This window comes from Oreochromis niloticus, linkage group LG17 (assembly GCF_001858045.2).
Source record: "Oreochromis niloticus isolate F11D_XX linkage group LG17, O_niloticus_UMD_NMBU, whole genome shotgun sequence".
NCBI lineage: Eukaryota > Metazoa > Chordata > Actinopteri > Cichliformes > Cichlidae > Oreochromis > Oreochromis niloticus.
Genome location: NC_031981.2, coordinates 38,156,205 through 38,300,383, shown reverse-complemented (window position 1 = coordinate 38,300,383; position 144,179 = coordinate 38,156,205). Strand labels below are relative to the sequence as shown.

General features: G+C 42.0%; 1 protein-coding gene and 2 long non-coding RNA genes across 8 annotated transcripts; 2 read left to right on the top strand and 1 right to left on the bottom strand.

Annotated features, from left to right (window-relative positions):
• Positions 1–47,611: 47,611 nt before the first annotated feature.
• Positions 47,612–50,953, top strand: LOC109195067 (uncharacterized). Of its 4 annotated transcripts, none has more exons than XR_003214405.1 (4): positions 47,612–47,873; positions 48,585–48,742; positions 49,237–49,292; positions 50,268–50,300. It is a non-coding gene; the product is annotated as an uncharacterized LOC109195067 (long non-coding RNA). The 4 variants fall into 4 exon arrangements; XR_002056740.2 differs by having other exon boundaries at positions 49,234–49,292; XR_003214404.1 differs by having other exon boundaries at positions 49,237–50,953.
• Positions 50,954–52,459: 1,506 nt separating this feature from the next.
• On the bottom strand, positions 52,460–55,647 carry LOC109195066 (uncharacterized). Its single transcript, XR_002056739.2, has 6 exons — positions 55,174–55,647; positions 54,602–55,075; positions 53,782–53,943; positions 53,403–53,527; positions 53,196–53,297; positions 52,460–53,053 (listed from the first exon to the last, which is right to left on the bottom strand). It is a non-coding gene; the product is annotated as an uncharacterized LOC109195066 (long non-coding RNA).
• A 7,540-nt stretch (positions 55,648–63,187) lies between these two features.
• Positions 63,188–119,670, top strand: LOC102078807 (NXPE family member 3-like). 3 transcript variants are annotated; one of them, XM_019347224.2, is made up of 8 exons: positions 63,188–63,210; positions 63,306–63,422; positions 64,266–64,433; positions 72,501–72,953; positions 89,414–89,706; positions 89,839–89,909; positions 117,759–117,965; positions 118,061–119,670. In XM_019347224.2, exons 3-8 carry the CDS (start codon positions 64,320–64,322, stop codon positions 118,612–118,614), a joined length of 1,692 nt encoding a protein of 563 aa, XP_019202769.1. In that variant the 5' UTR covers positions 63,188–63,210; positions 63,306–63,422; positions 64,266–64,319; the 3' UTR covers positions 118,615–119,670. The 3 variants fall into 3 exon arrangements, with proteins under 3 accessions (XP_019202769.1, XP_019202770.1, XP_019202771.1); XM_019347225.2 differs by lacking the exon at positions 63,188–63,210 and having other exon boundaries at positions 63,232–63,422; positions 72,801–72,953; XM_019347226.2 differs by lacking the exons at positions 63,188–63,210; positions 72,501–72,953 and having other exon boundaries at positions 63,232–63,422.
• The last annotated feature ends 24,509 nt before the right edge of the window (positions 119,671–144,179 follow it).

Below are 144,179 nucleotides of genomic sequence, written 5' to 3'. Positions count from 1 at the left end.
AACCCCTCATCAGCATTCTGTTTTCTCCTCTATGATGCGGTCATCTGTCCTCCTATAATATTCAGTCCACTAGTCTATGTATCACTTTCATCTTACTAGTGACTTGGACAAGATGACAAACAGAATCTCATGCTTAAGATGCTGTCTGGTCTTCATGAGTATCATTTATTGTGTATGCATATAGGGTTACTGTGGTTGATGTATTTTCTGTATGTTTTTGTGTTCCTCTCATCACATTTCATTATTCTCATCACTGCGTAAAACAACACACATCTCTCTCTCTCTCTCTCTCTTTTTTAAACTGTTCTTCTCTCCAAAACAGAAAGTAGCGTTACAGCTCTTTCAGGCTGAGAAACACCAAACACTCTTCGTGCTATCATTCACCACACAACTTGTGTTATTTCTTTGTCCACTGAGCAGGTGACCTGCAGAATCACGTCTGCCCCAGCTGGATACCTTTTCACACACACCGTGACGTCAGACACGCTCACACTCACTTCTGCTTAGAGCACAATTTCACTTCATTCGTCAACGATCCACACACCACGTGCTGCCCAATAAAACTTTGCAGTGTATTTCATCCTCTTTCAAGGCAGACTTAAACACCATATGTTTTTTTTCTGTTGTGTCAGGGATGGATATGTGGTTGCAATGTTTATGTTCACTTTCTTTCCTTTCTGTCTCCTTTCCTGCCTAGTCTGTTTTGGACTCAATGCTGCTCCTAATGCCTCTCCATACTCAGCCTTTAGTCTCTCCTCCACCCCTGCCTCTGCTCTCTCACACTCTTCTCTGGCTCTTCTTTCTGCTAACATTCTTGCTCTTTCTAATGCTTTTCTACGGTGTTGTTCTAGAGCAGTTGCAGTGGATTGAGCTGTGGGTTCATCCTCAGGTTTCACAACTACTGCTTATAATATTGCTCTTTTAACATTCTGTGCTTCTCTTCTCTTTTGAGCCTGCTCCAGCCACAACTTTTTTTTTTTTTTTTTGTCTTTCCCATTTGGTTCTTAAGCCGTCAGAATTGTTGTCTGAAGACCAACAAGGATACCAAATGGATTTATTTTGCCAAATGGATCATCATGGCATTGCCGTATTGGTCCATTTGATCAAACTTTGTTGTTATTATTTATTTTATTTTCAGTTGTTACAGATGGGACAGACATGACTGGGGGATAGGAAAGGGAGAAAGAAAGAGAGGAAGGAAAAGAAAAACAGAAGGGAAAAGGGACAGTGAGAAAGGGCACTTACAAAGACAAAGAGAAAGAAGAAAAAAAAAAAAAAAATCTCCTGGATCACCTGTTGAGAGAAAAAGAAGAGAAGACAAGCAAAAAAAACCAAACAAAAACAAAGCAACATACTAAACACAACACCATCACGTTAATCTAGCTGAGTGTGAACAGCAGTAAATACTAAATATTGAAAGTTGTTGTGCAGCACGCAGGACAGACAGCGCACAATGTGCTTTGAAGTAGCAGCTAAGAAAGGTGTAGTTTATGTCTACGAACAGTGAACACCCGTGTGCACACCTGTGTGGATCAACGCGCTTGTATACAAAAGGTTTTCCCATGTAACGGTCTGCTAGAGGGTGTGGAGGCCCATAGCCCCGTCCCCCAGGGCATGAAGCAGGCATGGAGGAGATCCAGGCTCCAGACATCCAGAGGACCCAGAGTGCGAGAGCCCAAAGAGTACCACCGGAGGGGCATCCGTGCCACCTTCCTGGGAAGGGCTGAGGAGATCCCCAGACGAGGGGGTCACCCAGTAGCCACGGAGCAGAAGCCAGAGGGGGCTGCACCGGTGTGCCCGCCGGCTCTGCCGGCAGCCAGCTGTGCCAGAGTGAACCGAGTTGCAGGCCCCGAGGCCGGAGGCCCGAGGGCCCCCTTTGCCCCGGAAGAGGCCTGACCGAGCGACAGGCATCGGGCCCCGCCAAGTAGCCACCGGGAGTGAGCCGCTGCATACCTGAGCGCCCAGCCCCGGACACCAAGAACCACCAATGCACCAACCCCTGAGGGCATCAGTTACCAGCAGGGAGTGTGGTGAGGGGAGATAGGCCTCCACACTTGGAGGGCCTGGGAGTACCCAGGGAGGTGGAGTCTAAGACCCGACCTGACATATAGACACAGACAAACAGGCACACACAGACATAAACATGCTTTCCCACCCTCATGCACACATATACAAACACTCAGCACTCACCCAACGTAGGGATAGACATACATAGACATATACACACAATCATACTCCCCAAACATACTCTATGCCCTGGGTCCAGGTACCCTCGCCCCCAGAGGGGGAAACGGCACGCAGACCCAAGAGATGTGACCCTTTCCCCCGGGGTGGAGGCAAGCAGACCGCCCCAGGCTCCGCAGCAGCAGGGAGGCCAATCGGACAGCCAACACCTCCTCCCAGCCCCCCGCCCCGATGGCTAGTAGAGAACGGGGGTGTGTGAAGACCCCATACCTCCCTCCTCCCGCTCATGTGTAGTGTTGCTGCGTGTTGTTCTAAAGTGCATTTAAAACAAGGGAGGGCATGGTGCTGCTGCCAGAGAGCAGCAGGTGTTAGCACGGCCCCTCCCGAGAACCCTCAATGTCTACATGGATTTAAAATTGAGAGGTGGGCACCGGCGCCAGAGGTAGGGTTGAATACACAGACCGTCCTCTGGACGCCGTTAACGTGATCACCCTCAAGGCCCTATATATATATATATATGTGTGTGTGTGTTATGAGAGTGTGAATAATGTGGATGTCTAAGTTGTGAAATAAAATTGAGGCACAGGTGGCCAGAAGGGGACAGAGGGGGGGGGAATGCCTCCCCTGCACCCTGGTGACACACCCGCACCCCACGGCCCTACCTGTGTGGGTGGGTGTGGTGGAGCGGGAAGAGGGAGGCAGCTGGGGATGGGGAGGAAAAGAAGGGAGGGGCAAGATGCCCCTCCTTAGGGCCAGCTCCCCGGCTGACCCCAGTAGGCACCCCCGTCCTCTAGTACCCACCAAGGCAAGGGAGCCCAGGCCCATCCCGATTGGGGCCCACGGCAGCAGCACCGCTAAGCCCCACAGGACCTGGGGAAGCCCACCCCACCCCACCGCAGAGGAAACTATACCCACCCCAACATTCAATCATCTCCAGACTACACAAGACAACAGACACCCAGGTTAGGTTTATTCTCCACCTCTCCTGTGTCTCTCCCCCACCTGCAGAGTGGACTTCTGCAAGGATGGAACAACCTCCCTGCCAGTTGAAGAGTCCCCCAGTTAGGTCGATGCACCAGAGGCCCCCTGCGCCAGGGCTGAGCCCCCGTGCACCCACCGGCCCACAACCTCGGCGACACACCGACGAGGACCGAAGCCCCCAAGGCCCAGCCAGAGCCCCATCACGGAGACGAAGCACCCCCGAACCCCAAGCCCCCCCGCCTGCCCCGGATCCACTCAGGGGCAGCCAGGCTACCAGGCCAGTAACCTACGTCCGCCAGTACAGACCATCCCCCAGCCCCGCTGCACGCAGCCACGAGGAGAACACCCTCTAAGAGCGACCAGAGCCACTCACCAGGTTATGACCACAACCCCCCGGGTTGTGCCCTCCAGGGATAACGTCTCTAGGGGTTCACATCCCCTTCTAAGGCAGCCTTACACATTTTATTCTCACACAAGACAACAATCAGCCACACTGACGCAGACCACATCTGGCCCGCACACACACAACATAGGCCTATCGCTTGCGTCTACACGCACAGCTAGCGCTCTCTGTTGAAAACTCTCAAACGCCCCATATGGCGGAGAATTCAACCGTCGGACACTCTCCAAACGCCCCAAATGGCGGAGATTCTGAACACTCCTCACGACGGAGTCACCGAACCTAGGTTGTCTCCACGCCCCACACAGCGGAGAAGCCTGCGTCTCTTTCACGCGGCTAGCGCGGTCCCATACCTGCGGTCAATGCAGGGTCACGTAGCCGCTCTCTAAGGCCTTCTGTACTTACTGTTCGTGTTGTTTCCGTTCATGGGAAGAGTCTCTGTATCCCGTCAATCGCCATCCATCCCGAGGGGAGTTCAGACGCAAACTTTCCGGCCTGGTGACAAGCAAGGCACCAGGGCTTTCCGTCAATCATCCCAGACGTTGCGGTGGCGTCCTCTCCCTCTGTGTTAGGTTCTGGCTCCGAAGGACCAAATAAATGTTGGGTCTGTTCCCACAAACCCGCTAATTCTAGAGACCTATTCATGAAAGAAAACAAGACAGTCAGCGATCAGTCGATTACTTGCGCAAGGGAGGCCTCATCTGTGTCCAGCATGAAAATGACCCCGACGATGGCCTCCTCTCGCTGCCTTTTATTGAGAGACAGTTCACACAAAACACAGCAAAGCAACACCCACATGGTTCTAAGGCATTGTATGTATATGTGTGAACTTTTATATGTAAGTAGGAATGTGTGTGTGTGTGTGTGTGTGTGTGTGTGTGTGTGTGTGTGTGTTTTGGGGGTGCGTTTGTGTGACCTCCTGCTGACCAAAAGGGTCATAAAAGCAGGAAGCTTACAACACAAGAAACAGATCTTTCAGATAGGATGTATCTACAATAAAACCTCCCCCAACACAAAGTGGTTAGAGGTGCTCAGGATCAAAGGAATGGCTTTGATAATACTGCTTGAACTAAGACTGTACAAATTTAAGAAACACAATGGCAACATTCAACAATTAGACCTAACAGCCTGACCTTAAGATGACCCTCTCATGCAACAACATTCTTTTGCTAATTTTTATAATGCAGCAAACTAATGCTATCAAGCTATATAAGAATTCCACAATATTCCCCCTTTTGATCTCGTACAAGAGATCACTTCTCTTCATGCTCTTATAAATGTTTTTGCTGTTTCTGTTGCATTCGAATTCTGGAGCCAACAAAGGCATCATAGCCTGTCCTCCTTCCATACCTGTGGGTTCAATGGTCCTGGTAAATATCCTAATTGCCAGGGATCGAATGCAAGGTACACAACAACAACCACAAGTTACCAAAATTGCAATAAATGTAGCCAAAGAAACCATAATTGACAAAATAAATCCTTTCCACTGCCCGAACACCAAAGTCATCCACTCCTCCAAAATTGTTCACCCCTGAATGTTCATGCATTGTTTTCAGAGTTTTCAGTCCCTCCAGGGCTCTGGTTACAGAGCCATCAGGGGCTGTGTTGTTAGGAATAAAAGTGCAACACACATCCCCAAACGTTGCACAGACACCCCCTTTTTCAGCTAACAACATATCCAGAGCCATCCTATTCTGCACAGCCATTAAAGATGTGGGAGCCATCTGCTCCGCTAATCCCTCAATTCCATCTCTAGTTAAACTGGCCAGCCTCAACACATTGTAATCCGATCCATGTTTTCGTTGGGTGTAATTGGGAAAAAGGCTGAAAGAACTGTTTTGTTTTCGAAGCCCACTGCTATCTGGTCAGCTAATTTGTACTCGTTAGGGACACCTCGGGGCACTCCTATTCAGTCTATGTAAGTAGGTGAGCCTAAAGTTGGATCTAAGCTTCCCACTGCCTAGCGTGCCAACACGTGGCATCTACGCCTCCGTGTCAGTGTTCCTGCATCAGTCCTTACTCTTGCCCTCACACGTCTATCCCCAATTAATACCAGAGGCGCTCCCAATCTTACCATAGCACACATGCCTATCGCTGTGCCGGGAACTCTCACAAATAGACGATGGCCCCCGCAATAGTAATACAAACCAGCCCTCGCCCACACACCTACTTGGGACCATTGTGTGTTCAATCCAGCACAGTCACACATCAGTCAGCCTCCATTTGCCGTAGTTCACGGTGGGAGTCCTGGTGGTAAAATTAAAACAAGTGTAATTACTCTTATTAGGTGTAAAAGGACCAGTCAGTATGTCATCATCAATAGGTGGAAACATGCTGCCCAAGGTCGTGCAGTTGACAATATCTTTCCGGATTGACAGCTGGAACAGACAATTAAACCCCCCACCTGCAGACTGAGCTCCTGATACTCGTCAGTGCTATGGGCAAAGCGTCTAACCAATTCATTTTTGTCTGAGCGCAGATTGTTGCCAATTTACTTTTTAGATTTTGGTTCATTCTCTCTACCTTGCCCTGAGATTGAGGGTGATACACTGTTCCAAACTTGTGTTTGATCCCTAGCATCTTCTCTACCTTCTGCAAGTCATGTTTTTTTAAATGAGTCCCATTGTCTGATCTCACTCGCTCAGGGAACCCATGCCACGGAATGTAATGGTTAACCATCTTGATGTATTCTCAATCATCCAGGAAAGTAAATCTCCAAAAGTTGAATCTGTTCATCTGGACGTAGTGTTTTGTGGGAGAAACGTTTCGTCACTCATCCAAGTGACTTCTTCAGTCTCAGCTGACTGCAGGTTTCCCCAAACCTTATAAACAGTACATTTGCATAATGACTGAAACCAGCCCACTGAAGGAACAATGGGCTGTGAGGTCAGTTCCTTAATCATAATTATGCAAATTCCCATGACCATTGATCAATGGTTAACCAAACACTTTATCACTGACTTACTGTCCTCATTTCTTGTGGGCCACGCCTCAGGCCATCCTGTCAGCCCGTCAACACACACCAACAGTTACCTGTAACGCCTAACTCTCTCACCCATGTCGGTGTAGTCGATGATCACTTCTTCTCCTGGGCGCTGTAACAGAGGAAACTTACCCATTTCTGATTTCACTTTGGTTTTGGGATTGTACAGTCCACAAACACAACAACTTCTCACAAACCTTTTCACCATGTCTTTCCACCAGTGACACAGATTTCTCTCCATCTGTGACACACCCACATGTCCCAACCCATGTGCTTCCTCTATTATCCCCTTTTGGGCCCCTGGGGGCAGGACCGGTCTCCCGTCCGGTCCTCTACAGAGACCCCCATACTTACTGGCTCCCTTATGGGGCGCCATTTGTAAACTGAAACATGCCAAAATTAAAGGCAACATTTTTCCACATTTAGCTCTAAATCGTACAAAAACATCTTGATGCATTCTCAATCATCCAGGAAAGTAAATCTCCAAAAGTTGATTCTGGTCATCTGTTCAGCTGAGACTGAAGAAGTCACTTGGATGAGGGATGAAACGTTTCTCCAACAAGGGGGCGGTGTGGCAGCAATTTTTCACACCAGCCTATTAATCAACGAAAGACCAAGACAGACTTTTAACTCATTTGAAAGCCTGATGCTTCGTCCAACCCAGCTGTAAAACTCAGAAACCAGTCTTACTTGTTATCATATATCGTCCACCTGGGCCTTACACAGAGTTTCTCTCTGATTTCTCAGACTTTTTATCTGATTTAGTGCTCAGCTCAGATAAAATAATTATTGTGGGTGATTTTAACATCCATGTAGATGCTAAAAATGACAGCCTCAACATGGCATTTAATCTGTTATTAGACTCAATTGGCTTCTCTCAAAATGTAAAAGAACCCACCTACCACTTTAATCACACTCTAGATCTTGTTTTAACATATGGCATAGAAACTGAACATTTAACAGTGTTTCCTGAAAACCCTCTGCTGTCTGATCATTTCCTGATAACATTTACATTTACAATAATTGATTACACAGCAGTGGGGAGTAGACTTTATCAAAGTAGATGTCTTTCTGAAAGTGCTGTAACTAAGTTTAAGAATATAATCCACCCACTGTTATCATCTTCAATGCCCTGTACCAACATAGAGCAGAGCAGGTATCTGAACGCTACTCCAACAGAGGTCGATTATCTTGTTAATAATTTTACCTCCTCACTACGTACGACTCTGGATACTGTAGCTCCTGTGAAAACTAAGGTCTCAAATCAGAAGTACCTGACTCCGTGGTATAATTCTCAAACATGTAGCCTAAAGCAGATAACTCGTAAGCTGGAGAGGAAATGGCGTGTCACAGATTTAGAGGATCAACATTTAGCCTGGAGAAATAGTTTGCTGCTTTATAAGAAAGCCCTCTGCCAAGCCAGAACATCTTACTATTCGTCACTGATTGAAGAAAATAAGAACAACCCCAGGTTTCTCTTCAGCACTGTAGCCAGGCTGACAAACAGTCAGAGCTCTACTGAGCCAACAATCCCTTTAACGTTAACTAGTAATGACTTCATGAACTTCTTCACAAATAAAATTTTAATCATTAGACAAAAAATTACCAATAATCATCCCACAGATGTAATATTATCTACAGCTACTTTTAGTACCATCGATGTTAAGTTAGACTCTTTTTCTCCAATTGATTTTTCTGAGTTAACTTCAAAAATTATTCCTCCAAACCATCAACGTGTCTTTTAGGCCCCATTCCTACAAAACTGCTCAAAGAAGTCCTGCCATTAATTAATTCTTCAATCTTAAATATGATCAACCTATCTCTAATAATCGGCTATGTACCACAGGCCTTCAAGCTGGCTGTAGTTAAACCTTTACTCAAAAAGCATCTCTAGACCCAGCAGTCTTAGCTAATTATAGGCTAATCTCCAACCTTCCTTTCATATCAAAAATCCTTGAAAGAGTAGTTGTCAAACAGCTAACAGATCATCTGCAGAGGAATGGCTTATTTGAAGAGTTTCAGTCAGGTTTCAGAGCTCATCACAGCACAGAAACAGCTTTAGTGAAGGTTACAAATGATCTTCTTATGGCCTCTGACAGTGGACTCATCTCTGTGCTTGTCCTGCTAGACCTCAGTGCAGTGTTTGATACTGTTGACCATAATATCCTATTAGAGCGATTAGAACATGCTGTAGGTATTACAGGTACTGCACTGCAGTGGTTTGTATCATATCTATCTAATAGACTCCAATTTGTGCATGTAAATGGAGAGTCCTCTTCACACACTAAGGTCAGTTATGGAGTTCCACAGGGTTCAGTGCTAGGACCAATTCTGTTTACATTATACATGCTTCCCTTAGGCAGTATCATCAGAAGGCATAGTATACATTTTCACTGCTATGCTGATGACACGCAGCTCTGTCTGTGCATGAAGCCAGATAACACACACCAATTAGTTAAACTGCAGGAATGTCTTAAAGACATAAAGACCTGGATGGCCGCTAACTTTCTGCTTCTTAATTCAGATAAAACTGAGGTTATTGTACTCGGCCCTGAAAATCTTAGAAATATGGTATCTAAGCAGATTCTTACTCTGGATGGCATTACCTTGGCCTCCAGTAACACTGTGAGGAACCTTGGAGTCATTTTTGACCAGGACATGTCCTTCAATGCACATATTAAACAAATATGTAAGACTGCTTTCTTCCATTTGTGCAACATCTCTAAAATTAGAAATATCCTGTCTCAGACTGATGCTGAAAAACTAGTTCATGCATTTATTACTTCCAGGCTGGACTACTGTAATTCATTATTTTCAGGATGTCCTAAAAACTCGCTGAAAAGCTTTCAGTTAATCCAAAATGCTGCAGCAAGAGTCCTGACAGGGACTAGAAAGTGAGAGCTGATTTCTCCTGTTTTGGCTTCCCTTCATTGGCTTCCTGTTAAATCCAGAATTGAATTCAAAATCCTGCTCCTCACATACAAGGTCTTAAATAATCAGGCCCCATCTTATCTTAATGACCTTGTAGTACCATATCACCCTATTAGAGCACTTCGCTCTTGCACTGCAGGCTTACTTGTTGTTCCTAGAGTATTTAAAAGTAGAATGGGAGGCAGAGCCTTCAGTTTTCAGGCCCCTCTTCTGTGGAACCAGCTTCCAGTTTGGATTCAGGAGACAGACACTATCTCTATTTTTAAGATTAGGCCTAAAACTTTCCTTTTTGCTAAAGCATATAGTTAGGGCTGGACCAGGTGACCCTGAATCCTCCCTTAGTTGTGTTGCGGTAGACGTAGGCTGCCGTGGGATTCCCATGATGCATTGAGCTTTTCCTTTCCAGTCACCTTTCTCACTCACTATGTGTTAATAGACCTCTCTGCATTGAATCATACCTGTTATTAATCTCTAGCTGTGTCCAAATTCATGGGCTGCATCCTCCTGAGGACGCATTTGTAGACCGATTACGTCACAGCGACGCGCCAAAGGCTGTCCAAATTCGTAGACTCCTCCGAATGCAGCCGACAAATGCGTTCTCCTTTGTCGGCTGCATTCGGATGGGTCGGGTGTGTCCTTCGTGGCCCACCATATCCCAGAATTCATAGCGCGGCCCAGCCAAACTACAGTTTCCGGCAATGGCGGCCGCTACTAAGTTTTAAAATTACTCTTATTAATCTTTCTGGGTCACAAAATACACTTTTAACATATTTTCAGGCGAGAATTTGGGTGTGTAAACTTCGAATATCTGCTCGGTTTATCAAGATATCGCATATTTCTAAAAGTGCTTCGACGTTTTCGGAGACATCTGTTACCCACCAGCTCGATAGCTAGCCGAGAGCTTGAGGGTCACTGAAGCCGCCGAGAATGGCACGACTCCCGGCACATCATTTTCAGATCACCGCGAACTTTTGCTACTCAGGTTAAACGTAATATATAAGTCACTTAGATAACCTAAAAATGTTATTGTTTGTCTTTTTTTCAGTGTTTTATTTGTTCGTGAGTAAATCGGTTTGGCTGAGAGTAAAATTATTAGATTAGATTAGATAAAATAAAACTTTATTAATCCCCCGGGTGAGTTCCTCCTTGGTTTTTACACAGCTGAATAAAAATCAAACAGAAAACTGATTAAACAGAAGTGTGAGATGGTCGAGAATTTACGCCAGTGTCCTGTTATATTTTAGATAGCAAGGAGCAGACGGCCGAGTTTATTAAACTCCACCAAGACAGCGGTGATGCAAATCTGAAGGCTAGACCGTCCAATTTCCCCAGCCGTTTACTTCCGGCCTACCCGACCTTCTGAGGACCCAGCCCACGTAGACCGCGAAGGCTGGGTCCTCAGGAGGATGCAGCCCATGAATTTGGACACAGCTTCTGTCTCTCTTCCACAGCATGTCTTTCATCCTGTTTTCCTTCTCTCACCCCAACCAATCACAGCAGATGGCCCCGCCCCTGCCTGAGCCTGGTTCTGCCAGAGGTTTCTTCCTGTTAAAAGGGAGTTTTTCCTTCCCACTGTCACCAAAGTCCTTGCTCATAGGGGGTCATATGAGTCTTGGGTTTTTCTCTGTATCTATTATTGTACGATCTACTGTACAATATAAAGCGTCTTGAGGCGACTGTTGTTCTGATTTCACGCTATATAAATGAAATTGAATTGAATTGAATTGAATTCGGAGCCCCTACATCGATCACTATGGCCGTCTTCTTCTGTTTGTCTACCACCACTATGTCCGGTTGGTTAGCCACCACCATTTTGTCCGTCTGTTTCTGGAAGTCCCACAGGATCTTAGCTCGGTCATTCTCCACCACCCTTGGGGGCGTCTCCCATTTTGACCTCGGGACTTCCAGGTTATACTCAGCACAGATGTTCCTGTACACTATGCCAGGCACTTGGTTCTGGCATTCCATCTATGCCCTGCCTGCTAGCATCTTGCACCCTGCAGCTATGTGCTGGATTGTCTCAGGGGCATCTTTACACAGCCTGCACCTGGGGTCTTGCCTGGTGTGATAGACCCCAGCCTCTATGGATCTTGTGCTCAGAGCTTGTTCTTGTGCTGCCACAATTTGTGCCTCTGTGCTGTCTTTCAGTCCAGCTTTGTCCAGCCACTGGGAGGATTTCTGGATATCAGCCACCTCCGCTATCTGCCGGTGGTACATACCGTGCAGAGGCCTTTGATTCCATGATGGTGCCTCCTCTTTCTTGGGTTTCTGCTGCTTGAGGTATTCACAGCACGCTGTCAGTTGGGGCCATCTTAGTGATGTATTCGTGGATGTTTCTTGTCTCACCCTGGACTGTGGTGCTGACACTCACCAGTTCCCGGCCCCCTTCCTTCCGCTAAGCATACAGCCTCAGGGTGCTGGACTTCAGGTGAAACCCTCCATGCATTGGTCAGGAGCTTTCTTGTCTTGATGTCAGTGGCTTCTATCTCCTTATTTGGCCAACTTATTATCCCAGCAGGGTAGCTGATCACGGGTAGATGTTGATAGCCTGGATCTTGTTCTTACCATTCAGCTGACTGATCAGGACTTGCCTGACCCTCTGCAGGTAATTGGTGGTTGCAGCTTTCCTAGCGGCCTCTTCATGGTTCCCATTTGCCTGTGGGATGCCCAAGTACTTGTAACTGTCCTCTATGTCTGCAATGTTGCCTTCTGGTAGTTCGATCCCCTCAGTTCTGACTACCTTCCCTCCCTTTGTTGTCATCCGACTACACTTCTCCAGCCCAAATGACATCCCGATGTCATTGCTGTATATCCTGGTTGTGTGGATCAGTGAATCGATGTCTCGTTCACTCTTGGCATACAGCTTGATGTCATCCATGTACAGGAGGTGGCTGAAAACTGTTCCATTCCCTAGTCGGTATCCGTAGCCAGTCTTGTCAATGATCGCACTGAGGGGGTTAAGGCCTATGCAGAACAGCAGTGGGGACAGAGCATCTCCTTGGTAGATCCCGCACATGATGGTGACTTGTGCTACGGGCTTGGAGTTGGCCTCTAGTGTTGTACGCCACATCCCCATTGAGTTCCTGATGAAGGCTCTTAGGGTCATGTTGATCTTGTATAGTTCTAGGCATTGCAGGATCCAGCTGTGGGGCATTGAGTCATAGGCCTTCTTGTAATCAATCCAGGCAGTGCACAGGTTGGTCAGCCTGGTCTTGCAGTCTCGGCTGACGGTTCTGTCTACCAGTAGCTGGTGTTTTGCGCCTCTGGTGTTCTTGCCCATCCCTTTCTGTGCCCCACTCATGTATTGACCCATGTGCCTGTTCATCTTAGCTTCTATGATGCCTGACAGGAGCTTCCATGTAGTACTGAGGCAGGTTATTGGCTGGTAGTTGGATGGGACCGGTCCCTTCTTGGGGTCCTTGGGGATCAGGACTGTCTGGCCTTCGGTTAGCCATTCTGGGTGTCTCTCGTCAACTAGCAGCTTATTCAGCCAGTAGGCATGAACCATATCAGGGCCTGGTGCTGTCCAACTCTTCATACTGGAGACCCTTTCTTGGATATCTGCCACTGTGATGATTACTGGACCCTGTTCAGGGAGGTCGCTGTGGTCTGCCCTCAGATCCACTGAGTATTGCTGTTATGGGTTGCGTCCTTCTCCAATATGCTCTTCCAGTATTGTTCTGTCTCCAGCCTTGGTGGTGCTGTTCTCATATTGTCGCCCTGCCACTGAGAGTACACCTTGGCTGGTTCTGTGGAGAACAGCTGATTTATTCTCCTGCCTTCTATCTCTCTGATGTACCTCTTCAAGTGACTGGCCAAGGCTGTGAGTCGTTGCTTGGCAGTTTCCAAGGCCTCAGGTATGGACAGCTTCCTGTACTTCTTATGCACCTTCTTCATTGTGCCTTTCTGCAACTCCGATAGTTGGCTAACCTCCCTCCGTGCTATCTTGATCTTAGCCTCTAGCCTCCTTCTCCAGGGAGGGTACTGCTCCTTGTGGCTGTTCAACTTGTAGCCAAGCATCTCACTGATCACTGCTGCCGTATTGTAGATCAGCTTGTTAGTCTCGGTAATCGTGGCTGTAGGTATCGTCCGTAGTGCTGCATTCACATCATCTAGCAGACCTTCTGAGGGTACTTCATGTAGTCTTGGTAACCAGTTACGAAGGATCCAGGTTTCAAGCTTGGCCATGATCCTATCTTTCAGGTCAGTTCCTCTCGCACTCAACGATCCTTCTCCTATTGCACTTGGAGTTTGGTACCCAAGCTCGGGTGGGGGTGATGATATCTCCCCCCTGACCTGTCGTCCTGGCTCCACCTTGCCATAGCATTTATGTTGTACCTCGTCAATCTCTAGCTGTGAGAGCAGTCCCTTCGTTCGAATGTTGGAACACTGAGCTACTAGTTGTTTTGCTGTCATTGTGGATGTTGGGTATCGAAGAATCCATAGGTCCCTCATCCTATTCATGTAACCCCTTCCGCCAGGGTTACTTGCATAGTAGCATTCCAACAAAGCCCTATTTTTGTCTCTTGCCCACCGATGCCTTCTTGTTCCAGTAGCCCACTTGTCATCAGGGTGCCCTGGTTCCTCAACACCTGACGTGGACCTTGTTGATCTGGGCGACATCTGAGCCGGCATGCCTTCATATTTATCTGTCTCGCTCATGTCTGCAGTAGGCTTGAATAAAGATTACCACAAAGCAAGAAAGCATGAGACAAGGCTAATCAAAAGGTATTGGCTGAAGCATATGCTTATTACGCCAACCCCTTTAACAAAAGATCTTTTAGCATGCATCTCATGTACATATGCTCGAAGCAAAGAATAAAACAAAACACAGCAAACAAACAACCAAACAAAAAACAAAACAAACAAACAAAAAAACTTTCCACCTCAGATGAGTAACTACATTAAATTAAATTTCATTAAAATAATCAAAGCAAAACAACCAAGAGTTTCAGTATTATTACTTTTGCTATTTTCATTCTTGATTTATATATTTTTCTAACACTCTATTTTTAAACATGTTTTTAAACAAGAAAAATGAACTACACCTTTTTAAATCACTGTCATTACTATTCCACAAGTTAACTCCTCTAACAGAAACACATCTCTGCTTTATGTTTGTCCTTATCTTGTTTTTGTTTTAAAGAAATCTGTTCCCCTTAAGTCATATTGACTCTCTCTGACTTCAAACAGCTTCTGAGTACTGCGGCAAAGCAAGTTATTTTGTGCTTTATACATTATCTGTGCCACTTTATATTCAACTAAATCATAAAATTTCAGGGTATTCAGATTAATAAACAAAATGTTAGTTGGTTCTATATACTTTGATTGATTTATAATTCTTATAGCTCTTTTTTGTAACTTGAAAATAGGAAGAGTATTTGTTTTATATGCATTACCCCATATCTCTAGACAATAAGTCATATATGGAAGCAACAGAGAACAATAAAGTGTGTATAATGATTTCTTGTTCGGGACATTCTTTGTTTTGTAGAGAATAGCAATGGTTTTTGACATTTTTGTTTTCACATGGTTTATATGAGACTTCCAGCTCAGCTTATCATCAATTATCACTCCAAGAAGTTTATTTTCGTATACTCTTTCAATTTCAATTCCATTAACCCTGATTATAGATACATTTTTCATTTGTCTAGTACCAAAAATAATACATTTTGTTTTGTTTATATTTAACGATAACTTATTTATATCAAACCAGTTGGTAAACTCCTTTTCCACTGTAGTCAGAAGCTGTTCTAGGTTTTTACCTGAACAATACAGAGTGGTATAATCAGCAAACAATACACATTTTAACAGTTTGGAAACACTACATATGTCATTTATATATAATATGAATAATTTAGGGCCCAGCACAGAGCCCTGACGAACACCACAAGTTACCTTCAACTGATTAGATTTTACATTATTGATTTCGACATATTGATATCTGTCATCCAGGTAACTTTTCATCCACTTGTATGCTATCCCTCTTATACCATATCTCTCTAGTTTGTTCATTAATATAGAATGATCAATTGTATCAAACGCTTTTTTCAAGTCTATAAAAACACCAACTGTATATTCCTTATTATGCATTGCAGTAGATATCCCTTCTACAAGTTCAATCACTGCCATCGAAGTGGACCTTTTCGCTCTAAAGCCATATTGGTCATCACCAGTGTTGGGACTAACGCGTTATTAAGTAACGCGTTACAGTAACTACGTTGTTATTGTGGTAACAAGCACGGTAACTAGTTATTATGCCAAAACCAGGAACGCGTTACTCGTTACTGGGATTTAGATGGGCTCGTTACTCGTTACTTCGTGTGGTGGCTATCGCGGAGCTTCCACAGATTCAATAACATTAGCAAGTGGTGGAGGCCAGCAGGTGGATGAAGGAAAAGGGAGGCAAGAGGAGAGACCCGAAGTGGCCGCCGGTCCGAGTGTCAGGTGAACTGAACTTCAGGTAAGAAGTTATGACCTGCAGTCTATCTGAGTCAGATATAAACCAAGTTTAGGTGGAGTTTATTTTCGGTATGCTGACATTTTCGTACTGCGTGCTAGCTAGCATGACGGAGTTTCTATACAGCTGGGTGGGTGCTATGTTACTGATGTTGAACTTTACTTTGTTCATACGGTCAATTATTAGAGTTGCCAACCGTCCAGTAAAAAACAGAATGGTCTGGTATTCAGAGAAAATATTATGCGTTACGTACTGAGGTGAAAAGGAACACAGTTTGTCCTGGACTTCAGCTACAATGAAAAAGACACAAAGCTGAAGCTGCACAGCTGCCTCTTCTTCTCTCATTCTCTCCTCTCCCGTTTCTACTTCAATCACGAAACTGATCAATGATCAGCTGATCGGCTTTTCTCTCTTGTTTATTTATCGCCCACTTTGCACCAGAAAGAGGAAACCAGCGGATGTCGCGTTAAACAACAGCAGCACGTTTAAGCTTGATCAGCTGTTGTTAGAATTTATTTAATATTAATTTCTAGTATCAGCTGATGTTTGCTGGAGCCACAGCTGTAAAGCTGCTGGTCATGATATCGGTTTGGTTATCTGGTGAGAGGGAAACATGAAGATCAATTTCAATTTTATTTATATAGCGCCAAATCACAACAAAAGTCGCCTCAAGGCGCTTTATATTGTACAATAGATCGCACAATAATAGATACAGAGAAAAACCCAACAATCATATGACCCCCTATGAGCAAGCACTTTGGCGACAATGGGAAGGAAAAACTCCCTTTTAACAGGAAGAAACCTCCGGCAGAACCAGGCTCAGGGAGGGGCGGCCATCTGCTGCGACCGGTTGGGGTGAAGAAGGAAAACAGGATGAAAGACATGCTGTGGAAGAGAGACAGAGATTAATAACAGATATGATTCGATGCAGAGAGGTCTATTAACACATAGTGAGTGAGAAATGTGACTGGAAAGGAAAAACTCAATGCATCATGGGAATCCCCGGCAGCCTACGTCTATTGCAGCATAACTAAGGGAGGATTCAGGGTCACCTGGTCCAGCCCTAACTATATGCTTTAGCAAAAAGGAAAGTTTTAAGCCTAATCTTGAAAGTAGAGATAGTGTCTGTCTCCCGAATCCAAACTGGAAGCTGGTTCCACAGAAGAGGGGCCTGAAAACTGAAGGCTCTCCCTCCCATTCTACTTTTAAATACTCTAGGAACAACAAGTAGGCCTGCAGAGCAAGAGCGAAGTGCTCTAATAGGGTGATATGGTACCACAAGGTCATTAAGATAAGATGGGGCCTGATTATTTAAGACCTTGTATGTGAGGAGCAGGATTTTGAATTCAATTCTGGATTTAACAGGAAGCCAATGAAGGGAAGCCAAAACAGGAGAAATATGTTCTCTCTTTCTAGTCCCTGTCAGTACTCTTGCTGCAGCATTTTGGATTAACTGAAGACTTTTCAGCGAGTTTTTAGGACATCCTGATAATAGTGAATTACAGTAGTCCAGCCTGGAAGTAATAAATGCATGAACTAGTTTTTCAGCATCAGTCTGAGACAGGATATTTCTAATTTTAGAGATGTTGCACAAATGGAAGAAAGCAGTCTTACATATTTGTTTAATATGTGCATTGAAGGACATGTCCTGGTCAAAAATGACTCCAAGGTTCCTCACAGTGTTACTGGAGGCCAAGGTAATGCCATCCAGAGTAAGAATCTGCTTAGATACCATATTTCTAAGATTTTCAGGGCCGAGTACAATAACCTCAGTTTTATCTGAATTAAGAAGCAGAAAGTTAGCGGCCATCCAGGTCTTTATGTCTTTAAGACATTCCTGCAGTTTAACTAATTGGTGTGTGTTACCTGGCTTCATGGATAGATAGAGCTGCGTGTCATCTGCATAGCAGTGAAAATGTATGCTATGTCTTCTAATGATGCTGCCTAGGGGAAGCATGTATAATGTAAATAGAATTGGTCCTAGCACTGAACCCTGTGGAACACCATAACTGACCTTAGTGTGTGAAGAGGACTCTCCATTTACATGTACAAATTGGAGTCTATTAGATAGATATGATACAAACCACTGCAGCGCAGTACCTGTAATACCTACAGCATGTTCTAATCGCTCTAATAGGATATTATGGTCAACAGTATCGAACGCAGCACTGAGGTCTAGCAGGACAAGCACAGAGATGAGTCCACTGTCAGAGGCCATAAGAAGATTATTTGTAACCTTCACTAAAGCTGTTTCTGTGCTGTGCTGAGCTCTGAAACCTGACTGAAACTCTTCAAATAAGCCATTCCTCTGCAGATGATCTGTTAGCTGTTTGACAACTACTCTTTCAAGGATTTTTGATATAAAAGGAAGGTTGGAGATTGGCCTGTAATTAGCTAAGACAGCTGGGTCTAGAGATGCTTATTAAGTAAAGGTTTAACTACAGCCAGCTTGAAGGCCTGTGGTACATAGCCGATTATTAGAGATAGGTTGATCATACTTAAGATCGAAGAATTAATTAATGGCAGGACTTCTTTGAGCAGTTTTGTAGGAATGGGGTCTAAAAGACACGTTGATGGTTTGGAGGAAGTAATTATTGAAGTTAACTCAGAAAGATCAATTGGAGAAAAAGAGTCTAACTTAACATCGATGGTACTAAAAGTAGCTGTAGATAATATTACATCTGTGGGATGATTATTGGTAATTTTTTCTCTAATGATAAAAATTTTATTTGTGAAGAAGTTCATGAAGTCATAACTAGTTAACGTTAAAGGGATTGTTGGCTCAGTAGAGCTCTGACTGTTTGTCAGCCTGGCTACAGTGCTGAAGAGAAACCTGGGGTTGTTCTTATTTTCTTCAATCAGTGACGAATAGTAAGATGTTCTGGCTTTGCGGAGGGCTTTCTTATAAAGCAGCAAACTATTTCTCCAGGCTAAATGATGATCCTCTAAATTTGTGACACGCCATTTCCTCTCCAGCTTACGGGTTATCTGCTTTAGGCTACGTGTTTGAGAATTATACCACGGAGTCAGGGACTTTGGATTTGAGGCCTTAGTTTTCACAGGAGCTACAGTATCCAGAGTCGTACGTAGTGAGAAGGTAAAATTATTAACAAGATAATCGACCTCTGTTGGAGTAGCGTTCAGATAGCTGCTCTGCTCTATGTTGGTACAGGGCATTGAAGATGATAACAGTGGGTGGATTATATTCTTAAACTTAGTTACAGCACTTTCAGAAAGACATCTACTTTGATAAAGTCTACTCTCCATTACTGTGTAATCAATTATTGTAAATGTAAATGTTATCAGGAAATGATCAGACAGCAGAGGGTTTTCAGGAAACACTGTTAAATGTTCAGTTTCTATGCCATATGTTAAAACAAGATCTAGAGTGTGATTAAAGTGGTGGGTGGGTTCTTTTACATTTTGAGAGAAGCCAATTGAGTCTAATAACAGATTAAATGCGATGTTGAGGCTGTCATTTTTAGCATCTACATGGATGTTAAAATCACCCACAATAATTGTTTTATCTGAGCTGAGCACTAAATCAGATAAAAAGTCTGAGAAATCAGAGAGAAACTCTGTGTAAGGCCCAGGTAGACGATAGATGATAACAAGTAAGACTGGTTTCTGAGTTTTACAGCTGGGGTGGACGAGGCTAAGCATCAGGCTTTCAAATGAATTAAAAGTCTGTCTTGGTCTTTCGTTAATTAATAGGCTGGTGTGAAAAATTGCTGCCACACCGCCCCCTCGGCCTGTGCTTCGAGATTCCTGGTAGTTAGAATGACTCGGGGGTGTTGATTCATTTAAACTAACATAATCATCCTGCTGCAACCAGGTTTCTGTAAGGCAGAGTAAATCGATTTGTTGATCAATTATTAAGTCATGTACTAACAGAGACTTGGAGGAGAGAGACCTAATATTTAATAATCCACATTTCACTGTTTTACTCTTTGGTTCAGATGTGGATACTGTATTGTTCTTTCTTTGTGATTTTTTATGTTTAAGTTGTTTATTGCTGGTTTTTAGTTTTTTTTTGTCTGTTTGGGAGCTGACACAGTCTCAGTGGAGATGGGTTTTTGGGGGGGTAGCAGGAGGAGAGAAGCTGCAGAGAGGCGTGTAAGAGTGCAACTCTGCTTCCTGGTCCCAACTCTGGATAGTCATATTTTGGGGAGTTTAATAAATTGGTCCATATTTCTAGAAATGAGAGCTGCTCCATCCAAAGTGGGATGGATGCCGTCTCTCCTAACAAGACCAGGTTTCCTCCAGAAGGTTTGCCAATTATCTATGAATCCCACATCGTTTCTGGGACACCACTCAGACAGCTAGCAATTTAAGGAGAACATGCGGCTAAACATGTCACTCCTGGTCTGATTGGGGAGGGGACCAGAGAAAACTACAGAGTCCGACATTGTTTTGGCAAAGTTACACACCGATTCAATATTGATTTTAGTGACCTCCGATTGGCATAACCGGGTGTCATTACTGCCGACGTGAATTATGATCTTACTGTATTTACATTTACCCTTAGCCAGCAGTTTTAAATTTCCTTCAATGTCGCCTGCTCTGGCCCCTGGAAGGCAATTGACTATGGTTGCCGGTGTCTCTAGCTTCACATGTCTGAGAACAGAATCGCCAATTACCAGAGTTTGACCCCCGGCGGGTGTGTCGCCGAGTGGGGAAAAACGGTTAGACACATGAACAGGTTGGTGGTGTACCTGGGGCTTCAGTTTAAGACTATGCTTCCTCCTCACCGTCACCCAGCCGCCCTCTTTCCCCAGCTGCTTGGGGTCTGCCGGGGAACAGCTAGCGGGGCCTACGCTATCTTCGGCTGCACCAGCTACAGGGGCCTGGCTAGCTACGGGTGAATGAAGGGTGCGAAGCCGAGTCTCCAATTCAGTAATCCTGGCCTCCAGAGCTGCAAATATGCTACATTTGTTACAGGTATCATTACTGCTAAAGGAGGCCGAGGAGTAGCTAAACATCTGACACAATGAGCAGGAAAGTGCAGGAGGGACAGGTGAAGTAGCCATGGTGCTAACGAGTCGGCTACGAGCTAAGCTAAGCTAGCGAAACAGTACAGAGACAGTGAGTGAATACTTTGGCTATAAATTAGGCAGTGAGCACACAGAAAGGGTGATTCAGATGAAGCACGTTAAGATTATACTATGAAAAAGGGATGTATCAAAAGATTTAAATTAAATTGCTAAGCAGAAAAGCTACTCAGAAACACCACTGTGTTTGAGCAGGAACAGGAAGTGATACTATACCGCAGAGCGAGCGAACACAAGATGCACAAAAATGCAACCAAGATGGCGACAGTGGCTTCGTAACGGATTTTAGAAACCAGTGAGTGAGAAACCAGGAGATGTCCTTACTGAATCATCAGAGCTGAACAGGTGATGTAGAAACAGGTTTACCTTTTAGGTGACATGAATGAGTTGAAGGGAAGTTATGAACTGTTTCTGAGAGACAAATAGAGACCAAGCTCCTTTTTTGTGTAGCTGACAGCTGGTAACTGTGCAGGGGCGGATCTAGCAAAGTGTTGCCAGGGGGCCAGGTAGGGCATTAACAGGGAAAGGGGGGCACAAGGAAATACTTTTCTTTATTATTCTCATTTAAAATGTCTCGCTTTTAAAAAAATAATTATCCGAGTCTTACAACAAACGATTGATAGATTGATACATATATACCATCAGAACAGTGTACATCACTGTCACAACAGTGTTTGTTTTCATTCAAAGGCTTTATGATTTTTCCTATACTGGTGGGCCGGTCTCTAGTCAAAATGCCCAGGACGATTGTTTTGTCCCAGTCCAGCCCTGGATGCAGCTCATCTGCAGTCTGGTGTTACCTACATCTTCCTATTCAGAAGGCAGAACTTCCAAGTTCTGAGTACAATCAAAAGCACCACGACTGCAGTTTTTGTGTTGGATGTAAAAAGCAGGCTAGAATCATGGCGGTGGTCAACGACGGTCCAGGCGTGGGATTTCTCTCGTGGAAATGTGCGCATTATTTTTTCCTTTCTATTGGTAGGTGGCACAGTGCACTTGTGGCAAGTAAGCAAGCTAGAAGACTGGCAGTCTTGCTGGGTATCCAGTTACGGAAGCAACACATTAACAAGAGAATTCTGAGTAAAACCAAAGTTACTTTCCCTAGTAACTAGTTACTCTGAAAGTAACGAGTAACTTGAAGTAACTGAGTTACTTTTTTAGAGAAGTAACTAGTAATGTAACTAAGTTACTAATTTAAAGTAACTTACCCAACACTGGTCATCACTTAGGAGATTATGCTTCTCTATATATTTATCAAGTCTATTAACCAATAACTTTTCTAAAATTTTTGAGAACTGCGGGAGTAGTGATATTGGTCTGTAATTGGTAAATAGACATCTGTCTCCGTTTTTATGGATTGGAATAACTTTTGGTATTTTCATTTTTGAGGGAAACATACCAGTTCGAAAGGACAGATTACAAATGTATGCAAAAGGTTGCACTATATATTCTATAATACTTTTAATTAATATCATGTCAATACCAAAACAGTCAGTGGACTTTTTATTTTTAAATGTTTTCACAATGTTAATTATTTCTCTATGAATTACAGCACCAATAAACATGGAGGAAAAATTCTGAGTAATATGTTTATTTAGGTCGTTATTATTTCTTGACTCTGGAATGAAAAGGCAGTTACTATACATTGTATTGATGAAATTTGTTGTTTTCTGATGTCCATTTGGGTTTAGCAAATCTATATTAAAATCACCACAAATTATTTGCACTTTTTTATCATTTAGGTTGCTAAACATAGCAGCAAGTTTTTCATTGAATGTGTCAAGGCATGATCCTGGTGTCCTATAGATGCAACTTATAATTATATTGTGTCAAGAGGAGAAATATTTTACTGCTATTATTTGCTGCTATTTCTATAATCATCATTACCATTTCATTATTAATAGTGATGTTGCATGCAGATGCATTCAGATGTTTAAACATATTGGCACCCAATTAAGCTTTTATTACAGGTCCAGGAAGAACCACTTTAAATTGTTGAGTTGAATCTATAACCCGAAATGCCTTTGAATCTATAATCTTAAAAGTTTATGGGCAGACTGCATTGTGAAAGAAAAGGCCTAACGCTGAGTATCCTCAAAATAAGACAGGAAACTGCATGCTTCTGCAGAAGTGAAACCGAAAGCACAGTCTCAGTGCAAGTTATTCTGAGGAGCAGTTTGGATGATGCTATTATCATCTTTGATGCATTTATCTTTGATTAAGCTTTGATTAAGCTTTAAGTAGTTGTATTAGATTGAAACATTTGTTTTATACATTTTACATAGAAGTTAAGATCATTACACACAGGATGGCCTTAGCCTGGTTGCCTAAGTTGAGGTTAACTAAGGTGCAGAGAGCAGATGCACACTCTGTGCACGCACAGACAGACACACACCCACACACACACAGTATTAGACTCATTTATATAGGTAAGAGTTTAATCATGTTTTGCTATAACTGCAAAGTGGGGTGCGTACGTGTTAGTCTGTTCCAGGAAGTACACCAGATGTCCCAGAGATAAGCGACAGCGAAGGCGAGCGTCCGGGGACAACAGGAAGTACCTGGGCTCGAGCCGAAGACAATGTTCTTTTTTAAAACTGTGTTCAAAGTCAACAGAAGGTTTGTGGTTTTGGAGTGACGTATGCTGTATTGGCAACAGAAGGGGGGGAAGTACTATCACCCCCAACCCTATAAAGTCTTTGTTCTGACTATTGTAAGATAGTTCAACACTGAATCTGCACAGTGTTGGACTCCACATGTGTATACATTAAAATCTCCGTCTAATTGCACCAGGCCGGGTCAGTGGTTATTTTGGATTCCACCTCAATAATAGAACCTTAACAATTGCTAGCTTTTTCAACATGGATTTCAATAGTAACACATTCCAATACGTTATCTATGGTGCTTGACATACATTCAATCAGACTACATTTCAAAACTTTATCTACATATAAAGCAACACCGCCTCCTTTTTTATTCACCCTGTTCATTGTAAATAATTGGTATCCTTCCAGTCCCATTTTACTAACTTTCTCATTATTGAGCCAGGTTTCTGATATTGCAATTATATTAAACTTTTTTAACTTACTTAAACATTCTGTAATTTTAGAAATTTTTTTATACAGGCTTCTACTAATGAAATGTATGACCGACAATGCATTTGCCATTTTAGTATTCATATTGAATTGGTCGTCTGTATAGTACTCACAAGTATTATTGTTGTTATTGTAGACTGGGTCAATGTTACTTTCAGGGTCATGCATGTTGTGCTCTGCATAGTTAAACATTTTGAAGTTCGTTTTCTCAGCGTGTGGCAAAATAACCAACTTGACAGTCCTTTTCATAATCAGAGTCTTCCTCTTCAATATCTCTGAATGGAAACCTATAATCTGTGTCCAAACTTGTCATTTATGTGTTTTTGTTTTTGTTGTTGTTTTTTTGAGGCTTAAGGCCAGAAACACTTTCCATGCCCATTGTTCATTATCCAATCGTCACTTTTCCAATAGATTCCATAGCAGATTCCTGATTATTTATATTGCTCTAAGTGTTTGAGTTCTCTTATCATCACAACTTTCGCTTCTTCGGGAGTGCCATTCAGTCTTATCATTACTTTGGAGTTCCGCGTCCACGTTGCTTGTATCTTATTTTGTTTTCTCAGGCTGCGTGCCTGTCTTGCAATTTCAGCAGTCTTTTTGGTTAAATGTTCATTTAAATACACACTGGTCCCTTTTAGCTTCTTTCCCTGTTTCAGTAACTCAATCTTTGTTTTGCGACTCACAAACCGAAGAATAATTGCTGCCTTTGTTTTATTGTCTTTTCTGGGGAGCATGTGGCATGCAGTGATATGATGGCTCTGAATACTGTTGAAGAATAAATATATATATTCTTAGTGCTTATTTTCTGATTATATTGTTTTATGTACTTTAATAATAAATGTCTGTATAAAGCAAGGCCAACTTTGACTCATAAACCAAGTGCTCAGCCAGACTAAAAATACAGGAAATGCAGAGCTGCAGAGGCAATATATTAAGAACAGGAAACCAGACAGAAAAAGCGGAACTATGTAACACACACACACACACACACACACACACACACACACACACATCAAGTCAGGCCAGAAGGAGTTGTTTTTAATCGAAACTATGTGTGACGTGTAAAGGACCAATATAACACATATATGATACACATTGTTGGTTTCTAATGCTATGATCTGCAACTGGCTTTGGGCTGTGCATGTCTCTCTCTTTTAGAAGATGATTAAATAAATAATTATAAATTGACAACTGAGTCGGGTTTTTCTCTGTCAGTAAAAGAATACAAAGAACCAGATTTAATACTTGGTGCCGAAAACCCGGGATTCTTTTACGGCTGAGAGGACAAATTTGGCCCAAGGTGGAATCGTGAAATGAGGCGAAAAGAGGACCGGTCCTATAGAATTTAGAGGTAGGCACCCCCCTGTTAAAGCAAAGTGTGCATATTGGATGAATTCTAAATGATCTGTTCGCTGACTTAACGATCTTCACTGTGAAAATTGGCTCAGTAGTGTTGAAACATTAGAACGAGATTTTTGTTAAAAACTGCAGGTTGATGTTTAAGTTTGGTGCAAAGTTATTTTAAGTGTCTGTGCAAAGGTTGTCTTCACGTGTTGCCGTGGAAGTATAATACATTTTACAATAGGCCAGCAGGCATTGGACATCGGCCGTTGGACGGTCTTAAAGTTACCAATTTGATTCTGTACGAGAGTTGGACTCTTAAGAGCGCGAAGGTCAGCTTTGGCAAGCCACCCGTTCCTGGACGCGGGACTGGGCCCGGTTGGACCGGTAGCCAGGTACTGTTAAGGTTCAGATATTGAGGGGAAATCCAAAAATAACCACAGATCCAGCCGGATGCAATTAGACGACATTTTAATGAACACATGTGTGAGTCCAACCTCCCAATCAGTGTTGAACTACTTTACAATAGTCAGACAAAGGTTTTATAGGGTTGGGGGTGATACTGCTCCCCCCCCCCTCAGACACAATACAGCATACGTCAACTCAAAACCACAAACGTTCACTTAACTTTGACATAGTTTTAAAAGAACATCATCTTCGCGTCGAAGCCAGGTGCTTCCTGTCTCCATCCTGCCCAGGCTTATCTTCTGGAACATCAGGTCCACGTTCTGCACAAACTGTCACTCATGCACAACTTTGCAGTCGCAAGCAAAACATAATTAAACTCTTACCTATATAAATGAGTTTCTCTAATAGGTGTGTGCGTGCACGTGCGGGGGCGCGTGCGTGCTGTGTACTGCGTACGTGTCATGACCTCTCTCACTATATGTGTCTGTATGTGTGTGTATGGGTGTCTCTCCCTTAAATGCTCTCTCATCTCACCCGTTGCACTTCTGACCTGTCCCCAGAACAGAGGCTCATCCTTACATGTAATACCCTAACTGGAACTATATATGTAATATGTTGAGTAAATGTTTAATCAAGAGCCTCTACTAAAAGCTTAATACAGTTTCATAACCTACTCACAGTACTTGCACTCAAACTCTGCTTTCAGTTTCACTTCTGCAAAAGCATGTAACTTCAAAAACATGTACTTCCTGTTGCTGCAGCTCAGTTTTCTCACCCACTGAAGACTCCAGTGTAAGAATATAAAAACATTCAAAAGCCTTTAAAATTATAGATTTAACTCAACAGTTTAATGTGGTTCTTCCTGGACCTGTAATAAAGACTAATATAATACCAATATATTTGAACATCCGAATGCATCTGAATGCAACATCACTATTAATAATGAAATGGTAATGATGATTATAAAAATAGCAGCATAATATTTTACCACTCCGGACAGTACGTAGCCTCGGGATTTGGCCCCCGTTAATTACCAGTGGTCAGCAACCACTTTTTTCGTCAGGGACGGAAGGTTCGCGCTGATTGGACAGCAGAAGTTAGACTTTGGGGGGACAGTTTGGACGACAGGGTTGGACCCGGGCGTTAAGAGGGCATTGGTTAAAGCTTGTGGTTTCAGTCCCCAGTGATGCTCTTAAAGGTATTTGTGGTTAAACGGGCATTGATTGAAACTGGTGGTTCTAGTCCCCAGTGAGGCTCGTAGGTGTATTTCTGGTTAAAGTAAACCCGTCTTAAATTAACGACGGGGGCATAAGGGTTGGACCGGGCATTGGACGCCAGAAAACCCCCGTAGGGATCACGGTGTTTGTGTCTGTATGTACCTGGGTTGTCTGCTTATTGTGTATTGCTGCAAGTGTAAAGTGCTGAGTATATAACTGTATGACGCTGTTCAGTTTGTGTGCGTGGCTCAGGGTGCATTCTTCTTATATTAAAAGTGAGTAAAATTACAGAGGGTACAGTATATAGAGTGTGAACATAAAACAAGAGTTCGATTAGGCTGTAGAAACTGATGAAAGCCAGTGAAATGAAGAGTGTGTGTGTGAAAACCACTGTGTGTGTGTGTGTGTCTGTGACTTGAAGTGAAAATGTCTGCATGCAGTCTAAAAGGAAACTGAGTGATGTGTGTGCAACAAGTGAGAGAGAGACGTTTTAAAATGTAGGTAGAAGAATCAGAGAATGAATGTGTTAATAACTAGTGATGATAATGATATTAAATAAATGTCTTAGTGTATTAATACAGGTGCCCATGGACTTGGCTCAACCTCCTACATGAGTACAGCGGCAAAATGATAGATTAACATAATTGGGACGACAAACAGGCCAGGTTTTGGCTGAAAATTTCTTCACCTCTCATCCTGTCCTTATCCTGAGAAGAAGCTTAAAGGACGGTCAATTTCTTCCTGAAGACAAAAGGCAGCTCGAGAGCAACAAAGTCGACTTCAAGAATCAACAGCAGAAAACAGACAGCAACAATGACCTAAAACTCTGAAAGGTCCAGAAGCATATACGAATACCATAGTTGATGGAACATGCGCTCTGATCACAAGCTGGGAAGTGTACTAGTGACATCATTGTGTGGACTGACTTGGTGGGACTGTCTGAGTTTCATATTTGCCATGCAAAGTCAAGCAGCAAAATAAGAGACTGAAAAGAAGAAGAGAATGAACAGAGAAGAAGAAACAGCTGATTTGGGCCTGTGTTTGCTGGAGATCGGGAGCGCACACAAGCAACTGTGAGAAGAGGAGAGAGGACAGGGGAGAGGTGAAGGCTGGTCTTGTTAAGGTGAGAGCATATGAAAATTGGGTTGAAAATTGAGGCTGGCGGACTTGTGGAGGTTGAGAAAGGGTCCAGAGCATCGCAACAGAAAGGTAAACAAATAAAATTTAAAAAAGAAATAAATAAACCAATAATTATATAAATGAATAGAAAACATACATACACCAGTAGAAACATGTGAAATTGTTTTTGGAGAGAATCAGGAGCTGGGGGAGACAGTTTGAATCCACAGCTCAGCGCAAATGCATTAATGCATTCATCTGAACACAAACCCATACATGCAATGAAGACCAGCTTACACTCATGAATGTTTATACATTACATAAATGCTAAATAGTGTAGATTTAACAGACACTTGCTATCAGATGCTGAGGTTATCCATTGCTGAGGAATAACTCAAGAAGTTGCAGGGCAACAGGTGGGCTTTTGTGAAAAGGAAAATATAGGGGTGTTACCAACCGGTGATCAGATAATAAATTTAATATCAAAATAGTAAATTGGAAGAGGTCTTGTGCTGATTGAGCAAAAGAAGTGATTACTGTAGGGAAAAAAAATTGTGGTAATGTTTTGAATATGCATTTCTGTTGTCATGGCAACTTGTTATATATATGACTCTATATGCAAATTAGTTGAGTGTTCTTAGATTAGGGAAAGATTATTTGGTTTCACAAGTGAATAGATTAAAAGAGAGGGTTGAATGCGTAGAGAAAAAAAAGAAAAAACTGAGTTCCTGTTGTTTGAATGTATGAGTGAAGCTTGCACTGAGAGAAACATACCTATGACTGTGTGAGAAGAATTGCTTGGTAAAATATATGATAGCATGGTACAGGATAATTAAATAAAGTGGTTGGGTCTGTGATTAAAATGTGTGCAGTAGTGCAGACCTGGAGAAGAAATTTATAATCTAGTGATGATACATTGTCATGAAGTGTTTAGGAAGTGCTTAATGGGGAATATTTGTGTTGTGTGAACTGTGCGGCTGCTAACAAAATTTTCTGTGTATTTAGCAGGTGAAACTATGTCAGTGGACCCCAGATTTGTCCAGGACGCTGGAGTACTTGAGGGCAACCACTAAAATATGATGTGGGGAAAATGAACAGAGGTAGTGATTTTTAAGTCTGATTTCAGACCATGTAATTAGTTAAGCCAGGAGTAGGGCAAAACCTTTGTGGCCCCTGAAGTTCTAATTCCCACAACATATTGTTACACTAGTGAGCAAAACTTTCCTGTGATTAATCTGGCATACTTTGGGGTTTTTTGTTTTAGTGATAGGTTAATTCTGCCAGTTAGGTTTGGGTTGTTTTCTTCTTTGAACAGAGAGAGTTTTTCTATACATGGACATGTCCAGAACTGGGCCCATTATTTTTGTAACAGTGCACTTAGAGAAAACCTGTCAGGTGTCACCCTTATAGTGATGATGTTTTGTGTCTTGATGATTTAATAATCAGCTCTCTTTTTCTCATTTTTGTTCTAAGCAGGCCTGCAAGATTGAATTAACAGCACTGTAAAACATTTCCTTGAGAGCAAATATAAGGTGAGCTTTTCCAGATTACAACGGGCTGAGGAGAAGGCTACCTGTGGGGACCCGATCAGAGTCTGAGTCCCTGTCTAAAAGGATTGCACCGAGTCAATCCAGTCCAAAATCATGAAGAACTCTTTTTCTTTTTTCCAAAAAAAAAAGAAAAAGCTCATATTGCTGAGAGTAGAGAATCTGATCATTTGTACGTGAGACTCCACTATCAGCAGTATCTAGTGTGAATGCGTGTGAATGAATGTGTGACTGGACTGTGATGGACTGTAAATATGCTGTATTAAATCTGCCTGACAACAGGAAGACTGCCAACCCTATAAAACCTTTGTCTAATTGTTGTAAGTTCAGTTCGACGCTGAAATCTGCACAGCGTTGGACTCACACATGTGTTCATTAAAATGCCGTCAAATTGCACACCGGACCGGATCTGTGGTTATTTTTGGATTCCTCTCTCAACATTGAACCCTAACAACTGACGATGTGGACTAAAGTTTTGACTGATTGGATACTGAGACAAAGACTGGACCAAGGTTAGGAGTAGTAAATGTTGACAAACAATGCACCACGCCGGTAAGAAAAAGGGTGGATGCTTTCTTTTGTTTTGTTTTTTGCAGGAGCAGGAGAATAAGAGAGACCAGAGGGGGAGACTGGAGTTTCACATGAGAGTGTGGAACTGCAGACTGAACCCTTTGGCTGCTAATTTTGAGTTATTGATGTTTGCATTAAGAAAATTCTGTCTTATTGGCTTTTGATTAAGGTATCACATTATGCTGTTGGGAAAATGCCAAATGCTAAAGTGGAGAAAACTTTTGATATCACTTATGACTGGAATATGTCACTATTAACCATAGCACGTCACTGTAGAAGTCAATTAAATGTTATAGAGGAAAATAGCCAAAACCAAACAATATTTATGAATTACATAGGGGAATGGGAGATTGGTCACATTCAAAATACAGGTATGGAATAACGAAGACTGGTCCAAGGGAGCGAGGTTTTTTCCCTTTAAAATAGTAAAAAAAAAAAAAAAAAAAAAAAAAAAAAGAGCACAACCAGTAGGGGCATGAGATAGGACGTGGTACTGCAGAAAAACAAGAGGAAAGTAAAAAAATATAAAACCTATTTTGTGTAGCTTTGATAAATTCAAATTAAAATGTACCATTACACTCAGAGGATCAACATGAAATCAAAACGTATGTAAATTTTGGATGAGGCACATGACAGATAACTGTTCTGTCCTAAGCTTTTGCGTTTTATAGCACACATTTGACCACACAACCAGTTTTCACGCAAAAGGAGGGTAATTGCAAATGTTTGAGGGAGGAATATAACTAATATTGGATTGAAGATTCTCTGGGCGAGTGGTTGACTGAAACATGCAGGAAATAAAAGCTATTAAGGGAAGAATATGCAGTGCCACACTATCAGTTGTCAGTGACGGTTGGGCTAAGTGATGAATCAGGTGAGCTGGATTCATGGCTGAATAAAGACATAAATTCCCTTGCTGTGATGAGTGAGGAAAGGACAGTGGGGAAAACTAAGTTTCAAATGTGAAGTTCATGTTAACACACAGGTTTTGTTTCTAGGCAGTTCTGCGGATGCAGGCTTTGGGCGGAGCCTGGAGTTTAACAGACTTAACATGATAATTAAACTGATTTCATTTCTTAACATAGGTTTGCAGGTCCGGAGCAAATATACTCGAGAGGAGAATTTCTGAGGTTTTCTGAGAAATAATATGAGTAACCTTTTTCTTTTAATCTCCTAGATGTGGTGAAGCCTTTTCATTTTGTGTGACACATAAAAATGTGTTAAAGGGGGAATTTTAGGTTTAATTTGAAAGAATGGATTCCATGATCAGTGTATGACTTTTTTGTGTGCTTTTGTATCAGTACCATACTGAAGGGGAAACTGTGCGACAGCAGGCTGAATGAAGCATATGCTTTTGTGTAAGGGAAGATGCTAAGATTGAAAATGCTTGATTTCTTTTTGATTCCTTCTACTAAAATAAGCGGTTATAATTATAATTTACATACACACATTGCAGTCGTGAAGGACTTAGAGTGCTGAGGGGTAAATGCAAACACGCTTACACACATAAATAATAATTAGACTAATCCTCTAGATTAGAGAGTCCCAAACATGATATTCTGAACCAACTTTGATTAAATACAAGAACAATGGATAACCATATTAGATTATTGAGTCTGCGCATACAGAGGTGTTTTCCTTTTCTGTCCTTTACAGAGGAAGGAGCAGATTCCAGAACCACAGCAAAACCACGAAGGGGTTGGCGAGAATCCAGGAAGCATCAGACCGAACAGCTCTGGCCAAAAAAGGGGGACACGGATGTGACCCAAGAGAAGCATAGATCCTAGTTCAGGGGTCAGCAACCTTTAACACCCAAAGAGTCACTTGGACCCAGTTTCCACGGAAAAGAAAACACTGGGAGCCGCAAATACTTTTTGAAATCTAAAATGAAGATAACACTGTATATATTGTTTTTTTTTTACCTTTATGCTTTGTGTGAACAACTAAAGTAAGTAAGTAAAGTTTATTCATTAAGCGCTTTTCACAGACAGGCAGTCACAAAGCGCTGTACACAAATATTAAAATAAACAATACAATCAATAGACATTATACACAATGTAAAAGATCAAATGTAAATAATGTAAAGAATATAAAATACGTAGATCAACAAAAGGCTTGTTTGAACAGAAAAGTTTTTAACTGCTTTTTAAAAGAATCCACAGAGAAACTAAGGTGTGCTGCTTATGAAATCCATGAAGTGCTACAGAGAAAATTACATTTTATTTATGTAATTAACACATTTTGAACTCTTAAAGAAATATAACAAAAGGAAAGACACCCAGCTGAACTAAAATGATCCATGTAGCAAACAAAAACTGTTGTGAGCCGCCACCCTTATATCGCCTTTCAGTTTTTGGAGCCTTGACCTGACTTTTAAAAAGTAATTGGAAAAAAGCTCTATGCTGCTGAAAAATGAAAAATAGATATTTGCAAAATTCTGCATAAATATGTATTTTACCTGGTTAATGTGTGTGGCGGGGCGTGGTCTGCAGTGCCGCTGCATGCGAGTCGGATGCACCTGAGCGGCACCCGCAATCACGCCTCGCCGCCTTAAACCCTGTGCTCTCTCTGCTGCTGTGTTGTCGGGCTGTGAGCTGAGACGCCACAGCCGGCTGTATGCGTACAGCAACCGTGTGTGAAAAGTGGTCAGTAAAGACATGCTGAAAAGCATGTTCATGCAAACATCGTCGGGTCTTCCGTGATATGTTTACAGTAAGATTTATGGTCCCGAACCTCGGCGCACAGCGTCTGCAAATCGGGGCTTTCATCTTTACGCAGGACTGTGTAAAGATGGGGTGGCTGTAGCTCAGGAGGTAGCGCAGGTCACCTACTGATCAAAAGGTTGGTGGTTCGATCGTGGGTTCCGCCAGTCTGCATGTCAAGTATCCTTGGGCAAGATACTAACCCCAAGTTGCTCTCCGATGCATCCATCGGAGTGTGAATGTAGTTTAGAAAAAGCACTAATTACAGATAAAGTGATTGGGTGGATGTGGCATTTTGTATAGAGCGCTTTGAGTACTCCGGGAGAGTAGAAAAGCGCTATATAAGAATCAGTCCATTTACCATTTACCATTACTGTAAGCTGGCATCTGTGAGGTGTGAACGGTGTTTGTTTTTAACATAGTTCACGGTGGAGAACAGCTGCCGATATAATGTGGATCCGAAGATCCATAATTGGCCTACCTGGGGTCAAAAGTCTCGATAAATGCACGGCGTTTCGGCGGGTATACCGGCTTCAGCAAGTATGACGCTTATTTTGAGCAATGAAAAAAATAATAAGATGTAATTTTATTTTTATATTTCAAAATCACAATAATCTTCCAATTTAGAACTACAAGTTAAAAAAAAGAACTAAACACAAATAAAATACACTTCAGCTAAATACTTCTAATTTATTTTCCCAAACCACCCGGAGCCACAAAATAAAGACTAAAGAGCCGCGGGTTGCCGACCCCTGTCCTAGAGAATCGCCCGTCCCAGAAGATTAGTTTTTTAAATTGTAAAAAGGTCAAAAGCTCATTAGACAGAGGTTCTAGTGTGAGCACAAAGTAATGAAAAGTAATGGGAGGATTAGCTCTAGTAATAGTTTGTATGATTTTTAAAGGCAACTGAAAGTTGTGTGGTTAGAAACCAGGAGTAATTTTTAAAGAGGAAGCGGGTTAACTCTATAGAGACTGTTTCCACAGATTGACAAAATAATCTAGGACCTTTGACTAGGAAAAACTAATTATATCTGTTTGGATTTTACAGTGAGCAGTGAGGGAAGTCAGAAGCGGGTTTAAACTATCATGCGGGGTGAAAAGAGGGTGTCAGGAAGTAAGGTAGGACAGTTCACAGCCCGGCGTAGACGCGAGGTGTTGTTTTAGAGCTTGACTTATTTGTTTGATTTTTTGTTGCGGATAGAAGTAATTATGCCACAATATTACATGAATATTGAAGAACACAGTTGGAAGAATGCATGACATTCGTGTTGGGGTAATGGAAAGGGTTTATTTTGTCTATTATGGTTTCTCTCGCTACATTTTAGCAATTATTGTAAGTTGTTGTTGCTGGGTGCGGTCCAGAGTATTGTAGAAGAATTTCTTTTATTTACATTTTATTCACATTATTTTATTGTATAATGCCTTGGTGCCACTGAATTTTAGCATGTCTCAATGTCTCTCACACTCAGGCAGTTAGACAGATGGTGGGGGTCTGGAAAGGAAGTTGGGAGAAACAGACAACTCCAAAGGAAGAGTCTTTTGTCTGAGGTAGCAAGGGAGTGTGAACCTTAAGGTGTGAAACAGCTATTTACTGCTTTTGTTCCTGTAGAAGGTATTTAACCAAGGGCCATGCTGGGCTCAGTTAGAAACTCTGCCAATCATCTGCCCCAGCGAAGCACTCTGTCACTAAGCTTGGGTTTCCTTTTTTTGATTAAAGGATGTTAGCTACCACTCACCGTTTGTCTGCAGGCTTTATTAAATGGAAAACTTCCACAACAAGAGTGTGCTGAGAAGCTCAGCCTCTGGGGAAGCCCTGGGGTGGGTCTTAGGCTCTAGAGACGCCAGTTTAGTAGCAACACAGTCTTTGAAATGAACAGCTCAGACGAAACATTGTTTACACCCTCCGAGCAGAGGTTAACAGAAGACAACGGCCCAGGTGAAACAGTTTTTGAATTTCCAAGCTCGGAAGGAGCACAAAAACGATCTTTTAAATCCACAATCCAGAGAAACAGCCTCAGAATACACAGTCCTTCAGTTGACAGACTCAGGTTTGTAACTCCGAGCTCGGAAGGAGCAGAACAAAAACAGTCATTTAACTTCACTACAGTTTCAGGAAAAGCTATCTTTGTGATTTCAGTCTCACGAGGAGCAGAAAAAGTGTCCCTCTCACACTCACCCCAGCCAGCTGCTCTGAAGTCCTGCAGCAGCGTACAAACCCAGGAGCAGATAAGGTCAGCTATCTCCAGAGCCTGTATTGCCTCCCTGGCTTGGCTCAGATCATGAATTAAGTCCAAAAACCCAGAGAGCTGGCGAAGGTGTGGACTCCCCTCAAGGATCGCCTCAATTTCTTTTAGCCCAACGGATATTGGAGAAAAGGAGTCTAAATGAATATCAATGGTACTAAAAGTAGCTGTAGATAATATTACATCTGTGGGATGATTATTGGTAATTTTTTCTCTAATGATTAAAATTTTATTTGTGAAGAAGTTCATGAAGTCATTACTAGTTAACGTTAAAGGGATGGTTGGCTCAGTAGAGCTCTGACTGTTTGTCAGCCTGGCTACAGCGCTGAAGAGAAACCTGGGGTTGTTCTTATTTTCTTCAATCAGTGACGAATAGTAAGATGTTCTGGCTTTGCGGAGGGCTTTCTTATAAAGCAGCAAACTATTTCTCCAGGCTAAATGATGATCTTCTAAATTTGTGACACGCCATTTCCTCTCCAGCTTACGGGTTATCTGCTTTAGGCTACGTGTTTGAGAATTATGCCACTGAGTCAGTTACTTCTGATTTGAGGCCTTAGTTTTCACAGGAGCTACAGTATCCAGAGTCGTACGTAGTGAGGAGATAAAATTATCAACAAGATAATCGACCTCTGTTGGAGTAGCGTTCAGATACCTGCTCTGCTCTATGTTGGTACAGGGCATTGAAGATGATAACAGTGGGTGGATTATATTCTTAAACTTAGTTACAGCACTTTCAGAAAGACATCTACTGTGATAAAGTCTACTCTCCACTGCTGTGTAATCAATTATTGTAAATGTAAATGTTATCAGGAAATGATCAGACAGCAGAGGGTTTTCAGGAAACACTGTTAAATGTTCAATTTCTATGCCATATGTTAAAACAAGATCTAGAGTGTGATTAAAGTGGTGGGTGGGTTCTTTTACATTTTGAGAGAAGCCAATTGAGTCTAATAACAGATTAAATGCAATGTTGAGGCTGTCATTTTTAGCATCTACATGGATGTTAAAATCACCCACAATAATTATTTTATCTGAGCTGAGCACTAAATCAGATAAAAAGTCTGAGAAATCAGAGAGAAACTCTGTGTAAGGCCCAGGTGGACGATAGATGATAACAAGTAAGACTGGTTTCTGAGTTTTACAGCTGGGGTGGACGAGGTTAAGCATCAGGCTTTCAAATTAATTAAAAGTCTGTCTTGGTCTTTCGTTAATTAAAAGGCTGGTGTGAAAAATTGCTGCCACACTGTGCTTCGAGATTTCTGGTAGTTAGACTGACTCGGGGGTACTGATTCATTTAAACTAACATAATTATCCTGTTGTAACCAGGTTTCTGTAAGGCAGAGTAAATCAATTTGGTGATCAATTATTAAGTCATGTACTAACAGAGACTTGGAGGAGAGAGACCTAATATTTAATAATCCACATTTCACTGTTTTACTCTTTGGTTCAGATGTGGATACTGTATTGTTCTTTCTTTGTGATTTTTTTTTTATGTTTAAGTTGTTTATTGCTGGTTTTTAGTTTGTTTAGATATAGATATAGTCGGGCTCACCTCTACGCATGGCTTGGGCTCTGGAACCAGTCTCCTGGAGAGGGGCTGGACTCTGTCTCAGTCTGGAGTTGCCCCTGCTGAGAGGCAGCGAGCTGGAGTGGGTATTCTAATATCCCCTCGGCTTGCTGCCGGCATGTTGGGGTTCTTCCCGGTGGATGAGAGGTCCCTGCACCTTAGGGTCAGGGAACGGGTCCTGACCGTTGTCTGCGCTTATGCGCCGAGTGGCAGTTCAGAGTACCGCCTTCTTAGAGTCCCTGGGTGGGGTGCTGGAAGGTGCTCCACCTGGAGACTCTGTTGTCCTACTGGGAGACCTCAATGCTCACGTGGGTAACGACAGCAAGACCTGGAGGGGCGTGATTGGGAGGAACGGCCTCCCTGATCTGAACCCAAGCGGTGTTTTGTTATTGGACTTCTGTGCAAATCACAGTTAACGAACACCTTCTTCGAACATAAGAGTCTCCATATGTGCATGTGGCACCAGGACGCTCTAGGCCGCAGGTCGATGATCAATTTTGTAATTGTATCACCAGACCTGCGACCATATGTTCTAGACACTCGGGTAAAGAGAGGGGCTGAGCTGTCAACTGATCACCACCTGGTGGTGAGTTAGATCAGGTGGCGGGGGAGGACATTGGACAGACCCGGTGCACCTAAACGCGTAGTGAGGGTGTGCTGGCAACGCCTAGCAGAGGCCCCAGTCCACGAGATCTTCAACGCTCACCTCCGGCAGAGCTTCAACAGCATTCCGAGGGAGACTGGGGACACTGAGTCCAAATGGACCATGTTCAGCATCTCCATTGCCGAAGCTGCTGCATTGAGCTGTGGCCGCAAGGTGGTTGGTGCCTGTTGTGGTGGTAATCCCCGATCCAAATGGTGGACACCAGAGGTGAAGGGAGCCACCAGGCTGAAGAAGGAGTCCTATCGGGCTTGGTTAGCCTGTGGGACTTTGGAGGTAGCTGATAGGTACTGACAGGCTAAGTGGAATGCGGCTCGGGCAGTGGCTGAAGCAAAAACTCGGGTGTGGGAGGAGTTCGGATAGCCCATGGAAAAAGACTGGCATCTCAGGAGGGGAAAAGCGGTGCTCTACCTGCACTGTGTATAGTGCTGGTGGAGCGCTGCTGACTTCAACTGAGAAAATTGTTGGGCGGTGGAAGGAATACTTCGAGGACCTCCTTAATCCCACTGACACGTCTTCCGAGGAGGAAGCAGAGCCTGGGGATGACCCTGGGGATGACCCGCCAATTTCCGGGGGCGAGGTCACTGAGGCAGTTAAGCAACTCGCTGAGGCAGTTAAGCAACTCGCTGAGGCAGTTAAACAACTCGGGGAGGACCTCGGGGCAGACCTCATCCACACCAGGGGATGAGGTCCGCCCCGAGTTCCTGAAGGCTCTGGACATTGTAGGGCTGTCCTGGTTGACACACCTCTACAATGTTGCGTGGAAATCAGGGGCAGTACCCCTGGACTGGCAGACTGGTGTGGTTGTCCCCAACTTTAAAAAGGGGGACCGGAGGGTGTGTTCCAACTACAGGGGGATCACACTCCTCAGCCTCCCTGGGAAAGTCTATGTCAGGGTGCTGGAAACGAGAGTTCATCCGCTAGTCGAACCTCAGATACAGGAGGAACAATGCGGTTTTCGTCCTGGTCGCGGAACACTGGACCAGTTCTTTATCCTCTCAAGGATACTTGAGGGTGCATGGGAGTTTGCTCAACCAGTCTACATGTGTTTTGTGGACTTGGAGAGGGCATTCGACCGTGTCCCTCGGGGTGTCCTGTGGGAGGTGCTGCGGGAGTATGGGCTGTCTGGCCCATTGCTACGGGCCATTCGATCCCTGTACAGCCGTTGCAGGAGCTTGGTTCGCATTGCCGACAATAAGTCGGACTCGTTCCCGGTGGGTGGGTGATGGGCTCCGCCACGGCTGCCCTGTCTCACCGATTTTGTTCATAATTTTTATGGACAGGATTTCTAGGTGGAGCCAAGTGGCGAAGGGCTTTCACTTCGGTGGCCTCAGAATCTCGTCTCTGCTTTTCACGGATGATGTGGTTCTGTTGGCTTCATCGAGTGATGGCCTCCAGCTCGCACTGGAATGGTTCGCAGCCGAGTGTGAAGCAGCGGGAATGAGGATCAGCACCTCCAAATCTGAGGCCATGGTTCTCAGCCGGAAAAGGGTGGAGAGCCCACTCCGGGTCGGGGATGAGTTCCTGCCCCAAGTGGAGGAGTTCAAGTATCTCGGGGTCTTGTTTGCGAGTGATGGGAGAAGGGAGCCGGAGATTGACAGACGGATTGGTGCTGCGGCCGCAGTGATGCGGATGCTGCACCGCTCCGTCGTGGTGAAGAGAGAGCTGAGTGTAAAAGCAAAGCTCTCAATTTACCGGTCGATCTACGTCCCTACCCTCACCTATGGCCACGAGCTGTGGGTAGTGACTGAAAGAACGAGATCGCGGCTACAAGCGGCGGAAATGAGCTTCCTCCTAAGGGTGGCTGGCCTCTCCCTTAGAGATAGGGTGAGAAGTTCAGCCATCCGGGAGGGGCTCAGACTAGAGCTGCTGCTCCTCCACATCGAAAGGAGCCAGCTGAGGTGGTTCGGGCAACTGACAAGGATGCCTCCTGGATGAGGTGTTCCGGGCATGTCCCACTGGGAGGAAGCCCCGGGGCAGACCCAGGACACGCTGGAGAGATTATATCTCTCGGCTGGCCTGGGAACGCCTTGGTGTTCCCCTGGATAAGCTGGAGGAGGTGGCTGGGGAGAGGGAGGTCTGGGCTTCTCTGCTTAGGCTGCTGCCCCCGCGACCCGGCCCCAGATAAAGCGGAAGAAGATGGATGGATGGATGGATGGATGGAAGTCTGTATGCCAACTTCAACAATATAAAGGAATATGTAAATGAGTTGACAAATCCATTTGGAATTATTGCCATTTCTGAAACATGGATCAATGCTGAGAAAGGACTGGACTTTAGACTGAAGGGATATGATGTGAATTTTGTAAATAGAAGGAACAAAAGTGGAGGGGGAGTGGCTGTGTATGTGGATGAAAACCTAAATTACAAGGTGGTGGAAAGTATGACAACTGTGATTGATAATTTATTAGAATATATAACAATTGAAATTTATAAGGAAAAGGAGGAAAATGTAATAATTAGCTGTATATATAGAACACCTGGCTCTAGTATTCAAGTATTTAATGACTTCATAGAAGAAATATTCTCTAAAACAAATCAAAAAGTTATGTTTATCTGTGGTGATTTTAATATTGACCTGTTGAATCCGAAAAAGCATAAAATGACCGACGAATTTCTAAACACTACGTACAGTTTGAGTTTACATCCTAAAATAACCAGGCCTAGCAGAATTACACCACATTGTGCCACCTTACTTGACCATATTTTCACTAACAATATGGAAAACAACATTGTGAGTGGATTATTAATTAATGACATCAGTGATCACCTACCAGTTTCTGCAGTTTATGACACTAATTATAAGAGAAATCAGCATGAAGAACAACTGCGATACAGACGTGTAAGGACAGAAGAAACTATGAATGCACTTAAGAACGATCTATTAAATCAGGACTGGGACAATGTGTACAAAGAAACTGATATTGATATTGCATATGGCATATTTTTAATAATATTCATGGAATTGTACAATGAAAACTGTCCAACAATAAAACACAACAGAAAGCACAAATATTCAGATAGACTATGGATCACTAAGGGTTTACAAAATGGATGTAAAAAGAAAAATACACTCTATAGGGAATTCCTAAAACAAAGAACGAAAGATGCTGAAAATAAATATAAAAAATACAAAAATAAGTTGACCAATATTATACGTGTATGTAGAAAGGAGTATTATAGTAAAACATTGATCAACAATAAACATAATATGAAGGGAATATGGGATGTTTTAAACAGTATCATTAAAAATAATTCTGGACAACAAAGTTATCCTCAATATTTTATTGGCAATGGCAATATTATGGAAAACACTGCTGATGTGGTCAACAGCTTTAATCATTATTTTGTAAATATTGGACCAAATCTGGCAGAACAAATTCCTGAGTCACTGCCATCAGTAGACTGTAGTGAATGCCTGATTGATAGGAACCCTAACTCAATGTTCCTCACAGCAGTGGAGGAAAAAGAAATAATTGACACTGTACACATGTGTAAATATAAAACATCTACTGATTGTAATGATATTGACATGAAAATAGTCAAGAAGGTCATTGAAGGAATTGTAGGACCTCTAACATATATTTGCAACTTATCATTTCAGACTGGAAAAGTTCCAAACAAAATGAAAATAGCTAAAGTTGTGCTGCTGTTTAAAACTGGGGATAGACACCACTTCACAAATTACAGGCCTGTTTCTTTACTACCACAATTCTCCAAAATCCTAGAAAACCTGTTTAATAAACGATTAGACAAATTCTTAGATAAATATAAATTACTCTCTGACAATCAATATGGATTCAGATCAAAAAGATCAACATCTCTGGCATTAATCAAATCAATTGAGGAGATTACAAATGCTATAGATCAGAAACAGTATGCAGCTGGACTATTTCTGGATCTCAAGAAAGCATTCATGAAATATTAATTAATAAACTGGAACGATACGGGATCAGGGGGGTTGTACTGCACTGGGTGAAAAATAATTTAAGTGACAGGAAACAATTTGTAAAGCTGGGTGTCCATTCCTCATCATGCTTGGACATTGCTTGTGGTGTTCCACAAGGCTCCGTACTGGGTCCAAAATTATTTATTATTTATATAAATGATATTTGTAAGGCATCTGATATATTAAAATTAGTATTATTTGCAGACGACACAAATATTTTTTGTTCTGGGGGGAATCTAAAGGACCTGCTGGATACAATTACTTCAGAAATGTGCAAAATTAAAAAATGGTTTAACAGGAACAAACTAAGTAAAACTAAAATAATCTTATTTGGGAATTCCCTTAGAAATGCACAAGTGCAGATTCATATAGATGGTGTGGAAATTGAAAGAGTACTTGAACATAAGTTTCTTGGTGTGATTATAGATGATAAATTAAACTGGAAGTCTCATATAAATCATATACATAACAAAATTTCAAGAAGTGTTTCGATTTTGAGTAAAGTAAAACACATTCAGGACCACAAATCACTCCACATTCTCTATTGTTCCCTGATTGCACCGTTTTTGCATTACTGTGTAGAGGTTTGGGGCAATACTTACAAATGTTCGCTATCATCAATCTTTATATTACAAAAAAGGGCCATAAGGATAATCCATAAAACTGGTTACAGAGATCATACAAATCCACTATTCTTAAAATCAAATATTTTAAAATTCACAGATCTGGTTCATTTTCTCACTGCACAAATTATGTATAAAGCAATAAATAACCTGCTTCCTGACAATATTCTAAAACTGTTTTCTAAAAGGGAACGGGGATACAATTTGAGGGGGGAATTAAATTTAAAACATCCTTGTATCCGTACAACTTTAAAAAGTTTTTGCATCTCTGTGTGTGGAGTGAAGCTGTGGAACAGACTAAGTAAAGATATGAAGCAATGTCCGAGCACGGCACAGTTTAAAAAGCGGTTTAAGGATATGGTCTTTGCAGGGTACAGGGCGGAGGTAGAGATTTGATAGGGTGTTCTTGTCCAATATTTTCATGTGTGTGCGGGTGCACGGGTATGTTGGTATGTGTATATATATCTGTAGGTTGTGTATCCTTTGAGGTGTTACTGGGGGGGTTTTTTTTGTTTGTTTGTTTGTTTGTTTTTTTGTCCTTTATTTATTCAGGTAAAAATCTCATTGAGATTTAAAATCTCATTTCCAAGAGAGACCTGGCATCATGGCAACAAAAGTCACATACCACATAGGTATATAACATTTAAAACAAATACAATATCCCATACCAACATGTGTAAAATATACAATAACAGATCAAATTAAGAGTACATTAAAAACAATCACACTGAGTAAAAGAGCTGTTCTCTCCTTCCTTTAAGACAGACTTAAACTCTCCCAAGGTAACCAATTCTGATAATTTCAGTTCCTTCTGCAGATTATTCCAGGAAGCAGGGGCAGCGTATTTAAAAGCCTTTTTCCCCAATTCTGTTCTGATTTTTGGGACAATCAATTGTATGATATTGTGAGAACGAAGGCTGTATTGGTTGTGGTTTTTACACATATAAACACATAAATAAGATGGAACCAGCCCAAGGAGAGATTTATAGATAAAGATCAACCAATGGGAGAGTCTGCGAATATGCAAAGATGGACATTTAGCAGCAGCATACAAAGAACAATGATGTACACGATTTCCATAGCCAGTAATAAAACGTAAAGCACAATGGTACACAGTATCCAACCTCTTTAGGTAGTGGGCAGGTGCATTCATAAAAAGCAGGTCACCATAATCCAATAAAGGTAAAAAAGTTGCATGAATCAAGTGTTTTCTCACTTGGAGGGAGAAACAGGATTGATTTCTAAAAAAGTAACCTAGTTTTAGTTTTAACTTTGACACAAGCTTTTGAATGTGAGTTTTAAATGACAAATTCTGATCTATAATGATCCCTAGATACTTGTAAGATGTGACCATTTCAATTTCAGTTCCTTGAATTGTTTTAATCTTAGGAGACGTAGCTAACAACTCTTTGCCATTTGAGAATAACATGAACTTGGATTTCTCTGGATTTAACACCAACTTAAGTTGAGTTAAATGGGACTGAACGACATCAAAGGCAGACTGCAGAAATTGCAGGGTTTGTGCTACTGAAGGGGATGAACAATAAATAATTGTATCATCTGCATAAAGATGAAATGCTGCATTTGACAAATTATCACAAAGGTTGTTTATGTAAAGAGAAAATAGCAATGGCCCTAATATGGAGCCCTGTGGAACTCCTTTGGATACTGGGAGAAAAGAGGAAGAAGACCCAGCAGCATGGACACACTGTTTTCTTGCTGACAAGTAATTTGAAAACCAACTTACAGCATTTACAGATAGACCAATATTGTTTAGTCTATTTAATAAAATAGCATGGTCAACTGTATCAAAAGCCTTTGACAAGTCAAGAAAAAGAGCAGCACAGTATTTTTTGCAGTCCATTGAATCAACGATGTCATTAACCACTTTAATAGCAGCAGTTATTGTGCTGTGTTGTTTTCTGAATCCTGACTGATGTTGGGAAAGAACTGAATTTTTGTCCAAAAAGTCTTTCAGTTGTTCACTAATGAACTTTTCTAGAACTTTTGCTAGAACACACAATTTAGATATGGGCCTGTAGTTATTAACATCTGAAGGATCACCTCCTTTCAGCAAAGGGAGAACATTGGCAGATTTCCATATTACAGGGATCTCACTGTTCGAGAGGCTAAGATTAAAAATGTAAGTTATTGGTTCTGCTATAAAATCTGCAGCCAACTTAAGAAAATAGGGATCAAGTTGATCTGGTCCTGCAGATTTATTTAGATCCAACAGATTTAAAGCCCTGTGGACCTCAAAAACATTTAGTGGAGAAAAACTGAAGGGTTGGACCACAGATTCAGTTTGAGCGGTTGCAGAGAGAGCCTCTTGTTGATTAAGTTGTTTTAAATCTGGATATAAAGATTCAAATAGAGATCCTGAAGAAACAAAATGCTCATTAAAGCTGTTTAGAATGTCACATTTCTCTGTTAAAGTGCAGGAGTCTTTTACAACAAAAGTTGGCATCTCATTTGTAGTTATGTCCCCATAAGAAGATTTTATTATTTTCCAGAATTTTTTAGGATCGTTCAAATGTTTAGTAGTTTTTGAAAGATAGAATTCTGCTTTGGCCTTTTTAATTAAGGAAGTTGAACGGTTTCTGAGCTGTCTAAAAATCAGCCAATCCGCTTCGGATTTAGTTTTTCTGGCCTTAGCCCAGGCAGCATCCCTTTTTTTCAGTAGACTGGAGAGCTGAGGAGAAAACCAAGGTTTGTTTCTGCATTTTACTCTAAATTTGCGCATGGGGGCATGTTTATTTATAATTTTGATAAAAGTGTCATAAAAATAATTCCATGCCAGCTCAAGATCAGTTATCAGGTAGATTCTATTCCAGTTATAGTCCCATAAATCATGAAAGAAAGCTTGCTCACAGAAATGCTTAAAATCTCGTTTAAAAACTATTTGTGGCCTTGATTTTGGGAGCTTCGATTGCCTCACTACAGCTACCACACAGTGATCACTGATATCATTTGCAAAAACCCCAGTATGAGAATATTTATACGGCATATTAGTTAAAAATAAATCAATAAGTGATGATTTTTCTGGGCATTTAAGATTATATGAATGTTTATATGATTATATGAATCACACATGGATTTAAAACTGTCTGAGGCAGAGGACAACCAGTCCCAGTTGAAATCTCCGGCCAGCACAATTTGATTAAAATTTAAAGTAGACAGTTTTTCACTAAGTGAAACTAAAGCCTCGCTACTAGCCGAGGGGGGTCTATAACAGCCCACAATGGTAATAAAATAGCCCTTGAAAAGTTGGAGCTTGAGTGCAAGAAGTTCAAACTGTTTACAAACAGATACAGATGAATCGACAGTAACATGGAATTTACTTTTTACATAAATTGCAACACCGCCACCCTTTCTGGGGCGGTCGCAACGGAAAAGATTATAGCCCGTTATTGCAATGTCTTTGTCAGTAATTGATTTTGTAAGCCAGGTTTCTGATAATATAAGAATATCGGTATCTAACTCTTTCATCCAAATTTTCACAAAATCAAGTTTGGGAAGAAGACTTCTGACATTTAAATGAGTGATACCAAGACCTGTTCGAGTTTTAAAATCACAAGGAGTACTTAAGCATTTGCAATCTGGACCGGGATTAGGTTGCACATTTCCAGATAAAAGAAGTATTGGGTTATTGAAAATGTGTATATATCCGTGTATGTGTATATACATATGTATGGATAGATAGAAACATATCTATATCTATATCTAACACCCATCTCGCCCCTGCGGGCAGTTTATCCTTCAAGCTCGGGTCCTCTACCAGAGGCCTGGGAGCTTGAGGGTCCTGCGCAGTATCTTAGCTGTTCCCAGGACTGCGCTCTTCTGGACAGAGATCTCCGATGTTGTTCCCGGGATCTGCTGGAGCCACTCGCCTAGCTTGGGAGTCACCGCACCTAGTGCTCCGATTACCACGGGGACCACCGTTACCTTCACCCTCCACATCCTATCCTCTCTCTCTCTATATATATATATGTCAATGGTGGTGGCTAACCAACCGGACATAGTGGTGGTAGACAAACAGAAGAAGACGGCTGTAGTGATCGATGTAGCGGTTCCGAATGACAGCAATATCAGGAGGAAGGAACACGAGAAGCTGGAGAAATACCAAGGGCTCAGAGAAGAGCTTGAGATTAGTGCCTCTGTGCTGTAAAGTAAAAGTAAAAAAAGTAAAAGCATTTTAAAAGTATCCTTCCCAACATTAGTTATCAGTAAATTTACAAAGCTCTTCATTTGATTTTATGACCAGTGAAACATCAGTGTTGTCATTACTAACTAAAAAAATACAAGTTTTGATATTTTCCCTCAGAATAATACTACTACAGTTAAAATTGAGGTTGACAGCATCCACCTCTGGTGGATTTTATTATGTGTTGTTGTCATAACATATTTTACAGTATTTTAGGTTATTATTCCTTTATTAAGCAAACTGTTTGATACAGAACAGACCGGGTCTATTCTTATCATTTTTCAGTCATTACATATCCTGTGGTGTCATTCACAATTTTTCTAATAGGGTTCTTAATTTTTCTATAGTGCACAACAGTTGCTTCAAGGCACTTACATTTGAACCCCTCACCCTCCAACACGTTCTCACTCCCAACTCGTCAAATGTGTGACGCATGGTCAGGCTCCCTCTGCTTCACTTATCGACGCGCAGGGTACCCCCTCGCGTCGAGAATTGACGTGCAGGGTCCTCCTATTGAATACTATAGCGCTCCCTAAACGTTGTTTATTGACGACAAGAGATTGCCGCGGAAGAGCTTGTTGTCCGTATATTTACATACTGTATTTCCGAAATCACATTGTAGTGACGTGTACTGAACACAATATATTATATAATGTAAACAACTACCTGAGAAACATCAGATACAGCAGATAAATTAATTATAGGCCATTACTTTTGTATCGTTTATTGCATTTATGGAGGAAGAGGTGTATGCTGGGTAATGGCACAGCTAGCGACCGGGTGACCCGCTTCGGATGTTCAGTCCATCAGGCGTTATTAGCAGAAATCAGTCCCATAGATATGGGCCATCTCCACCTGCTAGATTGTTCAGAAGGTTGTTATCATCCATCCAGATGGAGGATCACTAACAGGAGCGTGGGAAGACTCCAGAATCCACTCTGGCTGGAATCCGGTGGATACAGCAGTGTCGATTAGCTTCAATGCATCTGTTATAAATATGTGCAAGTTTCAGTGCTTCGTTTAAACTGTATGATACTTATACTGACCCAGGGTCAGTGTAAAATACAATCCTAGCTGTGCGAACAAAGCCTGGCTCCTTTAATCCTGCATGACAAACCTCAGGATGCAGGTTATTATTACTCTTTCCTGCTGGCACACCTGTCACACCTGAGAGTCAGCTAGAAACTTACAGTGACGTGGACATCATGCAAAGACTGCCAGACTCTGTAATACTGTAAATGATCAGTGACTCAGGTTAACACTAAACTTTAAACAGTCCCTCTGTGTCTCTGTGTGTGCTGAATATTTAGGATTAAGTTAGGCTGCATTGACTGTGGTACTTTTCTGTGTTAAAAGCAAGTTGAAGACGCTCAGAAACATTTGAAGATTAAAATTTAGCATTATGGCTGCTGGTGGTTTGTAAAGCTTCTACTCAGCTGTATTTTTGTTACTAATTTATGTTTGTTGTTGTTTAACACAGATTTCAGAAGAGCAAAGATGAGCACTGTTGCTTAATCCTTAATAGCTTAAGTGGATTGGAAATAAAAAAATTCCAGATTTTTCTTCCACAGAAGTTTCATTTGTCAGTGTGAAGAGGGAGCTGCAGTGAGGACACAGCCTGGTCACTGAGGTCAGAGGTCAGAATCTGAAACAGCTCAGGTTTATATTCTAGGGGTTATAAAAAAAATCGAAATGTATTTATAAAGAAACCTTTAAATAATATTTTAATTAATAGTCATAATTATGATTACTATTAGAAATATTAGCCCTGCGATAACTGGCAGCCTGTCTTTGTCCTGTATCAGCTGGGATAGGCTTCATCCTCCCACGACCTTGAATTGGATACATGAATTGTATTGAATTGTATTCCAGTTATGTAATCTGATCATTTACAAACTCAAGGTATCCAATCAAAATGTAAGTAATAATGCTAAAAATGGGAAAGCAGAAATAAGTGTGACATGAATGTAAATGTTTGAGCTGACATAGAGGACAGCTACATGTAGTCTGAAAAACCTTTGTTGTCAAGTTTGCAGGTCTATCACGAGACATTCTTACATAGAAGAGACTGTTAAAGTCTCTAACTCAGTGAAGCATTATTGGTCCAGTCTGTTTGGATAAATATAGTAAGTTGATGTTTGTCCATTTATTGACACATTTTCTTAAGTGCTTATCCAGTTCAGGATCACAGTGGAGCTGCAGCTGAATGTGTTCAGTAAAAAAACCCTACAAAAGTTAACAATATACCTGCATCTCTGTACGTTGTTGTCCACAGGATGAGAAAATCAAAGTGGAAGACTGTGGAACATGTTAATAAATGTTTGTGTTTATGCCTGTGTCTTTCACAGGAGGCGCTGAAAGGTTTCCCTAATAGTTCCTGGTGAATCAAAGCAGAACCATAAAGGTTGCTGGACTGCATCGTGGCCTTACCCCTGAGCAGTCATCCTGTTAAAGGAGGAACCAGTTAGAAGCTGTTTTCAAAGTAGCTGAGCAGATTTCACCTCAAGTAAGCGATTAACTGTTTGTTTGTTTGTTCTGCCACTTAAAGAGCATTTAAGGACGTCTTTTGAGTGTTTAGTTGAATTAATTCTACTGGCTCTCATGGTCATTTGTGATTATGGACATATTTTTCATGTTTTCAACCATTTAGTAAATTCTATCTATTTAGTAATATCTGTCAGCTATAAAATATAATATAAATATAAAAATATCTAAATATCTCCTGCCCTTTATATTTTAATGATGTAAGACCAGACGTCTGTTATCGTGTTACATTAGCATTAATGGATTGGATTTATATAAGGCTGTTCAAGGCACCCAAAGTGCTTGATATGTGAGCATTCCTCACATATGAATGAGATGCTGTACAGTACAATCCTACAGACACAGCAGAGGGATAACAGCAGCTATTCAACATCGTTACACGACACATTCGAACTGCATGATGCAGACAAAGTGACTAAATCATCTTTTTGTGGTTTATTGTCTTCAAACCAGCAGACAAAGCCGATGGCAGAAGATGTTTGGAGAAGAACTTCAGGCCGTGTACTGAAAAGGTATTTTTTTCTTGTTATCAAAAGACATTTGGAGTGACGGCTTCTACAACTGTGCTGAAGTAAAGCCTACTGTCTAAGAAGTCACAGTGTTGATATTCAGCACAAAGAGAAAAGCTCACTAGTTTGAATTTATTTACAATCATAGTTTTTATACATTCTGACTGTAAACAGCTTTTACAGCTTTGATATTGTTTGACACTCGATGTCAGGTGATGGTATTTAATTTAAAGGTTTCTTTGTCCCAATGAGCCATTTACACTGACCAGTGTCAGTTTAACTGTAACACATTCATTATTTAGATCCAACATTTCTAAGAGAAATAACTGAATGTAAAAAATGGCAGCACTCAGACCAGGTTTAATTGATAGAGATATATGCATGCATTATGAAATTTATGTATCCCAGATCATTGTTATTCATCTAGTCATGGCAGACCCACCCCTTCCTCCCAAGTAAACTGCAACCCAAAAGAACTAGTGGGGCTATTTACACACTCACAACCAGTGTGGGGTAAAAAGAGCCACCAAAAACCTGTCAGCCTGCACAGCTACAGATGTGCTAAAAGCTATAAGAGTTAGAAGCTCTGCTTATGGAGAAACCCTTGGAGAAACTTTCTAAGCCTAACAGGGGACAGGTACTCCTGCCCAAATAACATGATATAACCCCACATACAGCCCAGACATGAAGTGAACCAAGTCATTTAGTTAAAGACAGCATGGGAGCAAATGCATGTAACCAGCCTGCACCAACCTGACATTTCTTCCTCCTGAATTAAATGGATGGATGGATGAAAGTTAAATGACTACAAACCTAAAGCCACTAGTTCCCACACTGGAGTTCCCTGACACTGTGTTTTAACTACATTTAGCTTGTATCAACAGTTGTAACAGGCTAAGCTACCTGAGACACTGCATTGAACGATTGTTTCTGTCTTAATGGTTTCAGCTCAGATGTTCTGCTTTTTCCTTTCTGTAGATCAAAGCAGCTCGTGCTCTGTCTGCTTCCATTCTGATGGCAAGAAGAAGAAGAAGGAGAAGACTTCAGCGAAGTGGCGTTCATGGTCTCAGTGGACAGTCATGGTCACACACTGCATGTGGTTTTAAAAGCAACATTGTTCACCACAACAATGGAGATGTGTAATATTAGTGCAGCTACGGTTTGTTCTTGAACATCAGTTCTGTTTTCTACTTTGACCACTTAGACCAAAAAAGTGTTGTTTTCAGATTCTTTCTTTTTAAATCTATAAAGCACCTGCTCATTTTTTATTACAATTAGTTTCACATAAATGTTAGTGTTTCCTTTATGATCTTTTAATGCTTACACTACACTGTACACGTCTACATTAGAGACATTTCTGTTACCTGTATGAGACTGGGCTGCTTGACTACGATTTGGAAATGGATGCAAAATCACACAGATCGTGCTATTGTTTGTTTTTTAATATGATGGACTGAACACAGGACGTATCTGACTAAGCAAAGATTAATCTGAGCCCATTTCTACCTGTCTCTACTGTTTCAACTGTAACTGTCAGGATATATATTTATTCCAGCTCTCATAGGGCAAAGGAATGACTCAGACGTGTCAAATGTTCTTTGATTTGATACACAATATGAAGTTCACAATTTTCTTACAAATAAAACTATAATGACAAACATGAACAGCTGTGCTTATTTCTGAGACATGAGTTTTTTGAACGTGTTCATATTTAACAGTGTGCATTTGTATGCTGAAACTGTAATGGTGAACCTGAGGTGATGGTCAGCAGAAGGCAAATATATATAAATATAAAACAATATTGAAGTAATGTCTTTACCCTGTGCAGCGTGTGGACGCTGTGCACGCAATCACCTTATTCACTGTAGTAAACATGCACCGCTAGCTCACGTGACTGACTGTCTCCATGGTTACATCGTATATTATTAGCTATGTAAACAGCTTCCAAAGATACCGCCATAGCTCTCTGCAACACTTTCACGCTTTGCAAATCATTTCACGTTTTTGATAGTTATGAAGACAGAATATGTTTTTAAAGACATGCTAGGCGGTTGCTATGGTGGTTGCTGTGGACTAGGGTGGACCGCGCGTCCGATTCCTGTTATTAGCTGTCCGACGTAGGAAGGCTGCGTTCCATTTAGAAGTAGCAACAGTCTGCCATAACTCGAACTCAAACCCCGTTTTGTTCTGTAATTAAAGGGCTTTTATAGCCGTTCATGACACGCACACACACATAAAGCACTTTGCCTCACCATGAGAATGCAACTTTACTAAAACCTTTAAAGTATCTGATATAGGATAGAAAAATGAAGCAACCACAGATTTAATGATGAAGACTCTGGGTTCTGTAGTTCACGTTTTACAGTCCTGAATGACTCACTGCACATCCATATAATTTATTGAAGAGGAGTTTAGAATGCGCTTTACATTTAGACTGTTGCTGTTTAATTTTTTACATTGTTACTGTGTTATGTCATGAATAAGGTTCACCTGCTGGGGTTTGATGGATCAGCTGGACAATACAGTCAAAGACAGACTTCATCCATCATACGCAAGAATAGTTGTCACTATTATTACATGCTGTGAACATAAGTAGCTTTGATCACAGTTTATGTTGTAAAAGAGAAGGAATATTAAAAAAATATCAACATTGTGATGTTATTTCTTCCAAACTGACCAGAAACATGCTTGTCAGACTCTCACAGCACAGGATCAGACTCACCGTGCATGACGGCTCAGGCCAATAATGTTTGTTAGATTGTCAGTTGTTTAGTGCTTCTGTACAGTTATGGTCACCGTCTCTATTTCAGTATAATTAATATGCAGGAAACACTAAAAGTTGATTGTCTTCCAATATTCTAGCATAGTGAAAAAACTTTGACTTTGTAAGTACATATTGTTACAGTCCTAATGCCAGTATGATTCTTCATAACGCCTGCTTTGAAATACTGAACTTTAAAATTGACCTGATGAAAGATAATTTACAGTGGCAATCTGTCAGGATAATTCTGACTATAAGATCACTGTATTGATCTGAATCCTTCTGCAATGTGCTGTGAATGAATGCTGATGCAACTGACTGTGGGAAAGCTGTTAATAAATGAATCTGTGACACATGCAACACATTCACAGAGGAAGAGGACACAAAGGGAGGACACGCAGAGGCTGTGTTAAAGTCAGAAATCCAAATCTTTAGTCAAAAACAGGCGGCGGTTACAAGACAAGCAGTCCATTAAACAGTCTACAGGGTCAAACATACAGAGAATTCAAACAACAGTAAAAAATAACTGAACACTGAAAAACTTAAAGCAATGTGAGATGAAACAAAAGGAAGCAGCGCAGTATATTCACTGAATTATCATCAATTACAAAAGAGAAAAGCAACGATTTCAACGGTTTGCTTTCTTAATTGCAGTTAAGAGTGTGGCTGGTAAAGATGGAAACATACAGAATGTAAACTGTGTGAGTTTGTTGAACTTTGTTAGTAACAAATGAGGTAAAAAAACCAAAACAGACAAAACACAGAAAGAGGCTCTCAGTATTCATTAATAATTAGAAAGCATCTAAACATTCTGGTCATGGATTTTTACAGTCTTAGTTCCGCTCGCTGTCATCATTATAATCATCATGATCAATGGCGAGGTCCTGAGGTGGGCAGGGCTGTCTCTGGTGATGTCACCATGAAGGAACAGCATCTGGCACGTGTTGCTGAAACATCCCAGTACACTGGTGTAGTTTCCTCTCCAGCTGGTTGACATTTGACACTTCAACATTAAGGGGAAGAAGAAGAAACAGTGTTAGGTCAGGTGACCACATGGTTTCTAAAATAACTGACAGGAAGTAACCAGGCCGTTAGAAATGGATGGCATGTGTTTAGAGTTACTGTAGTTAGGTAACTCTACTTACCAAAAGCAAAGCTGCTGAATGTTGCAGGAACATGCTCATGTGTGGTGGTTATTCAGTGCTGCTCCTGCAGGTTAGACAGTCCAAGATTGATATCCTTCCCATCTGAGAGTTTGAAAACACACATGCAAAGATTTATTTTGTGTTACAGTCAAAGTTGGATGTTCGTTTTTGTCCTTTAAAAATGTTTGTGTATTTGAAAGCACTAACATTTAAGGATGACTCGGATCGTCTCTCTCTAAGAGTATCTTCTTTAAAGGGGAGACAAGTGTATCCACTGATCCACGTCACTTTACCTGGATGATGACTCCTCTCTCCCTCACTCAGAAACACTCCTAATATAACCAAGCAAATAAATAATATTGAAGGTTTACTTACATCATTACAAAAACATCAAAAACTTCTCCCTTTGATTCCATTCCTCCATTCCTGCTAAACATCAGGCAACAAATATCCCAGTAAATCACAGTAAAATGTAAAGCACATATTTTCTCTGCTTTGTCTAACCTCTGCAGAGCCCCTCTGTCAAGAAAAACATATCTGTAAGCATAAAACAAATATACATTTCATAACACTGCACTGGACAAACCTCGGTTAGTTGATTTCCTCTGTGCAGTGCAGACGAGCATCAGTCAGCAATTCAAGGTGGTGAGAAGGACTCGTGCCCTTTGTGACTCTGCTAGTTCTTCTGAGGAAACACCACCGTCTCTCCACACCGTCACCATCTGTGAGCACAAACGGCCGCTCTGCTCTGCCAGCATGTAGGAAATCAGATATCACACACACAAGGGTGAAGAAACATTAGAGCTCGAGTTTGGATACATTAGATCTAAATAGATCAAAGTAGCTCTTAGTTTCAGCAATCAGACAAACAATGATACCAAACTGATTCTGTATGAATACAATATAGTATTGTCAATACAGGTGTGAAATTAATGTATTACAAGTAATATATATATATTTGATAAATTAGTTTGCTAAATTAGAATATATTTTTCTTTTTCTTTCATTTAACAATTGCATCTGAATGAATTAAATATTGAACCAAAATATATTGTCACAAGTAAATTTTTGATTAACATAAAAAATATGAATTACAAAAAATAATTGTATATTATTAAAATATTATGCAACCATGACCAAAGTCAGAATCATCATTACAGTATTGTGGACTTAATGCTTGATAAACTTCAGGGGAGATCATGATGACAGAAAACTGTAAACAACACTCTAAAGTGTCAAGCTGCTTTTCTTGTTTCTCTGACCTCAGCACGCTGACAGACCTGAAGTTGCTACAGATTTTAAAAAGTGATAATTACAGGGAAGAAACTTCTCTTTTTCATCGCTTTAATCAAACATTTGATGCCTCAGCTGTCTCAGTCCTAAAGCATTCTGCCACTACAACTAACCTGAGGCGGCTTGGATTTGGCTGCAGGTGCCCCTGTACATCCTTCTCAGCAGCACACATGTGGGTACCATTTAATCACACTTCTTCCTGAGCTTTGCTTCATCACAAGACTAAAGGTGGCATCCCGTGTCACAGTCTTATCATCATCCAATTGGAGAAGAAACATTTACGCGCCTCCTGGTTTTGTTTTCTGATCCTCCAAAAAGACTGAGGACAACAAAGCCCAGAGAACATGAGATACACAACATCCAACATTCAGACTCAACAGCCTCCATAAATGAAGAGCACCAGGTTGGTCCAGTTATACTAGATATAAGCATACTTCACATTACTGTGTATCAATAATAAGCAAGAGACAAACTTTGAAGATGCACAGCATGATGTCCCATCATCAGACTGTAAACAAATATCCACCAGGCTTCTTTGTTGGCAGAGGTGAAGATTCTCCCATCAGGGATCAGTAGCATGTATTAACCTGTGGTATAAGCAGCAGTCACTGAAATATTACTGTTTCACATATGAAATCTGCCACATAAAAGCCAGGGTGGGAGGGATCTCTACAAACTGACTTACCTCTGCAAGTGTGAGGCTGTTCCTCCAGCCTCAACAAAAATCTGACTCTCCCGTCACAAACAAAAAACTCCAGCTGGGAGATAGAAAACGCTGCCTGGGTCTTGCTGGATGTTGCTGGTCAGAGTCTCACATTAGCAGAGTGCTTCTTGGTCCCACTGACCCATGTGGACAGCGACTGTGGAGAACTGTTCTGGCAAACGGAAAAGAGAATTAAAATGACAAAAAGCCAAACAGGATTTCCACAAAGACTCTCTTAGAATCAGCAATCAGAAAATCATTGGTTCATATTACAATTAAATATGACCAGGCTCCTTAAATGTAAGCAGTTAAGATCTGATTTCATTTACATCCTTCACACAGCACATTTCTCCAGGCTGTCAGGTAAACATAGAATTAATCTCAGGTAACATGACTCACAGTAGAGATTCAGTAGGAAAGATTGCCAGCTCTAATATTATTACCACACAATCCAAGGACACACCAACAGCTCAGATTTCTAGAAGTATTTAAACAAATGTCAGTCTATCCAATCCGGTCCTGCAAGCGCATCCAAGAATAACATGCAACTTGTTAGCTCAGAATTGTCGGTGAATAGTGAGCAGGGTCCGTTTCAGAAAGTGGGTTCTGTAGCTGTACTCAGTCTCTCTCCGTCTCCTCCCCATCATTAACCCCGTAGATTTAACCCAGTTTAGACTGACAAATATTTATTTTACCATCACATCACAATTCAAAATCACTGTGTTTAATTTGCAATTAGTGTATGGTCGTGTTTAACTTTTGCATGTCTGAGCCAGGGAAATTTTTTTTTTTTTTGGTTAGAAAATCTGGCCCACCTTAGTGTGTAATTGAGTAGTCCTGCTATACATGGCCTTTTTCTTCTGTCATTTATGTCAATACATCAAATAAAATACTTTGATCTTATATTATTAGCTGTTGTTTATTTGCAAAGGTTATTCTCAACAGAGATGCTAGACAAAAACGGCGTTTTCTACAGACAGCCTAGCATACGCTCTCCACTTGCGAGTGAAAAAAGAAAAAGAAAAACACCCCTTCCCTATTGGTGTTAGAGTTTACCATGTCAGCCAATCAAAAAAATGATAAGGCAACATGTGGCATTTGGTTGTTTAGGGAGAAGGGGAAGTTTTTAGGAGTGACACCCGCGACGGAAAGCGGGCGAGCGAAAGAAAGAGAGAGAGAGAGTTTTCATATGTGAGACATTAGTGACGTTTAGCGTGTTTGGAGGCTGTAGTTAGTTTGTTGTGTAGTTATTGTTTTGTATTGTGTGTCGGTTAGACTGCTGAATTTCATATTTGATCTAAAAAAGCTGTCAAAGGCAGATTCCAGTGTAAACGCTGTCTCCACATAGAAAACTGGACTGTTGCACCTCCAGTTGTCAGACCTGCAGGGTTTAGGCCTGTGGTGTTCTCCTCTGTCTTATACTGAACACAAACTACATTTTTTGGACTGGCACAAATAATTTGTGTGCCTTCTTATTTGATGCAGCACACCTGATTGTTCTGTAAATAGATTTAAATGGTTATATAAAAAACGCCTGAGGCCTTGGCTGCATTTTTAGGTAAATAGTACCATATAACTTTGTTGTTTGCAAAACTTGTGCATAATTTTTAGAAATGTACAATTTCTATTTGCATTTCAAGTTATGAAAATGATTCGTTAAACATGTAAAAAAATATAACTTTTTTCTACTCGGATTCTGAATTTTTTGTCTGAATTTAGATCAACTGTGCTAATATAGTATACCAAAATGAAAAAAATAACTCAAATTTCAGATATTTGAGGTTGTGCTGTAAATAATGATACCAAACAAGGCAAGAAAAACATATTTTAAAAGTGAAATATAGAAGTAAAATCAAAAGTAGTCAAGAACGGCCAATTATACCCGGGACCCCAGAGGGTTAAAAAAAAAGACTTGAAAGGACTTGAAATTCAAAGTTTCGGACTTGGGACTTGACTTGACTGTTGTCTGTCTTGACTTGCGACTTGACTCTGACTTGCTTGACTTTACTTGAGACTTGACTTGTGACTTGAGGATAAAGACTTGGGACTTACTTGAGACTTGCAAAACAATGACTTGGTCCCACCTCTGCCAGTTAGTGATCCTCCATCTGGATGGATGATAACAACCTTCTGAACAATCTAGCAGGTGGAGATGGCCCATATCTATGGGACTGATTTCTGCTAATAATGCCTGATGGACTGAACATCCGAAGCGGGTCACCCGGTTGCTAGCTGTGCCATTACCCAGCATACACCTCTTCCTCCATAAATGCAATAAACGATACAAAAGTAATGGCCTATAATTAATTTATCTGCTGTATCTGATGTTTCTCAGGTAGTTGTTTACATTATATAATATGATGTGTTCAGTACACGTCACTACAATGTGATTTCGGAAATATATAAATATACGGACAACAGGCTCTTCCGCGGCAATCTCTTGTCGTCAATAAACAACGTTTAGGGAGCGCTATAGTATTCAATAGGAGGACCCTGCACGTCAATTCTCGACGCGAGGGGGGTACCCTGGCATCGATAAGTGAAGCAGAGGGAGCCTGACCATGCGTCACACATTTGACGAGTTGGGAGTGAGAACGTGTTGCACCCTCAGCCAATTACTCACTCATATTTAACAACAATGGCAGAAGGGTGCAGGTTTAGCTCAGTGAGTGAGCATGCCCCAAAAACAGCGGCCTGGGTTCAAGTCTGACCTGCGGCTCTTTGCAGTGTGTCTTCCTGCTTTCCTGTCCATCGCCACTGTCCAATGAAAGTAACAACACAAGAAGAATAACTAAAACAAAAATAACGGCAGAGCTTGCCTGAGTTGGTCTGGGTGCATCTGGCTGATGTAGATGAGATCTGCAGCACACAGTCTGTCTGGATGCTCATGGAGATGCCACCAGCCCCTAGCAAAGCGGACCCTTCAACCAGCGGTCAAACAATGTCATTCCAGAAGAAAAACTGCATTACTGGGGTGGCTGTCGCTCAGGAGGTAGAACACGTACTCTACTGATTGGACGGTTAGTGGTTCGATCCCTGACTCCCCCAGTCTGCATGCCCAGTATACTTGGGCAAGATACTAACCCCCAGTTGCTCTCCGATGCATCCATTGGCATTTGAATGTGTGTGAATGGTAGTTAGTGAGCAATTAAAAACATAGAAGGAAGTGCTTGTGTGAAGTGCTTTGAGTGTTCCTGGAGAGTAGAGAAGCGCTATTTTACAAATCAGTCTATTTAACATTAAATGATCACAGAGGATACTCTTTAAGTACTAGGGATGGGTACCGGTGTCCGTTGCCATGATGGCACCGGTTCTGACATAAACGGTAGTAACCAGACCGAAAAGCAGCGCACATTTCGGTGCTTTATTTCGGTGCTTTTTTTTTCCTGAGCCAATTCTAGCCAATCATTTTACGTTTCCGAGGATAGTAGGCGGGGCCAGGTACATACGTTCTTTTAGAGCAGAGCTACAGATTAAAAATGCCCAAGGCGAAGCGATCAAAAGTCTGGCTGTACTTCACAGCAAAAGATGCAAACTCAGCAGCCTGCAACAAGTGCTTTAAGCTGATACTGTGATACTGTCAAAGGAGGTAACACCTCAAATCTGATGAAACTCCTGGCAACGCATAGCGTTTTTTTTAAAGCCGAGAAATGCGCCGTGTTTGATAGCTTGCTGCGAGACCTCACACCGTGCACAGGTGGGTGTGGTGCCTGTTATCGGACCCGGAGTTAGCAACATCCCCCAAAAACCCGAAGAGGAGAGTCCTGGCCCCTAGCCCTGTCAGCGTAGCAGAAATGATGAGGATGATGATGGCAGCAGCAGCCGTTCTTCTCTGCGTGAGTAGCTTCATGTTGTTTGTGTGTAATTAACATTGAGTAGGCTAACCACATTATTACATTAATGCATGTAAGGTGAACTAGCAAACACCATCGTAGTTACATGCGGCTGTCTTCTTGTTTGATGGCAGATACTCCCTTCACCCTGGCCAAAAAGGCTAAAATGACCAAAGAAAAAGTGGAAAACAGTTAAACATGAGAGGTTTTTGGACAAAGTTTGTGTTTTTTCCATTATTTAAGCACTGATTCCAGCCAAGAGTGATACCATATATGCCCTATAGCTGCAGAAAAGGCTAACATTGTTATCTTTTTACAAAAAAACAGCTGAACATGAGAGGTTTTTGGACCAATTTTGTGTTCTCCATTCTTTAAGCACCGGTTTGAGCACCGTTTAAGCACCAGCACCGTTTCAAAAGTACCGGTTTGGCACCGGTATCGGATAAAACCTAAACGATACCCATCCCTATTAAGTACATTAAAAAAGTGTTTGTTTTTTTCAAATATTCTATGCATATTCTGTAATAGAAAAAAAATACTTTCATTTCTCCTCCCTGAAGCTCCAGGGGCTCTTGGAAGCCACAGGGCTCAGCACCACCAGCTGAAGGCCACCATCATCCAACATTTCTACCTCTGGGAGTGTGACAAGTAGCTCAGGTTTTCTTGTACTGACAGTGCATTTACATTATCTTCCATGAAGAATTAAACTCTCTTTTGATTTGGACTAAATTATGTTTTTAGCACTTTTGGAATAATTTGTTCTTTAATTTTTTCTCTGCTTTTCTTTGATACTGGAAAGCAGGTGCATCAATTTTCAACTCCATCATTGTCCTGCATTTCCTAAGTGATGTTTGACATTTGTGTATCATTTACACAGCGCCGGCCACACCTTGTATCAACATGAGTGTTTGCAAGCATCTCAACTGACTCGGAATTGGCAATGTGCTCATCTTTTAAGTGAAATCTTACGTCCAAACAGCAGACACATGCCTATGCAGTGGTAGCTGAACCAATGAGGACCACCGCAGCTTGAATGAAGACACTTATAATAACCAAATGGACATTTTTCTGGCTAAGTCTCAGTTATAGCACAGAGGCTAACAGTAGCCTGGCTAAAAATAAACAGAAACAGTTCTGAGCATAATAAGCTCAGGCCAAATTTAATATGACACAGACAAGATTTCACACTGGCCTCACATAGACTTTCAGAAGGATTGTAATTAGGTTCAGTTAATCCTGCTTCCAGACAGAAAAGCCCACTGCAGCCAAAAATGGCAGCAATGTAAAGCTTGGATGCAAATGGGCAGGAGAGAAGTGTCTGAATGCTGTAAGAGATAAAAGGAGAACGATCACTTTCGATTGAATTTTAATATATATGTATTGCCAAAATACAATAACAGTTGCCTCAATGCACTTTCCCTTTTGTACATTCGAATTGATGCCTTTTTCTAGATTTCAGTGCTGCTTTGCTTGCCCTGACAGAATGCCACTGCAGTGTGTTTTTCTCTTTATTGCTTCCTGTGTCTGCCTGATTGTCTACACCTGTGTATTGTTCATTTCATGTATTAAAAGGCTGTGGGCATTACATGCATTTCAGTGAGAATATGTTGCAAAACTCTTATCTCTCCTACCGGGTGACACTAGTTCACCCCAGTGAACAGCTGCACAGACTAACCAGAGAACAGGATTTACTTTATGACCCATCTGTTTGGAACTGACTCAGCAACCTGTAAGCAACTACACTGACCTCCACAGAGGTGTTTTTATGTGATTCTACGAGCCAGAAGAACCAAATTGTGATACCAGGATTAAATACTCGATGTGAAGATTTTAACAAATCATCACAGCCACAGTAAAGAAAAATATCTGAAAGGTAAAACCCTCACACTGGTCTGAATCACAATGAATGACTGTAAAGTAAAAATAGAGCTTTACTTTCTTAAGGTGCTTTACAAAGTTAACAGACAAAGAGCAGCTCTTAATTTGTACTTGCGTTAGTAACCACCCACCAAGTACAACTCCACTTTTCACTCTATGTGCTCTGCTCTCCAGCTATGAAACAAAGAAATATCTTCCTCTTAAGGTGAAAAATGATCCACTATGCTCACCACCTTTCCTAATAGCTTTTTTTCCTCAGTGGTTATTAGGGTCATTTTGCTAAAACAGCTGCTTGCTGTGTCAGGTACAGTCTGTCAAGGAGTGACTGAACTGAAGCTGTAAAGTCATAAAACATAACCAAGATAATAACAATGCTCAGCTGTTTCTCAGTTATCAGCTCTTAAATTGTTTTATTAAGGCATTTTATTATGTCAACATAAAGGTCTCCATTCTGGCTTCAGGATCTGTGGTACCAAAAAAAAAACAAAGGTGGAGCGTAAGTCTTAATGCCAATATCCATTACTAAAATAAACAGAGAGCTGGCATAAAGGAAATATTTGTAGATCATTTCCCAGTCAGTTATAGAGTGTGTGCCTATAAAGAGATGTGTTTAGACAAGAGACTGCATAAAACAAATGGCAACACCTTCTGAGTTGAAAAATGAAGAAATAAGAATGTGCCTTAAACTTACATCCTTTCTATGGGACACTCCTGTGATTACAAAAGTATAAGTTCATGGAGAAATTCATGTCACCTGTTGTCCATGCTGCAATGTTAAATTTCTGTATGTATGATTTCGGTATGAAATACATTTCTGGCATTAAATTCTAGTTTCAAATCCTATTGGTTATAACATTGTTTTTATCCTGTGGACTTGAGTTTCCCTTAGTATCTATAAGGATGCTGAAACAGGATGTGTTAAGCAGTGCACGTTCCTTGTGATTGACAGTTAGGTACCACATACATATGAGTGTCCCTTGGTTTCACACTTGGGATGTCTAATTCACAAACCAATGGCCAAGTCTGTCTTTTATATGCACTCAGTGATTCTGTCCTTTTTATAATCTTAGCTAAAACAACTTTGATATATAGAGGAGCTGGGGCTCAAAAAACCCAGAAAGCACCCAAAAGTAGTTTGAAACAAAATAACAATCACACTCACATGATATTGCCAGAAGTATTTGCTCGCCTGCCTTCACACATATATGAGCTTAATCTAAATCCCATCCTTATGATGTCGGCTCTGCAGCTGTAACAATTTCAAGTCTTCTGGGAAGGCTTTCCACAAGGTTTGGGAGAGTGTTTATGGAAAATTTTGACCATTCTTCCAGAAGTGCATTTGTGAGGTCAGAAACTGAAGTTGGATAAGAAGTCCTGGCTCACAGTCTCTGCTCTAATGCATCCCAAAGGTGGTCTGTCGGGTTGATGTCAGGACTCTATGTAGGCCAGTCAGGTTCTTCTGTACCAGACTCACTCATCGATGCGTTTATGGGCCTGGCTTTGTGCAGTGGTGTACAGTCATGTTGGAACAGAAAGGGGCCATCCCCAAACACTCCCCTGCACCTAAATTTTACCTTTGGTACAACCTAGTCAGACAAGTACTGTTCTCTTGAGGGGCAGGGATAGCTCAGTAGGTAGAGTGGTGGCCCCACGATCGGAAGGTCGGGGGTTCGATTCCCCTGAACAGCCACCCTGAGGTACCCCTGAGCAAGGTACCGTCCCTACACACTGCTCCCCGGGCGCCCAAAGGCTGACCACTGCTTCACTGAGTGAATGGGTTAAATGCAGAGAGGAATTTCCCCACGGGGATCAATAAAGTACACTTTCTTTCTCCTAGCTCATCCATTGGATTGCCAGATGGAGAAGTTTCATTCGTCACTCCAAAGAGCACGTTTCCACTGCTCAAGAGTCTTGTGGCAGTGTGCCTTACACCATTTCATCTAAGGCTTTGCATTGTAGTTGATGATGTAGGATTTGGATCGAGCTGTGTGGCCATGGAAACATATTTCATGTAGTTTGCTATGCACTGTTCTAGAGCTTTTCTGAAGGCCACATGAAGTTTGGATGTCTGTAGATATCACGGTGAACTAAAACATAATGGACTGTCAGTTCATGCAGATGCCTGGAGGTGAGGTGCACTGAACTACAGCAGTCTGATAATAAATTCACAACTAAACTGTCGTCTCTCTCAGTCATCTGCCTGGTTTGTTGACATAATAAAAGAACACCCTCTGTGCAAATATTAGTATCCAGAGATCCTTCTCTCCACCCACCTACTGACAATGATGCCAAAAATTAAACGAGCAAGGTATGTTGGTTTTATCCAAAAAGCACCAACTTGAATTTACTCTTGGATCGTAGATGTGTGATATATGTTTGCTGACGTGCTATATCGTGTCACAGTCCTTTTGCAATAATTACCTGGAAGCCAACAAGATTGTAGCAAAGATAGGAAAAAAGGACTGAACTGCAAGTCAGCACCAGAACTGGATCATCGGCAAAATAATCTCCTCCACTAAAGTAAGAAATGTCAGATTCTGATTTACTTCGTATTATTGACATTGTTTAAACACTTAAGGAGGTGATTAACACATATTTCTGTGGATAAACACTGTGGGTAATTTTACACTGTTTATCCACATTTTCCTGCAGAAAATATTCCAGTTATTACATATACATTATTCTGTGTCTCGTACTTTGCTCTCACTTGTTTATTGAACTGTATATTTCTATACCTTTGACATACCTCTTTCCTGATTGAAATTTTACATTTATTTACAAAGTAGTTTATATTTATTAGATTATGTAGCACATGACATTAGACTGTTTTCCTGATATCTTATGAAGAAAGTAAAATTTCTTTCTTGGGGCTTATTTTTATTTTTGTGTGTATGTGTGGTGTTTGATGAATTGATGTCCATACAGAGATATAAAAACAAACAATGGAAATCAATTTCCCACTGGAGACAATAAAGTTACCATTGACCATTGACCAGATGTTAGAATGATGAAAGCATTGGAAATTCTGTTTTGTCCACATGTGCACTTGTATGTACACTGAAGCATTTGCTGTTTCAATTCACATAACTTTTCTTTCACTCCAAATCTTTCTTAAAGACTCTTCCAAACATTTATAGTTGGAAACAATTAATCACTAGGTTTTGTATATGCTGAAACTGCTAAAACTGAGTAAAAGTCTGATCCATTTTTAAAACCTGGAAGGATCCACATAACTCTTTGCTTAACCATAGAACTTATAGCTATGTTTAACTGTGAAAGTAAGAGAGTTTCCACATACACAATGCAGAGCACAGCTAAGAAACTGGGATATATTATTTTTCTCACTTTTACATCCACTACCAGGTGAACTGGTCACAGCACAACACTGCAACAAGAAATGAGGACCGTTTTCCAGTCATGAAGCTCCTAGTTTGTAAACACTCCATTTGCCTTCCGAAGCCTGGTTACATCTTCGTATTCCTCATTGTGTTTGTCTTGATCCTGATTATATACATCATGGACATTCTGGATGTGAGTGTTTTTTATTTATAATTTGTTTTTGTAATTAATTACTAGTTGATTTTCTTAATTTTCTTTACTGTCTCAAAATCAGAAACAAGAGAAAAGAAAGGGCAACTAGCAAAAAATTTGTAGCTTTGCCTCTGTTCACCACCACATCAGTCAATATAACTGAAGTAGGAACTTTAAGCTTTAAAGGCTTCAACCTTGAAGTTATGGAGGACCTCAAGTACCAGAATGAATGAACTTAATACATGTTGAAAATATCTGTATTAATTAAATAAATTATTAATAAAAACAAATTATTCATTAGATAGTAATTAAAAAGTACTTAAAATTCAATAATAATAACAGTAATACATTTTATTTGGGCAGCACGGTGGCACGGTGGTTAGCACTGTTGCCGCACAGCAAGAAGGTCCTGAGTTCAATTCCACCATCAGGCCAGGGTCTTTCTGTGTGGAGTTTGCATGTTCTCCCCGTGTTTGCGTGGTTTCCCTCCGGGTATTCCGGCTTCCTCCCACTTGTGGGGATAGGTTAACTGGATAATCGAAATTGTCACTAGGTGTGAATGTGCGAGTGAATGTGAGTGTGAATGGTTGTCTGTCCCTGTGTGTTGGCCCTAACCTTCCGATTACAAGACGAACTGCCAACTCTTGAGCCACAATCGCCCACAACGATATAAAAGGTGAGCAAAGTAAAAATAGGCTAAGACGGAATTAAGGGTATGCAATTATTGTGCTATCTACTGTACAATATAAAGCGCCTTGAGGCGACTTTTGTTGTGATTTGGCGCTATATAAATAAAATTGAATTGAATTGAATTGAATTGAATTGAATTGAATTCAATTCTGAATAGATGGGCTTTGAGACCTGATTTAAAAGTGGTGAGAGAGTTTGTGGTCTGGCGATCTGGTGGAAGTGCATCCAAAGTCTCGGGGCAGAACAACTAAAGACTCTGAGTCCCATAGTAGTCAGGCGTGCAGGTGGAACAGACAGGAGAGGAAGCTGAAGAAGAGCAGAGTGTATGATGGGGTGAGTATGTATGGAGAAAACCAGATAAATATGTCTGTGAAGGTTCTCAGTCATCTAGGTCATTGTAGTCTAAGGAGCTTAAAAAGAAAAGCGAGTGATATTATTTAAGAAAAACAGACGCAACAACATTGTCATCCCCTATGTAGCCGGGGTATCAGAGAAACTCAGGAGAGTTTTCTCCAAGCACGACATCCCAGTGTACTTCAGACCCAGCAACACACTCAGACACAAACTGGTTCACCCGAAAGACAAAACTCCAAAACACAGACTGAACAACGTGGTGTATGCGGTACAGTGCAGCGAGGAATGCCCAGACCTCTACATTGGAGAGACCAAACAGCCACTTCACAAGCGCATGGCACAACATAGAAGAGCCACCTCCACAGGACAAGACTGAGCAGTCCATCTGCATCTAAAGGTCAAAGGTCACTCTTTCGAGGATGCCAATGTTCATATTCTGGACAGAGAAGACAGATGGTTTGAAAGAGGAGTGAAAGAGGCCATCTATGTCCACTGTGAGCGACCATCTTTGAACAGAGGTGGTGGTTTACGACACCAACTGTCTGCCATCTATAATCCAGTTTTGAGATCCCTCCCCAGACGCCTTAACGCCCACTCACATCCTGGGCCATCTGACCTCAGGAAATCACATGATAGGATGGGGCCAGGTTTCACAATGAGCTCACCCGAAACCCTGGCTGATTGTGACCCCCACCCGTTTTCACACCTTGGCTCATGTGATTAGGTAGAGCATCATCAGGGGGTCCTTTGTCCCTCTTTGGGGGGATACTCCCACAGAGTTTAAATCTGGGACTCTCCACCATTTGACTCTTAGAACTGAAGAAGCTTCTCGGATGAGAGGTGAAACGTCTTCAAGCAACCTAAAGAAGTCCAGACGCTTTTCTTTCCAAGCTCCTTAGACCCAGATAAATATGGAGGAGCGAGGTAATGAAGTGCTTTGAAAGTAAGAAGCAGGATGTTGAAATTGACACGGAGGTGAACTGGAAGCCAATGGAGCTGTTTAAGAACAGGTGTTATATGTTTAGTGGATCTAGTTCTGGAAATAATTCGAGCAGCTGTATTTTGAACTAACTGCAATTTATGGAGAGATTTATGAGGTAGACGATAGAGAAGAGAATTACAGTAATCTAAATGAGATGTGACAAGAGCATTGACAAGTATGGGGGTACTGTTTGGAGTGGGTGAAGGACGAAGGCGGTTAATGTTACAGAGATGAAAATAGGAACCGAGTGATATTATTTATATGTGCTGTGAAGGACAGAGTGCTGTCAACGATGACACCAAGACTCTTAACCTGAGAGGAGGGTGTGACAACAGAGTTATCAATGGATAATGAAAGACTTCTGGTTGTATGGAGTTATTTTTGTGCCACTATTCTGAGCGCATGTAAAAAAAATTTGCAGGTGCAAGTGTTGCATTTTGAGGATAAATTTATTTTGAGTAAAGAAAAGAGAAATTTGTGTGAACAAAATTCATTGCTGCGTGCAAAAATTGTATTTCAGTGTTTGCTATTATCCATATAACCTTTACTTCCAATGTGTTGCTCGCGCTCTCAACATTTCTGCCCGTGCACACTCAACTCTTTCTGTACACCGTTATATTTGTGCCACAAAACCAACCAATCACAGACTTGGATGCAAAAAATCCTGATTGGCTGTTTTGATCTCCAATCAGCTCGAAATGACAAAATGCAATATCCCAGAATGCATTTCGTCCAAAACTCAAAAGAGGCAGTCGCGGAGGAACGCAGAGTGACGGAGTTTGAAATATTACTCTTTCTGGATCACAAAATAAACTTTTCAGATATTTTCAGGCGAGAATGGTGCTGTGTAAACTTCATATATCTGCTCGATTTATCAAGACATCACATATTTGCAAAAGTGCTCTAACGTTTTCGGAGATGCCTGTTACCCACCAGCTGACCACACAGCTGGACTGGGCATTGGGCATACCGGGCATTTGCCCGGTGGGCGGATGGTGATTTTTTATTTTCATGTTTGTTTGTTTTTGTAACGGTATAAACAATGAAAGGTGGTGGATTAGCCAATTGGTCATGATCAACTCTGGGCTGAACCAATTACAATACATCCGTATTGAGGTGAAAAAGAACGCGATTTGTCCCGTACTTCAGCTAGAATGAAAAAAAAAGACACAAAGCTGGATTTATTCTGTCTTTACGCTGTCAGCTGCCGCTTCTTCTCTCATTCTCTCTCCCTCCCTCTCCTGTTGCTACTTCAATCATGAAACTGATCAATGATCAGCTGATCGGCTTTTCTGCCAGAGTCCCATCTCTCTTGTTTGTTTATCTCCCACTTTGCGCCAGAAAGAGGAAACCAGCGGATGTTGCGCTAAACAACAGCAGCACGTTTAAGCTTTATAAGCTATTGTTAGAATTTATTTAAAATTACCTTCTAGTGTCAGCTGATGTTTGCTGGAGCCACAGCCGTAAAAGCTGCTGTTCATGATTTCGGTTTGATTTTTTGGTGAGAGGGAAACATGAAGTTCATACACTGTATACAAATCATACATACACCCCGCGGTCTTTCGCTACTTATGTTAAACACGATATATAAGTCGCCTAGATCACTTCTAAATGGTAATGTTTGGTTTATTTCAGTGTTTGATTTGTTCCTGAGTAAATCGGTTTGGCTGAGATTAAACTTCAGCTTCATAACTGGACCGTTTTATTTAATACTGAAGTCTTACTTTGAGAGCTGTCAGTCTATTTTGAATTTCACCCGTCATGTTATGAAAAGGTTTCCTCCTGAATTTAAATATTATTTTATGTTAGATTTAGTTCAGAGTCAGCTTTTTAAATAAGAACAGAACATTTTACATCAGGGAATATGACGGCATACTTCGGGTGTCATTGTCCCCCATTGTCCATTATTACTCAATGTTGTTGGCACATTTAAGGAGGACACTTCTAATAAAGTTACACAATTACACAGTGAATTTGCATTGATTATTATATTTACAAAATACCACAGTTTTTGTTTTGGTCGTATCATTTTATTTTGTTGTATTTATCCGCGAAACGTTAAGGCCGGTCTGTGAAAATATTATCTGACATTAAACCGTTATGTGGAGCAAAAAAGGTTGGAGACCGCTGATCTAAGTGACTTATATATTACGTTTAACCTGAGTAGCGAAAGACCACTGGGGGTTTGAAAACGATGTGCCGGGAGCTGCGCCTTGACCACCCGGTCAGCTGGTGGGACATCTCCGAAAACGTTAGAGCACTTTTGCAAATATGTGATGTCTTGATAAATCGAGCAGATATTTGAAGTTTACACAGCACCATTCTCACCTGAAAATATCTGAAAAGTTTATTTTGTAATCCAGAAAGAGTGATATTTCAAACTCCGCAACTCTGCGTTCCTCCGCCACTGCCTCATTTGAGCTTTGGACGAAATGCATTCTGGGATATTGCATTTTGTGATTTCGAGCGGACTGGAGACCGAAACAGCCAATCAGAATTTTTTGAATCCAAGTTTGTGATTGGCTGGTTTTGTGGCACAAATATAACTGTGTACACAAAGGGTTGAACGCGCACAGGCAGAAATGTTGAGAGTGCAAGCAACACATTGCGAGCAAGTGCAAATGCAGAAACTGAGCGAGAGGGGCTGATATTGTGTGTGTGTGGATAATAGCAAACACTGAAATACAATTCTTGCACGTAGCAATGAATTTTGTTCACTCAAATTTAGCTTTTCTTTACTCAAAATAAATTTATCCTCAAAATGAAACAGTGGCACAAAAATAACGCCATATGGTTGGGACTTTATTTATTTAGATTTATTTACATTTTTAACTTATTAAAGACACATTTATATAATTATAGATCGTGGCTCAAGAGTTGGCAGCTTGTCTTGTAATTGGAAGGATGCCGGTTCGAGCCCTGGCTCGGACAGTTTCGGTCGTTGTGTCCTTGGGCAGGGCCCGGTGGCGCCAGTGTCCGGCAGCCTCGCCTCTGTCAGTGCGCCCCAGGGCAGCTGTGGCTACAATGTAGCTTGCCATCACCAGTGTGTGAATAGGTGCGTGACTGAATGTAGTGTAAAGCGCTTTGGGGTCCTTAGAGACTAAGTAAAGCGCTATACAAATACAGGCCATTTACCATCTTACCATATATTTAATCAACTCATTAATTACTTAGCATTTTAATGTTTTAATGGTACATTTAATATTAATGGTATTTTAATATTTATTTGATTATTTTTGTTTAATTAATAAATTCATGGTCCCTGTGCTGTATAGAGGGCCTGTGTCAAAAGAATTAAATAAATATGTCATTAAAAAAATTTATACAATTAAAAAAATTTCATAAAATTAGCAACTTATAATCAATCAACTATATAAATAATAAAATTAAAATTAAGGTATTTTTTTGATTTAAAACATTCAATAAAATATTTATTTTATGCCACTACATGCTAGAAAAAATGTTGAAAGTATATTTGGTGACACAGGAATGCAGTATGTCAAAAGTTTCCACAGCACCACATCAGTTCATTATTTGGAGTTGATCTGTTTTGACTTACAATGCAGGGTAACCCATTAAGATGCTAGTTTTTGATGAGCTGCGGTGTCAGATCAAATTTCACTGTTACACTGCAGCACAGGAACCATGAAACAATTAATTAAAATGAGAAATAATTAATTAAGTATTGACATAAAATTACGTCTTTAATTAATCAAAATAGGAAATACATAAATTAATATATGCATTAAATGAAATGAATTCAGATCGAAGTAATTATTCATATATTGAGTTATTATGTTGCATTTTAACTAATTTATGAATTTTTTTCATTCATTGCGTCACTTGTGGTCCTCCACAGAGTCATCTTAATGCAAAATAGAAATTAACCAAAAAATCAGTTACTGGAGCATATTGATATAAAATTTATTATTTTGATCCAAGTACCACCACTTCTCCAAGCTTCTCTTCATCTACTGTGCAAATGAATTAAACAGCATATAGTCTAAATCAAATTGTCAAAGTGTAGCTGTGTGGCAGGCAGGGTGAAGACCCAAATGCAGGACCTGTAATGCGACATGATGAATGAAAAGAAGCACCTTTATTGCTGTATACTAAGAAACCCAAACTAAATACAAAACTCAGAAATTAGAAGCTAAGAAAAAAAACAGGGAGTGACGAGGAAAACGAGAAGCACCAGTGATGCCCTGATTCAGACAGAAAGGAAATGCAGAAAACGGACACAGGAGAAAAACAAACATGAAGACAAGCGTGGCTACATGAAACGTGGAACGTAGGGAAGGCACAGTAACAGAGACCTAGGGACCTGAAACTATAAATAACTATACTTAGAATATTGCTTAAACCAGACTCAAACCTGTCCTAAATACATAAATGCCATGACACAAATGCATTAGTAGTGTCGTTTTTGCAATACTCCCAATCTTGTGTGCCCTTGACAAATACAAATTGTCTTAAAAGCAAAGTTTCTTTTAAAAACCAAGGAACTACTTGAAGTAGCTTCAAAACATTTTAAATGCCCCTTTCTTTACTGAAGTATGTATATGTTGTTCTCCCCAGCCTGTCTTGTCACTCTCTCCCTCCGTGTCTCACTCCCGCTCCCTCTGAGTCTCTTTTCCCTTAACTGTTTCTGTTTTCCCCCTATTTGAGTCTCCTCACATGGTCTCCCCAGTTGATCTAGTTCCCATGTGCGTTCCTTCCTCCTGGCTCCTGTGTCAAGCTGCATGAATTAGTCTGCGTCTTTGTGTTTCCTGTTTTACTTTGGCAGTGTCGCATCCTGTGTTCAGTGTGTTCAGTTTTGCTTCCTCCTGTCTCGTCTAACCCAATTCGTTCATGCTGTGTTCCCCATGTGTTTCCACTTCCCCCGTCACCCTGCTGTGTATTTATTGTGTGAGTTTCCCCTTGTTCATTGTCGGGTCATCAGTTTCTCATTCGTCATGCTCCATGCTCGTGAATTCCATGTTTAGGTTTTCCATGTCTATGTCCCCAGTGTTTAGTTTAGTTCAGTATTCCCAGTATAGTCTTAGTTAGTTTTGCTTTAGTTTTCTCCTGCCTTCCGTTTCTATTGCTCACCAATTTTTGAATAAATGGCTCACGTTTTGTTTCCATGTGTCTGCTTTTGGGTCCACAATCCAACCTCCATACAGTCTGCAAACACAGACTCTGACACAGGATTTGTGGTCCGGGACTCAAAAAAAATACTAGTAAACAAAATCAAAGCACAGCACCCACATTTTTCCACAGACCTACAGGCAAATAATGTGTTTATTATTAGCTTTAACCTTCTGCCCAAGGTTCAAATTCAAAGGGTGATTCAAGTTTCTGTAATAATGCATTGTAAGTAATGATGTACTGTATATGCAGCTATACTGTGATTCATATCAAATCAAGTCTCTGGGTAATATCCACTCATTCTACCACACTACAGTTTCTTAAAATGTTTATTTTGACACATGGCAGGTTGAAACACACCTGCTGATCACTTTTTGGAGTATATTTGTAGTGAGCAGCCACCTATAATTCTATATACTAAAACATTACCTTGTTTACTTTCAGCTGATACCTACTTTGTAAGTGCACAGCATATTTGCCTTACCGATAAACAATAACTGCTGAAAAAAGTTATTAATCAAATATATATATATAAAACTTAACACACTTTCAGTGTAACTCATTCTCTCTTCTGTAGCTCGGCATTAGCTGTGCTGTTGTTTGATTTTAGGCAGCTGGTCTAAGGGGAAAACTGAAAGTGATACACTGGGGCAGCAGTTTTTACTCTTTTTGAAATTGGATAATGGATCAAGCAAGGCTAAAAATGCACACAACACTATTATATGTCTTCATTCAATGATTATTCTACTGAAAAACAAGGTGGCAGACAAACTGCATGTATGTAAAACAATGAAAGTAGGGATACCAGCACAAAAATAATCTTTCATCATACTGTGTTAAAAACTAAAGATGAATTATAAATGAGTATATTTGCTATTTTTTGTGTTTGCCACACTTTATTAATTTTTCAGTTTTGGGATAAACTGGACATCACCATCATCATCCCAGGAGCTGCCACTGTCACCCAACCTGCTGACATGTATTATAACTTCTGCAAGTTAAAACCACTGTCCCCTGAGGAAGCTCTTGAAGAAAACCTTGTACTAGAGTCCATCGCTTGGCCTACAACTCCACCATTACCATCTCCTCTTTCTCTGAATAACACCAGTGATCCAGCCCATAGCACTTTTACCATTCTCCCAAGGAAGAGGGGAGAACAGTGGTACATAGGTGATAAACTGGAGGTTATGATAAAAATGTATGACTTCCAGGGCCGTCCAAAGAAGTCCGGCGGAGATGTCTTACTAGCCCGGCTGCACAACTTGACTCTTGGTGCAGGTGTGGCAGGGCATATAACAGATTATCTCAATGGCACCTACTCTGCTGTATTCTCTTTACTCTGGGAAGGAAGTGCACAGGTTCAGGTAATGCTAACACTCATTCTGAATGTGATTGTAGGGACCTCTTTCTTTCACTTTCTGTCCTTTTTTCAATCACTGGAAAATTTATCAAGGTTAAAGTCAACATCAAGTTTATTAAGTTTATTCAAGTTTATTTACAAAGTGCTTAACAATGTAAAATGCCACTAAAATAAATAAAATGCAAAACAATGCTGCAGTAAAATATTGAAAAATAAATAAATAAAATAAGTCAATAAAAACAACAAAAACAACAACTAAGGCTGTTAAAACCAAAATGTTTAGGTCAAAGTGTGTTAAAAGCCAGGTCTTTAGTCTTTAATAATGATTTGAAACATTCGAGTGTTCGAGCAGATCTTATATTAAGAGGAAGACTATTCCAGAGTCTGGGACCTGCCACAGAGAAGGCTCTGTCATCACGAGACTAGTCCGTGGAATAGTTAAGGTTAGTTTCAACCTGGACCTCACAGTTCTTTCTGGAGCATAAATAAAAAGGGGCTCAGACAGGTAAGAAGGGACTCGGCCGTTAAGTAATTTAAAAACAAAAGGTACAATTTTAAATTGATCCTGTAAGGAACCTAATAAAGAATCCCTAAGCAAAAATGGGTGGGTTTTTTTATTATATAGTTTTTTTAAATACCAATCAGTCAGCCAATTAATAAAAATACAAGGGTAATGGAACTCCTGGTCTCCATTACAAGTTGTCTTAAATGAAAAAAACTGGACTGGACTACTGCGCTCACCTGCCTACACAGTTTAAAGGAACCATCAAGGAACACACCGAGGTTTTTAACATTTGTCTTACAATAGAAAGATAAGGGGCCCAGAGCACTGCCAGTGTGTTTACTAAAAGAGTTGACAAAAATGACAACTTCTGTTTTGTTTTCATTAAATAAAAAAAAAATTGAAGACATCCACTGTTTAACGTCAAGGCAGCGTAATAATAGCTGAAGTGAGTCTGTCCCTGGTTTTAAAGGCAGATCTGCAATTCATTTGCAAAACTGAAATGAAAGGTTGTACTGTGAGAAAATAGACCCCAGTGTCAAAATATATAGTGCAAACAAGGCAGGACCTAAAATAGAGCCTTGAGGTACACCATAATTAAGAGGGGCTATTTTGGAGCTGTGAGAGTCCATGTTGGCAAAATAAGTCCTTCCACATAAATTGGACCGAAGCCACTGAAGAGCACACCCTTTTAGGCTAGCATATCATCCCAGCCGTTATAGCAGGATATCATGGTCGACTGTGTCGAAGACTGCTGTTAGGTCCAACAACAATAGGGCAGCAGGGCTGCCAGAGTCCAGAGTTAAAAGAATATCATTAAAAAGTGCCGTCTCAGTGCTGTGTAGTGATTTAAAACTGGATTGAAACTTTTCAGAGATCTCATTAAGATAAAGGTGGGCCTGCAACTGTGAATAGACCACTTTCTCTAGAACTTTTGAAAGAAAGGGAAACTTTGAAATTGGCCTGTAATTAGCCAGAACAGTTGGGTCCAGATTGTGTTTTTTAAGAAGAGGCTGAACTATAGATTGTTTAAAACATGATGGGACACAGCCTGTAGCAAGGGAAGTATTGATTAATCTCTGGATAAAAGGCCCAACAGTATTAGAGTATTTTTCAGCAGACTTGGGGAAAGACGATCTGATGGACAGTGTGATGACAGACTCAAACTGCTCTAAGACAGCTGAGCACATAGGAGGAACACTGGGGTCTGAGGCAGTGGGCAACGAGGCATAAGACCTAATAGCTGAAACTTTATCAGTAAATGCCAAAAAAAATCATCAGACATACTTAGTGAAGGTACAGCTCCAACAATGGAGCAATAGAGTCCACAATATCAGTGCAGGTTGAATGAAGGATGTCAGAAAGGTCCTCAATGCATTCACAGCTGGAGTTCATTATTCCAGCCCACGAAAACGATCAAAACCGCGCAAGATGGATATTTCTGTGATGCATACATCCAGCCCCTGGGATAGCACCAAGTCCAGTATGTGTCCTTTTTCATGAGTTACACAATGAGTCAGGTTAAAAGATACAATAACACTTAGAAAGTCCTTGACCAGAGGTTTAGACTCACAGCAGACATGAATATTAAAATCACCAAGGACTAAAAGACTGTCAAACTTAAGAACAATTCCGGCCATAAAATCTGAAAACTCTTGGATAAAGCCCTTATTAAATTTAGGAGGACGATATATGAGGACACACAGCAAAGGCACAGCACTGTTCAGGTGTAGCTCCAACAGCTAGAGTTCAAAACAAAGCATTGTTGTGGAAATGACACACTCTTGACTACTAGGGATGGTGCCACAGCTTTCTTCTTTATGGATGAGAGATGCGTGTTTTGAAATGACAGGGAGCAGGTGGACCTAGTACATGTAGGGCAAATGATGTACACGCAGAATGCAGCGGCCAGTGCAACACAAATTTTGGGCCATTCAGTGTCCTATGTGAAAGTTCCTTAACATTTTTTATGAATCTCCCTCCCCTGGGATTGGTTTATTCCAACACCCTTCTAATCATGAAGTGGACTTTGTTATTCTTTAAAATTACTACTTCATATGCATTATGAAGTTAACCGTTGTATGATATTCGGATCAAACTATCTCGTTTCAAATTTTTAAAAGAAAAAAATAATACAGTTCTACCTGAAACTCAACAGTTTTAGGTTGTTTTCAGTGATAAACATTTAAAAACAAAAGATAATAACTGGGCACACATGCTACTACACCAAAAACATTTACATCCTCCATATGGTCTTTGAGTCAGTTTGACCAGCATACACAGAGGTACACAGAAACATGTCCATATACACATTCACAAACAGAGAGATGCGCGTACACACACACACACACACACACACACACAAATTAGTTACACACAGAGAAGATTTTTATGGTAGATTCCAGCATGGAAGCTGTGGGTCTAGCCAGCTAGTGGAAAAACCAGTTGATGCCTGGATGTGCGCTGGAGCCACACACCACCACAGCACACACTGTGCTACCGAACACAGAGAGTTTCTGAAGGTCGGGCCTTGCTTGTGTGAAAGAGAATTGCAACAATACACCATGTTTCTCTGCTCCAAGACACCCGCAGTCCTTTCACATAGTAGGCATGTCTGTTATAGCCTGCACTTCATAAATGTCTGTCTATCAGTGCTGATTATTCAAACTGTGTATAAAACATCAAAGTTTATTTATCAAATCAAAGTTTATTTATATAGCACATTTCAAAGACTGAAGTACACCAAAGTGCTTTCCATAAGATCATAGTACAGATAAAATCGCGTATATGGAAAGGAAGTGTATTCCATAACCTAGGTGCTGCAACGGCGAAGGCACGATCACCTCTGGTTTTCAAGCGAGACCTGGGTTGCACTAAGAGCAGTTGGTCTGATGATCTTAGTGCTCTTATGGGGCTATACGGGCAGAGAAGATCAGCTAGGTAATCAGGTGCCATATTATTTAAAATTTTGTAAGTAAACAGTAAAACTTTAAAATCAATTCTAAATTTAATGGGAAGCCAGTGTAAGTTTGCCAAGACAGGGGTAATAGAGTCGTACTTTCTTGAGCCAGTCAAAAGGCGAGCTGCGGCATTTTGAACTAGCTGCAGTCGTTGAAGAAGGGAGAGTTGTAGGCCCATATACAAGGAGTTGCAGTAATCTAGCCTTGTAGTAATGAAGGCATGAATAAGTTTCTCCAAATCCTTGTAGGGAATATAAGATTTAGCCTTGGAAATTAGACGTAATTGATGAAAGCTGGATTTAACCACACTAGATACCTGTTTATCTAGTTTAAATGAGCTATCCATAATGACTCCAAGGTTCCTAACGGCATCAGTAAGATGGCTAGCAGCAGGACCAAATATGTCATTCAACCGTCCTGAAGAAGTATCTCTGTCAAAGACGATAATTTCTGTCTTCTTCTCATTTAATGTAAGAAAATTTTGTGATACCCATTCCTTAACATCCCTTAAACAATCAAGCAGAAGATGTAATGGGGAGGACGCAACTCCTGTCAGATGAAGATAAATTTGAATGTCGTCCGCATAACAATGAAAAGAGACATTATGTTTAGCAAATATTGAACTCAATGGCAACAAATACAAGGAAAACAACACAGGGCCCAACACCGAGCCCTGGGGGACACCACAACGAAGGAGAGCAGGTGTGGAAAAATATTTACCTATCGTGACTGAGAATGACCTATTAAAGAAATAGGATTTAAACCATGTAAGGACAGTTCCTTTTAGGCCAACTACTTGTTCAAGCCTTGTCAAAAGAATATCATGGTCAGCAGCATCAAATGCTGACGTCAGATCCAGTAAGACTAAGATTGCGGGACACCCTGTGTCAGTAATTAGGAGCAGGTCATTAAAAACCCTTAATAATGCAGTTTCAGTACTATGACGCTGTCTAAATCCAGACTGAAATTTTTCATATAGACCATTTCTCTCTAAATAAGTCTGAAGTTGTTGAAGCACTATTTTCTCTAGGATTTTTGACAAAAAAGGAAGTTTAGAAATCGGTCTGTAATTCGCTAGCGTATTATGATCAAGGCTAGCTTTCTTTATAACTGGTTGCACGACTGCGTTTTTAAAGGCAGTCGGAACACAGCCAGATGACAATGATAAGTTCATTAAAAGTAGGATACAGGGCCCGATAGTATCGAACGCCTCCTTAATTATGCGCGAAGGGATGGTGTCAAGCAAAGAGTTAGAATTTTTCTGGGTATTAATTAATTCTTTTAACGTCGTGAGTGATACCAGTTCAAACTGATGGAAGGCAGCTGAACATACTGAGATTGGGGCATGATTTACAATCAGGGGGTGTGAAGCCCTTAGCAGTGAAATTTTATCTACAAAATAGTTCAAGAATTTCTCACAAAGGGCCGGGGAGGCATCCATCAAGACGTCAGGGCAGGGATTAACCACTGAGTTGAAGATTTTAAATAGAACTCGAGGGTTATGACTGTTAGTTGCAATAATGTTTGACAAGAAAGACGTTTTAGCTATTTTAGCGGCCTTCTGATATTTGGACCGGCTCATGTACAGGATGTCTAAAGACACCTGGAGTTGATCTTTCTTCCATTTCCTCTCGGCTCGGCGACAATCACTTTACCAAACATGACCCATTTGGTAAAGTGGAGACAAACAGAAATGAACACTGTAAACACAGTCACACTCCCTGAACATACACTATACCCCCAGACCCAGGAGATGTTTCACTTTGCTCTGAGGTGGAGACAAGCAGACCGCCCCTGGCCTAACTCCTCCTCCCTGCCCCCCACCCTAGATGGCGAATAGAGAAAGGAGGTGTGAAGACCCCATGGGGCCCGGACTTGGCCCATATGCATGCACCCACTCACCAACCAGGACCCAAGGCCCAGCCAGAGCCCCATCCTGGAGGCGGAGCAGCACCAGAACCCCAAGCTTCCATGCCCGCCCTGGACCCACCCAGAGGCAGCTAGGCTACCAGGCTGGTAACCTACGTCTGCCAGCACAGACCCTCCCCCAGCCCTGCTGCACGCAGCCACCAGGAAAACAGCATCCAAAAGCCACCAGAGCCCCATCGAGGTCATGACCACAGCCCCCTGGTTGAGAAACCTGTCCCTAGGCAATCCCCAGACATCCAAGCACATACACCCACATCAACCACAATGTGGTGGTAGAGGCTGTATGAAGATTAATATGATCTATCAGTCGGTCTCTGTATTGGTTAGAATTAAGATTTTTTTTCTTTTTCCAGTTCATGAGGACATTTTTTGTGGCAATGCATAGGTCGGTGAGAACCATGTGGGCTGTATTGATCTCTGTGGTGACATCATTCAAGCTGCCCAACAAGCACACTAGAGGGGAGGCTGGAATGTTACATTTCAGACACTTTGATAAGTCTTCACATATCCAGTGCCAAAACCTCTGAACTGGTGGACAGAACCAAACAGCATGGATGTAATTGTCCGGTGTATTGCCATGACAGTGTCAGCAGTTGTTCGAAGACGTAAAGCCCATCTTGAACATCTGTTTACCTTTATAGTGCACTTTATGTAGTATTTTGAATTCAATTCAATTTCAGTTCAATTCAATTTTATTTATATAGCGCCAAATCACAACAGCAGTCGCCTCAAGGCGCTTTATATTGTACAGTAGATCATACAATAATATTGTATTGTATTATTGTATTGTAATATAATTTTGTATTGTATTAATTGCAGACTGAAATTTCTAATCAATTGAAAGGTTTTTAAGCATACGAGAGACCAGAAGTTTGGGTATAAGCTGACTGATAAATCTGTTTCCCATTGCAATAGGAAGTGATATTGATTAATTTTTTTGGAGAGTGTCCTGTATATTTTAGAGAGTAATTAAGAGTAAAGAATTGTACCACACTGGATGGTGTTTGTAATTGAACTCGATTACATTTAAATTTCTTCTTTGATTTCTTTGGATTACTTAATATATTATCAAGCTTTTTACAACTACATGAATGTACTATTGCTGTGTGATTTATTACTATTACTGAAGGCTACTCGCCATACCAATACCAACTAGATGTTTAAATCTTAATATAAATGAGTAACAGTAGGGTGGACATTAGGTAAGGCTGCACTTGTTGCAGCAATCTCATATAGAAAGCTATTTTCCGCTACAGGTCCGCGGCTCCGAACTGTAGTAAAGGGACCTCTGGCTAATACGTCGGGTTCCGTGTCGGGCCGAAAACTAGCTTTACTTTGTTGTCTGGGTCAACTTTGCTAGAGAGAGACAGAGAGAGGCAGGGATTGGACCCAAACGCAAACTCACTGAGACATGAGGAATAAACTCAAAAGCACTGCTTTATTGCAGGAATATAGGGAAAACAGAGAACTAAACTAAACTGGGAAATGATTAACTGAAACGAGGAAACACAGGGAAACACAGCCATGAGGGATGACGTGACACGGAACAAAGGGAGACATTGACATAAATATACAGAAGGTAATGAGGGAAGTGGAAGCCCACGGGGAACACGGACAATTATACATTGTTAGACAGTGCGGCGAAGACACGAAACTGAAAATGCTGACACCAAGACGCGGACCTTAAACATAACACAGAGAGTACACACAGAGAGGCAGAGAGAACACGATGGAAAGAGGAAAACACAGAACACAAGGAGTATGAGCAAAGCACAATAACTCACATCACTATAAACACGGTCACACAGAGGGAGACAAGGGGGATAAAGACATGAGGGGAAGTCTAGTAAATTACCTGAACAACTTAGGATCCATAGAATAACAAATGAACTTAGCATGACACATGAACACAGGAAAACTAAGAACACTGGGTCAAATGACCCAGGATCCTGACATATATAGTGACGAGCGGGGAGAGAGAGAACTGGACTGGAACGGACTCTTTCCCTTCAGCACAGAGCTGTCAATAAAATACAAATACTCGTGAGCACAATCACCGTGTGTGTCGCATACTTTACATATGCTTCCATCTCCCGTTTTTGGTCAGTGACGACTTGTACTTTTCGACTCTCCCCCATTTTTAAAGGTGGTATTCAGGTCCATGGGTCAAAGCAGACTCCAGCACCTGGCTGTGATGTCAGTTGAGAAAGAGATGCTTGAGGGAGTTGACCACCAAAAAGTGATAGACAGATTTGCCAACCTCAAGGTGAGGCGACATAGGTTAAAATGAAATAAAAAATCTGCAGAGCCATAGTAGTATCTGCAGTAAAGATCTTATCATACATAATATACATTGTACCATAGGCAAAGTTGCCTCCATTTATAATTTTTTTATTAATATTTTGTACATTTTTACATTTCAAAGACTCTTCTATTTTTTGGAGTGTATTTTTTTATGTATCTGTATTATATTATACATACACATTAAAAGTGAATCTCTGTCCAAAAGATGCACTCCGTTTACTTTTTACTCACTATGAGCATCATTCATTATTCTCCCCCAGTAATTAAGGTTAGGATATGTATTTTTTTTTATTCCAATCCATTCTTCTTTTGCAGTAGTAGTCTTTTGCAGCATTTAAATAACCTTTATCAGATTTGATGGTTTTCTCACAGACTTTTCAAAAAAGTGTTTTGCTTTTCTTTCACAAATGTGGGGATTAAATTGTGTTAAAATGTGTGATGTCAAACAGTGATGCCATGTTTTGTTAGGAGGACCCAGGCACAGAGAGACTTGATGAATTTAAGAATCTTATGATTTAATAAAGAAATGTGCAGACTTGCACAGAGATGGTAAAATTATGATGACTGATAAAGGAGACAAAGACAACACACGACAAGGACTGGGAGGAACAAGGGTTTAAATGCACCAAGGAGACAGTCATTTGTATAGCGCTCTACTTAGTCCCTAAGGACCCCAATGCGCTTTACACTACATTCAGTCATTCACCCATTCACACACTGGTGATGGCAAGCTACATTGTAGCCACAGCTGCCCTGGGGTGCGCTGACAGAGGCGAGGCTGCCGGACACTGGCGCCACCGGGCCCTCTGACCACCACCAGTAGGCAACGGGTGAAGTGTCTTGCCTAAGGACACAACGACCGAGACTGTCCGAGCCGGGGCTCAAACTGGCAACCTTCCGATTACAAGACGAACTGCCAACTCTTGAGCCACAATCACTCCAGTAGTTTATCTTGCCTGGCTGGGCAGCTCTCTGGGTGCTCAGCACCCCCCAAAGCTCTGACCCCAGAATCGCCCCTGTTGTGTGAATACCCAATCAGCCATTCTTACCATGGGACCCAAATCCTTAGCTTAGTGTCCTACATGTAAGGCCAATGACACATGGGAGACAGGTTCATCTTGCATCTTATGCCACACCATCTGCTCTGGCGTTAGTTCAACTAACGCGGCCAACCCCTGTGGACCAACATAAATCCTCTTCGGATGTACCTCCCACAATTTGTCTTGCAAATGGTCATCAAATAGATCCTCATGCCACTCGGTATGTTCAGTGTCATAAAACAGAGTGACGTGATAGGGGTCCACAAGAGGAGAGTACACGTCCAGGGACAGAATCCAGGGCTTCCACTTCAGGTACTCTGCCAGAATGCCTGTATCAGTAGTTAGGTGCCCCCAGAAGATCTCCGCCATCTGCATGTCAGTCTCAGTTAGCAAAAGCTGAGTGTGACCGGAATATGCTGTACCACAGTTGACAGTAGTGGCACCTGGCAGAGTAACCACTAGTCCATCAGGGCCACATAGGATCGTTGCTCCCAGTTCCATTAAGAGGTCTCGTCCTACAAGTTTCACTGGGACAGAGTGAGAGATAGCAAAAGGATGCATGACCCACTTGAGTTTTCAGTGGTTCAGTCAACGGCAGAGTTTGAGGTACCCCAGAGAAACCCACTACTTCAACAGTGTTCTCAGATAAATGTGAACACTCAGGCAGCTTCTTCATAGTGGAAAAAGTCACTCCAGTGTCCACTAGAAATGGCAGTTCAGTGCTTGCCACCCTTAGAGACAACATAGGGTCTGCCTTTCCCTTGTTGTCTGGGTCTCCATGTGGGGCATGTTATTGCTAGTTGTTGTGGCTCTCCCAACCTTGGTTGTCCTCTTACATCAGGAATTGGTGACCTGCGGTTGGGGCCACATGCAGGTTTGGTGCCATGGACCGTTCTCGGGGTCCTCCTTGTCCTCTCATCACCAATGATCCATAGGGTTGTTGTGTGGGGCAATCTCTAGCCCAGTGCCCAGGTGCATGGCATATCCAGCAGGCACCTGGCAGGTTTCCCCGTTGTGTCATTTCCCTTCCTCTTGGCCCCAGCATTCCCTTGCCACCACGTAGACCCCCATGAGCCACTCCTCTTGGTCTATTTCCCCATCCTACTGGCCCAGGCGCCACTGCTAGCATACCTTCATCATAATACTGGTGTGGTTTCTTGCTGGTTTCTTGCTGATTGGAGCTGGCTTGGCCCTGGCTTATCGAAGAATTAAGAAAGCGGAATCGGCTGTTCAAACCCCCCAAAGAATGCCCGCTGGGATTGAAACGATGGGACGAGGCGCGACTTCTCAAAATGGGCCCACTGAGTACAGCATGGATAAGATCTTGGAGAAGCTTACGGCTGCCGTGAATACTCAGAATAAGACCTCTTAGTGTAAATTGGATTACATCATGGAGAAGTTCACTCAGAATAACACCTCTGAGCGAAAGTTGGATCACATCTTGGAGCAGCTCACTGCAGTCGTGAGGTCTCAGAATCTGCTCTTTGAGCGCAAGAATGACAAGACCACGGAGCGTAAGTTTGATAACATCATGGAGAAGCTCGCGGCTCTCCAACGGGAGATTGAGAGACCAGTGTCGGAGTGTTAAGAACAGCTTTGAAATTCTCATGAGTTGTTTGCAGAAAAGAAAACCACCATCATAATGGACTGGACTGGTTCTTATATAACGCTTTTCTACTCTGTCCGAGCACTCAAAGCGCTTTACACAACTAATTCATTCACCCAATCACACCCATTCACACAAGCACTTCTAAGGTTAAGTGCTAAGTAACTATCTAACATTCATACACATTCACACTCCGATGGACGCATCGGAGAGCAATGTGGGGTTAGTATCTTGCCCAAGGATATTTGGCATGCAGACTGGAGCAGCCTGGGATCGAACCACCGACCTTCTGGTTAGTGGCTGACCTGCTCTGCCACCTGAGCTACAGCCACCCCACAACAATGCGTCTATCCCTTCGGCGCCAGCTGTGGGCTCAAGGCTGGAGCCGAACAAAAACTCCCTGATAACGACTGTGTTTAGACTGTTCTTCCCATTCCATGCAAGGCCACCTGGGTTGGCTGGCAGACTTAACTTAGCCTGGCAGGGTGAAGGACACTGTCTCAGCTGAACTCTGGACATGCACACACATACACTTACACTGATACTTACTCACTCATCCCCCCCTCCCTTTCCAAACGCCTTCGATGCTTGTTCCCTCCTGGAGAACATGGCGGATCTGGGCCCGCGCTGGAGAGACGGCGCAGTGGCAGGATGGCTGCTGTGTTTGCCTAGGATTACTCCTCACCCCCTACCCAACCCTGTTGCTATCCCCATGTAATGTCTGTGTTGTGTGTGTAAGGTCGGGGGGCGGGTCCATTCCACTGCAGGGCAACCTGCATGTGGCGAATAAAATTTGAACTTGAACTTGGATTTGCAGGTTTATCCCTTCCCCATGGGTCATCAGGGTAGATATTGGGATTTAAGTCTGGCCACCTATCATCCGGTGAACCACCCTGTACAATCATAACCTACGGTTGCGTTTTGTCTGTCTTTTTTCGTAATGTCATTCGCCTTTCGTCTCGCTTCTCAGAGCTGTAACTTCAAAAGTTGTTTCTCCAGGTCTTTGAGTTCATCTTTCTCCTTTCCACCTTTGTCTTTTGCATTCTGTAAGTGATGTACCAGATGGCGCTGTTACGGTCGCTGACCTCTGGTGGCTCTCCCTCGGGGAGAGAGTTTTTTCTCCTTTTCTTGTGCTGCAGGTCTGCCTCATGAGGCATGAGGGTGCGTAACAGGCGCTCCCACTTATGAACCTCAGCACCCGGCTGGATTACTGGCCATAGCTAACCTTACCTTACCTTCTCTGGAACTCCTTCCAATAATGCTTTCCTAAACCACTCCTGCTGAGTGCCGCTTTCACCAGGAAAGCACCCAGTCTGTCTGACCCACAGGTCCTTGCAATGCTCTACATACTCTTGAGGGGCTTGTTTGGGTTTCCACTGCAATTTTGGCACTACAGCTGAGTTCGGAGTGGAGTATTTTTCTCTAAGAGCCTCACTCAGAAGCCTTATTATGGTGGTTAGAGGCACTTCACCTGGATCACCATCAGTGCCAGCATTCTGCTCTATTTATCTTAGTCCTGATGCTGTCAGACACCTAGCGGCCACCGCTCTAAAATCCCCCAGGGCCAGCTGATTTGCTGCTGTCAACTTATCTAACTGCATGAGCCATAAGGCTCCCCCTTCTGAGACAGAAGGCATTTGCTCTACCAAAGATTGGAGATCCCCCAGATTGAAGGAGTTATATTTAGCTCCACCTCCCGCTACAGGGAAACACCCCACCTGTGGCTCCTCAAGTCTGGTATCTCATCATCATGTGATGCAGACGTTCCTGCTTTCTGTTTGCCATTTCCTGCATGGCCCGCTCTGAGGTGACCAAACAGTCTTTCGATTGGTTCATCAAGTCCACCATGTCAACCTGTGACAAAACCACAGATCTGGTGCCTGGATCATGGCACGTTGTTGTCAGTCAAGACTTGGAATTTGAAAATGGTCCTCCTGATTCTAGTGTCCCTTGCAGGACACTAGAACCAGCCTCACTTCTGTCAGTCTGCAGGGCAGACTGACAGAAGTGAGGCTGCCATATTGCACCATCGGCCCCTCTGGCCGTCACCAGTAGGTGGTAGGTGAAGTATCTTCCCCAAGGACACAACGATCGAGATTGTCAGAGCCGGGGCTCGAACCAGCAACCTTCTGATTACAAGACGAACTGCCAATTCTTGAGCCACGATCGCCCGATGTTGATGGCCTTCCTTCCTGAGATGATGGCGTGGGACCCCGCCCAAGAGAGGAACCTTGTTCTCGTTTTGCTCGAGCCTCAAACGGTTCTTCTGCCTGCTGATTCTGGATCTCATAAGTACTGGTGGAGAGCTTATGGTCATAAAAGGGATTACTTACACGGGGGAGGGGTGGGTAGAGGGGGCGTGCAGCGCAGGGCTCCATGGTTCTCTGTCCGGTCCATCTTGGACCCCTAGGGAACCCCCTACTGTTTCCACTGTCAGGGTTCCTTCTGTCACCGTGATTTCTGGGAACACACCTCCTACCTCGGAGTCCCTCTCCTTCCCACTGTCATAAGCGATGACAGTGGGAAGGGGTTTTATTTATATAGTGGCAGTTTTATTTATATAGTGGCAAATCACAACAATAGTCACCTCAAGGCACTTTATATTGTACAGTGGATTGTACAATAATAGATACAGAGAAAATACCAACAATCAGATTACCCCCTATGAGCAAGCACTTTGGCGACAGTGGGAAGGAAAAACTCCCTTTTAACAGGAAGAAACCTCCAGCAGAACCAGGCTCAGGGAGGGGCGGGGCCATCTGCTGCGACCGGTTGGGGTGAAAGAAGGAAAACAGGATAAAGACATGCTGTGGAAGAGAGACAGAGATTAATAACAGATATGATTCGATGCAGAGAGGTCTATTAACACATAGTGAGTGAGAAAGGTGACTGGAAAGGAAAAACTCAATGCATCATGGGAATCCCCCAGCAGCCTACGTCTATTGCAGCATAACTAAGGGAGGATTCAGGGTCACCTGGTCCAGCCCTAACTATATGCTTTACCAAAAAGGAAAGTTTTAAACCTAATCTTAAAAGTAGAGATAGTGTCTGTCTCCCGAATCCAAACTGGAAGCTGGTTCCACAGAAGAGGGGCCTGAAAACTGAAGGCTCTGCCTCCCATTCTACTTTTAAATACTCTAGGAACAACAAGTAAGCCTGTAGTGTGAGAGCGAAGTGCTCTAATAGGGTGATATGGTACTACAAGGTCATTAAGATATGATGGGGCCTGATTATTTAAGACCTTGTATGTGAGGAGCAGGATTTTGAATTCAATTCTGGATTTAACAGGAAGCCAATGAAGGGAAGCCAATACAGGACTCTTGCTGCAGCATTTTGGATTAACTGAAGGCTTTTCAGGGAGTTTTTAGGACATCCTGATAATAATGAATTACAGTAGTCCAGCCTGGAAGTAATAAGTGCATGAACTAGTTTTTCCAGCATCACTCTGAGACAGGTTATTTCTAATTTTAGAGATGTTGCGCAAATGGAAGAAAGAAGTCTTTTTTTACACACACTCCCTTCTTTCCACATTTTATGGCTTCCCCCACACTGTCCCTTCACTTCTTGTTTTATGGCTTTCCACACACACACTCTCGCTTCCTGTTACACACACACACACACACACACACAGCACCTTGCTGGAATCCTCTGCTTCTCTCAGGGTGCACACTAATCAAATAAAAAAAAGCAAAACAAACAAAACAAACAAACAAACAAAAAACACCTTTTATTCAAACAACAACTTCACACAGTGCACTGGCAAGCGCTCTCGATTTTAGAGAGGGTTCTAACTAATGCCAGTTTCCTCTCTGGGCCTCCAAACCCTTTACACAATTTCTGTGGGTACTTTGGAAAGCTCACCGAACCATATTTTTCCTTTCCTTTCTCGTGCTTGCTTTAAATAAAAGTTTCCAGCGGGAGAGCAGGATTTATTCAAAACTGACGCCAACGTCGTCGCTTTTGAATAAATTTAATTGTTTTTGAAATTAAAATTAAAATTTATGCATGTTGTATGCATTTTGTTCATTCCTATGTTCTGAGTATGCATCAGCCAAAATACTGTTTTTGGTTATTAACGTTTGAAATGATGGAGGCACTTGAAAAGTAACACAAAATTGCCCTTCCAGAAAAACACAAAAACTTTTCTGAAGTACTTAAGGTTTGCATAAAACCCTGTTTACCTCTTTCCTCCCAGGCTTCTAGACTTCTTATTGGCCAACATTTCTACACGGCTAGCATTTGGCATGTTCTTGACAACGTTTGACTGCGTTTTTGGCGTTTACATGTGGGCGGAGATAAACTGCACGTGTGGACGGGATTTTTTTTTTAAAACGAAAACGGAAAATCTCTGTTTTCAAAAATACCTGTGTATGTGTGGACGTAGCCTAAAATAACCTAAATAACATACACACAAAGAATACAACATTCCTACAGACATATTAATTCACCTTCCTTTAGACAAATCAAATCCTTCACTACACAGTCTCATAGTAATAAAAGTAATACTTCCATAACACTTTATTCTCCGGTGTTAAAGCAACATTAAATAATGATTCCCCCATCAATAAAAATAGCTCGGGGTTGTATAAATTCACACTGAAGACCAAAATACTTGTCACACATGATAAAACAGAATTAAGTAATACATTCTAAGGTGAATCTGAAGTGGGCCCTTACACTAGCTGAGATTCAAGATTCAAGAAGTTTATTGTCATGTACACTGCAAAAAACAAGGCAATGAAATTCTTACTAATTCTTTACTTTGGTTCCCTTCACACAACTAGAAAAAAGTAATAATAAGTTAAACAGTAAAACAGTACTTTGTAGCTTATGTGTGGGTGCAAAAAATTTAAAGTGCAAGTAGCTGCAACACTGTCACAGTGATAATATATACAGAGTGTGCAATTTACAGGTTAAGGGTAATTACGGTTGTATTATGTCGTGTATACGTGTACAAAATTGCAAAGTTACAGTTACAGAGAGAGTTCCCCTGCACAGCTACTCACATAATTCAAATGGTACCAGGGCCAACAAGATATGCAGTGAGTCATGTTGAGATATTAAGTCATCCTTGAAAATGACATGCCCAAAATAAGTATTTCTGAGTATTTCTACAGGTGTCAAAATAAACTCTTGTGAGATTTCATCAGAGATGCAAATATTACAGCAGATGTTACTGTATCAAAGTTACTGAGGATAGAACATAGAAAAAGTAAGTGGATAAATTCTTCATCTAATTTGTTTTTGGATTTGATTACATTACATTTTCACAGTATGTTTTAGAAGACATTTAGTTTCAGAAAACCAGTATTCAACATATGAAGATTTTCTGTGCAAAGATTGATGCTGCTGAAATGAAACAGTGAAAAATTACGGAGCTTTAATTAAAAAATGGCCAGGCATTTTGCTATTTGGAACATTTTGGCACCATTTGTGAGTTCAATTTTGAATGTAATGAACAACAAAAATTATATAACTTTATTTACATGCCTAAAAATGCATGTTTTTTTAATATTCTTCAAAAAATTATTCTCACGCTCACATACATTGTGCATGATTGACCCTCTTTTTAAGCGTTTGCGCAGATGGAATCACAGAAACATCGCTGAGTTTACGTCAGTTCCACCAATCAGAAGTTGCAAGGCAAGAACTACACGTGACGCTGAATACTTATTTTGCTTTATTTCCTTCACGAAAATGCATATTAACTTTTTAAAAATGCATTTTTCTGCGATTTTTTGTTATTGTTCTGTCTCCAACTGTTCAAATAAACCTACCATTGAAATTATAGACTGGTCATTTCTTTGTTAGTGGGCAAACTTACAAAATCAGCAGGGGTTCAAATCATTTTTTTTTTCCTGACAGTTTGTCCAGGGTGAAATTGACCCAAAGAACACCAGGGGGTGCAAAAAGTGAAAAAAAAACAAACAAACAATAGAAGGGTTAAGTGATGATCCAAACAAAGTTTTAGTGTTTCTTGTCATTGTCATTGTCTTCGTGCTTGCACGCATGTAATCTGAATGAATTACTTACCATCAAAAAGAAAGTCTATTCTAAAAGGTTGTCGTCATTATACATATTCATGTGATAGTGTTTCAACACTCTGATTCTTTGTCCCACCAGGTGATACTAGTTCATCCCAGTGAGGCAGTCACAGAGCTGCGCAGGATGAACATAGAGGAACCAGACAGGATCTTCTTCAAGAGCCAGTTCCGCTCAAGCTTGTTCACTAGGACAACCACATGTAATGTATGTTTACGTCCAACTGAGCAGCCTGTGTGTAACTACACTGACCTCCGTACAGGTGAGCCATGGTTCTGCTACAAGCCAACAAATCTGAGTTGTAATGCCAGGATCAGTAACTACAATGGAGGATATAAAAAAAACCTGACAACCATGGAGAAGCTTTTTCAGAGGTGAGCATTATCTGTGAATTTCTGGAGTTACAAAAAATTTATGTACTGTGTATAATACATTTATTTTTCTAGTTTAAAAAGACTTTCATTCCCAGTTTTGTGAAGATGTTATATTGTTTATGCTTCCTTCAGAGGTATAAATATGAAAGTCTCCATTCCAGCTTCAGGACCAGCCAGTGTCACCATTTTGCCAAAACAGAAAGGTACACTAACATCTATTTCTTCATAATGAAATATCTAAAGAGGTTGTGATATATATTATAAGCAGTTGGCAGGTCAAACATAAACAAATTAATTAATTAAAACTTCCACAACATTTACTAGCATGTTCTGGATATTGGATACCTATAGAATGTGTCAAGGTTATTTTAAGAGTAAGTGATCAGGAGATCTGGAGAACTTTATTGATACGTTATTGATAACACTAACAACTAGGATAAATTAACTTACTGTAGGGGTCTGTTATAAAATTACAAAGAAACTTCTGGGAATTGGGCAGTACAATGAGGCTTACCTCATTAAAATTAGACTGATCTCTCATCTCATTTGAAAGCCATTGTTGAACACTGGCTGTCTTTTGTTTCTCTGTCATTCTGTCAGTGAGATCCCCTTTGCTTCAATGATTTTAAGATCCAGGATCTTTGGAAGCCAATCAACGACTAGAAATGGGAATTGAAAATAGCACAGTGATTCTGCTATAGAAACATGGACAGGTTATTACAGCCTTGAATAGGTCAATAATTGATAACAACATTGATTTGAATGCATTATTATTTTTGGAACGATGAAAATTTGTTGAAAAAACAAACTGAACTGAGCTGAACAAACTCAACAACAAACTGAACAAAGATGTAATTTACATTTTATAACATGAACCATGAAGCATTTTCAGATGGATTTTGCTTGGGCTTGTAAGACCATGCTGGCTGCAAACGGTGTTCTAGGCAGGTGGCTTCTCTTCACCATGATTGGGGTGATGAGGGCTCTGCTAACCTGCTCTATGAACAGACGCCGCCTGTAGTGCTTTACTCTGTTCCAGTCTGGGTCCACAGCAGTGAAGAGGAGAAAAGCGTTGTAGCAGCTTATCAATCATGCCAATTATGTGATACGTTTGTTGACGGCAGAAGTGGGTGCCACAAACCTGCAAAAGAAAAAGAAATGATCAAATGACATGAATAGATTTATACAGCCATAGACAGGGGTGCACATAATATTTTTTGCCTGGTTCTCAGGGGAGAACCTAGGGTTCTTCCTTGGTCCTCATATTTTTAAATGCGCTTTTTTATCTTAACCCACCTCACAATTGGAGCAAAATAGAATAATGCGTTGATAGATGCAACATGTACTTTAATTTTGACTGAAAAAGAGAAGCACAACAAAATGTATTATCTTAAAAACCCTCTAATTTTCTAATAACATAATAAAATTAAATGTGCAAAACAAATGTTCTTCTGTGATAACATAAAAATAACAGCTTTTTAAGCACTTTACAGAATTACTATTTCAAAGCACAGAAGTTTCTATTTCTACAAAATGTCATGATTGTCATCATCATCATCATAATCATCATCATCATCCTCACAATCTTGATTGGCCTCCTCTATTTCACAAACAGCAGAGGATGTAGTTGGATCAGGGCTACTTCTTTTTTTCTGGTTTAGCCTGCGATTAACTGTTTTCATCCACAAGTCATCAGCTGGATTTGGGTCAAATGTCTCCGTGGTAAACTGCGACAGCATGATGTGCATTAGAGATGAGAGGCGAGTGTCTGATACGTAAGATCTGTACTTGTTTTTTATGATATTCAAATGTGAAAATCCTCTTTCACATGCAGCACTGCTTAAAGGCAGTGTGAGGGACAAGAGAAGGACCTTTTGAATGTTGGAGTAACTGTCAGCGTTGCTTGTCCCATAGACTGACATTGCTTCCTTTTTACAGTTTTATCATCAAGAAAAGGGGAAAAACAAAGCGAACAAAAAAACAAACAAAAAACCCCCCCGAAAACAAACCAAAACAACAAAAACAGGAAAAAACAAAACAAAACACACAACCAAGACAATGGAAAGTACCAAAAAGGGCGGTCAAAAAAAACAACAACAAGACAAACAAACAAACAAACAAACAAACAAACCTCCTCCCTACACCCTTCCCTTATCCCAGAGTGCTATCAGCTTATTTTAAGCAATGGTGAAGTCCACATAATAGCTCTCATTTGTTCATAGTTTCCAGGTGCTCAATGAGCGGCCTCCAAATCTGATGGAAGTCCTCCAATTTGTCATTTATAATGTAGCGGATCCTTTCCAGATGAAGAGTATGTGTCAGTACTGAAATCCAGACTTTCAAGGAAGGCACTTCTTTTCCCTTCCATAGGAGGAGAATCAGTCTCTTTGCACACATAAGGCCATAGGACAGGAGGGAAATCTGTGTGCTCTTAAGTTTTTTAGATTGTCCCGATAGTCCAATAAGAATCAAAATGGGGTCAGGGTCTAACTGCACATCAAAAAGTTTGGAAAAAAAAAAAAAACTGACGCCCCAAAACTTTGTAATTTGATACACATTACAAAACTGTGAAGCAGATCAGCTTCTGCACATTGACATTTATCACAGATGGGTGACGTTTCAGGAAATATCCGATGTAATCTTGTCTTCGAGTAGTGCAATCTGTGCAAAATTTTAAACTGAATTAACCTATGTCGGGCGTCGATAGAGCAGGAATTAACATAACGTAGCCCTTTAGTCCAGATATCATTATGAATTTCTGACCCTAATTCCTTTTCCCAAGCTGATTTTATTTTACCTGTATCCTTCTGCTGGAGTGACTGTAATATCTCATATATAAAAGCAACAGCATGCTTTTCTGTTATACAATCCACCAGGCATTGGTCAAGCTTACCTGGAGTTGCAGACTCAAATTGTTGTAGTTGGGACCTTACATAGCTCCTTATTTGAAGGTATCTAAAAAAATCACAGGCTAATAAGTTGTACTTCTCCTTAAGCTGTTGAAATGAAGCAAAAGAGCCGTGAAAATACAGGTGTCCCACATTTCGCAACCCCATTTCCTTCCAGCGATCAAATGTCCCATCTAAAACTGAGGGTTTAAATGCAGGATTAGCTGTAATAGGTGTCAAAAGCGAGAATGCTCTGAGTCTATACTCTTTCACGATCTGTCTCCAGATTTGAATTGTATTGTGAATAACTGGATTACAATTGTAGTACGTCTTTTTAAAATGAACGGGAGACAATGCAATTGCACCAAGAGAATAAGGCATACAGTCTTCTCGCTCCATGTCCAACCAACTTCCCATTATAACTGTATCATCTAGCCAATAAGCTATGTATTGCATATTAGCTGCGAAGTAGTAATTTTTAAAGTCTGGTAAAGCTAGGCCACCATGTATTTTCTCTTTACAAAGGTGGGCCTTTTTTATCCTGTGGCTCTTATAATTCCAGATAAAAGGGAGAAGGACTGAATCCAATTTTTGAAAAAATGTAGCTTTTAGATACACTGGGATATTTTGAAACAGATGTAAGAGTTGGGGAAGACAAATCATTTTGATCGCATTCACCCTACCTATCATGGAAAGTGGGAGTGATTTCCAAAATTCAACCTCGTTTTTAAATGTATCCACAATTCTCACAAAATTGGCTTCATATAATGACTTGTATGACTTAGTAACTTCAATTCCAACATATGAACATTTTTCTGACATTATTCTAAAGGGAAGATGATTTAGTAAATCAAGATTACTGCATTTAATTGGCATCAGTTCGCTCTTCCCCCAATTTACTTTGTAACCTGAAAAAGAGCTAAATAAATCTATTGTTACTAGCACCTTAGGGATTGAGTCTAATGGTCACAAACAGCAGAATAACATCGGCGTACAGTGAGATCTTATTGGAGGTGTATCCTATATTGTAGCCATGTATTTCTTTATGTTTCCGAATTGTTTCCGCCAACGGCTCTAATGCAAGGGCAAACAATAAAGGGCTCAGCGCACAACCTTGTCTTGTGCCACGAAATAACTTAAATGGTTCAGAAAGGGTATTGTTTGTGAGTATTCTGGCACATGGATTACTATATAACAATTGAATCCAGGAAACAAATTTAGGTCCAACTCCGAACTTACTTAATACTGCATATAGACATGACCATTCGACACAGTCAAAGGCCTTTTCTGCATCAAGGCTCAATATCACTAGGTCTTTATCTGGATCCCTAGAGGAATAAATAATGTCAAAAAGACGTCTCAGGTTATGAGATGCATGTCTTGCTGGGATAAACCCTGTTTAATCTGGGTGAACCAGTTTACCTATGTGAGAACTAAGTCTCCTGGCTAAAGATTTGGCCAGTATTTTCTGATCTGTGTTCAATAAAGAGATTGGTCGGTAAGAACTCACCAATTCTGGGTCCTTTCCTTTCTTTGGAATGAGAATCACACTTGCTTCATTCAGGGTCTGAGGGAGTGCACCATCTTCCAAGGCCATATTAAACATTTTTAGCAAATATGGGGTTAGTAAACTGCTAAACTTTTTATAAAACTCATTACATAAACCATCAGGTCCTGGGCTCTTCCCATTTTTCAGGGAGCGTATGGTACTAATCAATTCTGGACATATTAAGTCTGCATCTAGAAGTGTCCTGTCCTTTTGTGCCAATGTAGGGAAGTTACATTTGCTTAGAAAATCCTGCATAATTTCAGGAGGTGCATTACACTGAGATGTATATAACTGTTCATAAAACTGTCTAAAAGCGGTATTAATATCCTTATAAGAATTAGTCAACAACCCACGAGTCTGACCTGATTGCATGAATGGCCCTATCACTTTCTCTCTTCCTTAGATGCCTGGCCAGTAATTTATGTGGCTTATCACCAAATTCAAAATAGGTCTGCTTAACATACATGAAGGCCCTGGAAATTTTATCTGAGAGCAAGTTATTGAGTTTATACTTCAGAGCTGATATTTTACTATGCAGCTGTACAGACCGTTGTCTGGCATTCTCAGAGTCCAATTTTTGTGTTTGAACCTCCAACTGTATGCGTTCCATGTTATTACGTTTTTTTCTCAGACGACTGAAAAGAAATTACACAGCCCCTAACATATGCTTTAAATGTCTCCCACAATAAAAGAGGTGATACATCGTCTTTGTCATTCATCTCAAAAAACAACTTGATCTGTTCTTCCAGATAATTGCAGAATGTTTTCCTCGTAAGAAGTTGAGGGTCTAATCGCCAGTGTTTATAATTACCACCTGAAGATTAATTATCACTGTAAATTTAGTGAAATAGACACTGGGCTATGATCTGATATAAGGATATTATGATATTTACTACTTTGGACTCCATGTAACAGTTTACTATCTAATAGAAAGTAGTCTATACGGGAGTACGTATTATGAACCCCAGAGTGAAAGGAATATTCCCTTCCGGTTGCATTCAAGGTTCTCCAAACATCCACAAGACCCAAATTATCAATAAATGATTTCAGAAACCTAGAAGCATTCGATGGCGCAACTGTCTGAGCTGACGACCTGTCCAGATAGGTATCTAAAACTAAATTAAAGTCTCCTCCAAGTATCAAATTTGTAGTTGAAATATCCGGGATCAAGCTAAACGTTTTTCTAAAGAACTCTGGGTCATCCCTGTTCGGGCCATAGACATTCAGCAATGTGATTGGTATAGACTGAATTTCTCCTACCACCATGCTATATCTCCCTTCCTTATCTGCCAGGGTAGATTTATGTTTGAATGGCACATTTTTACAAATAATTATTGCTGTACTCCTTGCCTTTGCGGAAAACCTTGAGTGATAGACCTGCCCTATCCACTTAGCTCTAATCCTGCAATGTGCATCATTTTTAAGATGTGTCTCCTGCAAGAAAATAACATCTGATTTCAATGATTTTAGGTATGCCAACACCTTACCACGTTTTATTGGTTCACTGATGCCATTCACGTTCCAAGAGCAAAAAGTTACAAGCCCTCTCCTGTTCACCCCATTATTTCCATCACCATCTATTGAGGCCATACTGTTAGTGATTTATGTGTATTGTCCCGTATTGACTAGAACATTTTCTATCGATAGCACCTTCCCGCCCAACAACCCCACCCATGGAAATACAAAGTAAACACAGCAGGAAAAAAAAGAGAAAGAAAACAAGCAAACAAAAACAAACAAAAAAACAAACAAACAAACACGCACACACCTAGGTCATAGCAGGGAGGGGAACCTGCCATCCTCCCAACAAGACCATGCGTACTTCTAACCATCCTCTGTCGCAACCTCCGACATAACAAGTGCTCTGTGTAGCTCCATAAAGACATTAAGCATAGACCAGATATCACAAAAAAAAGGATCAGAAGGTACATTATCGTCACTATTAAACAAAACAATACAGTTGTTCAAAAACAAGTTAAAGGGTGTCTAACTACCAGCCCTTAAAACCAAGTGTGAGACCGCAACATGTAACATCATTAACAAGTATAACATTACTAACATACGCCTTTAACCGCAAGCTGCCCGGATTATTGACTTTTAGGTACACAGAGAAAAAAAAAAAAACCCGTCAGTAATAAAATGCTAGATGTCACCTGCGTAGAGGTTATTCGCGTTCTGGGTGGTGTATTGTGGCATTATCTGCCCTTATCTCACGTGGGACAGGATCCCGTGATCCTCCGTTATCCACGTCTCCGATGGGGCGTTCTGCATACTGTCGTGCTTTTTCCGGATCAGTAAAAAACTTCTCGATACCGTCGTGAGACACTCGTAGTTTGGCTGGGTAAAGAAGTCCGTATTTGACCCCCGGTTTGTCGCGTAGCATCCTCCTCACAGCGGTGAACGTAGCTCGGCGCTTTGCCACCTCAGGTGGCAGGTCCCGGAAAATCTGAATCCGCCGGCCACAAAATGTTATATCCCGGGTGCCCATGACTTTCTTCATGATGTCCTCATAGGTGTGGCAGTAGTGAACTCTTACAATAAGATGTCGGGGTGGTTCGTTATCTCCAGGCTTCTTTCTCAAAGCTCTGTGGGCTCTGTCAATCACAGGTGTCTCGTCCAGACCAAGCGCTTCTTTTAACAGCCTCCCTGCAAACTCCCTGGCATTCTGCCCGTCCTCTTTGCCTTCTTTCACCCCTACCACTCTTAGGTTCTGACGCTTCGAACGTCCCTCGAGGTCGAGGCATTTTTCAGAAAGCGATGTCACTTGCCCGCGGAGCGTCTCAACTTTGTTCTCCAACTCCCGTATTGCATCGGATGAGCCGCTAGGCGTATCAGCTAGCTCTTGCAGCGTATGGCCATGTGACTCTGTCTCGTTCCTTAGCGTTGTTATGGCTTTGTCATTCTCGGCTTTCAAGCTGGCTATCTCCCCTCTTAATACTGCTGTGACTTCTGAGATCTTATTTTCAATTTTGTCACAAATTTCAGCCTTAACACCTGCCAGTTCGGAGCGGAGTGCCGCAATAGCCCCCAACACTGTATTGTCTGTGCTCGTGACGGTTCCGCTGGCGTCTTTACTGTGGCCGGAGGCTTCACTCGGGCCTTCCCCGTCCGGTGTGTCCAACTTTGGCGAAACTTTTTTGGGCATTTTCAGCTGGCCTGTAGACACCCAGCCACTTTATCAGATAGTAGTTTAAGTTACCTTCGGTTACTGCGTATAATTACAGTCTATTTGGAGTTTTAAGATCAAAATTAAGCGGAGCTACTGCCGTGTCTACCTCACTCACTCATCGCCAAACCGGAAGTCCGGACTCGTATTTCTCAAGGATGTTACTGAGAGTTGTGTTGCCAAAACTGTGGAGATGTTTAACTTCAAGAGACCAAGAGGAAATGACATTAAAAAAAAAATGTCCGTTGTTACTGTCTGGCCCTGCAGCCCATCTGTCAACTCAAGCACCACCCGCATGCCTTGATTAACCTTCCTGTTTGCTGATGCAGACTTCCCTGTGTACACCTGAACCCTCCAGGCACAGGAGGTCTGCACAACACATAGGGCCCAGCTCTTTAGTCCATATTTTGCAGGTTTGGAGGGCATATATTGTTTGAAGGAACAGCAGCCTCTAAAAGGGAGGGATATATATGTGGATGAACATCTGGTACATCCACATATATATCCCTCCCTGGATTGAAAAGTTTGGGCAGGCGAGTGCTCCACTTGCTCTATATATCTTTTATGGGAGCCAGCTTGTCCCCCCTGTAGCGACCTGGAAAGACAATTGTCAAATCTTAGGACCAGATTAATTTGCAGGAATCTTTTTTGTGACATTTTGACAGGAAAAACAACACATCCTGTCACCCCATTCCACAGGCTCTTTGTAGCTTCATGCTGAGGCAACCCCCCACATAGCAAGCAGGTCAGGCCCGGATCTGCTATCAAGCCGGCACTGCTGGTTGACTTCTGGCATGATAAGACATACGTCATCTAGATATGGGCCAGGCCTGGCATAGATGGCACTGTCTATGTGATGGCATACCATATCTGGCTCGATTGTGGTTTGGTGTATTTGGCTCAGGCCCATAGAAAACAGGTCTTCCCTGGATCCCGCATCAAGCCGGCACTTCTGACTGACTGGTGTCATGGCAGGGTGTATGTCAACCAGATGTGGGCCATGTCTGGCAATGATGGCACTATTTATGTTCCTATTTTCCTATTTTTACTCAGTTTAGAGAAAGTGTGTGATTGGGTGAATATGGCATGTTGTATAGAGCACTTTGAGTAATCCGGGAGAGTAGAAAAGTGCTATAAAGAATCAGTCCATTCACTGTCTGAACAGAGTTTGTTACTTTTGCACTATTATGTTTCGGAACATGTCGTTATTACATGGCTTGATTAAGGTACACATTAGGCTGACATTTGGGCCAGGACAGGACCACCAGTGCGTCTGCAACTGGCCTTGTGCTGGCCCATGTGTGGGCTGCCTCTGGCAAATCAGATCTGGGCCACCAAAGGGCCGTCATTCTTTGCGGTATGTGGGCCATGTGTGGGCCAGATCCAGGCCATAACAATTGTCCTATGTGGGCCTGCAGGTTAGTAAAATGCAGGATTAGCTGCATAATGTCCTTCGCAAAAAAGATCATAAGCCCGCACAAGGCTGCTGATCCTAGCAATTGCATAATGGGTTGATCATGGGGTTAAAATGGGAGGAAGAAAAAATGCCAGGGCCTCTACATGTGTGGGACACCACATGATTTCCCGATTTTTCAATCTCCACCGAGTGTCATGCTCCAGTCTTGTCTCTTCCTCCTCTTCTTCCTCCTCCTCAGATGAGCTGCAAAGCTCCTCAGTGCCTGGCAAAAATTCCTCCTCTTCTTCGTGTTAAAATCTCCCAGTTCTTTTAATCTTTGGGCTGAAGGAAGGACAATACTCGGTGTATATATGCTCAATCAACAATATTTTATTTCCATATAATTCAACACTTAAGAGCATAAGAACCATCATGATGGGGAGAGTTGCCTGCAGAGGGTCACAGCAAGTCTCAAAATGGTGACGGGTTTCTCAGCCTTTTATAGCCTCTAGTAGCCCCCACCTAGTCGTAAAAGCCTAAACATTCACATGTTTTCTCTCTTACGGCGCCTAAGTTATGACCTCGACTCCTTGTCTTTCTGCTCTCTGTAAAGGTGGGGGTATGGAATGTGGTCTTCTCTTCTTCTATTCTAGACACAAGGTCTCCTGCACACAACATTCTCTTCATGATTCAGCAGTATGAAATGTCAAGAAACAGTGTAACACATTCAACAGTGTCGAATAATACAGGTCAATCAAATAGATCTAATGATTTTCACACTCTTTTAAGTCAGAAGTATAATGCAAACTAAAACTACATACTGATCACACACTCTATATTAAGGGGTATAATATGACCTACAGCAATATCATAATTCAACTACTTTGATTACAAATATAAGGTAACATATGATAACAGAATAATCTCACAATTCCCCCTTTTGATCTCTTAAAAAAGAGATCACTTATAACATACACTCCAGCGTTACAAGGTCCAGTTCTTCTTGGTCCTGAGGCCCTCTGTCCCCCTTTAACGGGTGGACCATATGTGGGATGACCTCTGTGTTTACGCAGTTCAGATGCAAGAAAAATTAGATTTACAACCATAACAGCAGTTACAGATGACACTCCCATCACTCCCAGTTCTCCCACAGCTTTATTTTGGTGCTACAGTTTCCCACCCCCATTTTGATGCCACCTTATACCTTTCAAATGTACTTAGACTAGAACCTCTGTCTAAGGAGCTTTTAACCTTTATTTTTATTGCTGCAGCTACCAGTATCTTCCAGTTGGGTGATTCTCAGCTTCTTTCTTCGACCTCCGGGGTTAGACCACCCTTTAGTCGTTGCACAGATCAGGGGATTATTCTGCCCCGATTTCAAACAAAGATCTGTGTATTCTGGGGTCACAGCTGTGTCCCCCTTTTTACCAAGATCCTCTCGAACCTCGTTGGTCTGGTGTTCCTAAATTTTCGCCAACCCCTTCATGGTTATTGCTGTGTTTATGGGATCCATCTTCTCGAGGAGCCCAAACGCCAGGACACTTGACCCCAGTTGCTGTCTCGGCTCTGCTGTGAAGGGTCCTCATATCTCCGTGTCCCCGTCTGGTGTCTGTTCCTCTCTCTGTAAGAGACAGAAAACCAAAACACCTCTCTCCCTAGCCTTGATAATCTAATATTGTTATCCATTGTTCTTCTAATGATTCAAATTTGGTTTAAAATATTATGTTCAGGACTCTCTGACCAATGAACTCATTCTAATCATAATCTATGTGTGTGTAAAAAAAATCAAAAATTAATGAACCATTTCTAAGTCTAACACACTATAAGCTTAAGTTTTACCATACCTAAATTATTAAACACACAAAGTCATAAAATGTTCATAAAACCATTGTTTGATGTTAACACTCAACTTCCACTCCCCCCTTTTTGACACACTCCCATGTGTCAATTCATCGGAGCTAGAAAATTAAAAGAGAAGGTTAGTGACATCATATCTCAGAACTCAAAATTAGCAACCAACGGGTTAAATCTGCAGTTCCACACTCTCATGTGAAGCTACCGTCTCCTCCTCCAGTCTCTCTTATCCTCCTGCTCCTGCAAAAACAAAACAAAACAAAGCGAAGCATCCACCCTTCTCTTGCCGGCTGGGTGAATTGTTTGTCAGCATTTACTAATCCTAAAGTTCGTGCAGTCTTTGTCTCAGTATCAAGTCAGTCCATCACAGTCCAGTCACATGCATTCATTCACACCCATTCATACCAGATGTTGCTGATAATGGAGTCTCACGCGCGACCTATTCGAGCATCCATCACCAGCAAGATGACGTCATCATTTTAAAGGAAAACAATTCCTTGTTTTTTGGAGTGGATTGACTCGCTGCAATCCTTTTAGACTCAGGACTATCTTATGTGATCAGTGTCCCATATAAGTGAATTTCTCCCAAGCCAATTACAATCATGGAGAAGCACACTTTGCAACTGTTTACAGTAATAATATTTTATAGCGCTTTCCATTTCAATCTTTCAGGCCTGGTTTAAAGAGCTGATTGTTAAATCATGAACTCACAAAATATCGCCACCGGTGGATCACACCTCTCAGATTTTCTCCTCAGTGCACTGTAACAAAAACGAAAACAGACGTAACCAACAAAATACTAATAAAAATAACACAAACTAGGGCCCGTTGCAGACATGTCCAAGCATAAAACCATCTCTCTCTCGCTTAGAGAAAGAACACAAGCCAAAGCTCACAGATAAAATCAAGCTAGCGCTAAGCAAAACCAAAAAATCAACCAGAAATTCACAGGAACGTTTTGCTTCCTGCCGGGACAATATTGTGTGGGAATGAGAACCTCAGGTGCTGTAGCACCTTTGTTCCTCCTTGACTTAAATCTCAATCAGAGAGAATGCCGTACTCCGACCTAAAACTTACACTATTAATTCATCATTTTCACTCTGTGCCACTGTTCCTCATCAGGCTGTGTGAAGCACAGCAAAGAATTCAGTCAAGGCCTTGAACCATAAACAGACATCACGCACAGACATTGTTTTCATAACCAAACTGTTTCAGACCTTACCCCTAAAATCTACATAAATGCCCTTTGGGTGACATAAAACACATTTTAAGTAATCAATGGTAATCAATGGCTCCTCATACAAATTATTTTTGGATGTTTGTGTGCAGCATTTTGCATATCAGCATAAGCATTTGTTAGCAAAGCATTCTTCATTGCATCAGCGTGTATGTGTGTGTGCGCATCACTCTTCGTTGCACAAGCGTGTGCATGTGTATGTGCATGTGTATGTGTGTGGATCACTTCTCAGTGAATCAGCATTCCAATGTGCGTGTGTGTGTGTGTGTGTGTGTGTGTGTGCTCATCACTTTCCTGTTCTGGTGTCTTGGGTAAACCACAGCCTGAAGCATGCCCTGGGGTCCTGCCCTCCTCCTTTTCAGTCTGTTTGCGACCATTGCTGCTGCTGCTGCTCAAAGTTCAGTCCATCCTGGTTCTGACCCCAATTGGGGCAGTCCTTTCTCCAATGTCCATGCTCACCGTAGGTAGGTGAAACCTGCATCTTCTTCTGTGTTTTTTTGTCCATTCTGAGGTGCCTTTTGACCTCAGTTGCTCCTCCTGTCTCGGTCACGTTCTTTTTTGCTGCCCGATCATCCGTGTTGGTCCATCACTGTCCTGCACAGTGTTAATGCAGAGTTGTTAAGGTCAGCATTCTTTTGCTCGGCCTCACTTTTCATTCGGGCTTGGCGGGCGTCTCGTCACAGCTCTGTCAGCTGACGCAGTCTGGAAATCTCCCCCGTGTAGTGAAACGGGCCTTGGTTTTAACACTCTCTGTCTCTGCTGCATGAGATCACCTTCCTGCAGCACTGGGATTTTCAGGTTGTTGTTGTGGGTCCAGCTATTGCAGCATTTGGTCAGGGTCACGTAGAGGGGAGAGCAGGAGTCCAGGTCAGCCTCGGCTTTCAGGGCCGGCAAAGCAGCCTGTAATTAAACATAAAGAGAAAAAACAAAAAACAAAACAAACCAAAAACAAACAAACAGAAGTGTACGAACAGGAAAATGATGTTGTGTTGGCTGTGTTACAACGAGAGGGGAGAAACACCGGGGCAGGCCCTGTGTCAGCCTTCTCTCCCTTTTTTTTTTTTTCCTTTTTTCCCCTCACAATATAATCAACTCATAACCCACCAAGTTGACAGGACAACATGCACATGTTCAAATTTTTAAACTCACAAAAGAGAAATTTTCTTTCCAATCACTTGTTGTTCAATCATCAGAAAACATCCCACATTTTGACTGTTAACCACTAAATTTGTTATTTCCTCACTGGTTGGTCATACCAGTCTCTTTATTTTCTTTTTTCTTTTAAGTTAAATTGTTGTCCTGCAACCCAGAGGGTTTATTTGTTAGTAATGGATAAACTTCATCATTTAACAACAGAAGTATGTTAATTTTTGCTGCTTTAACCTTGCTGGAAAATCTTCACATGTTCATGAGTGTAAGCTGTTTTTTCATTGCATGTGTGTGCATTTGTAGGCGGGTTAATTTTAACTTTTTCTCAAACAAGGCGTTACCTTAAAAGGAGCCTTTCTCTCACATTTCTCTGCTTGTGTGTGTTTTTGTTTCACCTCTTGTTGTGATGCTCCGGACGCCTTCCCAACCTCCACAAGTCTGTTGGCCCCAATTTTGTGTTAAAACTTCTCTTAATTTCTCCTCTAATTCTCTCCTCGCTGCTGTCTGTTTCACAGCTGCTGATTCGTGCTGGGTGTGGTTCCCATTACTATAATTTTGCTTCGGCCGCTGTGCTTGTGGGGGCAGTTGGTCCAGGTCCGTAGCTTCCTGTATTAACACACTAAGAGATTTATTTAATATCATTGTCATCATTGTTAAACAGATAAGCAGGCAACACGCCCACCTTGACAGCGCAAACTGCACGTCAGTCTCCCAACACATTCCTCTCTCTGCTTCTCAATAATTCTCCACTACACACCTCTTACTATCTCTCACTCCTTTTTTTTTTTTTTTTTTTTTTTTTTATTAAGATTACACCACAGAGTAATACACCCAATTATGCCCGTCTGTCTCTATGTGGCTCCAAATTCCCTCTTTATTTAATTTCACGCTATCAGGGGACAGGCACACAACAATTTCAACCACTGAAACGTCACTGAAACGAGGACTCTAACCTCTATTTTAAGAAATGAGGACTCTAACCTCGGTTTTCTTTTTGACTACTCTAGAGCTCAACCTTTGATCGCAAAATGTGTCTTGGTCTAGTCCAGAATAAATGTGAACCCGTGATTACACGGCCGTTCCAGTGTTATTCTGTTATCGTTTGAGGGCCCTCAGCTCTCAGGTGATAAGCCTGGACCTCCAGACGCCGCTGGTCCGTACGCCGCGTCCAACGTACGGTGGGGGAGCCAACCCCAGGGCAAAATTAATTTCCACAGGTACACTAGGTATCAACCTTTGATCCTAAAATGTGTCTTTACTCTAGTGTCCTCCTAATCACACATCAACCGCCACTGTCACTGTGTTCACGCTTCACACACGGAAACACACCCAGAGCGCGCCTCACACACAGAGCAGCACCCAGAGCGCGCCTCACACACACAACGCCCAGAGCGCGCCTCACCAGCAGTGAGACCCACAGAGAGCGCTTTTCATCAGCGGAAATTTACACAGAAACCTCTTAAGCTCAACTGTTAGAACTCTTCCGAAGCACAACCGCACCATACACCAGGTACCCCTTTCACTGCGCTTATGACCGCCACCACGGGGCAAAATCGCATCGTAAAAGTGATGCTCGTCCCCGAGGCTCAAAACCGACACCATAAACCAGGGTCTGCTTTACCTTTAATCGGGGTGAAGTAAATATTTTACTTATAATTTTATGGCCGCAACCCTCGAGGCTTAACCGACACCATAAACCACCGTCTAACCTCTATTCAATGTGCTGAAACCAGCAACCCCTCACTACTGCACTTACGGCCGCATCACCAGAACACGGCCATATCATAAACCAAAACCTACGGACGTGTTTCGCATTACGCGTTGCTAGCGCTTAACCGACACCGTAAGCCAGTATCTGCTTAACCTTAATTCTGTACTAATTTTATGACCGCATCAACGAGGGCTTATATCCGACACCATAACCGAACTTCAAAACCTCTATTCAATGTACTGGACATATGGCCGCGTCTCCAAAGATTCTAATGTATTATTGCTACAGAAGCCAGTCTTAGACTAAGTTAAATGTGGAAGGTAAAGTGGGCTGCAACTAGACTCAACGTAGTATGTAATTAGTATCTTGCTAGAAGCAGTTCAGCTGCAACTAGACTCAACGTAGTATGTTATTAGTATCTTGCTAGAGGCAGTTCATTTAACACACTGGAATTCAGCCTCAACTTATGTTGTTAGTATCTTGCGCCAAAAACCAGACACCGACAAATTTACTGTGAAAATACGTGTAACTCAGCGAACAGATTAATTTGGAAAGCCCAATATGCACATTTGGTATTTATAATACAACAGGCTGTGCTTACCTTTCTGTTTAGGCCGGCCCTCTGTTCGCCTCGCCCCACGATCTCACCACAGGCCAAATCTGCCCCTCCTCAGCACACCAAAGATCCGGGTCACCAGGCACCAAGTTGTTAAAATCTCCCAGTTCTTTTAATCTTTGGGCTGAAGGAAGGACAATACTCGGTGTATATATGCTCAATCAACAATATTTTATTTCCATATAATTCAACACTTAAGAGCATAAGAACCATCATGATGGGGAGAGTTGCCTGCAGAGGGTCACAGCAAGTCTCAAAATGGTGACGGGTTTCTCAGCCTTTTATAGCCTCTAGTAGCCCCCACCTAGTCGTAAAAGCCTAAACATTCACATGTTTTCTCTCTTACGGCGCCTAAGTTATGACCTCGACTCCTTGTCTTTCTGCTCTCTGTAAAGGTGGGGGTATGGAATGTGGTCTTCTCTTCTTCTATTCTAGACACAAGGTCTCCTGCACACAACATTCTCTTCATGATTCAGCAGTATGAAATGTCAAGAAACAGTGTAACACATTCAACAGTGTCGAATAATACAGGTCAATCAAATAGATCTAATGATTTTCACACTCTTTTAAGTCAGAAGTATAATGCAAACTAAAACTACATACTGATCACACACTCTATATTAAGGGGTATAATATGACCTACAGCAATATCATAATTCAACTACTTTGATTACAAATATAAGGTAACATATGATAACAGAATAATCTCACATTCGCTGTCAGAAAACTCTCCACTCCTAGTGCTATCTTTTTCGCTTTTGGAAGACCGCAAAACTGCAGCAACAGCCTCCTCTAAATTGAGTGTGCGCTTCGTGGTGTCTGTGCAGAAATGACCAGTAAGACCAGGCTGCAAACTGTTCTCACAGACTTCAAAGGTGCACCTGCATAAACATGCTATACCATGCATCCAATAAGAAAGAGGAGGCTCTCTTTTGATCAAGAAAAAACATAAACACAGCCCTTTTTGGCCTTTGATAATTACACACACACACACAAAATATATTCTCAATCACATTCACACCTAATATCAATCCCAGCACATCAAGACCATTGTGGTGGTTAGCAGTTTTATTGTCATGCATTTTGCAAGGTAAGATAACCAGGTCCTACATTCAAAACCAGGCCTCCATTGAAAATATCTAAGGTGGAGCTCTGCCTATATCTGGTGATAAAAGTGCTAATTTCATCCAAAACCTATTTTTCTTTTATTCTGAAGGCAGAGGCTTAGATCCATTAGGTATTCATGGGAAAAGCATTATAACATGTCAGGATTACAGTATATCTGAAATATATGATTAGGGGGGGTGCGGTATGAATTTAAAAAAAAAGAAGAAGAATGCTTGGACACTGCTAGCATAATGGACAGGTTTTTGACGGGGCTCCCACACAAACGCAAAGCAGAAGATGAAGCATCGCCAAATATGTTGATGAAGCATGTTGATGAAATATGATGAAGCATATCTTCCCTTTGGCTTCACCTGCACAAGTGCCAAGGTAGGGATCCCCGACAGCATTTGTTTCCCCTGCATGGGGAGCATGCGCTGGGCTGTCCAAATCACGGACAGTCTCCCACAGTTGTTTATGTTTTTGAACCCATTTTGAACAGAGAGGCATTTTTTGAAAAATGAATTGATAGCAATGTTAAATTTATTATTATTACACAGGAAGAAAACCAACTACAAGTAAAACTAGAAAGTGCATTTTCTGAAGAAACTGCAGTGTGAATGCTTGAATCTGAATGTATGCACTGAAATGAATTAATTGCTGAATTTTAAGTTAAAAATGTTGAATGAGATGAAAAATACAGAAATTTTCGACTGAAAACAAAAGTGCTGAACAGCTAAAAGCTGATATTCACACAGAAGAAGTTGGAAAATAGCTGAAATTTTTTTAAATGTAAATTAGAAAAACCTAAGTAATGAGAAAAGAAAATTTAGAGTCAGAAAACATCTGAATGAATATTAAAAGTTCATATTCTTTGAATCACTGAATGACTAAAATGTGATCCCTCCACTTGGATCCACACAGTTTAAAAAGTTTAAATGTCTGAGCTTTCAAAGACTGTTGGAAAGACAACAATGATGGTTACGTTTTGAGCGTGAAATGATGGCTGTCGAGCAAACACTGTGAAGACAGCAGCAGTTGAAAGAGAAGTGTTTAAGATTAATCTTGGCACAGTGAGAGACAGAGCTCGTTAAGCAGGCAGGTGTGAGCCTGGTTGCTATAGTGACTGCACCCAATGGCTCCATACCATTGACTGTAGAAAACATGGACGACGCCACAGCTCCCCAAACATGAAGCCAAAACGTCTCTATCGCCCCCTGGTGTCTGGCTGCAGTATAGGTCATAAACCCCGCCTCCTCCATGTTAGCGGATGGGACTGGGGTCAGACTAAAATAAATTTATTCTCCTCAGATAATTTTTTTCCAAAGATTCTTTCTTTTGTTATCAATAGTTCTCATCATGCTGATTGATGTCCAAGGGGTCTCCTTTCCCATAAGTTTGATTCTAATTCCTACAGCGGCGATGTTAAATTGGGGTGAAACGTCATCATAACAGCTTTGACTGGCAGCTGCAGTCACGGAGAAACTTGCGTATCTCTGTTCGGGAATAGCAGATAGAGCGTAGGCTCTGAGAGGAGGGCCAGCGTTTACGCTACGAAAACACGACCGAGTGTTTTAACCTGAAAGCCTGAGGTGTTCTTCAGTAAACTGGACTACCCGACAGAAGGACCCGAGGCCCCGCTGTACTTTTTCGGTAAGTTAATCGTGTTTGTAAGCTAATCCGTAACTACGGTCCTTAGCTAGCTCCTGAGACCTAGTTAGCTAAGATGAGCACTCGGCTGTCAGGGTTCGTTTAGCTAATCTGTGCAGGGGAATGAATTTACTAAAGAAATTAAGAGAAACGTTCCGGGCTAATCAGTCACTAATTACTGTTACTATACTTTTATTACAAGTATTATACTGTAAAAACAACAGGCTGCACCCTGCTGCAGCTCCTGTGCAGAGCTGATTATTAAATATGTGCAAACAACAGCATGTTTTCAGTCTCTTGCCACATCTGTAAAGACAGTAACATCTTTTTTAAAAGCTTGTACTTCAGTAACTCCTCATTAATCAGGAACTATGGATTAAAGTACTGTAGTGTACTGTAATACTGAAAAAATGTAAAAGAACTTCAGATCCTGAGTGTGTGAGGACAGAAGAATCAGCTTTATTTCAATTTTGAGGGATAAAATTTATATCTGAGTTTGATGGTTCTGTTGTCTTTGTGATTACAGGAGCTGCCCTCAGATTCAGACCTCAGCACCACCCAGTGACAGCAGACAGATCATCCAACATGTTCATATGTTAACTGCAAAATGAACTGATGAAAACAGTGCAAAGGTTAAAGTACCACACGTGCTGTAGTGAAAGCTGCAGCTTTATTGATAAAGTTAAAGACAAAAAAACAAAAGGATTAATCACTCATGTAACTGTGTCACTATATATCAGCATTAACAGGACCTCAGTTTGGTGTTTCACAAAGCTGCTGATCTCAGACCTGCACATCTTCCATTTTAAACACTTGATGTACTCAGCTGCATGAAGAGCACATGAGATTTTCTCTGGCACAATTAAATAAAACCTGATGAAGGTCAAAGGTCGTCACTTGTATGTTGAACTACAAACTTGTCATCTGGAATTCTTTCACAGTTTTTTGCAGATAGTGTGTTATTTACTATAAAGTGATTTACAGTTATTCATACCAGAGTAACCAGAGAGGATCATATATTTTTAAATATATAACTTTCTACAGGACTGAATATAATATCTTTATGTAAAAGTCTGGAGCCTCTGGGGAGTATCCGAGTATTTATAACATTACACAAACCAAAGGTCTCCATCACAGTGTTCATGAAATGCTGGGTTTATCCATCTCCTGGATTGGGCCTACGGAGGAGTGCTGAAGATTTCCCTGTGAGGGAGCTGCTGGTGAAGATCATGAGTCCTGCTTGATCTATGCGATGAGCTTCAGTCTTCCTGGTGTTTCTTAAATGATGCCTCTTTCAGTGGGTCAACAGAACTTCTGGCACAGGACATCTGTGATGAAAGAAAAGGAAGAAGTTTCTCCAAACCTCTGGACCCAGGAAACCCAGTTTGGTCCTGGTGGTCTCCCTCACTAGTTTCTCTCCAGGGTGAATGTAGCTGTTGATATAATATGGACTCTATTATTAAATGAAAAGAACAAATTAGACTACACTACTGAAACGTTCTGCTGATGTTTTTAAAGTCTCCATGTTACCAGGCTGTAGAGGGCTCTGAAGATTTAAACCGTTTTAGATCCATTACACTCACAGTCTCATGTTAAAATCTCAAAGGACAGCATTATATTTTTGATATTAACAGTAACTCTGGGCTTCTGTAGAGTGTGCAGATGATCTCATCCCTGTCTAAAAATGGATAAAAACAAACATAAGAAGTGCTGAATCCTTCAATAACACAGACTATTAGAGTAGCAGGTGTGTAGCATCGCTAACTAGCTCCAACACAGCGCGTATGCTAGCGGCTAATCTAGCAAACGAATTAACAACAAAGTGATTTTAGAACTATAAGATGATAAGCTGTGCGTCTTTTTTTATAACAGTGACATGGTTGTATTTACCTTAATTAAAGGAGTCGTCAGTCGCGGTAAACCAGCAAAAAAACTCGAGCAGCCGGGCTACGTAAAAAATGTAGGGGGGCATGTTTGCGGTCATGTCCAGCGGGTGTGTGGGCGGGAGCGTTACACAGTCGCTCCACCTAAAGTCACTACTGCACAGACTCTGGCTCCAAATTTGCAAGATGGCAGCCTCCACAAGCGGGATATTTTGGCTTCATTTTTGCACAATGGTAGGAGGCGGAGTCGCGTCGTCCATGTTTTCTACAGTCAATGCTCCATACACACGCACACAGACATGCACCTCACTTTTGCTGCTTAAAATGAACAGAAAAGTCAGCCCGAAACAAATTGTTCCCAAATGAAAAGTACAAGTCGTATTAACAAAATTCTTTCACCGTGAGCGGCAGCAATGTCTAGTCTACTGAATTCTCAGTTTTCATGCCTGTGGAGTTTATTATATGGACGTGGTGACAGTGTAAAGACAGCCTGTATTTCTGATTTTCAGACAAACTTTGTGAGACATTTTAACATTGGAGACTATGGAAGAGTTGGAGGGAGGAGGCTGTGCATTGGTGACATTTATGAAAGAACCATAACACCTATTACAATAATAAACACATTGGATGAAAGAGGACAGCGATGGCTACGTTTTGAGGGTAAAATCATACCTGTAGACCAAACGCTGCGGACACAGCAGCAGTTTTAAGAAAAGATTTTAAGATTAATTTCTTTCCTCCTCTCACTCTACCAGTTGAGCTGTCTCACTCTAGCGGCAACATTCTGTCCCATACACACCCATTATAAACTCTGAAACGGCTGAAAAAACAGCATGAAACTTAAACTGCAACTGAAGAAAAAGTATAATAGATATTGAAAAGATAAATAAAAGTTGAATAGTTGAATGTCTTGGCTTCGTTTTAAAGTTTGAATGGTGGCTCTATGTCAACGTATGTGGAAGTAGTAAGAGTTTAAAAATGAGTAAGTTGAATGAGGATTTGAAGGGTCTCCCCATTGAAATACATGGGAAACTTTTGTTGAAAAAAGTTGAATAAAATTAAAAATATAAATGTTAAAAATGAGAAAAATAGAAGCAGTCATGTCCAAAAGAAGAGGAATCTAACGGTGTTAGAATGGTTTTGAAGGAGTTAGATGCCAAAAACGTACAGAATATATAATAATAAAGATTACAACAACAATACTGTGAATGCTTTTCAAGCATTCACACTAATAATTACACCATGACACCTCTGCCTTTCTAAATGGAGGGACAGTAACTGCGTGTGTATATGTAAGCGTGTAAAAACTGTAGATAATCAGATTAACAGTAACAGTATTTTGTCTCTATCGCCATTGTAGAAATTCATCTAATGTAAACAATAACGTGGCGCACAGGCACATACCCTTGACGTCGTGTGACGAACTCCATATTCTTCGTCCACACGAAAACGCAAAAACTGAGTTTTCGCAAAATCGCCAATCTGACAGGAGTTTAAAAAAATCTCTGTTTCCGGTAATTAGAAACACCCTCCAGTGTTTTAAATGCACTTTAGAACAGCACGCAACAACACTACATATGAGCAGGCGGAGGGAGGTTTGGGGTCTTCATTCACCCCCTTTCTCTGTTAACCGTGGGGGCTGGGAGAAGGTGTTGGCCATCTGATTGGGGTCTGGGATGCGGGGCCTCCCTGCTACTGCAGATACGGGGGCGGTCAGCCCTGGGTCTAGGTGCGGTTTGCCCGTCTGGGGGCAAGGGTACCTGCACCTGGGGTATAGAGTATGTTTGGGGAGTGTGATTGTGTGTACAGTGTCTATTTGTGTCTATCTCCACATTGGGTGACTGCTGATTATTTGTTTATGTGTATATGGGGGTGGGAATGCACTTTTGTGTCTGTGTGTGCCTGTACGTCTGTGTCTATATGTCAGGTCGGGTCTTAGACTTTACCTCTCTGGGAACATCTCAGGCTCTCCGAGGTATGGAGGCCTATCTCCCCTCACCACACTCCCCGCCGGTGGCTGATGCCCTCAGACGTCGGTGCGTTCGTGGTTCTTGGTGTCTGGGGCTGGGCGCTCATGTATGGACCGGCTCACTCCTGGTGGCCGGTTGGCGGGGCCTGGCGCCTGTGGCCCAGCTGGGCCCTTCTGGGGGTGGGGGCCTTCAGGCCTCTGGGTCTAGCCCTCGATCCTCTCTGACACAGCTGGCTGCCGGCAGAGCCCGCAACCCCCTCTGCCCTCTGCTCGGTGGCTGCTGGGTGACCCCTCGTCTGGGGCTCTCCTCAGCTCTTCCCAGGAGGGTGGCACGGTTGCCCCTCTGATCATCCTCCTTGGGTCCTCGTACTGTGGCGCCTCTGGATGTCTGGGGCCTAGATCTCCTCCATACCTGCTTCATGCCCTGGAGGACAGGGCTATGGCTCCCCACACTCCCTAGGAGATCGTTACATGGAGACCTTTTGAATACAAGCGTGCTGATCCACACAGGTGTACACACAGGTGTTCACAGACACAAACTACACCTTTTTTGGCTGCTACCTCAAAGCACATTGTGCGCTGTAGATCTTGCGTACTGCACAATAACATTTAATATTTAGTATCTACTATCTACTATTCACAGTTAGCTAGTTTATTGTGATGGTGTTGTATTTATTAGGTTGCTCTATTTTGTTTGTTTTCTCTTCTGTTTTTTTCTTCTCATGACAGGTGTTCCAGGTGATTTTTTTTCTTCCCCCCTTTCTCACTATCTCTTCTCCCCTCTGTTTTTCTTTCTCTCCCTCTATTTCTTTCATTCCTTCTTTCTCCCTGTCCTATCCCCCAGTCATGTCTGTCCCGTCTGTAACAACTGAAAATAAAATAAAATAAATACATAATTATAATAAAGGTAAAAAAGAAAGAAAGAAAGAAAGAAAGAAATGCCGTTTACGTGTGGACAAAGGTCCAAATGCATAAAAAAAGCAGAGTTTCCAAAAATACCTGTGTAGATGTGGACATAGTGTAAAAGAGTTAGTAGTTTATTTTATGGCTACCTGTAATTTATTGCAGTTTACTTTTATTTGTTTAATTGTTTACTAAATGTTTGAGGTGTGAATAAACTGCAATGGAGAACAAAAAGTGGGTGTGTGTGGTTGGAGGATGTATTTGTGATTGGGGGGGGGTCTTGTAAAACAAAGGGGGGCCTGACAAAAAAAGTTTGGGAACAAGTGCCATAGAGGGATCTTTGAATTTTAAAAATAATCCTAAAAACCATCCTGGCCAAGTTTCATGCAACTAGAATCAAAAATCAAAAAATGAGCAAAATCCACATTTAGGGTAACAGGGTACTAGGAGGGATAGTCAGGGACATTGTAGCTGCTGCTTGATTTTTATACAAGGACACCTCCTGGCAGTGTGAGACCATGAGTTCGCCTGTTGTTAGCAGCCAGAAGCACACACTATTTTCTCATAATGGCGGCGTATTCAGGAACAACAAGCCACGTCTCCCTGTCTAATCATTCCTTTCCTGTTTACAGGTAAGGAATTGTGTCCAAAATAGACCACAAAAGTGGTGTGTATATATATTGTGTAGATTAGTCATTTAAGGTCAGAAACAGAAATAACACAAAACTGTTGAGTCTTGTACATTAGTTTATTTTTTAAATGCTTGTTTACTGCTTTAGCAGCATGCTATTGGTAGCGTGTCAGTTTGCATCACACACCTTCAATGTTCTGTAATGTTGCCGACTGGCTCCACCTTTATCGTGTATTATTATACTTCCTTCTTTTTTGCCATAAAGTGTTTACTCAAATTTAGTGCACATTTTAAGATGGTGATGATTATGCCATTCTTTATGTGAGATATCTTTGGAAAAAGTAAACAAAGAGTTGTATACTAAAAAGGTTAAAAAATAGTGCATGAGTATGAAGTGGAATAAATATTGGTGGAGCATTCAGGAATGACAAGCCATGTCTCCCTGTCTAGCCCTGTACCTGCAACATGTACAAGAGCAAGTTCTCAGTTCCCATCTCTATTTATGAATGATATTGTTCAATTGTGTGTTTTTTCTATCCAGGTATGCTTTAACTGCACTGGCAGCATATTTGGGGTAATTGCTGTGCTGAAAAAGGAAATTGTTAGCAATTACATGCTTCCCAGATGGCATTGCATGGTGGTTTAAAATCTGATTGTGTTTTTTTGTGTTTGTGTTTTTGTGTTTCCCTATCTTAAAAATGGTTCCTTGACAATAAGTCTTCCATTAGGACCATTTTGATGAGGCTTTAGCAAATAGTAGATTGATCAACCGAAGGGCCAGATGCAATCTCAGTTTCTGGGTCTGCGGTCCTTTGCTGGATTTTTTCCCTGTTTCTTAAGGGCAGCTAGTTATAGATATTTTATTGATTATTTTCAGGCCTGCCACTTTCTTTGTACACTATGTTGAGATATGTTAAGTTGAAGCTCAAAGGTCTTTGGAAAAAAACGTACTGGTACAAACATACTATTTAATGCTTGTCAATTTGAGCTATCCATGTCATTTCATTCATCCATCCATCCATCCATCCATCCATCTTCTTCCACTTATCTTGGGCCGGGTCATGGGGGCAGCAGCCTAAGCAGAGAAGCCCAAACCTCCCTCTCCCCAGCCACCTCCTCCAGCTTGTCCAGGCCAGCCGAGAGATATAATCTCTCCAGCATGTCCTTGGTCTGCCACGGGGCCTCCTCCGGGTGAGACATGCTTGGAACACCTCACTCAGGAGGTGCCCAGGGGGCATCCTTGTCAGATGCCCGAACCACCTCAACTGGTTCCCTTTAATGAGGAGGAACAGCGGCTCTACTCTGAGCCCCTCCCGGATGGCCGAACCTCTCACCCTATCTCTAAGGGAGAGGCAAGCCACCCTTCAAAGGAAGCTCTTTTCCGCCGCTTGTATCTGCGATCTCGTTCTTTCGGTCACTACCCACAGCTCATGACCATAGGTGAAGGTGGGGACGTAGATCAATCGGTAAATTGAGCGTTTTGCTTTTACGTTCAGCTCTCTCTTCACCACGACGGACCGGTGCAGCATCTACATCACTGCAGCTGCAGCACCAATCTGTCTGTCGATCTCCAGCTCCCTTCTCCCAACACTCGTGAACAAGACTCCAAGATACCCCATGAACTCCTCTACTTGGGGCAGGAACTCATCCCCAACCCGGAATGGGCACTCCAACCTTTTCCGGCTAAGAACCATGGCCTCAGATTTGGAGATGCTGATCCTCGTTCCCGCTGCTTCACACTCGTCTAAGAACTATTCCATTGCGAGCTGGAGGCCATCACCTGATGAAGCCAACAGCACCACATAATCTGAGATGAGATTCTGAGGCCACCTAAGTAAAAGCCCTTTGCCACTTGGCTGTGCCTACAAATCCTGTCAATAAAAATTATGAACAGAATCTGTGACAAAGGGCAGCCCAGGCAGCGCCCATCACCCACTGGGAACGAGTCCGTTATTGCCAGCTAAGCTCTTGCAACTGTTGAATATGGATTGAATGGCCCGTAGCAATGGGCCAGACACCCCATACTCCTGCAGCACCTCCCACAGGACACCCCGAGTTGAATGCCATCTCCAAGTCCACAAAACACATGTAGACTGGTAGGACAAACTCCCATGCGCCCTCAAGTATCCTCGAGAGGATAAAGAGCTGGCCGAGTGTTCCGCGACCAGGACGAAAACCGCATTGTTCCTCCTGTATCCGAGGTTCGACTTATGGACGGACTCTCCTTTCCAGCACCCTGGCATAGACTTTCCCAGGGGGGCTGAGGAGTTTGATCCCCTGTAGTTGGAACACACCCTCCGGTCCCCCTTTCTAAAAATGGGGACCACCACCCCAGTCTGCCAGTCCAGGGGTACCACCCCTGATTTCCACGCAACATTGCAGAGGCGTGTCGGCCAGGACAGCCCTACAACATTTAGAGCTTTCAAGAACTCATGGTGGACCTTATCCACCCCAAGGGCTCTACCACAAAGGAGTTGTTTAACTGCTTCAGTGACCTCACCCCCGGAAATTGGCTAGTCATCCCCCTCATCCCCAGATTCTGCTTTCTCCATGGAAGACGTGCCAGTGGGATTAAGGAAGTCCTCGAAGTATTCTTTCCATGCCAGACAATTTTCTCAGTTGAAGTCAGCAGCGCTCCACCGGTACTATACACAGTACAGGTAGAGCACCACTTTCCACTCCTGAGTCGCCTGACGGTTTACCAGAATCTGTTGGTACCTATCAGCTGCCTCCGAAGTCCAACAGGCTAACCAAGCCTGATAGGACTCCTTCAGCCTGGTGGCTCCCTTCACCTCTGGTGTTCACCATTTCATTCGGGGGTTACCACCACGAGAGGCACCAACCACCTTGCAGCCGCAGCTCAGTGCACCAGCTTCATTAATGGAGATGCTGAACATGATCCATGCGGACTCTCTTTACCCGGGTGTCCAAAACATATGGCCACAGGTCTGGTGATACGATTACAAAATTGATCATCGACCTGCGGCCTAGAGCGTCCTGGTGCCACGTGCACTTATGGACACTCTTATGTTCGAACATGGTGTTCAGTAAGGCCAAACTGTGGTTTGCACAGAAGTCCAATAACAAAACACCACTCGGGTTCATATCAGGGAGGCCATTCCTCCCAATCATGCCCCTCCAGGTCTCACTGTCGTTACCGATGTGAGCATTGAAGTCTCCTATTAGGACAACAGAGTCTCCAGGCGGAACACCTTCCAGCACCCCACCCAGGGACTCTAAACAGGCGGCGTACACTGAGCTGCCACTCGGCGCATAAGCGCAAATGACAGTCAGGACCTTTTCCCTGACCCGTAGGTGCAGGGAACAAACCCACTCATCCACTGGGAAGAACCCCAACGTACAGGCAGCAAGCCGAGGGGATATTAGAATACCCACGCCAGCCCGCCGCCTCTCGCCAGGGGCAACTCCAGACTGAGACAGAGGCCAGCCCCTGTCCAGAAGACTGATTCCAGAGCTCAAGCAGTGCGTTGAGGTGAGCCCAACTATATCTAGCCAGTACCTCTCAACCTCATGCACCTCCATGTCCCAGTTGCCAGTCTGGGTAGCCGGGGATCAGTCCGCCAGGGCTTCCGCTCCTGGCCGCCGCCCGGCACACAATGCACCCGACCCCTACGGCACCCATCCTGCAGGAGGATGGGCCCATGTCCTGGCTCCTGGAATTGAACCAGTACCTATTCATTCAGTAGATAATCTTCAGTAATTTTTACCTGTGCCTCAACAAGTTTTTTAAAAAGGCTCTGGAGATGATCAGAGTTTGATGCAAAAGAGTGTTATTCAGTAAACCAGTCTTGTGAGCAAAAGACCCATTTTCAGGCAAATTTGACCAATTTTAAATCACGTTAAGGATTATTGTGGGCTGGTTACAAGAACTTTTGATCACATCACACCTGCCATACAACAGCTGAACTGGTGCAATGCAGTGTCAAGCTTTCCAAGCTTCTTTCAGCTTTTGAAATTTTCTACTTTCATGCATTTGATAAGTTTAAGTTAAACAAAACAAAATTATTATCCCCTGCTGATTTGTCCTGTAGGTTTTTGATCAACTTAATTGTACATGTAATGTTCTGCAAATCACTAGTGAAGTACATTTATATTGATCTATTGGAGAATGTAAACAGTAGATTTAAAAACCCATTTATTTAAGTAAGAGTAGAACACTCAATCGACCAGATGTTTTATGAAATCAACATTAGAAAAATAAAGCAATACATTTGTACGAATTTTACTTGGGTTTGATAGCTACAGACAGGTTAAGGAAAGACTTTGTTTTGGTCTTTTAATTTAAGTTAAAAACACACACAATTATTTGTTTTACTCCTTACCAGGTCAGTCAGAGGTGAGCAGCAGCAGTGGGGAGCCTGAACCTTCTGGCTATTACTACCAGGGTGTATGGCGAGCTCTAGATGGCACCACAGTTCATCAGTTCAACACTTCCTCAGCCATCACTCAGTGTCTGAAAGGAAAGGTGATCCATATGTATGGAGACTCCACAATGAGGCAGTGGTTTGAGTACCTTAATGCATCACTACCAGGTAGCATGTCTGCAAACCCTTCTGGAAACCAACATTATGTTATTCACACTATTTTATTTATGTATGTTGACTTATTCCCTTTGGAATTCTTTTAGATCTAAAGGAGTTTAACCTGCATAGCCCCAAGTCTATCGGACCTTTAATGGCCCTGGACTATGCAAACAATATCTTTGTGACACACCGCGCCCACGGTCCTCCTCTGCGTACTGTCAATGTCCCATCCGTGGAGCTGCATTATATTGCCAATGAGTTGGACAATGTGGTTGGAGGTAGTAACACTGTAGTAGTTTTTGGCATCTGGGCACACTTTGACAATTTCCCTATTGAGTTCTACATCCGCCGACTGATGTCCATCCGCAGGGCAGTGGTAAGGCTACTGTCCAGGGCTCCAGGCACTGTGGTTGTCATTCGGACTGGAAATCCCAAATCTTTTACACCCTCTGGTGCATTTGTCAACAGCGACTGGTACACTTTTCAGCGGCTAAAGGTACTCAAGGCTGTGTTCAAAGGCTTGAATGTCCATCTGGTCCATTCCTGGGAGATGGTTCTGGCCCATCACCTACCACACAACATGCACCCACAACCTCCAATTATCAAGAACATGATTAATGTTCTTTTATCCTACATATGTCCTCAAAAGGTTGAATAGATGTGTTTCAGCAGTCCATGCAGACACATCTCATATATAATATGTCTGCTTCAACTTCACAGGAGCAGTTTATGGAGGCACATCATCTTAATAACTTTTTTGTTATTACAACAAAAATAAAATTGAAAAAGGGGGGGGGGTGTAAAGCTGACATATTCCAATGTTTTCTAAAGAGGGGAAGCACCTGACAATTTATGCTGTCTCTAAGTCTGATTTTATGTAATTATATTTGAGCAGGTCAACCAATTACATCAGTCAGTCTTTCACAGGCTGTGGGCAATCAACATAACTCTGGTGCTGTCCATCTAGCTGGTTATTATAGTTGACTGCCAGCCTTCAATTTGTTTCTTGACTTTGCAAATTTTTGTAATTCCTTGGTTGAAAATACCTTGAACACTTTCTTGTTTTGTTTTTACATTGGACATTGCTTGGAAAACCAAAGTGAAGTTTTTTCCCGTTCACTGAACTAGCTAATTTATATTTGAAAAGTATTTGAAAAGGGTCCTGTGACTGTGGTGCATGCATCATTTGTGGGATTTGATTTGAGTTAATGAGTTAAAAAGTACACATATACATACTGATTATTGTTTCACTAGCTTGTCACTTATTAGCAGACCTGAAGTTAAATAAATAAAAATGATTTTGAAAAAAAATAAAATAAAAAAATTTCATTTTATTTTTGTTTTATTTTCAAAGGGCTGTGAGTGCTATTAGCACTTTGCCCACCAATAAAGGGCACTGGGAGGTACCACACAGGAGCATCAGTTTTGCAGTTAACCTAACAGAAGTAACAAATGCAGTAGCTGCTACCCACTCCTACCCACTCATGAGCGGAGGCCCTGGTAGACCGATCCCCGCCTACCAAGACTGGCAATTGAGACATGGAATGTAAGCTCTCTGATAGGGAAGGAGCCTAAGTATCCTAGTATCCCCTCAGCTTGCTGCCTGTACGTTGGAGTTTCTCCCAGTGGACGAGAGGGTTTGTTCCCTGCCCCTTCGTGTTAGGGAACGGGACCTGACCGTCGTCTGCGCTTATGCGCCGAGTGGTGGTTCACAGTATCCAGCCTTCTTTGAGTCCCTGGGTGGGGTGCTGGAGGGTGCTCCGCCTGGGGACTCTGTTTTCCTACTGGGACACTTAAATGCTCACATCGGTAACGACAGTGAGACCTGGAGGGGCGTGATTGGGAGGAACAGCCTCCCTGATCTGAACCCGAGCAGTGTTTTGTTGCTCGAAAAACCACAGTTTGGCCATAATGAACACCATGTTTGAACATAAGAGTGCCCATAAGTGCACGCGCACCAGGACATTGACCTGCGTCAATCCATCATTGACGCAGGTGAATGATGGATTTTGTAATTGTATCACCAGACCTGCGGCCATATGTTCTGGACACTCACCTAAACATATAGTGAAGGTGTGCTGGGAACACCTAGCAGAGGTCCTAGTCTGCAAGCTCTTCAATGCACACCTCCAGCAGAGCTTCAACAGCATTCCAAGGGAGACTGGGAACACTGATTCCGAATGGACCATATTTAGCACCTCCATTGCCAAAGCCATTGCACTGAAGAAGGAGTCCTATCGGGCTTGGCTAGCCTGTGGGACATTGGAGGCAGCTGATAGGTACCGACAGGCCAAGCGGAATGCACCTCAGGCATTGGCTGAAGCAAAAACTCGGGTGTGGGAGGAGTTCGGAGAGGCCATGGAAAAAGACTTTTGGACTGCCTCGAAGAGATTCTGGCAAACCGTCAGGCAACTCAGGAGGGGAAAGCAGTGTTCTACCTGTACTGTGTATAGTGGCGGTGGAGTGCTGCTGACTTTGACTGAGAAAACTGTCTGGCGCTGGGAGGAATACTTCGAAGACCTCCTTAATCCCACTGGTACATCTTCCGTGGAGGAAGCAGAGTCTGGGGATGAGGGGGATGACTCGACAATCTCTGGCAGCGAGGTCACTGAGGCAGTTAAACAACTCCTTGGTGGCAGAGCCCCTGGCGTGGAAGAGGTCCACCCTGAGTTCCTGAAGGCTCTGGCTGTTGTAGGGCTGTCCTGGTTGACACGCCTCTACAATGTTGCATGGAGATCAGGGGCGGCACCTCTGGATTGGCAGACAGGGGTGGTGGTTCCCTTTAAGAAAGGGGACCGGAGGGTGTGTTCCAACCACAGGGGGCTCACACTCCTCAGCCCCCCTGGGAAGGTCTATGTCAGGGTGTTGGAAAGGAGAGTCCATCCATTAGTCGAACCTCGGATACAGGAGGAACAATCCGGTTTCTGTCCTGGTCGTGGAATACTGGGCCTTTATCCTCTCAAGGATACTTGAGGGTGCATGGACGTTTTCCCAACCAGTCTACATGAGTTTTGTGGACTTTGAGGGACACATTCAATTCAATTCAATTCAATTCAATTCAGTTCAATTCAATTCAATTTTATTTATATAGCGCCAAATCACAACAAAAGTCGCCTCAAGGCGCTTCATAGGTACAGAGAAAAACCCAACAATCATATGACCCCCTATGAGCAAGCACTTTGGCGACAGTGGGAAGGAAAAACTCCCTTTTAAAAAGAAGAAACCTCTGGCAGAACCAGGCTCAGGGAGGGGCGGCCATCTGCTGCGACCGGTTGGGGTGAGAGAAGGAAAACAGGATGAAAGACATGCTGTGGAAGAGAGGCAGACATTAATAACAGATATGATTCAATGCAGAGAGGTCTATCCGGTTGTTCAGTCTGACGTCACTGGCCGTGTCTGGGCCTAAACTCCGCTGCAGGTCCATATATCAAACGATCACTGTGGCATTACTGAGAGTTGAAAAACTGTCTAAAGTCTTTCATCTTTAATAAAATCATCAGTGTTCTGCTCTACCAGGTGTAACAATTGAGTTTAACATCCAGGCATCCATGAAAATGGAATTTATGACATTTAACGGCGTTAGAAGTTAGCAGGAAGTTAGCTCGCTAGCTTCTATCTAAATACAATATAGCATGTCCTGACTGCGGGGTTTTGGAAACAAATTCAAACATACAGCTCTGCTATCACTTCCAACATAAATGAAGACAGAAAACTAAACAGCAGTGACGTTTGTAGGGTTACTGAAGTTTGGCTAGCTGGTATATAATGATGTGCTATGTGACCGCTAGCGACACAGCTATGTTAGCATAATATAACATCCAATATTGAGTTAGCAGGATGCCACACACACCGAGCCGACAGGCTAGCAGATGACTCCGGCAAGACCAGAGGTGGAGGTTTGTGCATTTATATTAACAATGCTTGGTGCATGAACTCCACTACTACTGAGAGTCACTGCTCACCTAATGCGGAGTTTTTAATGGTCAAATGCAGACCTTATTATCTCCCCAGAGAGCTCACTTCGATCATACTCACTGCAGAATATATCCCCCCCGACGCTAATGCTAGGTTGGCCATGAAAGAACTTTCTGCAGCCATTAACAAACACCAGAATAAACACCCCGAGGCTGCTTTTATTGTTGCTGGCGACTTCAACCACACCAACTTAAAGACAGTCCCCAGATTCCACCAACATGTCTCCTGCCACACCAGAGGAGACAAGACTTTAGACCATGTTTATTCCAACTTGGCTGGAGCCTACAAAGCAACACCCCTCCCCCACATTGGACAATCAGACCATCTCTCCCTGTTCCTCACACCTAGGTATTCACCACTCATCCAACGTGTGAAACCTGCTGTGAGGACAATTAAAGTGTGGCCAGAGGGGACAGACGCAGTGCTCCAGGACAGATTTAAAAACACAGACTGGAATATGTTCACCCACACAGACCTGGACCAGTACGCCTCATCTGTACTGGATCTGTACGGATCACCATGTACCCCAACCAGAAGCCTTGGATGAACTGGGATGTTCGTCTCCTCCTGAAGGCCCGCAACACTACTTTTAGGTCAGGAGATGCACACGCCTACAGTACAGCCAGGGCTAATCTAAAGAAGGGCATCAAAAAAGCCAAACACCATTACAAAAAGAAGGTAGAAGAACACTTCTCCAACTCCAACCCCCGACGCATGTGGCAAGGACTCCAGACCATTACAGACTACAGGACCACCAAAACCTCCCCCGCATCCTCTGATGTCTCCTTCCTCAACGAGCTCAACAACTTTTATGCTCGTTTTGAGCGAGGGAACCCCACAACCACAACCAAAACAGACATGACGCCAGACCACCAACCTCTGACTCTCTCCCCCACCAATGTAGGAGTGGTGCTGAGCAGGATCAATGTCCACAAGGCTGCAGGTCCTGATGGCATCCCCGGGCGTGTTCTCAGAGCTTTTTCTGGGGAGCTTGCAGGAGTGCTCACAGACATATTCAATCTGTCCTTGGCCCACGCTGTGGTACCGGCCTGCTTCAAATCCACCTCCATCGTCCCGGTACCCAAAAACTCCAACCGATCTAGCCTCAATGACTACCGCCCAGTAGCACTCACCCCCATCATCACTAAGTGCTTAGAGCAGCTGGTCTTAGCACACTTCAAATCCTGTCTCCCCCCCACCCTGGACCCCCACCGATTTGCATACCGCCAGAACAGGAGCACAGAGGATGCAGTCTCCATCGCACTGCACTCTGTCCTCTCACACCTGGACAACAACACCACCTACGCCAGAATGCTGTTTATAGACTTCAGTTCAGCATTCAATACAATCCACCCCTCACAACTCATCAGGAAACTGACAGACCTGGGCATCAGTTCCCTCATCTGCAAATGGTTACTGGACTTCCTGACCAACCGCCCTCAACATGTCCGACTGGATAACCGCTGCTCATCAACAATCACAATGAACACCGGTGTACCACAAGGCTGTGTGATGAGCCCTTTCCTCTACTCCCTCTTCACCCACGACTGCAGACCTGCTGATGGTTCCAACACCATCATTAAGTTTGCAGATGACACCACGGTGATTGGCCTCATCAGCGACAACGATGAGACCGCCTACAGGGAGGAGGTGGATCATCTGGCTGAGTGGTGCGACACAAACAACCTGCTGCTTAACACCGAGAAGACTAAGGAGCTCATCGTGGACTACAGGAGGAATGCTGACCCACATCCACCCATCCACATTAAGGGGACGGCTGTGGAGCGTGTGAGCAGCTTCAAGTTCCTGGGAGTCCACATCTCCGAGGATCTCACCTGGACAACTAACTGCTCCAAGCTGGTCAAGAAGGCTCACCAGTGCCTCTTCTTCTTGAGGACTCTGAGGAAGAACCACCTGTCCTCAGACATCCTGGTGAACTTCTATTGCTGCACCATCGACAGCATCCTGACCAACTGTATAACAGTCTGGTACTGGAACTGCTCTGCCTCGGACCGGAAGGCGTTGCAGAGGGTCGTGAAAACTGCCCAGCGCATCGCCGGAGCACCACTTCCTGCCATAAAGGACATCTACAGGAAGCGGTGTCTGAAAAGGGCTGGGAAAATCATCAGAGACCCCAGTCACCCATCACATGGACTCTTCACCCTCCTGCCCTCTGGGAGGCACTACAGGAGCCTCCGGACTAAGACCACCAGGTACCGGAACAGCTTCTTCCCCACAGCTGTCAGACTCCCGAACTCTGCCTCCTGACATCTGACTCACGTTAAACTCATGGACTGAACATACACACACCCACAACCACTAGCACTTTACCACTACTGTATAGTTCTGTGTAAATATCATTCTGTACATACGATAATTTTTAATCCTACAACTGTTTATAACTTGCATAGTTCACATTTCTGTATAACTGTATATCTCAGATTTCTGTATAGTTTTTATTTCATATTTATATCCTGTTCATAGCCTGTACATAGCTTGTACTCACTACAGCCTGTACATACTTCTAGTTATAGAATATTCATAACATACTTCACACCGTGTACATTATAACATACCATAATAGACCCATTTCTGTAATATACTTACACATCTATATTATTGCTAATATATATTGTAATATATCTATATCACGGCTAAAGCACTTTCTGGATGGATGCAAACTGCATTTCGTTGCCCTGTACCTGTGCATGTGCAATGACAATAAAGTTGAATTCTATTCTATTCTATTCTATTCTATTCTATTCTATTCTATAAACAAGCTAACTTTTTTTCCACTCGATAAAAGTTAACGTGAGTGTTCTCGGTGGTCAGGAACAAATGTAATCGCATGGCAGGATGCTGTAAAAGGACTAAACTTCAGCCAGGAGAACAAGTGAGATAATCCATCCACAATACGAGGTTAGTCATTCATATACTGCTGCATGGGCTGTGCTGTAGTTACATCGTAAGGTTTTAAAAACTGAGCTTAAATAAATGATTAGCGGTAATAAAAGCCGAGCGAGGTCAACAGCGATCACTGACTGTTTTTAGGAGCTTTTTGAGATTAAATAGAAGAAAATACAAAACATTAAACATGTTAACAACACAAAAGCCATATTAAACGCAGACTGCTTTAGGCCCGGAAGTAGGATTCGTCACGTCATCACTGAACAACCGGATTAACAGGGTGTTTGGCCCACTGCTATGGGCCATTTGATCCATATTCAACCATTGCAAGAGCTTGGTCCACATTGCCGGCAATAAGTCGAACTCGTTCCTGGTGGGTGAGGGGCTCCACCAGGGCTGCCCTTTGTCACAGATTCTGTTCATAATTTTTATGGACAGAATTTCTAGGTGTAGCCAAGTGGTGTAAGGCTTTCACATCTCAGAATCTCATGTCTGCTTTTTGCAGATAATGTGGTTCTGTTGGTTTCATCAGGTAATGGCCTCCAGCTCTCGCTGGAACAGTTCACAGTCGAGTGTGAAGTGGTGGGAATGAGAATCAGCACCTCCAAATCTGAGGCCATGATCCCCTGCCGGAAAAGGGTGGAGTGCCCACTCTGGGTCAGGGACGAGTACCTGCCCCAAGTAGAGGAGTTTAAGTATCTTGGGGTCTTGTTCACGAGTGATAGGAGAAGGGAGCGGGAGATCGACAGACGAATTGGTGCTGCGGCTGCAGCGATGCGTCATTTGTCATTTGTGCCAGTCATTTGTGGTGAAGAGACAGCTGAGTGTAAAAGCAAAACTCTCAATTTACTGGTCGATCTATATCCCTATCCTCACCCATGATCACGAGCTGTGGGTAGTGATCGAAAGAACGAGATCGCAGATACAAGCGGCAGAAATGGGCTTGCTTTGAAGGATGAATTTGCCTCTCCCTTAGAGATAGGGTGAGAAGTTCAGCCATCCAGGAGGGGCTCAGAGTAGAGCCGCTGGTCCTCATCATCAAAAGGAGCCAGTTGAGGTGGTTCGGGCATCTGACAAGGTTGCCTCCAGGGCGCCTCTTGGGTGAGGTATTCCGGGTATGTCCCACCGGGAAGAGGGCCAGGGGCTGACATGCTGGAGAGATTATATCTCTCGGCCGGCCTGGACAAGCTGGAGGAGGTGGCTGGGGAGAGGGAGGTCTGGGCTTATCTGTTTAGGCTGCTGCCCCCGCAACCCAGCCCTGGATAAGCGGAAGAAGATGGATGGAAGGTTTGAGTTTGTAGACTATATGCATATAAGGAAACCTTGTCCTTTTGCAGGATTTTTTACATATTGTCAGATTTGTTGTGCAACTAAATTTGGTTTTCAGGCTCCATAAAGATTCACCTTAGTTACTGATTTCTTGATTTCTTTGTGATTAGAGTGATATTTTCTCTAGAGAAGTATGTATACAGCCATCCTAGCTATTAAATGTAGATCATGTTAAGGTTCAAATATTGAGGCGGAATCCAAAAATAATAACCACTGATCCGGGCTGGTGCAATTAGACGGAGATTTTAATGTACACACATGCGGAGTCCAACACTGTGCAGATTCAGCGTTGAACTATCTTACAATAGTCAGAACAAAGACTTTATAGGGTTGGGGATGATACTGCTCCCCCCCCTTCTGTTGCCAATACAGCATACGTCACTCCAAAACCACAACCGTTCTGTTGACAACTTTGAACACAGTTTTTAAAAAGAACATTGTCCTCGGCTCGAACCCAGGTGCTTCCTGTCACCATCCTGCCCAGGCTTATCTTCTGGAACATCAGGTCCACGTTCTGCACAAACCGTCACTCATGCAGGCACAACTTTGCAGTCGCAAGCAAAACATAATTAACCTCTTACCTATATAAATGAGTCTATCTAATATGTGTGTGTATGTGGGTGTATGTCTGTCTGTGCGTGCACAGAGTGTGCATCTGTTCTCTGCACCTTAGTTGATCTCAACTTAGGCAACCAGGCTAAGGCCATCCTGTGTGTAATGATCTTAACTTCTATGTAAGATGTATAAAACAAATGTTTCAATCTAATACAACTACTTAAAACTTAATCAAAGCTTAATCAGAAATATAAATGCATCAAAGATGATAATAGCATCATCCAAACTGCTCCTCAGAATTACTTGCACTGAGACTGTGCTTTCGGTTTCACTTCTGCAGAAGCATGCAGTTTCCTGTCTTATTTTGAGGATACTCAGCGTTTGGCCTTTTTCTTTCACAATGCAGTCTGCCCATAAACTTTTAAGATTATAGATTCAAAGGCATTTCGGGTTATAGATTCAACTCAACAGTTTGAAGTGGTTATAACTGGACCTGTAATAAAGGCTGATATGATACCAATATGTTTGAACATTTAAATGCAATATCAATATTAATAATTAATGGAACGATAATACTGATTATAAAAAATAGCAGCAGAAATAGCAGCAAAATATCCTTTTAATCTCTACATTCCCTCTCTTGTGGTGGCCCTCGAAGAGGGTCACCACACCACTTATATCATTGCTCTGACCCTCTCTAGAAATGCCAGCTCCCCCCTAAGAACCCTCCATGGGTAACATTAGGTTCTTCCTCGGTCCCTCTCTCGTGGAAATCAGGCCTCCTATAAAGGAAACAAAACAGCTTTTCCTCCTACAGCTCGCCAACTTACTCTGTTCCTCAATTGCTCTCTTTATGTAATGATAAATTCTAATTTATACTTTATCAGACTTAACCAAAATATATAAGCTTTCTCCCTTTTTGCTTCTGTTTTAAACAAAAACTTTGGTCACTTCAACAAGCATTTGTTATTCTGTAACTGCATTTTATATAATAAGACTAATTTAGAGCTGCATGTGTTATCTCAATATTTCACATGTCACACAATTTAGTTACAAGCAAACTCCTATTCCGTTCCTCTTGTCTGTCACTTGTTATTGGGCCAACTCAAATTCAGTTAAAAGCTAAAGGAATTTCAGGCCTTTGGCCTCGCCTATGTTTAAATCATGTGTGTTTGTAAGCGTGAATGCTGTTTATCCTTCTGTTGCTCCAAGTCCCCCGCAATATATCGACTGAGACATCGCGCTCATCGAAGCTTATGACCTTAAATGGACCGAACATCAACTCTGTTAATGAGCACAATCGCAATGTGTAAGAAGAAATCATTTCTACGTATATAATCTCCAATATTATTCATTTGAGTCAGTGACACTTTTAACACTCTCTTAAGAAGCTCTCTCCTCTACTCCCGAAATAAATCTGTTTAATATCTGTTTCTAAAGCCTACATTATAACAACTTATTCTAAAAATCAAAAGAAACCAAACATTTTCTACTCATAAAATCTTCACTAATCTTCCCCGTTATTATTATTATTCCCACAGTTTCCCTCTAAGTTTGGTGTACAACTTCTTATCAACACCAGCAATTTATCTTCTAAACCGAATTCAGTTCATTTTCATCCTTTCTTTAAAAAATAACATTCTCTGCCCCAGTTTTACCATATCTAAATTATCAAACAAAAAACCCCACTAAAATCATCCTAATTTCAAATTAAACCCATTTCAAATTAAACAAATTAAACCTTAAATCCCTCTCTTTTTTGACACATCTCATGTGGCAAAAAACTCAAAATGCTTCACCCAAGCTTAGGAAATTAAAAGGGAAAAAAGGTTAGTCAAACACTTAAGCCATCCTCTTCTCAGGTATTTTGCTCCGGCCCTGAAAACCTGTGTTTAAGGAATAAGGAATAAAATCAATTTAATCATCATATCGGATCTTCTCAAAATCGTTGCTCCATGCAAAGTCTGGATCCTTGGAACTTCCTGGAAACAAAACCTGTACTTTACATTTCATACTCAACTCCCCCTTTATAATCCAGTGTGTGTCATGACAAAAATAAACTTAAACAGAACAGTTATTAATCATGTGTTACCTCAGTTAATGGTAACTTGAGTTTCATCAAACAGTGTTTCCCTTTTAGCATTTTATAATGTAATAACATGGTCTAACCCAAATCAATAAAACAGAAATTCACTCAAAGGAAACATCAGCATCCCCAGAATTAAGTCTTCCACTCCTCCTGTTTGTCAACCTTTTATTTATTTCCCCCCTTGGTCCAATCACTCACATTCACTCACATGTATTCACACATGATATTTTTGCTGATACTGCAGCCCTCTGCGCACGTCATCAGATGCTCCACATCAGCAAAATGAGCTCAATCATTTGTTTTATTTCGTTTTCCTTTTTAGGAAAATAGTTCTCTATACTTTTGACTGGATTGAATTTTGTCAGCGCCGTCAGTTCACTCTCTTCCAGGCCTGCTTAGAACAAAAATGAAAAAGAGGGCTGATTATTAGCTCATCAAAGTACAAAACAAAATCACCTGACAGGTTTTTTCTGAGTGCACTAGTACAAAAATTTTTTTTGGGCCCCTCTCAGACATATCCATGTCTAATCAAACTCCCTCTCTTGAAATAGAAACAACAGCCTCAAAAATCTGAAACAATCTCAAAGTTCACCCGTTCAGTGCAACCTGGACCTCATCACAAGCTGCACCATTCTGCACACAACGATGTCTCAGGCTCAGACTCAGCCTCAGATATAAGCCCATTACAACAACATATCCTCACTAAATTATAAATTTCCTGTCCCAATCTGCACCTCTGAACAGACCTGACCACCGTAATCAATTATCCTGTTACTTTACCCTTATATATTTCGCCAAATAATCCTCAACAGCCACCGCTCTGTCTCTTGAACTGAAAGCCTCCGACACACAGGAAGTGTCTTCGTCACCCCTCACTCCAGCTAATTTGCATACTGAGTCATATCTTAAGAAGTTAACTTGACAAGAGAAATACCTGTTTAAACCTTAACACATTATTGAATTATTTTCATTTTCTTTCTATACTAATCACTTACTTTTATCAATCAGTGCAAAAGCACTCCTAACTCACTCTTTTAAAACTGCTTTAATCTCTTTTCTTCTGTTAATTTCCATAACTCACTCCCCTGTCATATAACCCCTTTGAGTCAACTTCAACCTCAAGCTTTAAGTCTATTTTATTAACCATTCACACGATTCTATCACTCATACAAGTAGCAAGCTGATCTTCATTGCGTATGCTTGTTTTCTTAGCCAGGTTTAATCAATGTCTATGCATTAATCTTCATGAGCTTGTCTTTGTAAGGTTAATGCATTCTCTGTTTGTATGTGTGGTTTTGCATATGTTGCTTTGCAGTATTTCAGACTCCTTGACAATTCTCCAGTTAAACAGTCAGTTTTCTCCTTCCCCGAATTACTAACCCAAATTTTAATTTCCCACTTTAAATGACAGCCCTCCTGGTCTTCAGCCAGGAGTTAGGGCTTGCTTTTCAGGTTCATGGACACATCATGCTGTGAACAATTCAACCAGAAACTTGCCTTAACTTATCCATTGGTGTTAACCTCTAATTTTCTTCCAACTGCTGGATCTGGAGAATTGGTCCAGGTCTGCTTTGCTCCTGAAAATAACAAACTAAGACATTTTCATTATTATCACGAGTGCTTAAACGACCCACTCCTCTCTCTTTCCTGTCACAAATACCAGTTATGTCATGTTTATGTCATGAATATGAATATAAGCGTTTTCCTCGTTGCATTTCATGTTAATTGAGTGTAAGCTGCTTTCTTCGTTGCATGCCATGTGATCATCTTAATTAAGTGTAAGCTGCATCTTCATCGCATCCTATATTGTGCTCTTCATTGCATTTTTATGTATTCATATTTAATTTATGCATCTTTTCACTGAGCTTTAGATGCAAACTATCTCACTTCTGATTCATTTCAAAAATAATTTCACATGTAACAATTTGTGTATGTGTGTTTTCTATTCATTAATATAGTTGTCAGTTATTTTCTTTGATTATTTTAACCTTTTGTATTGTTTATCTCTTTGTTGTGATGTGGTGGACATCCCTAAACAATCATGAGTTCCGGCTTCAATTTTCAATCCAATTCTACCCTATATTCTCTCAGTCAGACTCGTGCAGGTTCACCTCTCACTGGTCCTTCTCCTTCACAATGTCCTGTTCGGGCGTCAAAGCTCCAACAAACACAGGCTCAACTCAGCTGTTGTCTTCTTCTCTGTTTCTTTACAGTCTTTTCTCTTAGGTCAAGTCCCAGCCTGGCAAAATATCACATTCAGTGCCTTCAGTCTTATTTTCATTTGCTCTGTTTTCTTCTCCATTCATCTTTTCAGTCTTCTCTTCCAAGATTGCTCCAAGCTTGGCAAATATGAGAGTCAGTGCCTTCAAGCAGACACATCACACAGTTCTTCACCAGCATGCATGTTGCATCACGTGCTTTCTTTCATACTGCTGGACTCATCAGTCGTCGTCAGTGTTACTGCTTTCGCTTGCACTGCCTTTTGGCTTCAGTTAATTCTTCAAGTCCACGATGTTCTGTCGGTCTTCATCAGGAGATTGACTGTCCTTCGAGTCTCTTCTCAGGGTCAAGGACAAAGTGACAGGTGAAGCTATAAATTTTAGCCAAAAAGTGGCCTGTTTTTCCCAATTGTTTCTCTATCCTTTTTGCCGGTTACTCCAAGTTCCATGTTGAGCGAAGTCCACCTGTATTGGCACACTAAAACATAGAATTAATATTCTTTTCCTTTCTCTCTTTTTTTTTTTTAAACCTCCATTTGCTTCATCTGCCTCGAGTTTAACTCGTCTGTCTCTCTTCTCTGGGTGCGTCACAGTGAGTTTCCCTTTTATGGGCATGCAAAGTTCCTGTCCCAGACACACACACACACATTTCCTGTTTCTGCAGACTCTGTCTCTCTTTGAATTTCACAGTCTACCATCAACCAGTAATTCTACTAAATCTTGATCTAAAAACAATACACCTTCATTTCACTCACACACATTTAAATAGAGCTCTTTCAAACATCAGGACAATTAACACTTCTTCACACACATCACCATTCTTTAGATCAGTTTTGTAGCATCAGTCACACAATAATTTCTTGAGTGGGTGTACCAAGTGTATATACTTATGTGTTTTCAATCAGAAAAATACACTCAACCTCTCATAACATCACTCATGGATTTCTTGAATTAAAAGCACTTTCAAACTTTAAAACATCCTACTTTACATCACAAAAGAAATATATTTCATACACACTTTTAAATATTCTAACCTCTTTCAGACATGAATCGTCTCACACACCCTGCCTTTTCTCTCAAACTTCCACCTTTTCACTCACTCAGACAAATCACGCAGAGTCACTCAAATCAAATACTGACAGCATTCACACGGTTAAAATCCCTCAAAATACGCTTTCATATGAGTATTTTGGACATGGCTTCCATAATCAGAAAGAGCAAGTCAAAAAGAAAAGAAAAAGAAACTGAAACCTCTCATCATCCTCACGGCTGCTCACACCACACACACATAACTAAAAATAAAACACACCACCATTTATTACTCAAGAGAGGTTACTACAGGAAAATATATAGTGGTCTTAGGTGCTGTACAATACACTCAATCTATATATATGTCAAAACTCAGTCAATGACTATACATCCACAGTAATGAATTCAAACTCTATTTATACTCTCGTAATACTCAAAACCAGCCTCTTAATTACAGGCATTTAGCAATATTGGCAAACAATAGTTATAAAGCTCAATACTCTAAACCGAAACCACCCTCTCTGCGCGTCACCGCTGCTCATTTACATTCTCACACACACCATCAGTGCACATCCGGCAGTGCACTGCTGACACAGAGACTTCTCTCACACAAAGATTTCTTATTTTATATTACACAGACGTCTTATAATTACAACTGCACAGATTTTAGGCCTCTTAACTCCTACAAATTTCGATAAATTTAACATAACGGTCCAACCGATCAGTCCCAGACTTTTTGCGACCAATTCACCAGACCAGACTCGAACTGCTCTGTCCAGATTTCTAGCCCTAACTTAATTTACAGGTAGCCAAAAAAGCGCAGATTAGGGGACTTGAACCCCTAGCAATTTTGAAGGTTCCCCAGTTCTTCCCGGCTTGTCGTACCGTACTAACCCATAGTCGCCGCTAGGTCAAGGGTAAACGTCTTTACCCAGGAGGGAGCGTTACCTCCGAGAAAATGCGCTTCTTAACAGACGCCGCTGTCGTTCTAGACAAATTTAGAATAATTTGAAACAACAATCCACACCCAAAACAGGATTCAGATTGAGGCAGATCTCCCGTTGTGGACATAGGGGACTCTAACCCACAAAAATGACCATCACACGTAGACCAAATGACCAACGGGACTTTAACCCACAACAATGACCAAATTCCCTATCATTCTAAGTTCACTTAGCAGTCCAACTGCTTTCTCTTTTCATTCCTTTATTCTCATTACTCAGTACTGTCACTTATACTTCATTATCATTACTTCAACCGGTAAACCTCATGAACACTTCACCAAAATCAAAACAGACCTTCACCAGTAATTTTCAGTGAGTAGACTTTAATTTTGTAATGTCCAATCTGGCACACTTTGGAAAATTCAACAGGTATGTGCCTTACCTTTGTATAAGCCGGCTTGTCTCTCACTTCAGACCACTGACTCGTATCTGCCCGTCTAATCACCACGGACCCGGATCTCTCCATCTACACCAAAATTCCCCTCTCACCGGACGATGCCCCCAAATGTTAAGGTTCAAATATTGAGGCGGAATCCAAAAATAATAACCACTGATCCGGGCTGGTGCAATTAGACGGAGATTTTAATGTACACACATGCGGAGTCCAACACTGTGCAGATTCAGCGTTGAACTATCTTACAATAGTCAGAACAAAGACTTTATAGGGTTGGGGATGATACTGCTCCCCCCCCTTCTGTTGCCAATACAGCATACGTCACTCCAAAACCACAACCGTTCTGTTGACAACTTTGAACACAGTTTTTAAAAAGAACATTGTCCTCGGCTCGAACCCAGGTGCTTCCTGTCACCATCCTGCCCAGGCTTATCTTCTGGAACATCAGGTCCACATTCTGCACAAACCGTCACTCATGCAGGCACAACTTTGCAGTCGCAAGCAAAACATAATTAACCTCTTACCTATATAAATGAGTCTATCTAATATGTGTGTGTATGTGGGTGTATGTCTGTCTGTGCGTGCACAGAGTGTGCATCTGCTCTCTGCATCTTAGTTGATCTCAACTTAGGCAACCAGGCTAAGGCCATCCTGTGTGTAATTATCTTAACTTCTATGTAAGATGTATAAAACAAATGTTTCCATCTAATACAACTACTTAAAACTTAATCAAAGCTTAATCAGAAATATAAATGCATCAAAGATGATAATAGCATCATCCAAACTGCTCCTCAGAATTACTTGCACTGAGACTGTGCTTTCGGTTTCACTTCTGCAGAAGCATGCAGTTTCCTGTCTTATTTTGAGGATACTCAGCGTTAGGCCTTTTTCTTTCACAATGCAGTCTGCCCATAAACTTTTAAGATTATAGATTCAAAGGCATTTCGGGTTATAGATTCAACTCAACAGTTTGAAGTGGTTATAACTGGACCTGTAATAAAGGCTGATATGATACCAATATGTTTGAACATTTAAATGCAATATCAATATTAATAATTAATGGAATGATAATACTGATTATAAAAAATAGCAGCAGAAATAGCAGCAAAATATCCTTTTAATCTCTACAACTGAAGATAGCAGTGAGGATTGATGTAAGAGTAATTGGATTTCAAATAGCTGTAGTAATTAAAATGTCTTTTAAGTCCTTTGTGCTCTCCTGTTTTTACAGTGTTACTTCAGAGTTAAACTGAGTACACACAGTAATCATCACAATATTGTATTCAACAAAATTAAATGCTTTATATTTATATTATTATATTATATTATATTTATATGGGGCGATCGTGGCTCAAGAGTTGGGAGTTCGCCTTGTAATCGGAAGGTTGCAGGTTCGAGCCCCGGCTCGGACAGTCTCGATCGTTGTGTCCTTGGGCAAGACACTGCACCTGTTGCCTACTGGTGGTGGTCAGAGCTCGCCTCTGTCAGTGCGCCCCAGGGTGGCTGTGGCTACAACGTAGCTTGCCATCACCAGTGTGTGAATGGGTGAATGACTGGATATGTAAAGCGCTTTGGGGTCCTTAGGGACTAGAAAAACGCTATATAAATACAGGCCATTTACCATTTACCATATTACTCTAATAACTACATACATATGCAGCATTGTACTTGATTCCATATATTTATTATGCTGTACATGTTTCTGTCTTTAAAATAATGCAACTTGCTGTTTGATTGATGTGCTAGAGAAATGAAGAACAATAAATGTATTGTCCACACCACTGTACAGCGGTGTCTCTAACTTATTGTGTGTTGAAAGATGGCGCCGGGTGTCATGGCACGCCATCTCTCGGTTCTGCAATGTTTATGTTTTGTGCTCTTAGTGGTGTCCCTGCTAGTTTTAAAAACCCACTACCTGTTGGTGTATGAGCGACAGACGCTTCTTAACATCCATGACTCACTGCTGATGCTCCCCAGCGTTAGCGAGCGATGTGGAGGACTCCTGCCGCCACTGGCGTCGGTACCGGAGGAACTGCATCGCTGTGATCCACTCTGGAATCCTTCTAAACGGAAGCGTTGTGGAAGTGGATGTATGCGCGGCACGCGCTCTGAAAAGTGTGTGCGAGTCAGAGCTTGGATGCAGCAGGTCCTTACCATTAGCGACCCTGGCTGTTTAGGACTTTATTTTGCCCTCAAACAGCGCTGCCTTCTTCCTGTTTACCCAACCTCATTGGAGCACTCTCACCCGACGAAGTTTCATTGGTCGCCATGCCGATGGAATATGAAGGGAGGTGGAGCAAATATAAACAACTTGCAATTACTGCATATCCAACCTGCTACCACGGATGGACAGAGAGTAAATTTAGCTCTCTTAAATGCAAGATCTGTATCAAATAAAACTTATGCACTTCAGACTTTTTTGGTACTCATAAGCTGGATGTCATGTTCCTAACTGAGACATGGCTGGTGAAGTGGCACACTTGCTGGAACTTTGCACCTCCGATGCCAGTTTCTTCAGCTCCTCCAGGTTGTCTGGGAGGGGGGGGGCGGGGTAGCCTCTATCATCAAAGACTGTTTTAAATGCAAACAAATACAAAGTCCTGGTGTTTTTACCTCATTTGAGTCCCAGCTCCTGACTTTAAGCTGTCCACAGTTACAAATTATTTCTCAAATCTCATCATGAGTCATCAGCATAACTCAAAACTCTTATTCAACACAGTGTTGCCATCTACAGAGAGTAAGTCAACTCTCTGCTGTTCTAATTTGACAGCTCATGACTTTCTTATGTTTTTCAGAGACAAGGCTGAAACACTTAGGAATCAGATTACTCTCTCCTCAAGCTGTTCATTAGACTACTCAGTTGCTTTACCTGTTGGTGCTGAAAAACTGTTCTCTGACTTTAAGGTTATTTCCCTGTCTGGATTAACTAAGATTGTAAACGCAGCTTGATGTACCAGGAAATGTTTTATCATGGCTGAGATCCTCCCTGTCTGGGAGGTCTCAGACTGTTAGTTTTAAAAATGATCTCTCCGAGACCTGTGCAGTGAGGTATGGGGTCCTTCAGGGCTCCGTACTTGGACCATTGCTGTTTTCTCTGTATCTGCTGCCCAGGGCTCTAGAGTGCGACCAATTTGGTCGCAAATGCGACCTAATTTTTCAATGGTGCGACTAAAAAAAGTATTTGGTCACACCAATGTTCGAGTAACAAAAAAAATAAAAAATCTCTGCAACTCTCCGTGTGGTCAACAACAGACACACATTATGCCCCTATCGTGGACTAAACCAATCAGAGATAGTCAGGGGCAGGACCTATCTGATTGGCCGTGGTCCAGTTGAAAGTGCAGGTGGATAGAGAGAGGTGAGTAGCTTGAATAAAGCGATATCGATTCATTAAATCCTGAATTGACTTTTAAATATAACTGTGTTTTGCCAGAAACGCCAGATTCTCAGATTAAAGCTCACAAAACTATTTCAACAACCACCAAACAGCAAATGAGAGCAGGCACACGGATTCCACACAAAGACGTAAACACGGAGCGGACCCGACGCATCAGAATCAGCTTTGTCTTTCTCACCCGATGGCATGTAGACGGGCACGCTGTCGGAGCTCACCGATCAGGGCTCGCAAAATCGCTAGCCCGACGTCCTGGGGCTAGCGATTTTTCCAGTCGGGCTACCAAAATCTATCTCTGCCCTGCCCGTCGGGCTATAGGAAGGACAAATATATGTCAATGCTTTTGCATTCTTTCGGACATGTAGCTGGGTAATTATGTCATTGGCATTGGTGAGCCACTGTCACTATGTTACATATTGAAATCGCTTTTGAATTTGCTCTTGTTTTTTGCTTTCACTTTGCAATCGCGCGAACTGTGTATAGAGAGCGGCAGTACTGATTGGTGAGTGACGATAATTTGCGCACCAATTCCTCTGACTTCGTCTTATCAATCGTTAGCTTACTATGCGAACATGACAAGTGAAATCTCCCGCAGCAAGCTTAAACATGTGAGAGGTTGATCGCGCAGAGAATCGCTCAGCATTATGTGAGTGCGTGTGTAAAAGCAGCAGGATATATATTTTAGCTCTGCTGAGCCAAATAAGACAGGTCAGGGTGAAGAAAGGACAGCCAAAGAAATGCCTACCACAAAACGGAAAAGTTATGACAAATCAGACTATGAGAGAAAAAGAAAGTGCAGCTTTATGGTTTCATGGACAAAAGAATTTCTGTGGCTGCAATATGACAAGCTAAATAACCAGGGGTGCACATAAGTGGTCCGCAGGTGCGCATTCACTGTCAAAATAATTAACGCGCACAAGATAAGAAGTTGCAACGCGTGTTTGCGTACATAAGATTTTCTGGAGGAGGACAGACATTTGTTTAGAACTCTTAAAGATGTCGAAGAGGCTCCTTTAAGCAATTACTTTGGTGTTCCTCCACCTCCAAAGAAATGTCAGAAGGAGTCCGAACCACAAAAGAAGCGCGTATTCTCGGAAAAGTGGTTGCAGGAGGTGAGCTGGCTTCAAACAAATGATGAATGCACAGAGATTTGGTGCAGAATGTGCCGTGAAAATCCCACTCTAGCGGACAAAAACAGTGCCTTTTATATGGACGCAAACGCGCGTTGCAACTTCTTATCTGGTGCGCGTCTTTTATTTTGACAGCGAATGCACACCTGCAGACCACTTATGTGCACCCGTTTAAATAACACAATGTTCTGCCGGGTGTGTTGTTGGTTTCCCTCGATTTCTGAGTCGACAAGCGCCTTTGTTACTGGGACCAGTAATTTTAAGAAAGACCCCCATTAGAACCCATGAGAAATGCAAGAAATGCATTATTGCTCAGTCTGCAAATAACATACTAAAAATCAACCTGAAAAATCTGTTTAGAACAGCGTACTGTGTTGCAAAGAGCGAACTGCCATTGACAAAATTTAGCAGTCTTTGCAAACTTCAAAAAGCAAATGTCCTCGATCTTGGTTCCACTTGCCTCTTACCTGTGAGAGAGTGATATTATACCCCTTATGTCAAAAATATTCATGAGCTTTTTGAGTGTTAGGTTCTATGAATTATTCATGAGCTCAGGAAGTAATTAAATTATGATAATAATTAAATTATGATAATAATTGAATTATGATATTCATAAAAATTATAATTTTCATAAAAATATGATATTCATCCAAAATATGCTAGTTCATAGGTCATTGCTTTTCTTCCCCCAAAAATAAGAACTAATTGCTTATTTTAGAAAAGTTTTTATATCAAATAGCATTCTTTTATTTTTTTAATCCAATAAAAACTTTTTCCTTTTTTCCCTAAAGAAACGCCATCTGGTGGTGGGTCAGCGCATGACAGCGCATGAGTGCACAGGGCGCGCACGAGCGCGCCTGTGTGTCTAGGCGCGCCCGTGCGCGCGCCTGACTCGGGACCGGGCCTGTGTGTCTGGGACCGTGTTTATGGGTGAAAATGTGTTAAACCAGTATAAATGTGCTTAGTTAAACTTGTGCTTTTGTAACGTTCAGTATGGCCAGACATACAGGGTGCATGCCTTGTGGGAAAAGTTTATTTCAATTTATATGCATTTGTTTAATCCAAACAAAGAAATTTAAAATCAAAGTCCGAGTCGCAAAAAACTCTGGCGATCATAAACGCACCGCGGCTCCCAGCGGCTTACAGCAAAAAACAAACAACAACAACAAAAAAAAAAAAACCTCCTGAAAAACAAAACAAAACAAAAAACCTCCGCGGTTTCTCTCCAAAATACGCAAAACAAAGAACCCCTAGAAATAACCTGTAGGGAACCCCCGTATACCCAAAACCTTATATTCGAAAACAGGGCAAATCCTTAGTCATTTTTTCTCAAATTCAGCGCCCAGCGGCGCCCACCCTAACCCTAGGCACATAACCTGCCAATCCTCCTGAAAAACAGAAAAAACCCCTCCGCGGTTTCTCTCCAAAATACGCAAAACAAAAAACCCCTAGAAATAACCTGTAGTCAACCTCCTATCCCCAAGCCTTATATTCGATAACAGGGCAAAATCCTGAAACCAAATCCTTAGGCTTTTTTTCTCAAATCCCGCTCAGAGTCTAAGTTCTCCCTTCGCTCCGATCCGCACCGGCCCGCAACCAGAGCAGTCTCTTTTTCCTTATTGTTCGTTCCCCGGCTCATCCCGAATGCTGCTTACCTCGTTTGAAAGATTGCGCCCGAGACCAACTCCGCCTCCCAGGTGCCCCGCTGCCAATCACATAACAAAGGGGGCGGCTCCATTCGCACCCCGCTCACCCAATCGCGCTCAGCTTGGATTTTCACGATCCCCCCGCTCAGGTTAAGACTCGCGTCCTCTCTCACAAGCCGTCTGACTTCGGACGCGTGGACAACTACCTCCACTCAGACTCAATCCACTCAGACTCAATCCACTCAGACCGAATCCACAATATTACCCCGGTCTCCAGACCACTTCGACAATTGGCGGCACTTTTACCTGTGTGCATATCAATCGGTAAGTGTTACTCTTGCTTTCCTTTTTTTAACCATTTTCTCTCAATAAGCTTTTCAAAGCCATCCAGAAAATAGGTAGTCTAACACCTGTAATACACTTTAAAAAATATATATATATAAGCTCCCAGTTTATCACTCAAAGCTAAAAGTGCTTGAGTACACTAGCAGCGATCATGTCCTCCTCAGGTACCTCTTTTTTTCTTACTCTTGTTCATATAATGCTTATATTTTACTGTATTTCCTGTTTTTAAATACTCCTTGTTATTTCTTTTTAGACTCTGAAATAAGCCTGTTTGATTAATGCTTATATTTTACTGTATTTCCTGTTTGTTTAAATACTTATTATTTCTTTTTAGACTCTGAAATAAGCCTGCTTGATTCTTCTCTTTTGGATAATCTCGATCAAATCGGTAGGTCTGCTTCATTCTTCTTGTCCCTTTTAACAGTTAATTGTACAAGAAAAACAAAAACAGTAACCCTCTTTTTAACTTATCAAACTTTTTCAGACATATCGGATTTGGACAACTATGTTTTTTCGAGTTCACCTAGTTCTTCGCCCAGTTCTTCACCACCACCGGTTTTAGAGCGAGCTACAGGCAAGAACATCCGTCTCTCGACCCGCGAGAGACAGGCCTTGCTTTTTTTTTTTTTTGAACCTGTCCCGTTTGGTTCTTTTGCCATCAGAATTATTGTCTAAAGGTGAAGAAAGATGCCCAACGGATTTACTTTACCAAATGGACCATCCCAGCCTTGCCGTAATGGTCCATTTGATTCACCTTTTATTGTTTATTTTATTTTCACTTGCTGAATACGGGACAGACTTGACTGGTGGAAAGAAAAGGGGAGAAAGAAAGAGGGAAAGAAAAACAGCTGAGAAGAGGGACGGGGGAGAAGGGCAAAAACCAAAAACCAACAGAATAAGCAGACAAAAAATACATATATCGATCACCTGGATCACCTGTTAAGAAAAAAAGAAAGCAAGCAGAAGAAAACGAGAGTAATAAACAACATCACAATGATATATGGGAATATGACAGTAAATACTAAATATTAAACATTATTGTGCAGCACGTGAGATCGACAGCGCACAGTGTGCTTTGAGGTAGGAGCCAAAAAGGGTGTAGTTTGTGTGTGTGATCACCCGTGTGTGCACCTGTGAGCATGAACGCGCTTGTTTTTTAAAAGGTTCCTTCATGTAATGATCTGCTAGAGGGTGTGGGGGGCCACTGCCCCATCCTCCAGGGCATGAAGCAGGTATGGAGGAGATCAAAACTCCAGACATCCAGAGGCCCCCAGAACACAAGAGACCAAGGAAGACCAACAGAGGGGCAGCCGCGCCACTATCCCAGAAAGAGCTGAGGAGAGTCCCAGATGAGGGGTCACTCAGCAGCCGCGGAGCAGAAGCCGGGGGGGTTGCAGTGACGTGCCCGTGAGCTCCGCCGGCAGCCAGCTGTGCCTGAGTGACCGAGCCCCGGGCCGAGAGGCCGAGGGCACCCCATCCCCGAAGTGGCCCGAGCGAGCCCCAGGCTCCAGGCCCCGATAAGCAGCCGCCAAGGAGTGAGCCGGTGGGTACCTGGGCGCCCACCCCGGACACAAAGAACCACCAACGCACCGATGTCTGAGGGCGTCTGCCACCGGCAGGGGAAGTGGTGGGGGGAGATGGGCCTCCAAACCTTGGAGGGCCTGAGATGTCCCCAGAGAAGTGGCGTCTGATACCCAACCTGACATATAGACACAGACAAACAGGCACACACAGATACAAACATCTATTCCCACCCTCATGCTCTCATATACAATTACTCAACACTCACCCAACGTGGAGACGGACATAAAGAGACGCTGTACACACAATCACACTCCCCAAGCGTACTCTAAGCCCCGGGTCTAGGTACCCTTGCCCCTGGAGGGGGAAACTGCGCCCAGACCCAGGTGATGTTACCCTTTTCCCTGCGGTGGGGAGAAGCAGACTGCCCCGACTCCGCAGCAGCAGGGAGGCCCCACATTCCAGACCCCAGTCGGACGGCCAACTCCTCCTCCTAGCCCCCCCGCTCCAGCAGGCCGCAGAGAACGGGGGTGTAGGAAGACTACAAACCTCCCTCCACCCGCTCATATGTAGTGTTGATGTATGTGTGTTCTAAGGTGCATTTAAAACCCAGGAGGGCATGGAGCTACCTGCCAGAGCAGCAGGTAAGCGTATAGCCCCTCCTGCTAGCCCTCAATGTCTACGTGTATTTAAAATTGAGAGGTGGGCAACGACGCCAGGGGTGAGGTGTACACCCTGATGGTAATTTGGAATCCGTGTAGCGTGCCCACCCCCAAGATCCTATATGTATGTGTAATGAGAGTGTGAGTAATGTGAATGTCTAAGTTGTGGGATAAAATTGAGGCAGAGGCAGCCAGAAGGGGACAGCAAAATAACACTGAGAATGAGCCTCAACATGCTCGACTCCTAAATTCTCAGTGTTATTTTGGTGGGGACTTTCACTACGGGCTAGTTGTGCAAGAGCTAAATCAATCAGTTCTAGAGGATCGTTATTATTATTGATCACCTCAGGGTGTTCATGATTCTGCGGAGGTGTATTCTGTGAATGACGGGCGTTTTCATTTAACCGGGCTAACTCTATTTCTAAAGCAAGAAAGGGGTCTGGAATACCTTGTTCCTGGTTGTCCATTTTATTGTTTAACAAAGAATATATTTTAAAAAATAAAATAAAATAAAAATAAAAACAATTAAATTAAATAAAAACTTATTATAAGATGAGCTGAATGAATTCCGCGATCAGCGAAACTGATCGGAGAGCAATGGAAGCAAGTCTGTCTCGCCGTACACGTATCTGCCTTGTCCTCCTTGTGCTGGCAGGCCTACGGGTCCTCCTAACGGTCCTCCTACTCCTGTTTCTGAGATGCCCTAAGAATTTAAGGGTAAGATACATATCAGTTAGTGATGTTTAATAGAAAAGGCGATAGTTTTTTTTTATAAAATGAGAGAAAAAGAAAAAGCGAGAGTGACTGACCTAGATTGGATCTCCGAGGCAGGGGCTGTGGATGTCTTGGCCCCGATGCAGGAGGAGAACCTCCGAAGCCGGGACTGGGAGCGTGTTCCGCGAACAGTTGTTCCCTCTCCCAGGCGGTTAAATTCAGGTTTTTCCCCGAGGGACGCTGGGGGCTGAAGCTCCGAAGCCGGGACTGGGAGCGTGTTCCGCGAACAGTTGTTCCCTCTCCCAGGCGGTTAAATTCAGGTTTTTCCCCGAGGGACGCTGGGGGGCTGAAGCTCCGAAGCCGGGACTGGGAGCGTGTGCCGCGAACAGTTGTTCCCTCTCCCGGGTGGTTAAATTCAGGTTTTTCCCCGAGGGACGCTGGGGGGCTGAAGCTGGGCAAGCCCTTGCAGAAAGCAAGGCCTGTCTCTCGCGGGTCGAGAGACGGATGTTCTTGCCTGTAGCTCGCTCTAAAACCGGTGGTGGTGAAGAACTGGGCGAAGAACTAGGTGAACTCGAAAAAACATAGTTGTCCAAATCCGATATGTCTGAAAAAGTTTGATAAGTTAAAAAGAGGGTTACTGTTTTTGTTTTTCTTGTACAATTAACTGTTAAAAGGGACAAGAAGAATGAAGCAGACCTACCGATTTGATCGAGATTATCCAAAAGAGAAGAATCAAGCAGGCTTATTTCAGAGTCTAAAAAGAAATAATAAGTATTTAAACAAACAGGAAATACAGTAAAATATAAGCATTAATCAAACAGGCTTATTTCAGAGTCTAAAAAGAAATAACAAGGAGTATTTAAAAACAGGAAATACAGTAAAATATAAGCATTATATGAACAAGAGTAAGAAAAAAAGAGGTACCTGAGGAGGACATGATCGCTGCTAGTGTACTCAAGCACTTTTAGCTTTGAGTGATAAACTGGGAGCTTATATATATATATTTTTTAAAGTGTATTACAGGTGTTAGACTACCTATTTTCTGGATGGCTTTGAAAAGCTTATTGAGAGAAAATGGTTAAAAAAAGGAAAGCAAGAGTAACACTTACCGATTGATATGCACACAGGTAAAAGTGCCGCCAATTGTCGAAGTGGTCTGGAGACCGGGGTAATATTGTGGATTCGGTCTGAGTGGATTGAGTCTGAGTGGATTGAGTCTGAGTGGAGGTAGTTGTCCACGCGTCCGAAGTCAGACGGCTTGTGAGAGAGGACGCGAGTCTTAACCTGAGCGGGGGGATCGTGAAAATCCA

Bases quoted from the DNA above. Each gene is read 5' to 3' on its own strand.
- LOC102078807 (XM_019347224.2), top strand. From the start codon at position 64,320: ATGAAGCTCCTAGTTTGTAAACACTCCATTTGCCTTCCGAAGCCTGGT. The intron at 89,707-89,838 runs GTGAGCATTATC...TGCTTCCTTCAG, and splicing joins ATGGAGAAGCTTTTTCAGAG to AGGTATAAATATGAAAGTCT. The intron at 89,910-117,758 runs GTACACTAACAT...ACTCCTTACCAG, and splicing joins CATTTTGCCAAAACAGAAAG to GTCAGTCAGAGGTGAGCAGC.